We start from the raw sequence: 111,530 nt of genomic DNA on the forward strand, positions 1-111,530 counted from the left end.
TGATACAAACAGTAAGAACAAAATTAGTTAATACTATATACGACTCTAACCTATATGTTTATTCTACGATATTAATACCTTAATACCAAAGGTAGTTTAAATACTTACTTCTACCAGCAGATGGTTGATGCACGTCACTTAACTATTTTAACAAGCTTTAAATTTCACTTTCCACTTTTCAAATTAATAAAATCGTCATTGAGTCAAGCACTTATAAAACAAATAAAACACAGAAAATGGCGAGATATGGCTCATACGTCAATATGTCATACTGCGCATGCACCATCACTGCCAAGCCAAGAACCATCCCAGGATGGGATCACTCTAGAATTTGCCTAGGATATCCCAAAATTGGAGATTGTTCGGCTTTTAATATCTTCATAGGATATTTCCAGGACATCCTGTCTGGATTTACCTGGGATATCCCCAACTATAGGATATTGATAGGATCTACTTGTCTTATTTAAATATCATGAGGATATCCTGAGGACTGAGATCCCCGATTAGGATATATAGGACTAAATGAGGATATCCCAGGGACGTCATGTGCTGTGTGGGTAGATAGATAATAAGTGAGTGATAATAAGTAATAGTAGAAGATAATAAGTACATGTTTGTAGAATAGATATAAGTTAGAGCAGGTTAAATAGGGACTAGAAAATTTTATTAATTTGTTTGTTATTTTTATATCAATATAAAGTTTGAACCCAGATCACAACGATATTATTTAATTCTTTTGCAAATTCAGTTACCAGTAAAAATTTAATATATGAACCGACTACTGAGATGAGAACTCATGTTCTACTAAAATTCATATAAATTATTTATGCAAAATTAACAGAGGTAATCTAGTTGTCAGTCAAATCATCAAAAATAAAATAGAATTTCATTTTAAATCCCGAATACTTTATAAAAAAAAAAACAAATAATCTTTAAATTACAATTTATATTAAATTGAGTGATATCATATAAGAAAGCTAGCCTGGTAAGTAATAAAATTATATTTTCTAAATTAATAGTCAAAATTTCTAACATTTCACTGGCGCTCAACACAATTTAATACATACAAATACACAAAACATCAAAAAAACTTAGTTATCATAATTGGAGCATCACGCAGATATTTTTCATTGTACCCAACAGATATAATGAAATACAGTGTTGTGCTGATGACACTCAATTATCTTACTCTTTTAAACCAGAAAATATAAGATCTGCTTGTGATTGCGTAAACACCGATTTAAATAATAATATACTTATTGCGAACAGTTAAGCTTTTAAAACAGTGTCTCTGAAGCAAAAACTCATGAGGTATACCAATCTCAGGGTAGATGCCATCAGATTTGAAAGACAACTGTTTCAGGAAACATCTTTGAACAACTTCCAGCTTGACATATTGTGTCTGATAAAACGGATTCCATACTACAGAGGCATACTCTAACTTTGTCCTTACATACGCGTAATACAGGATTTTTAATGTTTCAGGATTAGCAAAGTCCTTACTATATCGAGCTATAAAACCATAGACTTGGCAACTATGTTATCTATATGCGCATTGACTGATAGACGCTTGTCAAATATTACACCTAAATCAGATACAGTTTCTGGTGTCTGAATAACAATATCGTTTACCTTGTAATCATAACTGATTAGATCTTTTTTTTGAGGGAATATGACATTACATTATTTTGCGACATTGATCTCAAGATGATTTAAACTGCATCATTCTACAACACGGTTATTATATAACCAAACGCAGTCAGTCTCGGATTCGATCTCACAATAAATTTTCAGGTCATCTGCATAAAGAAGGCATTACACATCTATTATACTAACAACATCATTTATAAAAATATTAAATAATAAAGGGCTCAAGATGCTTCCCTGACGCACTTCAGATGAAGCTATGTATTCAGTAGATTTAAAACCATTGAACATGACATACTGTTTTCTGTCCATCAGATAAAAAGTGAACAGGTTGATTAAGTTTAACGACAAACCACACGATAAATATACTCTCAAAATAATAACTTAAAATTAAACTTAGATCACGATCACGATCATCTGCTTCTGTTTAAAATTATTATGGAAAATAATCACATTTTAGAGGTATCATATGTAGTAAAAAGTTTAGGTTTTATTTTAGATACATCTTTGCGATTTAAAGAGCACGTTTCAAAGTTAATAAGGAAATGTTATGTCACCATAAAAACTTTATGTAGGTATATGAATGAATATTCATATCATGAATTTCAATGTTCGAAAAAACTTATTGAAGCATGCGTACTTCCATTATTGAATTGTGGAAATATTGTTTATTTTGCCTGTTTAGATAGTCAAAGAAAAAATCGTCTACAAAGAATTCAAAATTTATGTTGCCGTTTTGTATACCGATTAAGGAAATATGAACACGTTTCGAATAAAATAAAGGAACTCGGTTGGTTAAAGTTATATAATCTTTTTAAATATCATATGTCTATTTGTTCACAAAATTATGAATACATCTGAACCCTCATACCTCCGATAAAAATTTATTTTTAGACAAAATCTCCACTCTGTAAATGTACGGTTTGCTTTCATTACCGAGGTATCGGACGGGATCCATGTTTCGTAGGTCGTTTTCTTATAATGCTGTCATAATCTATAACAGTTTAGACAATAAATTAAAAAACCTAACACTAATTTTAAGTAAAGTCAAGTGTAAAATTATATCCGTTAAATTATTTATATTCCTACTGGTAATATGAACTCACATTTATCTATTTCACGTTTAATTAAAAATATTTTGTTCCTCATGTTTCCTGTTTCCTTTCGAAAGTATTTACTATAAGTATGTATAAAGGCGACTAAATTATAATTAAACAATTAACTTAAAGGAATGTAGTTTCAGGTAATTGTGGAAGACCATACATTTTTGGTAGTTGTATATATTATTTCCTTCCAAAATATAATATCTAAGTTTTAGTACTTGAAACTCTCAGTTTGTGAGAAACAGATATTTTATTTTTATTAAAGGTTCCTCTACAAATTTTATTATAACAACTTTCGTTCAAAAAATGGTGAGGTGTGGTCTTATTAAAGACCAAGACCAAGATTATTATTTCGTACAGGTATCTTATTCTCATTTAAATCAAATATACAAATAATATTGTAATTTCTAGGGTTTGTAAATCAAGTTAATCTTCCATACTATAAGAGCCTAATCAAATAACTAAAAGACAAAGAGAAACAGTTGTTTCAAAGGTTATACAGGGTGTCCCAGAATAACCTGTATAACGGAAGACTACAGTTTCGTGGATATAGGCAGATTTAGGCTAATCCACTTATATCCGAAATCGCCTTGTTTGGCTGCTAGATGGCCTCAAAGTTCGTGAATTTTTTTTGAATTTTGTAAACTCGAATACGTATTACTCGATTTTGCAAAAAAATATCTACATTATCTTGTCACCCATATTACAGTATTTAACATCTATCTATCTATCTCTCTGTCTGTCTGTCTGTCTGTCTGTCTGTCTGTCTGTCTGTCTGTCTGTCTGTCTNCATCCATCCATCCATCCATCCATCCATCCATCCATCCATCCATCCATCCATCCATCCATCCATCCATCCATCCATCCATCCATCCATCCATCCATCCATCCATCCATCCATCCATCCATCCATCCATCCATCCATCCATCCATCCATCCATCCATCCATCCATCCATCCATCCATCCATCCATCCATCCATCCATCCATCCATCCATCCATCCATCCATCCATCCATCCATCCATCCATCCATCCATCCATCCATCCATCCATCCATCCATCCATCCATCCATCCATCCATCCATCCATCCATCCATCCATCCATCCATCCATCCATCCATCCATCCATCCATCCATCCATCCATCCATCCATCCATCCATCCATCCATCCATCCATCCATCCATCCATCCATCCATCCATCCATCCATCCATCCATCCACCCGTCCATCCATCCATCCATCCATCTACCCATCCATCCATCCACCCATCCATCCATCCATCCATCCATCCATCCATCCACCCATCCATCCATCCATCCATCCATCCATCCATCCATCCACCCATCCATCCATCCATCCATCCATCCATCCACATTATTCCCTCTACCCATCCATCGACGAGGGAATCTTTGGTTCAGATACTGCCGGACATTTACAGTGAAATGTGGTGGAACGCCATCATGCATAAACCACATATAAGCCCTGCATGAGTAATAACAGCACACCTTCCAATAACTCGGATTTTCAAAGATTCTAAATAAAATTCCTCATTCAGTCTACCGGGTAGAATATCAGAACCAATAATGATACCATCAATGATCCCAAACCAAACATTGATACGAAATTCATGCTGATAATGTTTCAGTTTGACAGCATGTGGAGTTTCTTGAGCATACACATGTTCATTGTGAATATTTATTATTCCGCTTCTAGTAAAATAGAATTGGCAGGTACAATGATTTAAAGATCAAACTGAAATTACTGTCAACCTACAAAATCAGGGCCTACTAGCGCCTTGTTAAGTATTGTAATACCTTCCAAATGCTATCTCCTATCAAATAAAAAATTGTTGTCATTATTGCCCGAAAGAGGAAAAGTTATGAACGAATATTATCACCTTACATCAATTTTGTAGGAGTTAAGTAACACCAAAATATGTAGTTTGAAAGCAAAAGTACATACCCCAAAAATAACCAAAATCGAATAATACGTATTCGAGTTATATACAAAATTTTAAAATATTTCACGAACTTTAAGGCCATCTAGCGGCCTACCAAATCAATTTCTGATACAGGTGAATTAGCCTACATCTGCCTATTTTGAGTCCACGAAAATATTATCTGAAAACATTACCATAATAATGTAGACAACTAACAAAGGACAAAATAACTATAATGATAAAACCATGTGTTTTAATGAGTATAATGATTAAATAAAATATTTTGATTCAGTCGAGCCGATGAGGAATTCTGATTTTTAGGTAATCTTATAGTTTACCAACAACTTTATTATTTCTGTTTTGTTATTAACAGATTTATTATTTTTAAAATATAATCATTGTTTTCAGAACAAGTATCAATCACTATAATTTCGGAGTAGTATGTGATTAATTTTCTCGTTTCATACAAAAATTAGGTCTTTGCCGCGTAGACTTCGAGAGCCTAGAATTTCTAAGGCTTACTACAAGAAAGTTATCGAGACCCAATTTTGGTAGACACTTGTGAATAGCAAATGTTTGTTGTTTTACAGTTAATTTAAAAAAAAAAGTCAGTTAATTTTTTAATTCAAAAATCTAAAATCCTAAAATCCTAAAATTTTACAATCATTTTGAAAACAGAATATTATATACCCACCTTCAAATATTTAAAAATTCTTAACGACTTTTCAATCATAAAAACAAAATAAAGGTAAAAACTTTCTAAATATAATTTCGTTTCATAGAAAGAAAAACATGAAACAAGTATTCTGTATATTTGTCATATTTGGATCACTCTTTTTTTTTCTGAATACAATACTTCTCATATAATTGCTTTGACAGTTTACAAAATATTTTTATTTATTTATTGACCCTCTACAATGCAATATTATGCTTTTCTAGTAAATTTACTAAACAATTTTATTTAAAAAATGCTATACTACAAAAGATGTTTTAAACAAGATACAGTATTTTAAAAAACATTTTGCTTATGAAATGATAACTTTATGATCCGCAAGAAGTCCTAATTTGATTCCCATGTAGTTCTTTTTAAAAGAGTTTTTGAAAGATAAAGTACAGAAATATTGAATAACTTAAAAAGGAGAAAACATTGACTATCAATAAGGTAGGTAACAGGGCGTTACCAAAAAAACTTGCTTGGAATATTTGTCCTTTGTCTAGAATAAGACGAAAGTTTTATAAAATACCTTTTGTATAATTTATTTAGTAAATTTAACAACAGAAAATATACCCTTACAGTGGTTCCAGGGTACAAAATATAAAAACAAATACAGTTAAGCAGTTGGATTTTTGTTCACGTCATCAACATACATCAATATAAATGATAAATGTTGATCAACGTGAATTAACTAATGATAGAAAAAGAAGCAATCGCCTTCATGTGTTGTGCGACTGATACTAAGTAGTTCCAATAGGGATTATTATTAATCGTCCCTGATGAATGAGAATGATACGTTTGTCGTGCGCATAAAATGTAGACATATATTTGACTAGCATCGTTTTCTACATTCTTTGTTGTTACAGATGGATTTTCTGTGAATTCTGTGCTACAATATTATTATAATCAGAAAAAATTGAAGAATTAAAAAAATTATAAATATACAGGATGTTCTATTAAAAAAAACTAAAATTTGGTTTACATTTTCGAAATGCAAGTCAAATTTGTTTGTATATTTCTTTGAAATCGCATGACAGTTTCCTTAAAATTTCGCATTAACCATTCTTTCCTACACAGAAAAGCAAAAAAAGATAAGAATGTTATGTGAATTACTCTGTAGAGAAATATTTAGTTAGTGTATAGCTGCATCCCTGAATATAATTTCATCAGGCATTTGCTTTATTTGAAATCGAAAGGTGAACAATTATTGTAAAAGGGTACTATGAAAATAATGTTTAAAATAAGTTTCCACCTCAGATCAATAGAACTTTTTTGCTATCTCTGTTTAACAGATTAGCATCAACTTTTATTAATATCCTCACTTTACAATTCACTTGCTAACCTATAGTGTTTTGATAATATCGATTTCAGTACTTAAACGAATCACAAATACCTAAATTAATTCTGTTTTGTCTTTTAATATTATCGTAAATAATGCTTAATAATGCTTTTAAATATTTGCTAAAAAAATTTATCATTTTAAGTACCTACGAAAGCTACTTCAAACTTAAAGGTACTTCCAAAGTTTTATTAGTAATAAGTTATGAACTCCTATATATAAAGCGCATTTTGAGGGTTTATCGCATTAACCATGTTTCTAAAAGGATTCATATTTTGTTGCTTGCTTGCTATTAGGTGAGTTCCTAAAACGTTTTTCACAATATTTATTACTTCATTTTGTAGTAAAGAATTTAGAATATAAATATGGTAGAAGTTGAGAAGCTCAAGTTAACTGCATCAATTGTTGATCAATATATAATTTTACATATTTTTTAGTATAGCAGATGATGAAACCAATAATAAACTTTTTCCTGAAGATTTTATGTTTGGTGCAGCCACAGCCTCTTACCAAGTAGAAGGTAAGTTCCTTTGTAATTATTTGTTACCATTAGTTATGATTCTAGATTGTTTATAACAATAGGCATAAAATTTGATTTATACAGTGTGTTCTGAAAAGCACTGACATAAATTCAGGGCCTGATAGAATTTCAAAAAATATTGCAATTTGTTCCTATGAACCATGGGCGTATCTTTTTCCGTTTTCAAGATACAGGGCGTTAAAAATAATTTTTTAGAACCTAGTTTCGGATCTATCTTCCACAAAATTCGACAGAATGAACTGAAATTGTGTTATGTGGGGTTTCTGGAGATGCTAAATGCTCTGGAGTTATTAATTTGTGGCTATATCATACAGGGTGTTTAGTGCAGTACTCCGCGGGAACATTTTAGGTCCTAACCTTTTTACTTTGACGTACTATTCCTGTTTCTCGAAAACTGGCCAATTTTAGCACTTCTTACAAGAGCACATTTTTTGTTTAGAATAAAATTTGCCATAACAGCAAGTGGCAAAAGGGGAAAAAAGATTAACCTAAAAAAAGTTAGGACCTAAAATGTTCCCGCGGAGTACTGCACTGAACACCCCGTATGATATAGCCAAAAATTAATAACTTCAGATCACTTAGCATCCCCAGAAAACCCACATAACAAAATTTTCAGTTCATTCGGTCGAATTTTGTAGAAATAGTATTCTAGATTCTAGATTCTAAACAATTATTTTCAATGCCCTGTATCTTGAAAACAGAAAAAGATACGCCCATGATTCATAGGAACAAATTGTAATATTTTTTGAAATTCTATCAGGCCCTGAAGTTATGTGAGCGTTTTTCAGAACACCCTGCATAATAAATTTGAAATAATTTTTATTTAACTGCTAAACTTTTTGGTTTCAAAACCTTAAAGAAACCATGAGAAATAAATATTTTTTTCAAAAACAAACTGTTTTTCCAAATTTACTTATTTCGTTTTACAATTTTTATACGACTTTCTAAAGAGAAAGTGGACTAAAGTCTTAAAATAATGTGGTTATCTATTTCATCAATGTTTGCACATTTTTCCCTAGTTACAAAAATAAATTCGTTATTTTAGGTGCATGGGATGAAGATGGTAAAGGTGAAAATATTTGGGATCGCTTTACGCACTCTCACCCTGAATTTATTGCTAATAATGACAATGGTGATGTGGCTTGTGATTCTTATCACAAGTACAAAAAAGACGTGGCTATGTTGAAAGAATTAGGCGTTGATTTTTATCGATTCTCACTATCCTGGTCAAGAATACTTCCTACAGGTATTTTTATACTTTAGTAATTACATTTCTTTCAATTCATTATCTTAAATCTATAAAAAAACTAAAACATCCATTATTTGCACCGATTTAGAAACTGACGAATCTATCTCTAATAGTCAAGGAGATATGGTTGAAAAAGTATGTTATGGAGATAATACTGTACAAAAATTTATCATTTAAATTCGCATTTTGCTAATAGCACAATCTTTTAATTTCTTGGTTAATTATATCCGCTTTAGTATTCATTAGTATTTTATATCATGATATTATTTATAAGAATTGAAGTGATTAATAACAGCATATTAGCATTCATACATTAAATGTTATTCCATTAATGACTGTTCATATTACATAAAATACACTAAACATCTGTTTTGTGATTTTTAGGATACGTAAACAAAGTTAACCTTCCCGGGGTGACATATTATAAGAACCTAATCAAAAAACTAAAAAATAACGGCATCGAACCCCTGATCACCATTTTCCACTGGGACTTGCCACAACCCTTGCAGGACATGGGGGGTTGGCCAAGCGATTTCATAGTGGAAACCTTCGCGGAATACGCGAGGCTTTGCTTCGAACTCTTTGGAGATGACGTAAAATACTGGCTTACGTTTAACGAACCCAAGCAAATTTGCCTATTGGGTTATGGCCTGGGATATATGGCACCAGGAATCAATTTGACGGGATTAGCAGAATATGTGTGTGCCCACCACGTACTCCAGGCTCACGCTAAAGCTTGGCATATCTATGACCAAGAATTTCGGACTACACAACAAGGTACTGTATTAATTACATTAAAGATAGATTAGATGATATTGCGAAGATTTAAAATACAGAAATCTTCTAACAGTTTGTGACTGAAACATTTCTTGGGATGAAGATAATAAAATCTATCCCATTTGAGGATACAATCAAACTGTTGTTATTACAAAACAATAATCATTGTTTTTAGGACAAGTATCAATCACTATTGATACTAGATGGTTCGAACCTGCTTCCGACAGTGAAGAAGATGCAGTTGCTGCTGATACAGCACTACAATTCGAGGTAAGTGCAATTAGATGGTTACACATTTTTATGTTTAAACAAATGTTGGTTCGTATGTTTGTATATTTTAAAGCATTGCCATATACATAACTATATATATTTATGGATAAGGGGAAATTCAAAAGTATTTACCGAAAATTTTTTTTAGTATGGATGGTATGCAAATCCTATCTATAACAACGACTACCCAGAAATAATGAAGACTCGCATTGCAGAACGTAGTTTAACTGAAGGCTTCAACCACTCCCGTCTTCCAGCATTCACCGACGAAGAAATTGCATACATCAGCGGTACTTTCGATTACATGGCTGTCAATATGTATTCTTCGATTCTAGCAGTAGCCACGGACGAAGCTCCAATTGCGGAACCAAGTTACAACTACGACATGGGAACTGATGGCTACCAGCCCGATGACTGGGAGTCAGCATCCGCGCCTGGGTTCAAGGTATTTTTTTTTGCTTTAATAATGTACCACAAAAATAAAATAATAAACAGTTAAGTATCTTTGTACGTGAAATATTTTCTTTTGTCATTTAGATAACTCCATGGGGTATAAGAAAACTTTTAAATTGGCTAAAGGAAACCTACAACAATCCAGCAATTATAATTACAGAAAATGGTATGCCTGATAATAGTTCCGTCATAGATGATGTTACAAGAGTTCGTTTTTTCAGGGTAATATATTTATGTTATATAACTAGTTGGTAATACTAAAACTGTCTATTCTCATATACTGGCGCATGCACTCAATATAGTTGCATAAAATATAAAATGTAATGTTGCCTATGCCACTAAACTTGCTTTACTAAAAAATAAAAAACAAATATTAGTGTCAGGTCTATTGTATTTAAAACAATGTGCTTATTTTATTATTCTAAGTGTTCGTACAGAATTATGAAAATAATCACTAAAATCTAACAATCACAAACAATTAAAGATGTTTATTATCAACACTGGTCAATTGTAGGATTATCTCAGCAATGTAAGAAGTGCTATAGAGGATGGAGTGAATGTAATTGGCTACATTGCATGGAGTCTTATGGATAACTTCGAATGGGGACTGGGTTACACGTAAGTTCATCGAAAAGTAATAAACAATGTTTTTGGAATACATATAATATCTGCTATACATGCATGCCTTAGTATCCAAAAGTGGTTAAATCGGATATTTACATGCTTTTGGATATTTCTTAAGTTTATCAAAGCAATTTTTTCAAATATACGTAAATTCCTCGAAAAATAACAAGTAAAAAACACATACTATCTGAAACACATGCGTGCCTTGGGTAATCTATGTTACCTGCTATTAGATATTTATTTAGCGTATCAAGTCAATTGATAAAGTAAACTGGTTTCATGCTAAAAAAATATGAAATTTAATTCAATGATTTTTACTGGTTTAATTGTTTTCTCTTTTCAGACAAAAATACGGGCTGTACCATGTAGACTTCGACAGCATTAACAGGACGAGAACACCTAAATCTTCTGCGGCTTACTACAAGAAGGTTGTCGAAACTCATTGTTTGGTAGACACTTGTGAGGAATAAACAAAGGTTTATATTTTCAATTAAAACTAAAAAATAAATATTGCCTTTTTTATAAAATAATCTAGAACCTCAAAAATCTTAACAAAAACGTTATTCTTAGCGACCTTTTGTTGCCTGTGAAGTTGTGGTAAGGACAAAAAATTTATCAAATTTTATTTAATGGAATATAAAATGTGAAACTAATATATTTTCAAAATATTAACTTACCTAATTTACCTAATTTATTTTGGGAAAGGAAGTTGTGTCAAAATTCTTAAAATTTATTAAATTTTAGTAAGGAGCCCAAACACGCAACGTTTATTAAAAATCAAAATATACAGGATGCATCATCCTCAGATGTAAAAGTGTTAGTACCCTCTGGCCAAACAAAAGCAAGTAATCGCATACACTCCAATCCAAAATGCTTGCTTAAAAAGCCGTAACTCTTGTTTATACTATACTTTTAAATATGCAATCAAAGAATTTTGAAAAAAAATAATAGAAATTGAAAAAACTGTTTAAAAAAATAATTAATCTTGATCTAAATATATTACGTAACTATAACAAAATACTCGAAAAGTAACTTTTGCAGTATCTGTGTTCCTTTCAAATCATTTTGTAATATAAAATGCTTCAGAATAAAAATTATTTATTTACTGGGGATATTGGTCAATAAAATAACTTAGTTTATGAAACAATTTTTTTTCCAATTTGTTTTATTACGATCGTTTCGGGTTTACCGCATCTTCAGACTAAACATCAAAGGTGAATTATTATAAAAAAATTTACAAATGTTATATATATAGGTCAAATATTATTTAAATTTATAAACATATTATACTCTACATCATACTAATAAATTTAATTTTCTAATATATTGTCATGTAATAAAACTATATAATTTTACAAAGTTGAAGGCTAAATGACGTGTCTTCTTAAAATTAAATTAAAAATAAAATACAAGTATATAAATACCAGGAACCAATTTTGAGAAAATTTATAAATAGATAAATAGGTAAATAGGTAATTTATAACGAAGTATCACACACACCTTGTACCTACATACTTGTATTGAAACGATTGAGTAAATAAATTTGGGAAATATGGTTGCGTTACATTTTTAAATGAGGATATTGCGTATTTGCTTTGATTTCCTACTTAACCTTATAAGTACTAAATTCATACGCATATGAAGAGTCACATTTGGCAAGTTTTAAGATAAATCAGTTTTAAAGTTTAAAAGTGTCCTGATATTACGTACTGAAAAAAACAAAATATCTATTTGCCTTAACTAGATGATTTATTAACGTCTTGACAAAAAGTAAAGCAAGTATTACCAAAAACATTTTTTTTTCAAAAAAAAAAAACAAACCTTGAAAATATATAACTACACAAAAAAGATGGAAAAACGATCCAAGTCCAAAACAAATTTTGTTTTAAGCTCCCTTTTAGGTAACAAAAATAACCTCGTTCGTTTGTTGTTTTTGGACAGATGTATTAAACTGTCAAAATGATAGGCTGTCATTAACATGTGAACAAGAGTGTTCTGAAGAGTGTTGTTTTTTTATAGTTCCTGCAAAGAAGGAATAACTGTTTTAGTTTTTGTCAAAAATGATCAGTAAACTTACATCAAACTCATCATCACTCCTATTGTTATCTATGGTCAGCATCTCCAAGTAGTAATTTTGATATTCTTCAGCAAGGAATTTCTTTAGTTCCTGTAGCTGTAGGAGCTTTTTCTTTGGCACCGGAATAGCTTGTTCATATAACAATTTTGGGGATCCCTTCCAAATCAAATTTGGCCCCGCAATAATGAAGCTTTGTCTCGCTCTGTTATAATTTTCTCTTGTTTCTATTGTTCTTGGATGTTCATGGCTTATGCAAATTTCTCTTAGAAGTCTTGTGGAAAATGGGCACTTCTTGTAGGTTGGTGGTAGAAAGTCTGTCCAGGAGAAAAGCGTGTCTAAAAGACTAAAGAGGTAAACATGAATAAATCGACTCCCCCCTTGGATCGGCTGTCGGACTTGGATTGGTTATTCCTAAATTGGGAGGACTTTGATCGCGAATATAAGGGACTGAGATCGGTCTTTCAATGGTTTACTATGGACGAAATAAAATTCGTATGTAGTCCAAGCATTCTGTCACGGATTAATGTTAAATTTGCAGAAATTATTACCTGGACAAAAAAAATATGACCGTAAAGAAAATTAAATTTTAAATTGAGTTTCTTGTTCTTTAAACTCGATCCAATATGGCGAACATGATTAAAAAAAATCACAAAGTTGAAAAAAACGGTTTTTCTAAAATAACTAAAAAAATATAGCACGGATTGAAAAATTTTAAATGAGAAAGTTGTAGGTTTTAAAAAGATCTATCGACTGATTATTTGAAAGTATCGATTGCTTTGTTACTTTTCGAGATATATCGAAAAAACCGTTAAAAATCTTCTCTTTTCTCTTCTTCTATAACTCGTTTACATTTACGTGCCCATATTTGCTATTTACTGCAAGCATAGCCCGCGGCAAGCCAAAAAAGTACATTTTTGAAAAATTTAAAAATATTAATTATTTTTCGAGATATATCGATTTTTTGAAAAAAAGGCGCTCTCGAAAATTGGCTAGATCTTCTCAGCGGATAGCCCTACAGTAACGATTTTCGGTTTATTTTCTTCGTAAAGAGTTATATTATCATGCTGTTAAAAAATGTTGACGATTTTATTAATTTTAAGGATCAAAAAATGACTGAAAAAGTTGCACTTTTTTTGGGTATGTTTTTTTCAAATAACTATTTCAATTTTTATTATTTTTTTGTACTTAATCTGGGGTAGCTAAACACGAATATTATAGCATTTTCGCCTTAGAAGCAAAATAGACCCGTAAATGTTTAGTTTTCTTTCTTTAAAAGTCATTTTCATAAAATAAAAATTGAAATAGTAATTTGAAAAAAACATACCCAAAAAAGTGCAACTTATTCAAAGTCATTTTTTGATCCTTAAAATTAATAAAATCGTCAACATTTTTTAACAGCATGATAATATAACTCTTTACGAAGAAAATAAACCGAAAATCGTTACTGTAGGGCTATCCGCTGAGAAGATCTAGCCAATTTTCGAGAGCGCCTTTTTTTCAAAAAATCGATATATCTCGAAAAATAATTAATATTTTTAAATTTTTCAAAAATGTACTTTTTTGGCTTGCCGCGGGCTATGCTTGCAGTAAATAGCAAATATGGGCACGTAAATGTAAACGAGTTATAGAAGAAGAGAAAAGAGAAGATTTTTAACGGTTTTTTCGATATATCTCGAAAAGTAACAAAGCAATCGATACTTTCAAAAAATCAGTCGATAGATCTTTTTAAAACCTACAACTTTCTCATTTAAAATTTTTCAATCCGTGCTATATTTTTTTAGTTATCTTAGAAAAACCGTTTTTTTCAACTTTGCGATTTTTTTTAACCATGTTCGCCATATTGGATCGAGTTTAAAGAACAAGAAACTCAATTTAAAATTTAATTTTCTATACGGTCATATTTTTTTGTCCAGGTAATAATTTCTGTAAGCATTTCTGTATAATGCTTGGACTAATGCTAAACTACTATTTAGCGTAATAATCCTGATTTTCGATATTTTGGACTTAGATCGTTTTTTCCGTGTGCTCTTCTTATGTATATCAAAAATCAAGCAATTAATTATTTAGATATTTAGGTACCTATATCTATTTTACTTATTTCTTACGCAACACTAGAAAATAAGCCTTTTTAGTAGTGACGTCGCATACGCCAAATAATAAGCAACCCCCGGTTAAAAATAGTGTCGTTCTTTTAATTGGAAATTAGGAGTCAATGTAACGAATATCCTCAGGTGACGCACATGATAGAATAGTTCAACTCACGCTCCATTCATAACAGGGCTGCAGTTTGAATTCTGACCAATAGGAATTCGATAAACGCAACCGATGTCGACGAATTGACTAAAGATGGGCGCGTGTGTCATTTCATTTCTTTAGAACTAAATTAACTTAATTATTTTCTCTTTATTTAACCTGTTCACATGATTTATGGATTTTAAATAAAGGGTACAAATCTTCGCGAGGATAATACGATATATTTGCTATACATAATAATTATATTTTGCATGGTTTATACACAATACATTTTTGAACGCGTAGACATCTCTACCAAAATTTGACCTATTCTTCGGGTTAAAGACACACATTGTCCACTCTCTAATAATTATATTAGGGGCGTGTCATATTTTTTTTGTGTAGGCACGTGTGTAACGACATAACAAAAAATTGCCTGAAGTATATGCATTATAAAAAGAGAAGAGTATACAGGTTTTGAAATTATTTCGTCTTGCCACATTATTTTGCTTGTCCCTGAGAAAATTAATATTTTGAAATAAGAATTTGTGTAATATTCTGCAGAAAGTAGTTAGGTAGGTCATGAAGGCAACAAAATAAAAAAATATTGTAAGTTTATACAATATTATAACTTATACAGTTTCGGAAGGAAAGGGAAATATTTTAAGGACGTGTTCTGGAAGTGAAAATAAGTAAATAAGTTCACGACATTATGGGTCCGGAAATGTTTCCTTTCTGAGAGAGATGTTGAAAGAAATTTAAAATCCGTTTATTTCTAAATATGTCGAAAACGATTTAAGATATTACACTGCCACTGTACTATACACCAAAGCTCATAAAAAGGTAAATAAATTTGTATCTGTCTAAAAAACAAACTTAAAAAAAATTCGAAGGCAACTTTTCATTATTTTAAATAATTAATCGAATAGTATAGAAAAAAAATTGTTTTAGTTTTGTTACATCATTAAAATTAACGATTAAAAATTTAAAATTGTTATAACTTTCTTATAGCCCCATATTCTTTAAATACTGTTTCCGCAAAGACAAATAATTTCAAACATTTAATAGCTGAATAATCTAAAGCTTATCAAATAAAAGGAATGTTATGTCATGCCACCTGAGTATTTTCAAAGACGCCGCAGTAAAACGAATAAACAGGTGCAAAAAACGATCAAACCATCAAGGTTTTAGGTACTGAAATCTACGAAAATACTAACTTTTTTATATATAACTCCACATGTAATTATTCTTATAACATTTACTTACTTAGTCCTACATATAAAATTGTTTACTTTTATTTATAAGTCCGTGAAAATAATTCTTAAAATGTGGGGTTAGGATAACAGAAAACGCATGTTTTACAAACGCTTTTTTTTAGTTATTATTTTATTTGGGTAAATTTAAATGGTAACAATGAATAAACAAAACATAAAGGATTTTATTTTTGTGCTTACTTTTGTTCACATGTTTTACTTTTCAAGATTTCAGTACAAAAAAATGCCAGAAATTTCACCATTTCTCGGCCAGGAATATGGCCACCTTAAAAATTAAAAATTATATCTCTTTCTCTGAAAAGAAATGTTACATTTTTTAGAGTAGATTGAAAAAAAAAATTATAAAATTCATTCATTTTTCTGCTTGTTATGATTTTTTTAAATTTCTGAAATCTTCCCTTAATTTCTAGCCTCCCTAACTCTGTTAATTTTAATAGTACAAGAAAATGTCAAGAGGCCATTTTTTGCAGAATTGTATGCTTTACAACTTTTATAAGAAACTTCAACTGATTTCATTGCGGGCACCTATACAGTGTTCATTAATGGCGTACAGAAAAACCAGAGGCCCATTCTGTGGCTAAAATTAAGTAAATTTTGTTACACACACGTAGGCTCTTAAGGCCGCCGTTTCCGAGCTGCAAATTAAAAAAAATGAAAATTTTTAATTTTCTTAAATCCATTCAATCTAACTATTCGTAAGTAGGTAGTAAACGTTTCGCAAGATTTATTAACTAGGATGAATCGATTTTTCTATTGTAATGTAAATGCAACTCTTTTAATAGAAACAAAATAATAAAAATGCATACGGGGTCTGCTATAAGAATTTGCTGATTAGTCGTATTTTAAAAATGCCAATCTACCAGGAAAGCATTTTTGTACAAAACTCGTAAAATGTCAGATGTAACGGTAAATATTGCCACACGAGTTTAATGGGAACGCCCCATCCCATATAGACAAGCGGTTAAACCGTCACATTTCAAACAAAATACGATTCAGATTGGAAACCTTTATCTTGCGTCGAGTGTACTTTGGACATAAGTGCCAAAAAAATGGCTTCTTTGTCATGACTTTAAATATTGCTATATTCTGGCAATGTTAGAAATATTTAAGAAATTTCAAACCCCAAGTGACAATCTAAAAGAATTATAGAATTTATATATTTAAATTCATAGAACAATATTGACTTTTATATCAATGTTACTGAGCATGCGCATTAAAGATAATTTCATGTAAGCGAAGCAGCCTTGCAACAGGATATCATTCAAGGAAAGTTTGGTTATGGTTAATTGTAAGAGTACGTTTATAATAAACCACCTGAAGAAAAAAACACTCAATAAACACACTGACACAGTACAACACCAAGAAAAACAATAACAATACTTAGTAGAACTAGAAAATGCCAAGATTAAACAAAACAAGCGAAAATACGCTAATGATGACAGCGATAACATATTATCGACAAGAGCTCACATGCGTATGAGTCTATTCTTTTCGTGCATGAGCATTAGGAATAACACGGCTAATGTTAAATTTTTACTTTATTTAAATTTAGGAATATTCTTTTATATCGTTTTTTTTAAAGCTTTAAGCGCATTAGTGTATCTACCGGGTGACCACGAGATTACTACACAAGCTCTAGCTTAGGCACGAATAGCGATTTCAAACCTTAGACATCACTGAATTTGATGCAAAATTTAATTATAAAAACAACTGACAGTCACTTCCTGTTTGACCGGAAATGCACTAAACTTTGTTATTTCATATGGAACACCCTGTATATTATTTTTGTTTTCAATTCTGCTGTAGAAACTAACACTAAAATATGTATTATGTCCTATACCTATCTTTGACAGTTTCCGAGAAAATCGCGTTTAAAATGTCAAATGTGTCATTTATAAAATCCTTTTGAAAGAAAACAAATGAAGAAAGGTACAAAGTCATTTGATATCTTTAACTTATTTTAGGAGTACTAAAGTCTGATATCATAAAAATGTCGCACTTCCGACACATCCGGAAAATACCGGAAGTAATTTTTAATAGCAAGTAACTGCAATCATTTTAATGGAATGCCCTACAACTAATTGAGAATTCGTATTCTACAAACAATTTCGAATCATTTTTATGTACACTTCCCTATACCCAAAGTCCGGAGTTTTTGAGATATTAAATGTTTAATGTAAAAATGTCATCTGAACGATGCGTAAATGGAAATCTTAATCTTAATTTTAATATGGTTGCTATGACAGGCATTTGTTTTTCGACGCCATATTTTCATAATGACTTAATTTGACATTTTGCTGTTACATTTCACGTTTAGTGGTGGTGCTTATTACTTCTTTTTTATTTAAAATGCCAGTTTTTACTCGCGAACATCAAATTGACATGTTACTAGTGTATGGAGAAGCGAGAAAAAATCTCAGAGAAGCAAATCGCGAATGCAGCTAAGAGCTCGCCCTCTGGCGGTGACAAGTAATACTAGTGAAACAAGGTAAACATTTCTTGTGTGTGACATTTCGTTTTGTATTCTATTTAAAACTGTGTATAGTGTTTGCTTTTGAACACTGTTATCAGGGAGACTAGACATATTATATTAAAAAAATAGTGTGAGGAAAACTTCAGCAGTTATGGTTATCAGCAGTTATCTAGGGTTATGGATAAAAAGAAGAAATTGTCAAACTATTATTGTTCAGTTCATGGTTATTCTTCATGGTCCAAGAAAATTCCAGAATTAAGTTTTCATCAAATTTTCAAAATATTATTATCGATAGTCCATACTCTCTGAATTTGAAGAGCATTGTTAGTAAGGGCACTAGTTTACAGACACAATGAATAAGTTTCTAAATTTAAATCACTTTGCCCAATTTTCCCACACAGTACCACATGACCAGCGTTAAAAACTGCCTCTCCTTCTGATATACATACAACGAGAGTTTTCGTTGGCACTTAAATATGAAATGTTGGTATTCCACAACGGATAACTTCATAGTTATAACCTCAAAAAATGTACATTAAATTGTAATGCTAGAAACAAACAAGGTAGACATAAATACTTGCATTAAAATTTATTTATGAAATATTTGAAACCTATAAAATATCACAAAAGTCAAATAACCGCAGTTTAATAACAAAATTACTAATAATAATGGGAAATAAAACGAATGTTGTTCAAATGAATCTGTAAACACGAACCGCAATATAAAAATTACCTTGTCTCGGAGCTTACTGCTTTCGCCGCTTGATGCGCTTGAATCTTAAAAATTATCGCGGAAAGCTTTATACAGGCGACGATATCTAGATCGTGCACAGCCACATGGCAAATATTTTCCTTGGCTTGAACGTCACTTAAAAACAGAAAAACTTGAGGAAGAACCTAACGAGTTTATTGTTGATGAAGAGGCGGAGATTAATACTCTGGCGTGTATTGAGATAGATTCGACTACTTCAGTTAGGCAAATTGCTGCTAATATTGGAATTGGACGGGAAAGCGTCAGAAAGATTTTAAAAAAGCACAATTTTAAGCCATATAAGTACCAGATACACCACCATCTTTATGAAGCCGATCACCAACGGAGAGTGGAGTTTTGTAATTGGTTTATGATGCAGCGACGCCCAAATTTAAGTCGGTTAATACTTTTTTCTGACGAATCACGCTTCACAAATTTGGGTATGTTCAACAGAAATAATTCAAGATATTGGGCAAAAGAAAATCCCCAATTATTTAGACAAGGAGCTTTCCAGGAAAGATTTGGAGTTAATGTGTGGATGGGAGTAATTGGAACGCGCATCGTTGGACCATTTTTCTTTGAAAATCCACTAACAGCAGACCAGTATTTACAGTTTTTAAACAATGAAATAGCTGACTTTCTCGAAAATTTACCAATAAATGAATATTTACGCATTTATTACCAACAGGACGGAGCTCCAGTCCATAATGCCCGAAGAGTAATGGATCATTTAAATCAAGAGTTTGAGGATCGTTGGATAGGTACATACGGGCCAATTAGATGGCCAGCTAGGTCCTGCGATATCACTACCTTAGATTTTTTCTATTGGGGTCACATTAAAGAAGCAGTGTACAGAACACAACCTGCTGATCTACAAGATCTCCGCGATCGGATTACAAGAGCGGTAAATAATATAACTCTGGCTCAAATGGAAAATGTTAAGGGAATTTGGAAACAGGATTAATTTATGTCATCAAATGAATGGTGGACAATTTGGACACTTAATTTATGGATGATTTGTTGCATTTTTCTTTAATTTCTTATCTTTACTGTTACCATGTTTTTTAAAATAAATATTACTGTTAATGACTTTGACCTTAATACTAATATTTAAATAGATGCAAATATTGTGCAAATCCATACTTATCGTATCAACTTCGACGTCACCTGTTACGTGAGTGTTGTATAATAATGGAAACGTAATATTGACAGTTGGTAGAAGGAAGCACAAAAACAAACGCCTAGGTGGGGAATTCTGGAAGGAAGCCTAAATAGTTGAGGTGAGAACAGCGGAGAGTGAAAAGTAAGACGATGTGTACGGTGAAAATATATAAGTAGTGAAAAATTAAAGTGTTTAACCGGTATTAATTAGCAGGTAATTATTCTTTAATGACCCCATATTCTTTAAATAGTGTTTTCCGCAAAGACAAATAATTTCAAACATTTAATAACTGAATTATCTAAAGCTTATCAAATAATAGGAATGTTATGTGCCACCTGAGTATTTTCAAAGACGCCGCAGTAAAACGAATAAACAGGTACAAAAATTGATCAAACCATCAAGGTTTTAGGTACTGAAATCTACGAAAATACTAACTTTTTTAGACATAACTCCACATGTAAATATTCTTATAACATTTACTTGCTTAGTCCTACATATAAAATTGTTTACTTTTATTTATAAGTACGTGAAAATAATTCTTAAAATGTGGGGTTAGGATAACAGAAAACACATGTTTTACAAACGCTTTTTTTAGTTATTATTTTATTTGGGTAAATTTAAATTGTAACAATGAATAAACAAAACATCAAGGATTTTATTTTTGTGCTTACTTTTGTTCTACACGTTTTACTTTTCAAGATTTCAGTACCTAAAAATGCCAGAAATTTCACCATTTCTCGGCCAGGGATATGGCCACCTTAAGTACTTTGTTGTTAATTGTTCTATGTAATCTTATGATTGTGATGGTTATAGATGTTTCATGATAATAATTCTGTGAATGTTTAGCCTTTATTGTTTTATGCTCAGGGGTATATATTTTTCTAAGGTAAAATTGTTACAATTATTATCAGCGATTGCTTATCATTTATTACATGTTAAAATATGTACATATATTGTCGTGACTGCCCAGATATTGCAATAACAACTCCTTTGTTTCACATTTAACTTGTTTTATCATGATTACGTTGTTCGAAAAACAAATAATAAATCATTTCTTGTGCTCACCTTATGTCATACGCATATAAGAGCCTTGTTGAATATTTTCGCCCGTGAGGAATGAATCTGTAAAGAGAATAATTATGTGACGTCGTAGTTTGTTTCCTTCGGAGTTCGTCACTATGACGTCTGGCGGCGGTTACCTCGGGCGCCAGTTTCTGTTTAAAGTGTAGAAACACCACTACACGGGCGGCTGCAGTGAAGACACGATATGTCCAGAGGGTCTAGAGAGAGTTAGACTTCACACAGGAATAAAAGGCCACAAATTGGGAAATATTTATATTTATTTGTAGTCCAATTTTACCTATTTACACTATGCTCCTCTAAATCTATAGCTAAACGGTGACAAACGGCTACGGTTATATACAGGGTGTGACTACGGAAAATGGTAAAATAATGGTGCGGTGTTAAACGGTGACCTGCAAAGCACACATAATTAGCGGTACTAGCAAAACAAGCTTGAATGTGACGGTAAGCGGCGTGCAGATACCAGGGGCGGGGTGAGGAAGCAACAAAGCTAGCAAGAGCTAAAAGCTATATATACTATAGGCTTGGCTATTATCTCTACGAAAGAAAATAAATACAGAGTAAAGAATAACAAGTTTCCTCGGCACTAGTGGGCGGCTGGCGGACTGAAACAGACAAACATGATTAGCGCCGACCTGCGTTTCAACTCATAGAGCGGATGACAGGGGAAGCAACACCCTATGACCTGAACGCACAGCGGGGTCAAGTACGCCGGATAATTGCAACAGTGCACCCAACCACGGAGTTGGACGGACGGATCTGAAAAAAAAAAACAGTATGATTAGTAACGACCTGCGTTTCGACTCATAGAGCGGATAGGAGGGGAAACCAACACCCTATGACCCGAACGCGCAGCGGGGTCAAGTACACCGGATGATTGCAACAGTGCACCCAACTACGGAGTCGTACAGACAGATCTGAAAAAGAAAATATGGTTAGGACCGACCTGCCTTTCAACTCATAGAGCGGATAGGAGGGGGAAGCAACATCCTATGACCTGAACGCGCAGCGGGGTTAAGTACACCGGATAATTGCAACAGTGCACCCAACCACGGAATCGTACGGACGGATATCTGGAAAGACAAAGTATGATTAGTACAAACGGACAGTAGCCAAGTCTTTACCTATATTCCCTAAACCTTTAACTTACTTCCTTCCCTCGACACGTCTGCACTGAAGGAGCGGTAGAACGGAACTAATTCTGCAATGCAATTACCTCGCCAGGTCTCTTGTCACCTCAAGAGACTTGCGCATTGAATATGCGCGGAACCTTACTTACTTCGGTGATGGTCGGATTGGACGGCTTCTTGTAATGACAGGAGATGGACCCAACTGCTCGCCGCTCCGGCTGGGTGTCGACTCCTTCAAAAGCGGCGTGTTGGAAATGTTCCTGAAGTGGTTCCTGGCGGCTGCGCGGTTCTGCCAGGCTGGACTTGTAAAAGTTTACTTACTTCCTGCGGTGACGCCTCGGCTTACTGGAGTTGTTCTCAGGCTGAACTGGTTGCTACGGCGCCGGCGGCTCGTGAGGAACTGAATCTTCGAATGCAGCTTGTTTGCTGTATTCGTACGGCGGATCCTGGCGGCTGCGCAGTTTCCTCAGGCAGGACTTAGTGAAATCTTACCAATTCCTTACTGGTGACGTAGGTCTTACTGGAACGGCTGACGGCTCTACTGGACTCTACGATGCCTCGTGGTGAACTGAACGCTGATGGCGGCTTAGCCCTGGTGATGCTTCGGCAGCGACTGCGTAGTTCTCCTAAGAGGGACTTGTAAAATTCTTACTCATGCGGTGGTGACATATCGCTGGCTGGACGGCAGGCTGGGCTCGGCACGACTGGTCCCTACGCTGGCTGGCGAAAGACTGGCGTACNGATAATTGCAACAGTGCACCCAACCACGGAATCGTACGGACGGATATCTGGAAAGACAAAGTATGATTAGTACAAACGGACAGTAGCCAAGTCTTTACCTATATTCCCTAAACCTTTAACTTACTTCCTTCCCTCGACACGTCTGCACTGAAGGAGCGGTAGAACGGAACTAATTCTGCAATGCAATTACCTCGCCAGGTCTCTTGTCACCTCAAGAGACTTGCGCATTGAATATGCGCGGAACCTTACTTACTTCGGTGATGGTCGGATTGGACGGCTTCTTGTAATGACAGGAGATGGACCCAACTGCTCGCCGCTCCGGCTGGGTGTCGACTCCTTCAAAAGCGGCGTGTTGGAAATGTTCCTGAAGTGGTTCCTGGCGGCTGCGCGGTTCTGCCAGGCTGGACTTGTAAAAGTTTACTTACTTCCTGCGGTGACGCCTCGGCTTACTGGAGTTGTTCTCAGGCTGAACTGGTTGCTACGGCGCCGGCGGCTCGTGAGGAACTGAATCTTCGAATGCAGCTTGTTTGCTGTATTCGTACGGCGGATCCTGGCGGCTGCGCAGTTTCCTCAGGCAGGACTTAGTGAAATCTTACCAATTCCTTACTGGTGACGTAGGTCTTACTGGAACGGCTGACGGCTCTACTGGACTCTACGATGCCTCGTGGTGAACTGAACGCTGATGGCGGCTTAGCCCTGGTGATGCTTCGGCAGCGACTGCGTAGTTCTCCTAAGAGGGACTTGTAAAATTCTTACTCATGCGGTGGTGACATATCGCTGGCTGGACGGCAGGCTGGGCTCGGCACGACTGGTCCCTACGCTGGCTGGCGAAAGACTGGCGTACGCGGTGTGAATTAGCAGGCCATCGGCTTGGCGCTACGCGGTGACGGGCGGCGTTTGAAATGCCAAAAACAATGTCGGTGCGGTAAACTACATTTATTAATAAAACTAAATAAAAAGGACACAAATGTGGGATGTCGGAAAATCACTTCGTTACTATTAAATACAAAAAAAAATAATTGCTAAAACAGATCTTCCGAAATCTCAACTCATAGCTGGATTGCCTCCCGTATGGGTCTCCAGTACCTTCCGGCTAACTAAAACCAAGTCTCTTCAGTTTTACTTGGAAGTGTGTATGTCCAATTTGAGTGAGGTGATATTTAGTGAGTCATTAAATGAGTCGGGTGTTATTTATCATTAGCAAAGGATCTTAATTTATGCCTTTTGTTAGCGGTTGTTTTGTATTTATATTTGGGTAGTTAGAGCAACGATCGTGGTTTTCTCTGCCATGCTCTTTCCCCGCAGGAGCTCTAGGTGAGCCATTTTACTAAATGGTTGTTAATGTTTTTGTTGTTCTTTCTATTTGTCACATGTTTAATTTGAAGACTGTTGTACGTAAATAATAAAGTTAGGTGTATTTACTCTGCTTTTGTTTTATAAAATTAAAACATACTTCCCCTCTTTAAAGTTAGTAGCCAGCGCCTTCCGGTCAATTAAAAAAATAGATGTACACAACGTAGGTATTCCTTATGACGATCACATATTTTTGGTCACAACTACGTTTATTTATCTTTTTTTATCGAACCCGGGATTGTTATACTACAATATGGCGTCTAAAAACAAAAGCCCTTCATAGCAACCATATTAAAATTAAGATTCCTAGGCACCTCTGATCTATGCATTGACTGATTATATCGTTTTTCATTTATGCATCGTTCAGATGACATTTTTACATTAAACATTTAATATATCAAAAACTCCGAACTTTGGGTATACGGAAGTGTACATAAAAATGATTCGAAATTGCTTGTAGAATACGAATTCTCAATTAGTTGTAGAGCATTCCATTAAAATTATTGCAGTTACTTGCTATTAAAAATTACTTCCGGTATTTTCCGGATGTGCCGGAAGTGCGACATTTTTATGATATCAGACTTTAGTACTCCTAAAATAAGTTAAAGATATCATATGACTTTGTACCTTTCTTCGTTTGTTTTATTTCAAAAGGATTTTATAAATGACACATTTGACATTTTAAAGCACGATTTTCTCGGAAACTGTCAAAGATAGGTATAGGACATAATACATATTTTAGTGTTAGTTTCTTCAGCAGATTTGAAAACAAAAATAATATACAGGGTGTTCCATATGAAATAACAAAGTTTAGGGCATTTCCGGTCAAACAGGAAGTGACGATCAGTCGTTTTTATGATTAAATTTTGCATCAAATTCAATGATTAATAAATTTACGAATTTTCCGAAATGTATGTAGTAAATTCCTCAATACAAATATCTGTATGAAGCAAATAAGATGTTGACACCGCTTTTTTTTACAAATGCAATTCAAAGAGATTTTTGGAATTACCTGACGTCGATACTTCCGTCGTCAACTCTTCCGACGTTGGTCTTGGCGTAACTATAAAAGTATAGGTATGGTAATAATTAGTATGTTCTAAAATTATCAAATTATTATTTTTCAATACGAAACAATAATTTTAGATTTTTTAAATTATAATAAATATTTTATAAAGATTAAATAGAAAGCATTTTTGAAATGAAAAGTAATAATTTTTATAATGTTTTTATATGAAACCGTTTTTACAAATGTGATTCAAAGAGATTTTTGGAATTTAAAATAATTATTTTAATAAAATCATAAAATTCTTCAGAAATCCGAAGAAATTCTTCATTTCACCGAAGAAAAGCACCCTAAAGGGAATAAAAACTACTACGTTCACGTCGTTATTCCTGGGTAGTTCTAAAAGTAGGTAGTTAATAATAATTATACATATTTTCGACCTTAAAATGACCTTGATATCTGATCTTGTTTTTGAGGTTAAGTTCATATCTTATTGTAAAACTTCCAGCTCTTGTAATTTTCGAGGTCAAAAAAGAGGGCCCCATTTAAAATATTGAATTTGATCTTCAAACGACCTTGAAGTCAAGATCAAGGTCATTTTCAAGGTCATGTCAAAGTAGCTCCCTTTTCACCCAACAACTTTTGTATGAATTATTAAAAAAAAGTTATTCCAAATCGAAACAATAATTAGAAAAAGTTTTTTTTTCGTTTTTCAGTCGAGATGCTTGGTAAAAAATGGATGTTTCCATTTAAAAAATCAACTTCCAGTCTAGACCGGAAGCCGTAATATAAGTCTTTCAATGGCCCCCTCGGTGCCCTACAATTTTAGTCTGAAACATTTTTCGAAATAATCGAGTCCAACCGAGGTATTATTTTGTCTCAAGATAATTACTCCACCCAGTATATGCCATGGATGAATTTAGATGAACATTTTATTCATATTGTTTATTTTCGGTTTTCGATAACTATAATGAATTAGTTGCTGAAATTTCAGTTTACATTATATAATAATCGCTATTTTTTAATAAGTTTTATTAGCACTAAATTTTCACTTTTTAGTAATATATCTCCTAATTTGAACATGCAGCATCGATATTATTTTCATATTGCTGAAGTTACATCCGCATTCCTATATTTTGCGCATCAGATAAGCGCACCATAACAAATACATTTTGGGTTTTGCGAAGTACAGTTTACTCAAAAATAAACAGTGTTGTCATAAAAAGGTAATCTTGTTTTTTATATATTAATAATTATACTCGTAGTTTCGTAGTAATGAATAAGATAAAAATTTTTTTAGGTAAAACATACTTGGTTGTATAATGTAAATCAATTTTGGAATGCAAGCAACTGATTATATACAGGGTGTCTGCAAATTTCACCGACAACGTTTGTCTGTGGTGTCACGGTGATAAATAAATACGATTTACGAAAAAAACTTTTGGTTTTTGAGTTACAGGCCTTCAAAGTTGTCAAAAATAGAACTAATTTAATTAATAACTTCATTACCTTTTCCGATCACGTTAGAATTTGACACATTTATTTGGACTATTAAAGCGTATTATTTCTTAAAGCTTTAGTCAAATTGATATATTGGGTGGTAGTTTTCTCCGGTTACCTCCCGCTTTTAGCGGTCAAAACTTTTACAGTGATGGTTTTTTTAAACAGGCAGTAACATTTAAAAAGTCGTTTTATTTAAAAAAAAATGTCTCTTGAGAAAATCGCTTTCAGAAAACCTTGAGAGAAAAGGCAATATTTGCAGGTCTGCATTGTTGCGGTTTGCGAATTTAAAACTAGTTTTTTAAATTCGTTCCATTAGTTTATTTAGGAGGAAGTATTTTTATTAATATTGTTTTATTAAACATGGAATATTCATCAACCAGCTTGCCGACATACATTTAATATTAGGATGGTGCAAGATAAACTGTCGAGCTGTTGCACTATTGTACAGTGAAAGATTTCCAAATCGTCGAACACCTCACCATATTATTACATTCGCTTCGATTAACAGAAGATTACGAGAGTATGATTCTTTTATAAAAACATGCCGTAAAGGCCAGTGGTCTTCGTCAGTTGCCACCTGAAGTAGAAGAAGAAATTCTTAATGTCATCGAAAATGAGCCAAGAAGAAGTGTCCGTAGTGTATCAAGACAATTAAATGTATGTAATTCTTCGGCCATTTCATTTGCTCAAAAACTTGAAGATTTAGATCCCAACACACGTTTACAATTTAGCTGCTGCTGAATGACTTCGTAGAAGATAATAATTTGCTTCAAAAATTGTTTTTTACCGACGAATCGTATTCTACAAGGAACAACCTTGAATATTTTCATAATTTTCATGTGTGGAGTGATGAGAATCCTAAAGAAATAAGTACGACGATAATGAAATTACCTGATAGCCACAGCAATCGACATTTTGTTTTCATCGTCTACTGAACTTAAAGTTTTAAATCCGTGACACTGCTATGCAAACCGAAACATACACACCTGCAAATAATGCCATTTTTCTCAAGAATGGTTTTCTGTGGGTGATTTTCTCAAGAAATAATTTCTTTTTAAATAAAACGATCTTCTAAATGTTTCTACCCGTTTAACAGAAAATACGACCACTGTAAAAGTTTTAACCGCTGAAAGGGGGAGGTAACCGGAGAAAACAACCACCCAGTATATCGATTTGACTAGAGCTTTAAGAAATAATACGCCATAATAGTCCAAATAAATGTGTCAAATTTTAATGCGATCTGTAAAAGGGTTATGAAGTTATTAATTAAATTAATTTTATTTTTGACAACTTTGAGGGCCTGTAACTCAAAAACCAAAAATTTTGTATTTAACTTTTTTCCCGTAGATAATATGTCAAACGTTGTCGGTAAAATTTGCGGACACCCTATATGTGCATGAAAATAATATAATAATATGCTTTGATGAATGATTGTAGTTATCAAATCAATATGTAACTGTTACCAGTCGATAATTATAAGTTGTTTAGCACCAGTTTTTCAATTACGTCACAGTGGGTTGAGTATATTCTTTTTCTGATATACAAGGTCAAAATTAGATATAAAAATTGAACTAAAATAAAGCAATTAACCCAATATATCAAATAAAATGCTTCCTTATAAAAGGCGTATTAAAAAATTGTGTGAAGTTCTGTGTGTCTAGCTTTTAATCCAAAATTGTTTTAGATTAAGCCCGTGGTTTTAGAGACGTATAATGTAGATTTTATTGATATTTCAAAATTATATTAGGAACTGATTTGAGAGAAACATATTTAAAAGTTCAAACGTTTATCATCAATCATTTTGAGTACCTACCTACCATAGATTTCTATAACTAGCATTGGCTATTTGCTTGTTAATTTTATTCTGATTTTGATGTGTTTTAATTTAGTCAAATAATAAACCACAAGAAAAGTTTTAATACAAGTTATCTTTTTAAGCAAGCATTTTAGATTGGGGTGTATGCGATTAATTGCTTTTGTTTTGCCAGAAGGTGCAAACACTATAAAGTTTTACACCTGAGGATGATCCATCCTGTATATTTTGATTTTTGATAAACATTGTGTGTTTGGACTCCTTACGAAAATTTAATAAATTTTAAGAATTTTGACACAACTTCCCTTCCTAAATTGGATTAGGTAAGTTAATATTTTGGAAATATATTAGTTTCACATTTTAAATTCCATTAAATAAAATTTGATTAATTTTATGTCCTTACCTCAACTTCACAGGCAAAAGGTCGCTAAGAATAACGTTTTTGTTAAGATTTTTGTGGTTTTGGATTATTTAATAAAAAAGGCAATGTCTGTTTTTTAGTTTTAATTGAAAATATAAACTTTTGTTTATTCCTCACAAGTGTCTAACAAACAATGAGTCTCGGCAACCTTCTTGTAGTAAGCCGCAGAAGTTTTAGGTGTTCTCGTCCTATTAATGCTGTCGAAGTCTACATGGTAGAGCCCGTATTTTTGTCTAAAAAGAGAAAACAATTAAAACAGTATAAATCATTGTATTAATTTTCATATTTTAGTATGAAACCAGTTTACTTTATCAATTGTCTTGATACGCTACAGAAATATCCAAAAGCATTTAACTTAGATTACCAAGGCACGCATGTGTTTGATAGTATGTGTTTTTTACTTGTTATTTCTCGAGGAATTTACGTATATTTATTTAAAAAATTGCTTTGATACACTTAAGAAGTATCCAAAAGCATATAAATATCTGATATAGCCACTTTTGGATACTAAGGCATGCATGTATAGCAGATTTTAGATGAACTTACGTGTAACCCAGTCCCCATTCCAAGTTATCCATAAGACTCCATGCACTGTAGCCAATTACATTCACTCCATCCTCTATAGCACTTCTTACATTGCTGAGATAATCCTACAATCGATTAGTGTTGATAAAATAATCTTAAATAAAAAACGATTATTTAAAATTTGTTTGTTAGAACACTTAGAATAATAAAATAGGCATATTGTTTTATATACAATAGACCTGTCATTTCTCTTTGTTTCCTTATTTTTTTTTTAGTAAAGCAAGTTTAGTAGCATGGGCGACTTTACATTTTATATTTTATGCAACTACATTGGAGTGGATCAATCTAATGCGCCATGTTTGAGAATCAACACAGTTATAGTATTACCAAATAGATATGTAACATACCCTGTAAAAACGAACTCTTTTAACATCATCTATGACGGAACCATTATCAGCGATACCATTTTCTGTAATTATAATTGTTGGATTGTTGTAGGTTTCCTTTAGCCAATTTAAAAGTTTTCTTATAGCCCATGGAGTTATCTAATGGGCAAAGGAAAATATTTCACTACATCGTTTTATAATAATAATAATAAATAATAGTAACAATATATAGAAAAATGGCCATATATAAGAATTGTTCATTGGATTATATTACTACAAAGACTATGCTGACTATACTAGCCGTGAAATTTTTGTATGTAAAGTTGTCATTATAAACGGGTATTTAATTTTCTTTTAGAGCCTTTATAGTAACAAAGTTAATTGGTTGATTAAATATTGACCCTTATGTCACGTACAAAGATACTTAACTGTTTATTATTTTATTTTTGTAGTTCATTATTAAAGCAAAAAAAAAATACCTTGAAAAAAGATATGGAGGATGACTCCCAGTCATCGGGCTGGTAGCTATTAACTCCTAGGTCGTAATCGTAATTTGGTTCCGCAATTGGAGCTTCGTCCTTGGCTGCTACTAGGTTCGAAGTATACATATTGAGACCCATGTAATCGAAAGTGCCACTGATGTATGCAATTTCTTCGTCGGTGAATGCTGGAAGTCGGGAGTGGTTGAAGCCTTCAGCTAAACTACGTTCTCCAATGCGAGTCTTCATTATTTCTGGGTAGTCGCTGTTATAGATAGGATTTGCATACCATCCATACTAAAAAAATGTTCGGTAAATACTTTTGAATTTCCCTTTATCCATAAAGTCCGGTAAGTATATGGCATACTCTCGGGAGTGTATACGAGAGGTTAAAGTAACCCTAGTTTGTCATAAAAAAAAATTCCTTTAACGGAAATATAGAGCCAAAGGGGCACCCAGCGATTTACCTTTTCGGTTCTAACTTTTGAACCGACTTGTATAATTTAATGAAATTTTAATATTTTATGTAGGCCATAAATAAAAGCTCATAAAACCATACTACATTAGATGTTTTACACCGTCAGGGAAGTCAGGAATGTACTTGCCACCACACTCGTTGATCCAAAATTTTAACGGGTGTCATTTTATAGATCTGAAGATTGAATTTTTAAATACTTTGGTTATTCCTCTTTAAAAAGGTAGGTACCCTACATTTGTTTCGATAAAATTATAAAGTTTATTAGCATAAGCTATTTAAACGCAATAATAATCGAATAACATCACAATTAATAATTCGTATTAAATTAATAAAATTTGGCATTATTATTACATCTCATTATTGCTTACATGCATCTTACTTATGGGCAAGCAATTGTGTGGAGGCAAGAAGGATTTATTCTGATACACTTCTAAATCATTTAAACGCAAGACTGTTAAAAAAAGCTTTACTTCTTCTTGTTTACTTCAGTAGATTTTCGAAATTGTCGACTCGTTATACTGGAAATAATATTCGAAAATTGTCTCGATTTCGTTGCAGTGGTATGTTATTCTTTCTATCAGATTTTCCCTGGTGTGAACTGTCGTCATATACACAAGCCTCTTTAAATTTTCCCATAAAAAGAAATCCAATGGAGTCACGTCGGGCTCACCTCGACCTATCTATTGATAACCAAAAGTATTTGATAAGTGGTGACGAACATTTTCTAATATATCATTTAAGCTCTGTTGCAAGAATTGCAAATACATGGCACCATTTGTTTTAAAAAAAGAACGGTTCAATGAGATGATTCCCAATAATCCCCGCCCATATGTTAACCTTTGTTGGTGCGTTCTCTGTACTGTAGTGAAACTGGTTTCGTCCATGAACAAAACAATACTAATAAAATTTGGATTTTGCCTAAATTGTTGCAAAAACCAATTGGGGGGCTCATGAACGATCCACCTTGTCGCATGAACTTGGACTGACGACAGCTTTCTCAGAATTAGAGGGATTGATTTGACTTTTTACCTCTTTCTTGTAAGCTACGATCATTTCAAAAGTTCTTCAGTGCGATAAACGTCGATTCGGAAATGTATCAGAACAAATTCTTCTTGCCTCATCACAATTGCCGAGTGCTTGTCCATAAATTAGATGCATGTCAGCATATTCGCTATAGGAACAATGCTCCATTATTTAGTTTTGTGTACTCAATCAATCAGACAATTTTTACAAGTGTTGTCAATAACGACAGAAACGACTAGTCTTTTATTGCAGAATTCCAATTTATTATTTCAATGACGTGTTCTACAAAAACTCAATTTTTTCGAAAACAGCTAATTTTATCGAAACAAGTAGAGTATCTTTTTTATAGAGGAATTGCCAAAGTATTTAAAAATTCAGTTTTCAGCTCTATAAAATGACACCTGTCAAAATTTTGGCCCAACGGGTGTGGTGGCAAGTCCGTTCCTGACTTCCTTGACAGTGTAAAACAGTGTAGTATGGCTTTATATAAGCCTTTATGGCCTACATAAAATATTAGATTTTCATTAAATTATACCCCTGGGTACCCCTTTGGGGCTCTGTATCTCTGTTAAGAGGCACTTTAGGAAAAAAAATAGGACAAACTAGGTTATTTCAATCTCCCATATAAGCTCCCGCGAGTATGCCATATACTTACCAGACACCCTGTATATGTATATTGCGATCTCGCAGTGGTTTAAAATTTAAAATATACAACAAACATTCAAACCAACATTTGTTTAAATATACAAAATGTCTCTATCTAATTGTACTTACGTTGAATTGTAGTGCTGTCTCAGCAGCAACTGCATCTTCTTCACTGTCGGAAGCAGGTTCGAACCATCTAGTATCAATAGTGATTGATACTTGTCCTAAAAACAATGATTATTGTTTTGTAATAACAGCATATCTTGACATTACATTGATTGTATCTTCAAATGCAATAGATTTTATTATAGCCCAGGCAGTAGAACAGTAAAAGTAGGCTTTGGCGTTTGTGTTAGAAGTCATATATTTTGTTGTACAGAAAAAAACCCAATTTTACGTAGAATAAGAATCCGAGTTTGCCTATTTCATAAAACCATTGCTAAATTCAGGGAAACAACAAACATACAGAAAGAACGAAAAATGACCCATTTATTGACATATTTATTCCTGTAACATTGAAAGGCATTCTTTATTAATTGTTTATTTGACGATTTTCTATAAAGTTACAACAACTGCGAATCAAAAAAGTTGAATTTTGCATTAACAATGGGCGAAAAATAGAAAATTATATGTATATTTGTAGCAATTTTTAAAATAAATGAATATTTATAAATATTGATGAAACTTTGTGACCAATTAGTAAAACATATGTCAATTTTACCCTAAAACTTTTGCAACGATTGATCGCATGGGTTTCGATTGACAGGATTGTTAAGTAAGAAAATTTCAAAAAGTTTATCGCGTACCGTGGGTTTAATTTAAAGTTTAGAAAGGACACACAATTTTTTAGAGATACTTGTTGTCACAATAAACAATGATCAATACTAAAAATACCTATTTTTACACTTTTATAACCATTTAGAATATTTTTAATTTTTCAACATTTTACTCTATAAACGATTATTTGTTGCTCAGGGAATTTTCTATGCAATCGGCACATAAAAACTACGTCGTAACCCCTTCCTTTTTAGCCAAATACGACACCATTCTACTGTATACATTCTGAGATATAGAAGCGTAAAGTTAATAATAATTTATAGCCTATGTAATCGTGAAGTCACGAAAAAAAAAATGTTTTTATAGCTAACTACAAGTACTTTCAATATCCGTTTAGTGCATTCTCAGCAGATAAAAGCCTAATGAAAAAAAAATCTAGAAAGGTACCATGGTCACTGGAATTTCTCGGCATAGCGGGAATGGATATAACTGAGAGTTCTAGCGCCTGGACTATTATCTTCATTCCAAGAAATGTTTGAGTCACAAAATGTTGGAAGATTTCTGTATTTTAAATCTTTCTAATATCATCTAATCTCTCTTTAATGTAATTAATACACTACCTTGTTGTGTAGCCCGAAATTCTTGGTCATAGATATGCCAAGCCCTAGCGTGAGCCTGGAGTACGTGGTGGGCACATATATAGTCCGCTAATCCTGTCAATTTGATTCCTGGGGCATTATATCCCTGGCCATAACCCAGTAGACATATTTGCTTGGGTTCGTTAAACGTAAGCCAGAATTTCACGTCATCTCCAAAGAGTTCGAAGCAAAGCCTCGCATATTCCGCGAAGGTTTCTACTATGAACTCGCTTGGCCAACCCCCCATGTCCTGCAAGGGTTGTGGCAAGTCCCAGTGGAATATGGTGATCAGGGGTTCGATGCCGTTATTTTTTAGTTCTTTGATTAGGTTCTTGTATTACGTATCCTAGAAATCACAAAATAGATTTTTAGCATATTTTAATATGAACAGTCATTAATGGAATAACATTTAATGTATGAATGCTAATGTTATCAACCAATTTAATATTATTATTAAACACTTGAATTTTTATAAATAATATAATCTAATGAATAATAATGCAGATATAACCAAGAAATGAAAAGAATGTGCTATTAGCAAAATGCGAATTTAGATGATAACTTTTTATCCAGTAGGTATTATCTCTATAGCATACTTTTACAACCATATATCTCCTTGACTATTAGAGATAGATTCGCCGGTTTCTAAATTGTGCAAATTAAAAATGTTTTTAGTTTTTTTTATAGATATAAGATGATGAATTGAAAGAAATGTAATTACTAAAGCATAAAAATACCTGTAGGAAGTATTCTTGACCAGGATAGTGAGAATCGATAAAAATCAACGCCTAATTCTTTCAACATAGCCACGTCTTCTTTGTACTTGTGATAAGAATCACAAGCTACATCACCATTGTCATTATTAGCAATAAATTCAGGGTGAGAGTGCGTAAAGCGATCCCAAATATTTTCACCTTTACCATCTTCATCCCATGCACCTAGAATAACGGATTTAATTTCGTAACTAGAGAAATACTTAACAATATTGCTGAGATGGCCGTGCTCTATTTTCATATCAAAATAGACAATCATACTTTTTAATATTTTGCTCTACTTTATACAAATATTGTAAAATGACAAAGTAGGTATGTAATCGACATTTATGCTCATAGGTACTTTTAATAAAATCATGTAACGCTAACGCTCCACTGACGGTATGAACAATTATATTATTTGTGCTCACGCTACAATTTGGCGCGGTCCTGGTGGCACACTTCTTTTGCCATAATCCATAATATTATGAATAAACCTCTATATACTTCTCTAATCTAGGGAATAAACCCTGAGCTTCCATCGTATCAATGTAAGCAAAAACCGGTCACAGACGAGTCATATTTCTGATTATTCTATGGATTTGTGCTAAGAACGATCACCGAGGTGGATAAAAAATTAATTGAAGAAATTGTAGGTACCTACATAACAAATATCTGATCGATCAAACAAAAGTGCAAATGTACAGGGTGTGGCGTGTATAATCTATAAAAATTAAACTACAGCTTCTTGATTATATCTCTTTGCAATAGAAAAGTCTTATACGAAAAAGTTCTATCTTCGCGTTTTTTTGTAAATTAAAGTTAATTTATTCAACGAAAATGAAGGCCGACCCTGTGTTATTTATTAAAAACTTTGGAAATGTTTTTACGCGACCCGAGATGCAACCTAATTGCAGTTTTCCACTAAACGGACAAAACAAAAACAAAACACAAACTCATGTCGAATAAAATAAAACTGTAACTTTTCGCAAACTTTTTGAAGACTGGCGTGTTTTGCGACAGTTTTTGATTTTCGGGTTCCGCTCGAAAGCGGTCACATCAAAAGGTTTCGACGTGTTTTGAAACTCAAGTCTGTTTAGTGGAAACGGTCGTGTTGTGTTTTCTATTTAAGCGATCCAACCCAATATCTATGTTAGCGTTTTCTTTATAACGGTTCAATTAAATTTATTGAGGATTTTACCTTTCTTTTCTGGCTACAAATCTAAGTCGTTTAAATATAGGACACTCGCAAAAAAGGTAACGACAGTTTTTGGAATGGATAGATAGGTTTTTACGTTTTCGTACGGGCTATCGCTAAGGTGCGAGTGTGGAAAATTTTCTGCTATTTCTTAACGCTTGTGTTACCCAAAAAGAGGATTTTGTGTCAGGAAATTGGGTGAAAATTGTGTTCCTTTGATGCATTTTGGATAGTACGTATCTTGGAACCTTCTGGTGGAATACAATTGCAGCATTGGCTGGATCTTAGTGCACCTTGGCGATTGCAAAATCAGGCCGTAATATCTAATTTCCCTTATATGATTACTGGGATACTAAATAAGCCACTCTCCATCTCTGTAAGTAATTACTCTATTTTTTTCATTATTCCTCATTTACCTCCTGGTGTATTGTATCTTATAGGACTTTTTACCACGGCCTGACATCCCTTATTATCAGTAGAGAGACTAACTTCCATCCCTTAACATTCAACCTCTGAGGCAGCCTCTCAGCTGGTCTTACATCACTGCTACAAGGATCTATATTGTGTCATCGGGGTACGAGCTAGATTTTGGCGGAGTCTTCTACTGGGCGTGCTCATTATGCCGGTGCATCTGCAACTACAGGGTCTCCAGATAAGCAAAACTTATTTCTTTATTTTTAAATTTATTCCTTTGGTTTCTTGCACCGAGGCAAGCAAGTAGAGGTAGATTTATATCTGACTCCTATTAATTGCACCAATTAACAGCTGATCTATATATGTATATATATTTTTTTCCTTTCTTTAATAATTTTGTGTAATAATATAAAATACCTATATAAGGTATGTGCATGTTCAGAACCTTCTTTGTGCACTTTCTTTTAACATTACTAAATTACAACTAGTCTTAAACCTACGGTGCAAACCATATACGTAAACTTATCTATTAGTTATTATTACCTTTTTTTTTTGTTATTCCAAATAAGATAATTCTATGAGCTAATACCGGCTGTCAGTAAGCAAAAGTTGTACTTATGTATTTTCTTATCATTTTTAACTTGTAAACAATTACTAAAACTTTCAGAATTACCTACATATTCATACAAATGATCAGTAAATAGCTTATGGTTGTGTCCCGATTAATGTTAAACTTTTCATTTTCTTCTTTTATTGCTTGATTGAGTTTTTTTCTTCCCAGTCAGTTATATTAGGTAGTCCGGTTACTATTAGATATATATATTTTTTCTTACTAATATCGTTTATTCAATTTGTTTATAGTGAATTAGATAAGGATTAATGATAGATATAATCATTGTCCACCTATCGTGATCACGAGCGGTCTCCGAATTGAGACTTATTAAAAAAAAAATACGACATTGAGTAGAGGAAAGTAATGAAAATATTACAAGTTCTTGACTTGCTGCGAAACAAAAAAGTTGCTATAAATTTTAATGCAGCATTTGAATTCAAAGAAAAATATATCTTTTCCTCATTCAGCACTACCGTGCCATGTTATCATGCATTGGAATATTAGTAGTCCAAGGATCTCATGAACGCTGCGTATTATCGAAAAATACCAAGAGAGCGTTTAGATTGCTTTTGTATGGTAGTATTTAAATTTACTTTACATGCTTTGAAAAACTCAATGTCGTAATTTTTTTTTTCATGCATTGAAATCTTAATAGTCCAAGAATCTCATGAACTCTGCGTATTATCGAAAAATACCAAGAGACCTTTTAGATTGCTTTTGTATGGTAGTATTTAAATTTCTTTCTTTTTTCTTCGAAAAACTCAATGGTGTACTTTTTTTTTAAATGGGGCCACGCGTCCTCCTCTTTGCACGCCACTGGCTAATGTGATAGGACTAATATTCTGTCAATTATGAGAACCCCCAATACGCATAAAGTGTACCAAGTTTAAATCAAATCTACTCGTGGATAACCGAGATATGTCAAAAAGTGTTTATTTTTTTTAAGCTTCAACGCCCTGCCCTGTATCTCCAAAACAAAGGCTTTTATAAAAAATTTTTATAGAGCAAACTACACTTAATTTTTGATAGGGAATACATTCCTGCATTTTCCAAATTTAAAGTGAAAACACCCTGTATAAGCCAAATTTCATAAACAATCTAATCCAATCATAACTAATGTTAGTAAACTGTTATTTATGTTACAATAAATAAACTTACCTTCTATTTGATAAGAGGCTGTGGCTGCACCAAACATAAAATCTTTGGGGAAAAGTTTATTATTAGTTTCATCTTGTGCTATGCTAAAAAAAATATGTAAACGTTATGTATTGATCAATCATTAACGCAGTTAATAATGATTGCAGTTCGCAGAGTAATTGTTTTTCACAGTTCAAAAATGTACACGTTAAAAACATTCATATGTTCTTAACATATACATTTTTGAATTACATATATATGTACATAATACAGTATTCATTCAACTTTCGAAACAGGAGCTAGAACTTTTAAATTTTTTATTTTATTTCACATTTTGTAACAGTTCTCTATATTTTATTGCACTATCAGGGTATACTAAATACAAATTTTATTTTTTAACTTTTTTTAGATTCAAATTGAATTTTTATTATGAAGAACTAAGTATACAATATCACTTCAAAATACAATTTATATAATAAAGTAACAAATAGGCATTTCTTAACAAGAAAGGGAAAAATTTTTTACACGTGCCTAAGTAAGTGAAGTATTTGAAAACTCACCTAATAGCAAGCAAGCAACAAAATATAAAACCTCTTAGAGACATGGCTGATGCGATTATTCTCTTAAAATGTGTCTTATATATGTGTTCATAACTTATTACAAATCATATTTTACAAGTACTCAGTTTGAAGTAGCTTTCGTAAGTACATACATTTTTTTTATAAAGAAAAATGTATTGAGTATCTATTAATCACAACCCAGAATTAGTTTATTTATGATATGTTTGAAGTACTGAAATTGCTCTTATCAAAACACTAGAGCCTAGTGACTAAGCCGGTGAATAATCCACTCAAATTAGAGTTTGAACGTTTGGTTGCTGGTCAGTTTTTCTCATCTTTAATCAATCGACCTGTTCCTTACTATACACGTATATGTGGAACGGGAGCCCGACGTGCTGAATGAAGTCTTTATTTTTGTTATACATTATCAGGATGTCCATAAAATCATCTTTACTTTCATCTTCTTCTGATAATTTTTCGGACCTGTAAACACTATCTGATCTAATACTATCTAATGTTCCCTGTTTTACTAAGTTGGAATTAGCTCTTAAAACGTCATTCTGCCTCTGCTTAAAAGGTTTTATGTATGACATTGTATCTTTTAATATACTGCGTTCCAGTCCTCTTAGTTGTGATGATAAGGTTTTGACATAAAAATCCCTAAAAGAACTTACAACGCTAACACAATGTTCGACTCCGGAAACAGAAATCCTCTCGATTGTTATAATGAAGTATTTGCATTTATTATGCCCACAGTAAGCGTATAACTTAATCGCGTCGTTAGTTTTTTGATATCTCCAGTCTTTAAAATAAATTATGCACACGTTGTTCACGAATTTTTTTATTTTCTTCTTTAAAACAAACGCGTAATTTCCTTTTATCATTTTTCTTTCGTCACAATTCAAATGGAACTCTTTTGACGTTAGCTTAAAATAACCTTCTTTAAAGTTACAATTTTTGTATCTTCTCATTTTTATTTTCTCGCAACTCAGATTTTGCACCAATTGGTAAGATAGGTACATTTTTTAACTTTAGATTTTTCCAAATACACAGTTTTGGTTTCTTCAAAATCCGAAGAATCCGAAAATTCAGGAGACATGGGTTTTTCCACCCTATGGTTCTCAGGTTTAATGGATAATGCAGTTTGTGGCATAGTAGGTCCCACCTCTCTGTCTATGTCAAATATTTCAAATTCATTTGATTTATTACTCGCAACATGTGATACTAAAGAAACTTCCCTATCCGTCACCATAATGTCGGAGAGGTCCACGCCAAATGGGTGTTTTCCTGAATCATCTGAATTATTTAAAGGAGTTGAAGATCTTAGTCTCACTTGTTTAGGAGAAATACGACTTTCATTTTCAGGTTCGAACAACGATGCTACTTTTCTAATAAAAAAAAGTATTTAATTGTTTCCTGTTCTTTTCTGAGTTCTTCATACCTAATTTAATACATAAACGCGAGTATATTGAGGAAGGATGATAGTACGATTCAAATATTTATGTCCGATCTAGAAACTTTTAATTTTTTTATAGCCCTTTTGGCAGTAATTAAAATATTTTATTTTTTTGCTTGGTCTCAACGGTATCACATTTTTCTCGTCGTCTTTACAAATAAGCAACTCTTTAATATGTCCTGTATTTCTTTTTAAAATCTGGCATATTAAGTTCCTATTTTTTTTCTCATCACTACTAAATAGATATTTAGCAGCTTCCAATATTATGATGTCTGATATTTTCAAATGATGCAATTCTTGAAAGGAAATGTGAGCGAAGTTTTTGTTAAAATATTTTATATATATATATATAAATAAATTGTACGAACCTAAAACTTAAAAATTAAGGGAATAATTACACTTACTGGAAATGCCTATATATAAATAAAATGTAAGAAACACGCTTTTAAATTTAATATTTCAAAGTCTGACACAAATTATGATATAAATATCACAATCCAACAAATTGGTAAATATCGACTTAAAAGGATATCTGCCACTACTGACAAATAATTCCAAAAAAATTGTCTAATCAAAACAAATATTTTTCTCTAAAAAATAAAAGGGCTTTCCAAAAAAAATTTTCTAATCAAAACAAATATTTTTCTCTAAAAAGTTGAATAAATAAACTAAAACCGCACGATGCTACCACCAGTCGTGGAAACAACACGAGACGCTCGACTCGGCTCTCCTCATTCCACCGACAAATAAAAAAAAAAGAAAAACTTAAAATATAATATTAAACAAAACAAATGCTGTTTCTACTATTTCGAGAGAAAGCGCAACTAAAACTGCTCGATGCTACCACCGGTCGTGGAAACAACACGTTTGACTCGGCTCTCCTGATTCCACTGATAAATAAAAGAAAACGAAAAATAGAAATTCTCAAAATATAATATTAAAAAAAATAAATGCTGTTTCTACTATTTCGAGTAAAAATCGCATCCAATAATACTCGTACATAAACTATTATCACGACTCAAACTGCTGTAAAACAGAACGAGACACTTGGCCTGGCGCTGCTAGGTACCTACACTTTTTCAACTCTTATTCTATATACTTACATACCTATATTAATTTGATCATATTATTTATAAAATGCATAATTTATTAATAGGTTGAAAGATATTCATTACAAAATGTATCATGCGAAGAGAAAATAAATGACTAGATGCATTTTCAGCTCTCTCATATATTGAGTTCATATAGGCAGATGCGAGATGCTTGAAAGAATTCGCATTCGAGTCGAGGTACCTGCCAATTGAAAGAGCGTGTCATTCTACATACACATCATGAAAAATTATGGTGTTACATAACAAAAATTTCAAGAAAATAATGTTTGAAGATTTTAAAATTTAATTTTCACAATACTGAAAATGATAATCATTATGTAAAAATCGACTAAATTAAATTTTCAAATTGTGCACCGTTGGCGGCCTGACCGTAGCCAAGACGATTAATAAATTCTTTTTGGACATTATCACCTAACTGGTGCAAGATATTTGGATTTTCTTCGAGACGACCTCATTCCTGAACTAATAACTTTATATCCAGATATAGAGGGACATGATCTTCCAAGAAATGACATTTTCTTTCAACAAGATGGTGCACCTACCCATTATGTAACACCTGTCCGTGCTTATTTAGATGAGCTGTTCCCGAATTGTTGAATAGGGAGAAAGGGGCCGATTGAGTGGCCAGCCAGATCGCCTGATTTGACACCCCTAGATTATTTTTGGTGGGGATACTTAAAAAGCAAAGTATACGTTACTATACCGGTTAATTTAGAAGATTTAAAAGCAAGAATTCGTCACGAGATACATCGTATACCTCCTGAAGTTATTGATAATGTCCAAAAAGGATTTATTAATCGTCTTGGCTACTGTCAGGCAGCCAACGGTGCACAATTTGAACATTTAATTTAGTCGATTTTTACATAATCATTATCATTTTCAGTATTGTGAAAATTAAATTTTAAAATCTTCAAACATTATTTTCTTGAAATTTTTACCATAATTTTTCATGATGTGTATGTAGAATTACACACTCTTTCAAATGGCATGGTCAAAATTGGGGGTTGCTATTTAAAAAAATTGTCGATGCCGTCATATCTTGAACAACGATGACGTCACAAATATGGGTCGTATGTCAAAAAGTGCATTTTTTAAAAACAAAATCGACGTGCCAGGGGATTTTTTCGAAAACTTCTCAATTTAAAAAATAATGATTTTATTCGTTACTTTTCGAAAGCACTGTATATTTTTCATTGTTTCTTGAAATTTCGATAAGTTTCTAAAAACAGTTTAAAACAATTTCTAAATATCTAATAATATTCTAGAACCATCATGAAACTAATAGATGAATAAATGTGAAACAAAGCATACCAGGGCGACTTTAGCCACAATATTATTGTAATCAGAAAAAATAGAAAAATTTAAAAAATTGATAAATATACAGGATGTTCCATTGAAAAAAACAAAAGTTTGGTTTATATTTTCGAAATGTAAGTCAATTTTTTTTGGATATTTCTTTAAAATCGCAGGAAAATTTCCTAAAACTTTCGCCTTACCCATTCTTTCCTACACAGAATAGCAAAAAAGATAAGAATGTTATGTGTATTACTCTGTAGACAAATATTTAGTGTATAGGATATATTTCATCAGGCATTAGCTTTATTTGAAATCGAAAGGTGCACAATTATTGTAAAAGGGTACTATGAAAATAATGTTTTAAAATAATTTCCACCTCAGATCAATATAACTTGTTTGCTATCTATTTAACAGATTATGATCAACTTTTATTAATATTATCACTCTACAATTCACTCGTTAACTTACAGTGTTTTGATGATATCAATTTCAGTACTTAAACGAATCATAAATAAATTAATTCTGTTTTGGTCATTTAATACTATCGCAAGTAATGCTTAATAATACTTTTAAATATTTGCTAAAAATAGTTTATCATTTTAAGTACCTACGAAAGCTACTTCAAACTTAAAGGTACTTGCAAAATTTTATTTGTAATTAGTTATCAACACCTATATATAAAGCGCATTTTGAGGGTTTATCGCATTAATCATGTTCCTAAAAGGATTTATATTTTGTTGCTTGCTTGCTATTTGGTGAGTTCCCAAAACGTTTTTCACAAAATTTATTATTTCATTTTGTAATAAAAAATTTAGAATAAAAATATGGTACCTATATGTTAAGAAGTTGAAAAACTCAAGTTAACGCATCAATGGTTGATCAATATATAATTTTACATATTTTTTAGTATAGCAGATGATGAAACCAATAATAAACTATTCCCTGAAGATTTTATGTTTGGTGCAGCCACAGCCTCTTACCAAGTAGAAGGTAAGTACCATTAGTTATGATTCAGCTAGATTGTTTATAACAATAGGCATACAATTTGATTTATACAGGGTGTTCTGTAAAACAGTGACATAAATTCAGGGCGTATCTTTTCCCTTTTCAAGATACAGGGCGTTAAAAGTATTTTTTTCCTCCTATCTTCCACAAAATTCGTCCGAAGGAACTGAAATTTTGTTATGTGTGGTTTCTGGGGATGCGAAATGCTCTGGAGTTATTAATTTTTTGTTATATCATGCATTTCGCCACGGTAGCGCAGTCGGTCGAGAGTGCGGTGGCAAGCATTTCTCGGCTAGGCTTCCTACTCTGGTCCGGGTTCGATCCCCGGTGTCGGCACTGGCAATGTCGATGGATAATGGGTGTTTGTCCGCGTTTTTTCAAGTGTAGCCCCCTTCCGCACAAGCCTTTGGCTTTTGGATTTGGGGGTTGTCTCATTTCTGTGGTGTGTTTTATGTTTTTTATTTTTATTTTAGGTCCTTGCTTTTTCGAGGTTAATCTTTTTGCCCCTTTTGTCACTTGCTGTTATGGCAAATTTTATTCTAAACAAAAAATTTGCCCGTTTTCGAGAAAAACCAGGCATAGTGCGCCAAAATCAATCAGCTAGTATCCCAAATTGTTGTTTTTTATTTCAAGAAGGCTTTGGTACCTAGTTCCATTAATAAAACTCAGAATGAAAGTTATTATTTTAATGGTAATGATAAAAAGTAATAGTTAGTTTATCTCTGGAAATGTTTAGCACATACTGAATACCATTTAAAAAAAAGGAAAACAACAAGAATAATTAATTATTACTAACAGAAAATTAAAATTTAAGGAAAATAAAATCAGAATAAGAGTTTCAAATGTCCTCCACTTTCACGAATTCTTTTTTGCAATGAAAACAATGTATTTTTCAAATGTTCTGAATCGTCTTTTAGATGGTTGAAAACATCAACAATCTTTTGTCTCGGACGTTCTGCTGAATTTATTTCTGTTTCATATACTTTTTGTTCGCAAAGCTCCAAACTACTTAATCAAGAGGCTTAAGGTCTGGTGACTTTGAAGGCCAGTGAATTGGAACATCTGCACCTCGACCAATTCATCGCTCAGAAAAATTGTCATGAAGCCACTGCATACTCGAGTAAAATGTGGTGGAGCGCCATCATGCATGAAATAATAATTATTTCTTGCTAATAGTGGAATATCATCTTCAATAATTTCGAACAGACTATTTCTTAAAAAATCTAAATACTTGGTGCCATTTAAATTAGCATCCAGAATGTGGTATCCTATTAACTGATTCCCCATCATGGCAGCCTAAAACATTTACTTCAAATGAATGTTGAAAATGGTACTCCTTTTTGGCCCTAGGATTTTCTTCAGCCCACAGATGCTCATTATGAGTCTTAAACACTCCTGTTCGAGTGAAAGTCGCTCCGTCCGTAAAAGGATAGATCGTAGAAAATTCGGATTTTTATTTTGTCTTTCTTCCAGCAATTGACATAAATCTGTTCGGAGCTCGTAATCATTTGGTAATAACTCTTGCACTTTTGTGTAATGATATGGGTGTAACTGTTGTTCTTTTAAAATTTCCCAAGCACCACACAAAGACACATTTGCTCTTTGTAACAATTTTCTGATACTTACTCACTGAGGGCTCCTGAAATACCATATCTAATATATTTTCCTCTTTTTCAGCAGTCCTTGTAATTCTTGGTCGTCCCGAATTTACTTTTTTGGCTTAAACGAGCCTATCTTCCGGCATCGCCTTTCAATGGCCAAAAATGTATTTCTATTTGGTAATCTGTGACAAGGAATTTTTTCCGAATATCGCCTTACAGCGGCAAAACTGTTCCATAAACATTCGCCTAAAGTTAACAACATATTGGTATATTCTGAGCTTGAATAATTATTACCGTTATCATACCGTGTAGCAAGTAGAAATTTCTTATTACACGAATTAAAATAAGTACGTGTTCTGATAATGTACATAACACATTTATTTGACACATTTGGCACAAGCCTTCTTGAAATAAAAAACAATACTTTGGGATACTAGCTGCTTGATTTTGGCGCACTATTCCTGGTTTTTCTCGAAAACTGAAAAATTTTAGCACTTCTTACAAGAGTACCTTTTTTGTTTAGAATGAAATTTGCCATAACAGCCAGTGACAAAAGGGGAAAAAGGATTAACCTTAAAAAAAGTAGGACCTAAAATGTTCCCGCGGAGTACTGCACTGTACACCCTGTATGATATAGCCAAAAATTAATAACTCCAGAGCATTTAGCACCCCAGAAAACCCACATAGCAAAATTTCAGTTCATTCGGTGGAATTTTGTGGAAATAGTATTTCAGATTCTAGATTCTAAAAAAAAAAAAAAATGGAAAAAGATGCGCCCGTGGTTCATAGGAACAAATTGTAATATTTTTTGAGATTCTATAGGGCCCTGAATTTATGTCAGTGTTTTTCAGAACAGCCTGTATTTTGTAATTTGAAATAATTTTTATTTAACTGCTAAACTTTTTGGTTTCAAAACCTTAAGGAAACCATGAGAATTAAATATTTTTTTCAAAAACGAACTGTTTTTCCAAGTTTACTTATTTCGTTTTACAATTTTTATACGACTTTCTAAAGAGAAAGTGGACTAAAGTCTTAAAATAATGTGGTTATCTATTTCATCAATGTTTGCACATTTTTCCCTAGTTACAAAAATAAATTCGTTATTTTAGGTGCATGGGATGAAGATGGTAAAGGTGAAAATATTTGGGACCGTTATATTCACTCTAATCCCGAATTAATTGCTAATAACGACTCTGGTGATGTAGCTTGTGATTCTTATCATAAGTACAAAGAAGACGTGGCTATATTGAAAGAAGTAGGGGTTGATTTTTATCGATTCTCACTATCCTGGTCAAGAATACTTCCTACAGGTATTTTTATACTTTAGTAATTACATTCCTTTCAATTCATTATCTTAAATCTATAAAAAAAACTAAAAACATCCATTATTTGCAACGATTTAGAAACTGACGAATCTATCTCTAATAGTCAAGGAGATATGGTTGCAAAAGTATGCTATGGAGGTAATACTGTACAAAAAGTTATCATCTAAATTCGCTTTTTTCTAATAGCACATTCTTTTAATTTCCTGGTTATATCCGCTTTAGTATTCATTAGTATTTTATATCATGATATTATTTATAAGAATTGAAGTGATTAATAGCATCATATTAGCATTCATACATTAAATGTTATTCCATTAATGACTGTTCGTATTACATAAAATAACTAAAAATCTGTTTTGTGATTTCTAGGATACGTAAACAAAGTTAACCTTCCCGGCGTGACATACTACAAGAACCTAATCAAAGAACTAAAAAATAACGGCATCGAACCCCTGATCACCATATTCCACTGGGACTTGCCACAACCCTTGCAGGACATGGGGGGTTGGCCAAGCGATTTCATAGTAGAAACCTTCGCGGAATACGCGAGGCTTTGCTTCGAACTCTTTGGAGATGACGTGAAATACTGGGTGACGTTTAACGAACCCAAGCAAATTTGCTTAGGAGGGTATGGCCAGGGATATAATGCACCAGGAATCAGTTTGACGGGATTAGCAGACTATGTGTGTGCCCACCACGTACTCCAGGCACACGCTAAGGCTTGGCATATCTATGACCAAGAATTTCGGGCTACACAACAAGGTACTGTATTAGAGAGATTAGATGATATTAGGAAGATTTAAAATACAGAAATCTTTCAACATTTTGTGACTGAAACATTTCTTGAGATGGAGATAATAAACTCAATCGAATTTGAGGATACATTCAATGTAATGTCAAGATATGCTATCATTACAAAACAATAATCATTGTTTTTAGGACAAGTATCAATCACTATTGATACTAGATGGTTCGAACCTGCTTCCGACAGCGAAGAAGATGCAGTTGCTGCTGAGACAGCACTACAATTCAACGTAAGTACAATTAGATGGTTACACATTTTGTATGTTTAAACGAATCTTGGTTCGTATGTTTGTATATTTTAAACCACTGCGAGATCGCAATATACATAACTATATATATTTAAGGATAAGAGGAAATTCAAAAGTATTTACCGAAAATTTTTTTTAGTATGGATGGTATGCAAATCCTGTCTATAACAGCGACTACCCAGAAATAATGAAGACTCGCATTGCAGAACGTAGTTTAGCTGAAGGCTTCAACCACTCCCGTCTTCCAGCATTCACTGACGAAGAAATTGCATACATCAGCGGCACTTTCGATTACATGGCTGTCAATATGTATTCTTCGATTCTAGCAGTAGCCACGGACGAAGCTCCAATTGCAGAACCAAGTTACAACTACGACATGGGAATTGATGGCTACCAGCCCGATGACTGGGAGTCAGCATCCGCGCCTTGGTTCAAGGTATTTTTTTTTGCTTTAATAATGAACCACAAAAATAAAATAATTAACAGTTAAGTATATTTTGTACGTGACATAGGGGTCAAGATTTATTCAACCAATTAACTTTGTTACTATAAATGCTCTAAAAGAAAATTAAATATCCGTTTATAATGACAACTTTAAAAAGTTTGTACATACAAAAAAATGTCAGGGCTAGTATAGTTTCTGTAGTAATATAATTCATACATATGGCCATCGTTCTATATATTGTTAATATTATTTTTTATTATTATAAAATGAAATATTTTCCTTTGTCATTTAGATAACTCCATGGGGTATAAGAAAACTTTTAAATTGGTTGAAGGAAACCTACAACAATCCAACAATTATAATTACAGAAAATGGTATGCCTGATAATAGTTCCGTCATAGATGATGTTACAAGAGTTCGTTTTTTCAGGGTAATATATTTATGTTATATAACTAGTTGGTAATACTAAAACTGTCTATTCTCATATATTGGCGCATGCACTCAATATAGTTGCATAAAATATAAAATGTAATGTTGCCTATGCCACTAAACTTGGTTTACTAAAAAAAATAAAAAACAAAGATTAGTGTCAGGTCTAATGTATTTAAAACGATGTGCTTATTTTATTATTCTAAGTGTTCGTACAGAATGATGAAAAAAAGCACTAAAATCTAACAATCACAAACAATTAAAAATGTTTTTGGAAATGTCGGGGAATTTCAAATAATCGTTTTTGATTAAGAGTTTTTTATCGACACTGATCAATTGTAGGATTATCTCAGCAATGTAAGAAGTGCTATGGAAGATGGAGTGAATGTAATTGGCTACACTGCATGGAGTATTATGGATAACTTCGAATGGGGACTGGGTTACACGTAAGTTCATCTAAAAGTAGTGGGCAATGTTTTTGGAATACATATGATATCTGCTATACATGCATGCCTTAGTGTTCAAAAGTGGGTAAATCGGATATTTACATGCTTTTAGATACTTCTTAAGTGTATCGAAGCAATTTTTTCATAAATATACGTAAATTCCTCGAATAATAACAAGTAAAAAACATAATATCTGAAACACATGCGAGCCTTGGGTAATCTAAGTTACCTGCTTTTGGGTATTTCTTTAAGACCTCTTTTATGCACGCGTTTTTCTCCTCTCAACGCGGAGTTGACAAAAACGCCGCGTTTCAAGATACCCTGAATAGAGTTACTACGTTTATGCATTTTACGCTCGTTTATTTGCTCTCGCGTTTTCAATTCTGTCGCGATGGCTTTACAGAACGCTTGGCGACACGCGTTCCGAAAAAGCACGAAAGTATATCGGCGTTTTTATGCAAAGCGCTCTTTGTCGCAATTCCAGTGGCTCTGTCTGTCAAGAATAGTTTCAGCACAGTTTGTTTTAGTTTTAGTTTAGCTATTGATCAAGCGGGACATGGATGCAATGGACGCAATTGAATTCTATTTCTATTAATTGGATGTACTACCCATCGCCTCTTACGTTTTCTATTACATATTTTTTATAGCACAAATACAATATACACGGATCCATTTTCATGTACTTCACTGATTACTGTGTGGCATGAAACTGGCGACAACTGATAGAATACGCGTGCATAAAATGGAGCAGAAATATACCGCGTTTTTCTCAATTTCGCGTTGAGAGGAGAAAAACGCGTGCATAAAAGAGGTCTAACGTATCAAGGCAATTGATAAAGTAAACTGGTTTCATGCTAAAAAAATATGAAAATTAATTCAATGATTTATATTGTTTTAATTGTTTTTTTCTTTTCAGACAAAAATACGGGCTCTACCATGTAGACTTCGATAGCATTAACAGGACGAGAACACCTAAAACTTCTGCGGCTTACTACAAGAAGGTTACCGAGACTCATTGTTTGGTAGACACTTGTGAGGAATAAATAAAAGTTTATATTTTCAATTAAAACTAAGAAATAGATATTGCCTTTTTTATTAAATAATCTAGAACCCCAAAAATCTTAACAAAAACGTTATTCTTAGCGACCTTTTGCCTGTAAAGTTAAAGTAAGGACAAAAAAATTAAGTTAATAGGAGACACGCCACATACCTATACCAAGACGAGTTCATGCTAGATTTCTCAACATTCGTGTCTAATTTAATGTCGAGCTGTAACTCTTGTTTAATAAAAATAATAAAAGTTGAAGAAACTGTTTAAAAAAATAATTAATCTTGATCTAAATAGATAAATTATGTAACTATAACAAAAAATTGTTTAATGCCGTGTTTGACACCCCATATCTCAAAAACAAAAGACAATGGATAATTCATAACATGTTGTTTTTGATGAAATCCCCGATTAGGTCAAAAGTATTTGTTATACATGGAGACAAGGAAATACGGTACCTAGATAAGTAGTTAAAAATATTTAAAACCTGTAAATACAAATTTCATATTTCAAATAGTAAAAGAAATAATGTAAGAAATTGTGTTTGCTAATGTACACTAAAAATATTTTTCATTGAGAAAATAAATACCAAAAAAGAAATAATTTCTCTCTCTGTGTTAAATTGTAGTATCTACCGGTACATGCAAAGTAATAATAATAATTATATCATATTAAATGCAAAAAATAAATATGTATCCAGTCACAACACTATTTTTTTTTTTTAGAATACAATATGAAATAAAACTTCTGTACAACGTAAAATTTATTACATTACAAATAAGTACTCGTAATTAACTAAAATACTTTACTTTTTATTTGATTCTATATACATGGAGATATTGAAATATTAGTATTAGGTACAGCAATTTTTAATACACCACAGGTTTAGTGAAAAACATCAAACTCTGCTGCTTATAAACAGATATACATGTCAGTCAATTTATACAATATTTCCTGTTCTAGCTCTAAACAAGTAAAAATTTTATATTGAAGGTTCTACATACCTCATTTATTTAAAGAGTTGATGTGTTATATACTGTAAAAACTGACTGTTTTGTATGAAGATCTTGTGCGGCCAAACAAACTGATTTCAACAAATGAATTTTTAATCTACAAAAATCATTTGAAGAAAGAAAATCTTTGTCAAATGGTTGGCAAGTGATCAACTTTAGATTTTTGCTGACTATTATTGGATGGTTTGAATGGACTTATAGGTTTCGAACCTGTTAGTTGTGGTAAGGACATTCCATTGCTTGAATTCTAAAACATATTAATGTATTTTTTAGAATTAAAATAAACATATTTTATGCCGTACTCACCCGAGACTTATCTCTAGAAGATCTGTCATTGTTTTGCACCTCATTTTCGTCTACTTTAAAATTGAAATTTTCGAAATACTTGTGAGTTAGTAGATCTTTGCATGTCCACCTTTTTGAAGGATCTTTATCTAAGCATTTCTGAAATGGATTGCAATAGTAAATTAAAGTCATTATACAGAATATAACAGCGACGTTACGACAAACGTTCAGATAACTTATCTGGCCAAAACCAGCAATAAAAGAGCGGGATATTTTTTCTAAAATGACGCGGTCTTATTGAGTAGTATTAATTCTCCAATTAAGTATGAAACATAATGATCTTTTCAGCTTTTTTGACTTATTTACTTCTTTTGTAGGTATTGTGTAAATTTTCGACCTCATTATTGAATTGAAGGATGCAAATTAGTCGAAAACGCTTACATTTATTTTATATCCCAATATACATTTTTTCAAATTTAAAATTTAATTTTGAGTGAATAATTTTATATATTTGTGTTATTAAAATAAGAATGCTATGTAGTTACGAAAACCAATGTATGATGATAAATTTTGCAAGATATTGTTTTAAGACACATTATTTACAAATATATGTAAGTAACATTTTCAGCACTGGATAGTTCCTATTTATATTTGATTTTCTGAAAAACTCTGAAATTATTAAGAAGGTAAGGTCATATTAGTTTAGGTTCAATTAATCTAGGTTAGGTCAGGTTCTTTAAGTTTCCGTTGGTACATCTGTTCTGATAAAATTAAATATATACAGGGTGGCAAAATGAAAACGATACAGAGCCATTTTCAGGAACTGCGTCAAGATTGTAGAAAAACGCTCACACCCGTCCATTTTAGGTTAAAGGGAGACATTCTTTGCTGGTATTTTTGACTCCGCCACTTTCACCCCTAAACATGGGTAAGCATCACCCCAAAATATTTAAATGGCATTGGGGTTGAGTAATATTTCCTTTGAAAGCTCTTACAATTCTCCGTCCAACAGACTTTAAATTTTCTAATTCCGCCCAATACTTATTAAGAATTTTGATTTTAAAAAGTTGAAACTTATGTACCTACAAACAATTAGTAACGGTAAAAATGTCATTCATTCGAGTTAAGTACGCCAATGGTATAAATTTAGTATTTCTTGCGTTACATTGGCTTTTGTCGATTTGTTATCACTTTCGTAAAAAACACAATTGTAAAAAACAGAAATGAATGCTATACCACAGACAAAATAGCTATAGCGATACGCTATATTGTCTATGGCTATACACACAATGAACGTAAAATTAGTGGATTCCAAATTATTTTCTAGTATTATTTGGAAGCGTAGGTTGGTAGTTTATTTAATTGTGTTTTTGAAAATTAAACAGTATGGTTTATTCCATTGCTGAAAGGGTAGATATCATTTCGCTTTACTTTATGAACAATAAATGTGCGAATAGAACAGCTCAGCTATTTAATGAATAACATCAAGATCGACATGTCAGGAGAAAATTTGTTCTAAAGTTAGCAAAAAAATTTCAAGAGACAGGGAACGTAGCCCATAAAAAACGAGAAATTGAAAAACCTATAGGTAATGAAGCTAGTGAAGTTGCAGTTTTGGGACAAGTTCATCTTGATCCTACATTAAGTACGAGGCAGCTGGCATCTGTGTCTGGGATCAATCGAACTAGTATACAAACCATTTTGAAGAAGAATAAATTCCATCCATACAAAATACATTTAGTTTATAGGAACTTCATGAAGATGATCATGACCGCCGTTTGCAATTTTGTGAAATAACGAGTGAGCGAGCAGGGGAAGATCCACAGTTCCTTTTTAAAATCTGTTTTTCTGATGAATGCAGTTTTTTCTTGAACGAGACGGTAAATCGTCACAATTGCCGCTATTGGTCCGATTCAAACCCAAGAGTTTTTCACGAGGTGCATACACGGCAACCGGAAAAATTAAATGTATGGGCTGGAATTTTCGGTGACCGGCTGGTGGGTCCTCTTTTTCTACCTGGTAATTTGACTGGCCAAATGTATTTGCAATTACTGGAAGACGCTATTGACCCTGCCTTGACTGATATTACTGAAAATGTTCCAGAGTATCATGAAGATCATTTGATTTTCAACAGGACGCATTATGCGTTAATTGTCCGTCAGTATTTGGATTGGGAGAAGAGGCAGAATTGAGTGGCATCCACGATCACCGGATTTATCGCCCCTTGATTTTTTTTTGCGAGGATACCTAAAAAGTAAAATCTATAAAACACAGCCAGCGTCGTTGGAAGATTTGCGTCAAAGAATCGTCGACGAATGCCGTCGAATCACTCCGGAAATGCTTCGGAATATGCGCGAACGTTTCGAACAAAATCTTTATTCTTGTATGGAAGCGGGCGGTCATCAGTTTGAACATTTAATCAACTACGTAGTATGTAAGCAACTAAACATAATTTAAATTTTAAAATGTATTTTTTTTTTCAAAGTATTGGGCGGAATTATAAAATTTAAAGTCTGTTGTAAAGAGAATTGTAAGAGCTTTCAAAAGAAATATTACTCAACCCCCAATGTCATTTAAATATTTTGGGGTATGCTTACCCTTGCTTGGGGGTGAAAGTGGCGGAATAAAAAATACCAGCAAAGAATGTCCCCCTTTAACCTAAAATCGACGAGTCAGAGCGTTTTTCTACAATCTTGACGCAGTTCTTGAAAATGGCTCTGTTTCGTTTTCATTTGGCCACCCTGTATAAAAAATTACAAAACAACAATAAATAAATATATTTCACTATATTCTCCAAAATATTGGAGCATTGTTGAAAAATTATGTCGTTTAGACAGGGTCGCTTTATACATAAGTATACGAGTATATTTAAAATTAGTTCAACTATTTTTGTTTTTTAAACTGTTAATAATATTTTCCGGATTTTACCTAAATATACTCAACAGGACCCAATGATTCGTTCAAAGATCGTTCAACAGTTTTCGGTTCATTACCCAAGAATCATTAAAGCTATAGACTTTAAATCTGCCAAACTGTAGTTGCTTTAGTTAAATAATATAAAATTTGAACCAAGCCCATCCAATGATAGAATTTGAAGGAAGGGAGTTTCCACAGTCAAAAATAATTATTTGGCGTCGTAATTTTCTTTGGCAAATATGGGTAGACCATTTCCAATGAAAGCTTATGCATTTCTTGAGTTTTTTGGTAATATTAAACAACGACGGATGCCGAATAGCAACTTTTAAGAAAAATAATTATGCACGCATATTCCTATACCAAGGTTCCTAGTAAAAAATTATAGACATGTCTTCTTAAAAATAATTAGAAAAAAACAAAAAAAAAGAAAGGTAGACATTAGGTTTACCTATGTTGATTTCAAGTTAATGTATAGTCTTTCCGATCTCACAATCAATTGAAAAATCAAAACGGCGTATAGACACAGCCGAACTGAGTAATAAATCTGAGCTGTTGACATGTGGTTGACAAATTGTCTAGCAGTGTAGTGCAGCAATGTGGAATTTGGTGTGATTCAGGTAATTTTAATTTATTATAGGCGCCTTCTATTTATATTACAATTGCGAAAGGGAGAATTAACAGGGATATTTTGTTTACTACTAATATTATTACATCATGGCATTTTGGAGACCTTTTGAAACGAAACATAACGAAATTTACCATCAATAAAATAAAATGGTTTGAGGATATAAATAATTAAAATATGAACATATAATAGAAATTTTCTACACATTACAAATTATTAAGTATAAGTTTTTACCTTTAGCAGAAAACGTTTTAGGGCATATGAAACTCATTAAATTTTATTGCTAGGCGTTTTTTAAATTGTTAACATTTGAGATATTATTTTTAGAAATATTTCTGTAATATTCAGGTTGTATTTACACAATTGTTTTATTTTAAAAATATTTTGTAAGCAATGTTTCTGAAATGTTATAATTTCAATGTAGATACTTGTAGAATGTTTTCATATAATTTGAGAAACGTGAATTAAAAAGAATATCTCATTTATTCAGTACAATAAATAAATATTATTATTCTCTGTTTCCATCCAAGATCCAAGCAGAGAACTAATCCAAGCTTGAGCCATGATTATAGTTAGGTCTAAAGCTCACACTACACTGTCATACACATAAATTCTGAAACAAACCAGCAGTACCGAAAAACACTACAGAGACCAGATACAAAGTAACATGTCAAAAAGACAGTGTTTTTTATAGAATTGCTGAAATAAGTATCGTAACAGCGATGTAAGTAACTAATTATTATCAGTACGGTGGTTATAGTCCACAGTACAGACCCCCCTGGAAAGTTGATTACATACTTTATAACTCCTGAGGCGCTTCGTTTTGACGAGTCTACACATTTTTCCTCTACGACATTTCTCGATTCCTCCGCTTTTCCACTCGGAAAAGTCCAAAAACATGGCAATTTCCCGGGGTCTTGAAAACTCAAGACAATATCTTTTATTTTTAGCTTAAGTAACTGGAAATTTTGTTGCAAATGCGGATTTAAATTTGTCCGACAGAAATTCCTCCGACATTGACGTGTCTACCGGTCGAAACATGCCAAAATAACAGGGTATTGAAAATCAATTACCACATAGGTAATTTTTAGTAAAATTAATTGTAAATAATTAATTCAGTCAAAAAGTATTGTTGTCCGACAAATTTCAAGCCGCGTTTTTTCAGTCCGACAGCTGGAAATCGGAATTTTCACGGGGTATGAAAAATCGATTACCACATATCTAATTTTCATTTTTTCCACTTTTAAATTTACTGTACAAAATAGTGATATAAGTGTCCGACGATTTAATGTCCGCAAATTATTAAAAAATCAATAAATCAATAAACGTGATGAAATTTAATTTTTTCACTCCAAAAATTTCATATTTATAAATGGTTATTAATTATTATTATGTAAATTATTATTTGTTTCAAATAAATAATTATAATATTGCTTATTTTATGCTTAAAAATTTAAAAGTTATAAACAAATGAAGTTATTTTTGAGGCGATTAATACGATCTTAGTGCATAATGCATTATTTCTAAATAAATTAATATTATACTTGATATAAAAATCCTTTTTTCTCTTTCAAGTTTTCATTCGCGTTTGTTATTTTTCTTTACAAAAATTTTCCTATTTTTCTAAAAGAAAATCCCAAAACTTTTGTGCATAATTTTTTTACACCATACATACTTTTTTGAAATCGTTTAATTCTTTTCTCGATATTTATTTGGCTAAATTGAGCATATAGAGATTTACAATTACAAGAATAAAACGAAAAATATATACAGGGTGTTTCAGAAAGACCTCCCGTAAATAAAGGGGGTGATAGTATGACAAAAAATGAGAATTTTTTGTCTTATGAACTCTATGTCTATCTCCTCTTGTTTTCGAGATACAGAGAGACAAAATAAAATTTTTTAAATAACATTTTTATGAAAATTTCCAAATAGTGCGAAATATTTTTATGAAATTTGGTAGCCCGAGGTTTTTAAGGGTGCCAAATACGCTAGTCTAATTATTTTTTGTATATTTCATAGAAAGCGCTAGTTATGCTACATTCTTATTACAATTTAAGTTATATTTTTTTTAAGGTTAGGTTTTTTACCAGTCGGGCTCTAATTTCTATTGTACAATTTTATTTTCTAAAAATAATGTACTCTTGTTAGAACTTCCTAATGTGGACGATTTTCGAGAAAAAAGGCTTTTAATTAAACTCTTACAATATTACACTATAAAATAAGTGACTTTTCTCAAAGTAAGCTTGAGCTTTGAGAAGAGGAGATAGACATATAGTTCATATGACAAAAAATTCTTATTTTTTGTCGTCCTCACCCCCTGTATTTACGGGAGGTCTTTCTGAAACACCCTGTATTGTATATTTATATGGAATTTTGCTTAATACATGAAAATACCTTATTAGAAATTATAAATACATGTGCACATTTTTTACGAAATTTTTTTCATCATTTTTTGTCGGACTGACGATTTGCGGATATATTTTTGTCGGACATTACAATTTTTGCTTATAAAAAACACTTTTCTATCGTGTGTTATTTTTGTCCGACATGTGGTAATCGATTTTTCATACCCCGTGAAAATTCCGATTTCCAGCTGTCGGACTGAAAAAACGCGGCTTGAAATTTGTCGGACAACAATACTTTTTGACTGAATTAATTATTTACAATTAATTTTACTAAAAATTACCTATGTGGTAATTGATTTTCAATACCCTGTTATTTTGGCATGTTTCGACCGGTAGACACGTCAATGTCGGAGGAATTTCTGTCGGACAAATTTAAATCGGCATTTGCAACAAAATTTCCAGTTACTTAAGCTAAAAATAAAAGATGTGGTCTTGAGTTTTCAAGACCCCGGGAAATTGCCATGTTTTTGGACTTTTCCGAGAGTGGAAAAGCGGAGGAATCGAGAAAAGTCGCAGAGGAAAAATGTGGTAGACTCGTCAAAACGAAGCTCCTCAGGAGTTATAAAGTATGTGGTAATCAACTTTCCAGAGGGGGCTTGTACTGTGGACTATTAATATTTTATTATAATAAAGCACTCTGCAACTGGTACTGACTTACAGACTAATAGCGGCCTCATAACGGCACCTATAATAAACTGTTAAAATGGCGGCACATTTAAATGGCATTATATTGTTATCAAATTTAGTTATAATTTGTTATATGCATATATTGATTTTTATGTATATTTTTAAAAACTATTAAAAATTATCAGTACAAATTTTTGCAAAAATTTAAATAGTTGTTTATCATTGTCATGTTTTATTAACATACTTTTAACATGCAATCTACGAAACAAACTTCAGAGGCATAAAAGTTTTGCTTGGAAATGATCTATCGAAAAACGAGGTTCTACCTTACTCTCTTTTGATAACTCCTCGTATTCTGACGCTACTAGTTTATTCAAATTTACTTGTAGATAGTTACCACGAGGAAACGACTACTACTACTGTACGAAGTTCTAAGTCTCTTCTGTTTTCAGTTTATCAGAAACTGTCTCGCCTCAAATCTTTGAAAAATCATAGAGCCGTTAGAAAAACGTTTTGCTTTGTATTAGACCAGTAATATTGGAGCAAATGAACACTGGTTATTTCAATTATGTATTTTTTTTTAAATATTAAACCCCTGCTTTTGTTGTATTTCATTATTTATTTTTAATGTTATAGATTCTGAAATTTTGTCGCTACGTGCCATTGCATCCTGTATTTCACACTTTTGACCAGAATCCAAATTGTTACCTTCAAGAAATCCAAAATAACAGTGCTGCAGAGCGGCAATTTAACTTCAAGCGGAGTTAGCTGTGAGGGAACTGGTAAAATTACTCCTTGAAAGAAATCGTTATTTTTGAAAGCTTGCATGTGACGAGGTAAAAAATCACCAACTGTACATCTAATTAAATAAAGTTGATCTACATCTGATTTTCCAGGCCACAGAGCTTCCCCTTTGATTAGTTCTGCTAAAACGCATCCTATAAAATTATACATTATTTATTTAAATATAAATGTAATAGATAATTACAATTAAGCGAGATATTAATATAGATTTTACTTGAAATTGATTGTCCTGGTTCTATTTGCCCGGCTGCTCCCTTGCTGCAGTTTATTTTGAATTTTATCTTGTATTTTATTTTGTATTAGGTAAGTTAGATATGTGCATGTATATACATTTCTTTTTTTTTCTAGAAACATGTAATTAGGTTGTTTATAATCTGTTTGTTTCTTATTCGAAGTAAATAAATAAATAAATATCTGTTTTTTAAAACTAGATGTCAAAGTTTTTGAACTGATGTGGTTACTTCTGTAAGTAAATTTGTAAATAACCTGTATAATTATAAAATATTTACAAAATAAAATCAACGGATAGCATAATTATTTTATTTGTTTATTACTGGAAAATTTTTGAAACTAATATTGCACTGGAGAAATGATGACGTCATTACTAGAAGCTTCAGCATTAGGAACATTTATTACATTTACGTTGGCTATTATTGTGTCGTGTCTTAGTATGTTATTAAAGGGCAGTGCCAGTAACGATCAATAGAGATGGTTACTCTAAGTACAAATCTAAAATAGTCTGAATTTAATCGTAATAAAACGCCAAAGCAAATATTTTACTTTGTTGGTGAGTGTTAAGATGATATTATGCTGACATATGATACAGTCGATTATGTATTATTATGGAAAAATGGTTATAATGATTCTTCAATAAATTACGACATCCGAGTAGATAATTCGAAACTAAATATTTTATACTTCTTTACAGCAAACGACAAAATATGTTAAATATTTATGTTATGGACCAGGTGATTAATGCGGGCATTATTAAAAATGTGCGAGCATTATGAATAATGTCTAGGTCTATCGGGCTAAGTGATTAATTACTATCTAAACTTCATTATTTATCACATTGCACGGTCATTATTATATTGCTACGTGACAATTGGGCAGTTTGATAATAATGCTAAATTTGACACGGTGCGGGGAGGGAAGCACGCGTGACACGCTTTGACCAATCAGCGTGCGGCGGACTTCAAACGCTATTGTTTTTGTTTAGTTTAAATAACTCTGTTACTTACTACATATTGTATAATTATTATTTTCAATTTTATGTTCTATTTTACTTATATTTTCATTTGACTTTTATTAAGTTTAAAGTGCTGAAAACTATTAGATGCTAATTATGCCAAATAATGAGTCTGATTGCTTAAACTTTAGTTTATTTTATGTTTTATAATAATATGTCAAAACTTCTATAAAATAAAGATATGTTGTGAAATGTTTGTTTTAAATTTTATATGTTTTGTGTTACCTATATTTTTAATATGACTTTCCTTAAGTTTTAAATGCAGAAACTAGTGGATTCTTAATGTAGAAGTCCTTGCTAATTAATCCAAATAATGAGTCTGATTATTTAAATTGTTTAACATTTAGTTTATTTTAAGTTAAATGACAATAATAATAAAAAAATAGTAATTAAATATGTTTGTATTACTCTGCCCAAAAGGTGATGGACAATATGTATAATGCCCGGTCAATTTGATTATTTGAATAATTATTATCAAATTGCACACTCATATTGGGCATTTTACATAATGACCGGGCATTATGTATAATGCCCGATTCATCACTTGGTCCATAACATTTATACAAGAACAAATCTACAAGTAAATATATAAAAGTGGAAGATACTATTAAAATTCTTTTTTAAAATTATCGTATCTGTACGTAAAAAGTAAATTTAGTTTGTATATTCCAAGGGTCGGCAACTGGCGGACCGCGGTCCAGGTGCGGACCGCGGAAGGTAAAAAACTGGACCGCCAAAAATTTTTTGAAAGTATAAATTACTCAAATAAGTTATTTAAAAAATGTTTTTTTACATTTAAGTGCCAACCTTATCATTTTTTCTAGTATTTTACAATTATGTGAGTGTTTTGAGTTCTTAATGGTTAGTAAGCAGATTAAATTTGAGTTCAAATGAAAATTTGTAAGAAATATGAATTTTTTTCTGGACCTCGTTAAAAATTTTTAAAAGTATCCGGACCCCACCTAAAATTACTTGCCGACCCCTGGTATATTCTATGTTCTCTTAAATATTGTTATTATTTTCTTATTCTTACTAATTATTTTTAGCATTTTTGAAAGCGTTTGAAGGGTTTTTAAGAAATGGAGTAAGTATGTGTAATATTTTAATGTAACATACCAATAGCCCATACGTCAACAGGTGTACCATATTGTGTATCTCCAACTAGAAGTTCTGGTGCTCTGTACCAACGGGTAGCTACATAGTCAGTGTAATTTTCGCCAGGATCTATAACATAAAAATGAGATGTACATGTATATCTCTACATACGTCACTATTATTAACTTTTACAAGTTTTTCGGAATTTTTACTAATTAAATCTGCGAAAATGTCTAGTTAATATCATACGAGTACACAAAAATATTTAAAGCTGTTTAATGTTTAGAATAGTCCGATCAAAATAGTCATAAAAATATTTGTCAAATAACGAAAATTCCGACAGAGCTAAATTTTGGTGCAGACCTTGGGTACACCATTAGAACTAAAGTGTCAAAGTCCCCACCGATCCCATGTGTGCTAAAAAAGTTATTCGGGGTCAAATGTCAAAATTTGAGGTTTTTTGGATTTTTTTTTCGAAAACAGTAAGTTTTATCAAAAAAGTAGCTCCGACAAAAATTATATATCTGAAAATTATCTACAAAAATGGTTCTTATACTTTTTTTCTAAGAACCACCATTCCTGAGATATCGCGATTCTAAAAGTTGAAGGAATCACGTTCTACATGATATGCATATATATGCCACGTATACATATACATAGTCAGGCACTTAATGCAAGTAAAAATACCTATTTGTGTCTCTTATATGTATAAACTATACTATTCTGAGAATATACACTCAAAAGAAACTCAGTCCCTTAGTCAAAATGACGCAGATGTCCTTATAATTGAAACAGCAATAGAACAATTTAATGCAACAAATACAACTATTGTAGTTGGTGAAGATGTTGACTTATTAATACTACTCTCTGCAACGACTCCAATTGATAAAATTATATACTTTTTAAATCCTGGAAAGGCTCAACAGCGACAGAAAGATATTCTTCAAAAAGGTTGTAGTGCTAAATGTGGCTGTGGAAGAGTACTGTGTTCTCCAGTGTGTACTAATTGCTAAAGCCAGTCTTGCTCAAATGTCCAATTGAATACAACAGACGAAGATTCATGTGATTTCGACGAGGAGACAGCTGATTTATCTTCATTTGAACAATTTATGAACATCCAGCAAGAAGAAGATGAAGAAGAAATCGAAGAAGACATGACTGTTGAAGTCGACTTTGAAGAGTATGAATCAGATTAAAATATCAAAACAAATCAGAACTACAGTTAAAGCCAATAACCAATATCAATATCAATAATCATCATACAGTTAAAAGAGTATTGTCACTGAAAATCATAACAGTTCGTAGAGTAGGCCTACCGGGGAGAAAACGTTAAAAAAAACGCGTCAAAGTACACTACCTCACAGGTGGTGTACCTTGATGTGTGCATATCATGTAGAACGTGATTCTTAACTATTAGAATCGCGATATCTCAGGAATGGTGATTCTTAAAAAAAAAGTATAAGGACCATTTTTGTAGATAATTTTAAGATCTATAATTTTTGTGTGGGCTACTTTTTTGATAAAACTTAAAATCCAAAAAACTTCAAATTTTGACCTTTGACCCCGAATAACTTTTTTAGCACACATGGGATCGATGGGGACTTTTGACACTTTATTTCTAATGGTGTACCCCAAAATTTAGCTCTGTCGGAATTTTCGCTATTTGAAATGTCTATTTTGACCGGGCTAAGAACCTTTTTCTTCATAGTGATATAAATTTAAATTTGAATTTTATATTAACGTTCGGTTTTCAAATTTCATAATCCTTATCTTTAAGCAAAATGAAAATTTTGTGAGAAAATATTTATTTTTATCTGTCAGTTCCAAAATATTTAATGAACCCTTTTCTAGGTCTAAAATATTTCTAAATAGCTTAGGTACTTCAAGAATTAACTCTTATAAAGTAATTATAGTAGATTTAAGTACCAAAGGTTCGTGCGATATCGACTTTGTCAGAAAATGTTTTAACTTTTTTAATATAGCTGTTACAAAACCAGCTGAATATCGGCTATTATTGCTACCATTTCTTACTAAAATTATAAACTTATCATTTTGAGAAGTCTGAGTTTATTTCAGATCTGTGGTAGGTATATACATTATACATGTACAAATATCCGTACAAATAATTTTCTATACGTCAGATAAGTCTAGATCAAGTAATGTAAGTGACAGGATGTGTCCCCCTAAAAAAAAAGACTTCTGCAATTTCGACTTACTCAACATTCTGGCAAATCCGAAGTCGCACAGTTTGACCACACCCATGGCCGTAAGGAGTATATTTTCTGGCTTGATGTCGCGATGTATGCAACCATGCTGATGGCAGTATTCAACCGCCTGTAGAGTCTGCCATATGATTTGTTGGCAAAGGAGTTCCGGGCACCCTCTTGGATACCTTTCTAACTCGTTTAATACTGTCCTCTCGCAAAACTCAAACACCAGATGCAAGCGCCTTTTTCGGCGGAACACTTCTATGAGGTTGACTAGATTTGGATGCTTTAGATTCTGTAAAAGAAAATATAAATATCCAAAAACACTTCGTACTACAACCAGATTAAAAAATTCAGTTAAAATTTACTGTTTACAATAGCTCTTTTCTTTTATTCATGATTTCAGAATCATAACGCGTTACGATCCGAAATCTAGCAACCTGATTGGTTTGTATCTGATCGTAACGCGTTATGATTCCGAAATCATGAATAAAAGAAAAGGACTAATAATACCTGCAGCAACCACGTACCTTAAGAAGTCTTATCTCTCTCAGTGCAATTTTCCTAATCAGTGGATCATCTTCGCTCTCAGCAAATTTTTTAATTGCTACAATCTCTCCAGTATCCCTATTTCTACATTTATAAACGATGCCGTAGCTGCCTTCTCCTAATTTACTTATTTTCTCGTACCGTTCCATTGTCCTTGAAGGAGTTCTCGTTCTAAAACAGTATAATTGTAATTTAGAGATAACTCTTTTAGCGTAGGTCAAGTATTTTTCAGTCCCTATGTATTCAAACTCTTATAAGCGTATACATTATATTCTGACAAATATGCTAATACTTCTGTTCCTTAAAATTACAATTCTCTGAGTCTAAAAACGAGGATATGTAGGAAAATATAAAATTTAAAAGTATTAAGTATTACAAATTCTTAATAAATAAGGTGAAAAATGTCAAGAAATCATTTTCGTTCAAAATAAAATTTTTGTTTCAAAAATGATAAAACATGTTTTTTTTTTTCAGTGATACGCCATAAGTTCTATTAAAAATGTAACCAGTTTACTTCATATCTACCACTGTTTTGAGTTGGGACTTAATTTTTCACCTTATTTGGGTATTGTGCACACAGTATTTCGTGTCAATACCTTTATTTTAAAGTGCGCGATATTAAGTGATGTGTTTTTGTATTTTCTAATTCTCTGCTTTTTTCAGTGTAAGATTTTTTGGATAGGCAAAACTATTTTCATAAAAAAAAAACAATTGACTGATCCATTCGAAAATTTTTTCACAGGCGGCAAAACAAAAAAATTAAGAAAAAATACAGAACATTTGCTAAGACATTCTGACTGCGTTAACATTTTGGGAATATGGTTAATTCATACATGAACAAGACAAATTATCGTTTTAGTTTCTGTTTACAAATTCAATTCTGAATAACAATTACTGTTTGTATTTAATCGCATAACAACCTGATTTAAACTTGTAAAAAATCTATCTAAAACAAATTATTTTTTGTCAAATATTTCGAAGCCTATATGAGATATAAAATAAATTTTAAATTCTCAGTTTTCATAACATGCTTTTTTATTCCAATGACCTAAATACAATTTCAAATTTGGAGTTATTGTATAGGTAATTTAAAAACAGAAGTTAACAAAGGTTCACAAGAATAACATAGTTCTGTTTTTAAAACGAAGACATGTCTGACAAAATCGAAAGTAATACCTAGTTCATAAATTACAGTCTCAAGTGCATAACTAGATTAGCTTCTTGCCACGTTTTGTTTACATTTCTGCTTGCAGTTAGGAAATCCTACAACAATACTGTCTATTTGTATCTGCTGAAACATTTGGGTCATATGTTAATTACAACGCGAGGTTAAATCGATAGCCTACATAAATATGTATAGACCAGGAAATTTAGCCTGAAAATGACAATTTCGGGCATAATGCTCATAAGTGCCTGATTTTTTGTGAGAAGGTAGAAAAAGTGGTATATAACAACATATCTTTACCCGTAAAAAATAAAAAAATACCATTTTTGTTTATAAGCCATAGAAACTATGATTTTAGTGAAATTTCACGTTTTTAGCTTATAACTTTTGTCCGGATGATTTTACTGCAAAAAAGTAAAATTCTTTTTTGTTTGTCTTTTCAAGACGAACAAAACGAACCCACGTACGAAAAAAAATATTGATCCAGTCAAAAATTATTAATAAAAAACATTAATATTTTGCAATTTAAATAAACATTAATAAAAAGCTTAATAACAATGATGTGTATTGCTTATATCTCCAACTATTCATTTTTACTGACGAATAATTTGTGCGAAAGTTGGAAACCGTAAGTTGAATATTTTGCGAGTTATGGCCTAATAAACAAATTAACTAATAATCAATCCCCACATGTTTGCGGGTCACCCGCATTCGCGCTAAATTTTTTATTGGTATATTTCACTATAAGCTATCGGATCCCATTGTTTTTTTCAAAAAAAAAAAATCATTTTTGCGACCTAGGGAATTTATTTTGTAAATTTGCTTAGTTGCAAAATGAAATATTTACTATATTTTAATACTTATGCGCGATTTGATTACATACATCAATAGAGCTTTCAAAGACCTTTATTAAAAAAAAATGGTCAAGATTCGTTAATAAACAAAGGAGCTACGGGCAGTCAAAGTTGACGGTCTATTGTTTAAACATTTAGATGAGTATCGAAAAAAAAAATATATGGCCGTGAGCGGAAGACGCAGCACTGTCTTTCAATAAAATATCAAGTTTTAATATGTTGTTATATATCACTTTTTCTACCTTCTCAAAAAAAATCAGGCACTTATGAGCATTATACCCACATACCTCTAGTTTTCCTGGTCTATGTAGGATGTACCTGACAGAAGATAATTAATAAGGATAATATAATTACAACAGAATGAATATTAACTTTTGTCACTCAACAAGGGGTTCGTCGTCTTGAATACTGTTGAAGTCAAATGTCCAGTGTCATGAAACCGTAATAAGCTATTTTATGATCCTATTCGAATTGCCTTCGTGCATGTTGTGATGAAAAGTAAAGAAAAACACTTCCTGCTTCCTATAGATAAACACGAAGAAAATGTCGTTTTCTATTTATTTACTCTTTCATGTCAGGGTCTGATTATATTATCTCTTACAATCATTTATATCGCATGTATTAAAGGTATTATTAATTCAAATTATAATTATCGTGTTATTTAAAACAACTATTGTCATTTATTTACCAGAAAAATAAATCATGAGCTGGTTTTAATAAATTTAAATACTGACAAAAAAGTAAATAAATAAATATAACATCAAGCTCTTTCTATCTTTTTAAAATCTCTCTTTTCAATACAGTTAATAGTATTGTATCAAAAATACCGATATCGAAAATCCCGAACTAAAAAATATGTCCAAAAGAACAAATTAAATGATGTCAATTCGTGCATTCAACCTTGGAAACGCTGAACAAGAGGTCGCGAGGTCAGCGCTAGTGTGTTCTAACTGACCGAATTGCTGACACTTTTCAAGTAAAGGCACGAGGTAATGAGTGAGAAATGACGTTAGTTTATTTTTCTAGATACAAAGTGCTCCGTGAACTTGAAATTTATGTTAATATTTTGTGGTGATATTCTTGGTAGTCTAATTTTTTTCTTCAGATTCAGATTCAGATGCTTGTTGGAGTAATTCGAATCTATTTCGACATAATCTCTAAAAGCATCATTAGCGAATGAAAATTTGGCTAAAAACGGCAACTTCTAAGTTGGCTGATTGTCCTGAAGATTTATCTCATCCTTTAGGTTAACGCTTATTCGGCACCTTCATAAATCTTAGAAAACTCATTTGCTATTATTTCGTCATTCTCATTGGGATCCTTGAGATATTTTATTATGAATATCTTATTATTCCACTTTTCAAAGTTTGTTTAAAAAAAAAACACAATAAAGTATCCAGAGGAGATAAATTGTGGCTATTTGCAGGCCAGTTACTATTGCCAAAGGACAATGTTAAAAATCGGTCAATTTATGTCCCACTCTGGAAGTTTCTGTGGCTATCTTAAATGATTTCAATATGCTTGTATTTGATAGAAATACACTTCTAAGACTGCAGGAAACATCGTCCAGATGGCGGTATCACCGTAAGATCGGGTAAAACTTGTTCAGCCTCTACGTAGATTCTTTGAAATCGATCCATGTTCAACCATCTCCGGAACTTTGTCTAACAATGTTAAATAACTCCAGTAGGCTTGTTTTTGAAACAAAGAAAATATATTACCTCTGCTTCTATTATAATCACAAGGATTAGTCCAAAAGTTACAGATTTGTAAGATGCAACATACTATTTATTTTAATAGGTAAAACAAAGATAACAGATTTCAAACTTTCACATTTCATTTAACTCCTAATAGCTTCACAAAATTAACAGGACAGAATTTATAATTTCTTAAGTTATACTGAACTGTCCACTGGAAATTTTATATCGTAATATAAAATCGTTTGAAAAGTTTGATTTGTTTTAGTACTTTTTTGATAATACAAAGCCAATCTGCATTTTCTTACTGACATCAGTTATTTTTCCGTGAAGTAATTAATAAATATTTATTGTATTTATAATATAATCATAATAATAATAATTATATGTATATAATCATATCCACACGGTAATAATGATTATTAATTTGTTTAAGGTACTGTTATGTTATACGAGTTCGGCAAACATATCCTTGTTAATTTTACATCAAAATATTAACTGAATGTTTCAATGTCAATTCAGAGATAATTTTTATATTATTTTAATTTTATAAATAAATTAGAATTAGATCGATTTCTGGACGACATGTTTTAGATGCTATGATTACATTTTTATGTTAATTTTTATACAAATTACAATTTATATTTTTTCTATTTCCGATACAATAATTTATATAAATAGAATTCTAATACAATCTGTAAGCAACGAAACCTTTATTGGTGTCTAATACGGTATCACGGTAAATATATAAAGCATTTATAAATGTCAACTAATATATTATATTTCTTCCACAACACTTTTCCAGTTCACAGCACGAAACCAGCATTTATAGACTGCTGGATTTCGATTGACGTCACAATGTAGGTACTATGTGTGTATTTAAACAAAGAGAAAATCCGAGTGAAGTGACTATTCAATTCGACAGAAATAAGACAATAAATATAGCCAGCTACCTGGGTCGCTAATAATTTTTTGATGTACCTATTATTCAAATGATTTCTCTATTCTCATTTTGGCCAGAATTAAATAAGTTTGTGATATTCGATCATGGTTTTTTATTCATATTAAACTGTTTTAAAAGGTAAAATTAGCAAAGCCATTTTTGTAGAAAGGATTCTTAAAAATGAGAATAATTTCCAATTTTTAAATTTTTGACTTGAACTTTCGTATGTGATTCTAAACTTTAACTCTAAACACTTTCACTTAATTTTTCTTTGCCTATAAAACAAATTTTTAAGTTGTCGAAGATGCAGAAACAAATCCCAGTTTTTTAAATTTCAGTAGTAAACGCTTTTTGATGAATGCAGTAATTATCCTGTATCTACAGAAATCCTTTGAAATATCCTTGATTAAATAATTAACTAGATATTATTGCCAATATAATGGTGTCTATTAAAATAATTGTCCCTTGGTTCGTTTATCACCTAGAAATTAAAAAGGTGGGGCATGTATCAGATTAAACTACCCCTTGTCAGACGCTTAACTGTATCTAATATTCCAACAGTTTTAGTGTAAAGTTAGTAAATTTCCGATTTTTATTTTCTGTATAATATTCTTTAACATAATGAATATAAATTGGTTCATTAAATCGTCATTGCTTCTCTTTACAGAACACACGAACTATAATTAATGCTCGTTTAAGGGTTGGGGTATTCAGTTTGATCAAAGCAAGTGGTAAATGTCAAAGGTGAGACACTCGCTAGTTACGTATTCGGCCTAGAATCGGTTTTATTAATATTTTCAAGCGCCACATAATGCGATTGTAAATAGTATTTATAGTAACCAGTACCACTAAAGTATTAAAAAGTGGCGAATTGATGTGTTGTAAAAGATATATTAATTTATTTCACACGGAAAAAAATTCTTCCGCCTTTAGCACTATATGGTAGGTCAAACTAATGCAATTTTTCTATTTTATATTTCTTATAAATAATGACAACTGATGACCCTTCCTAAATACCAATGAAAATGGGTTAGCATTTCTTAGAGATGTACGACTATTTCTTTAGAACTTTTAGGATGTCTTGCGATGCCAAGAACGTGCAGGATTTATTGAGCATTTACTGTCATTGTACCGGTTATTCATATAAGGCACCAAATATAGGGGCCCTTTGGTGCATTTGTATTATAGAAAATTGTATGGGTCAAAGTTGTAGGATATTTTGTTGTGGCTTCAAAATTGGAAAAAACACTTGATTATTACAATGGCGTAATCAAAATGGCATAATTTTTGCGACATATTTGAGAAATTTATTCTTTATAAATTTCTGCAGGGACACGAAACGGATATATTGCAACTGGCTGATAAAATTGCACCGTTTCAAAAGAAGCTTATGTTGTGGAAAAGAAAAATAGAATAGGAGCAATGAAATACTGACTGTTTCCCAGTTTTAAAAAGCCATTAAGCACCTATTATGATAAATATTTTCTAGAGAATATCGATCAATACGACTGAATTAGAGATCTATTCCGATCTACCACACCCCCATCTGCACTTTCAATAGTCGAGGAGGAACAACTGTTAGAACTATCTTGTGATACGAGCCTAAAACTACGATTCGACAAAGACAAACTATTTCAATTTTGGCGTAATGTATCCCAAGAACTACTCTCAGTACTACAGTAGATTCTTTCACAATCTGCTACGTCGTATTTATGTGAAACTGGCTTTTCTGCAGTTCAGAAAAGCAAGCTCATTCTTCTCATTGATTGTATATTTTCTAATAAATCATATTAATTAAGATTCTATAATCTTTGTTTTCTTTAAATCTCAATTTCAAGTAATCTCAATGTCTGCTAGAGCTACACGTAGGTATCTTCTTGTAGAAGGGCGTCGCTAAAAAATTGCAGCCTGTAAAGGGAGTTGTAGTATAAAAAGGATTGGGAACCTATTGGGATTATATTCTATTTATTTTGCAATAAAGTGCTTTTCGGTTTTTATTACAATAGACCTTTTTAGTACTGACGTCACATACGCCAAATAATAGGCAACCCCATAGTGCACATTGTCATGAAAAATTTCTAAATATTTTTACAAAATCTGTTTTCGATTTTATGTACTTTGGACATAAGTGACAAAAGAATGTCTTCTTTGTCATCACCTTAATTATCGCTATATTCTGGCAATATTAGAAATATTTAAGAAGTTTCAAACCCCAAGTGACAAACTGAAAGAATTATAGAATTTATATATTTAAATGTATAGAACAATATTGACTTTTATAGTAATTAATAAATTAAAATCAAATCAATGGTACTGAGCATGCACATTAAAAATAATTTCATTTAAGCGAAGTAGCCTCGCAACAGGATATCATTCAAGAAAAGTTTGGTTATGGTTAAGAGTACGTCTATAATAAACCACTTGAAGAAGAAAACGCTCGATAAACATACACCATAACACCAAGAAAAACATTAAAAATAGTAGAACCAGAAAATGTCAACATTAAACAAAAGAAGAGAAAATATGCGAATGATGACAGCGATGTCATACCAACAAAATATCACCTGCGTATGAGGCTATTCTTTCCGAGCATGCGTATTAAGAATAACACAGCTAATGTTAAATTTTTATTTTATTTAAATTTAGGAAAATTCTTTTATATTGTTTTTTGTAAGTTTCAATTTCACGAAACACGTGTTGGTTGTTCTTAAACAGGTACTTCTAAATCCTAGTAAAAATAAATTAATTTGAAGTTGTTCATTTCTATAGTATCTATGTAAATGGTACCTAAGGGTCAGATTCGGTCTGTATTGCGGGTTGCCTAAATATGTGACGTCACACTAAAAGAGTCTATTCTGTCTATTTCTGAATCTATGCATGTGACTTCACGTCTGCGCAGTAGGGTGGTACGTGTGCACGGTCCGTAAAAAAGACGGTCGAGTAATAGACAGAACTTATGGAGATGACGGTTGAACGAAGATAAACTGAGGTATTTCGTGATGTATTTGTTTTTTATTGGCTGATTGACTTATGCGGCGACCGTCTCTTTACGGACCGTGGTACGTGTGGTGTCACGTTCATCTGCAGTATCGCAAGTACCGTTGCTTCCGCTTTCAGTTCTACTCATTGTAAGTCTGATTCACATTCAAATTATTTAGATGTTGTTTGATTTCCAATGCTTCTCGTGTGACCAGCTTGTAAATCCTGTTGTTCTCAAGAGTAACTCGATGTCTTCGAAATGTGTCGTTATCTTTCATCTAACCCATGATGGGCGATGGCTGATTTTTTAGGCTAAATAATCCATTTCGCATTCACATGGATTGCAGTGTATCCCAGGGATGAACAGAGGGCCAGGACGATATTTTATTGGTCTTAAATCTTGTAGGACTTCATATAGGGATGATAGCTATTTAGATAGATATATAAAAATAAGAAAAGTGCAATAGATTTCCTCCAAAGTATGAATATTCCCTTTTTAGCCAACGTGCTCCCCCTTAACTTTTCCGAAGTTTTTTTATGATAATAATAGAAAATAATCTAATCTAATAAATAATAATATATATACAGCAGGGCCTTGATAATCCGTACCCCAGCTAGTCCGAACGCCTCTATAATCCGAACGACCCCCCTTACCCCTGCGCAACCACCGTTTCTCATAGTTTCTGTCTCGCCAGTGCCACGCAGTGCGTTTTTTGTTTGGAATAGGCAGATGAAGTCGACATTTCTATTCCGGAAAAAATGCTGTTACGTAAATTAAGGGATAAAGCATTTTCTATGTCGCTAAATACTACTCGTCAAAGCACTATATTAAGAATTCTTTAAAAAAGTGTGATTAATAGCATTTTATCTATCATACATCTAACGTACATACTTAAATAAATACATTATAATGTAAAATATTTTTGTTTTATTTCGAAAAACCCCTTTCAAAATGTCTACATACTATAATCCGAACGCTTCGTGAATCCGAACAGGGTATAAATTTTCGGTGTTCGGATCATCGAGGCCCTGCTGTATATATATATATATTAGTAATAACTATATTTTTATTGGAACAAAGGAAAGTTTATTTTTCAATTTTGCATAATTTTTTATTTTCAAAATTCATTGTGCATTTAAAATTTAACTTTTCATTTATTTCATTTCTTTAATGCATAACAAAAATATTTTATGGCTGTCTAGCCGCTCATTTCGATGGTTTGGAAATTACGATTTGAAATTAATGAACAATAAACGTGCATTGTTATCGAAACTTTAATTCATCCAAACTGTAAGTTACGTAAAAAAGTCAAATAGTCTTCTTTTTTTCCAATCATCAAATACAATTTTTCTGTATGAAGATATTGAAAGCATTAGTTTCAGAATACCACACGGAAATTTAAGTGGCACTTACATATCTATGAGCGAACGTATGTTGATAGTCAATAATATCATGGAAATGTTCAGTTTATTGATTATTTAATTTGTATGTAACTGCCTACTAATATATTATTTTCCTCTGCCACTATTAGGGGTGTATAGATAAGGTAAATAAGAAAAATTGGTTGTTTAAAAGACATTATTAGAATTATAGACATAATCCAAAAAATTTATACTTTAGTTATTTTCAGATAACTTAATATTACAATTAAACAATTTTCCAAAATGTTTCATACATATTTGTTTAATAATGCATGAGCACTTTTGAACAGCTTTTGAGTTGTAAACCTGTAGTTATGAATTACTTCAATCATTTGCTCATATATTTTGTAATCAGGATCATATTAGCTTGTCTAGTCTCGCGTCAAATTAAATACTTCTTTTATTTTCTTAACACTTCCGACAATATATATAGTAAATCCCATGTACCTTCTCTATAATTATTTATTTATCATCATTGATCAAAAACAGAAAACACTAGCAACAAACAGAAGATAAATATGTATATGCTGGTGCTGACATATATTAACATTATTATAATTGAAATGCTAAACAGTAGAAAGTTCTTTCTGAATAAATGTTTAATATATCTTTTGAAAGTTGCAGTACATTAAAAGCCATAATTTATAATTTTTATAAAGGATTTAGCTACTTGATCCATAATTTTCACCATTTACTCTATGTTCGGGTAAAGAACAAGTGTCATGGAATTATACAGGATATAATTAAAGAGGGGGGTCAGTTTTTCAGAGTTATTTCGAAATATCTTGAAGAACTTTTAAGATATCGCAGAAGGATGAGTACCTACTGTTTCCCTTAAATCAATTTTCGGAAAAAAATTACATAAAAGGTATCCCAATTTTTTAATTTACTATACGCCCTGAAAATATAAGAAGGCAAGACAATTTACGATCACACTGTATTTTCTTGAAGAAAATTCGTAGAAAATTCTTAATATTTTGAGTAAGAACACGGTACAAATTTACCCAAAGTAAATGAAAAATTTATTATTCTCTAAAAGTTTTATTTTAATTTTTTGCAATTTGAAACCAGAAAATACATGTATCTATTTCTGAAATGCTTGTAACAATAGCAACTGAATGTTAAAAATTGTTACTAAACTTTGGTAGTTTTCTCTAGCAAGTCGCAAATCGCACAACCAATCTAAAAATAAAACCTTGCAAGGGGTAATGTACCTATGGATTTCCGCATAATTACTATTCACCCTTCAAAACCTTCGGATATGGACACGCAGAGCTACAGGACATTTCCTATTGAAAAAAAAAAACCGTTTATGGAAACTAGTTCTATGTCCACTTCATCACTGCCCGTCAAATTAAATGACAACCATGTCAAGTAACAAGAATTTTATAAGCAAGTGTCTTCTATAATATCGTTAGTAAGATCAATATGTAAAGAAATTTAATTTAGAAAACACCTTGAATATGACGGAATCCAAAACAAACATAGTTAATATAAAATTATGGGTTTCGTATTAATCATCAGTGAGGTCTAGCATTAACTCTTACCAGTCATTTTTCACGCATTATATCCTTACTATTATGCTTACAGAGCTTTATCTTTATATTTTGAATATGGAAAAATCTTATATTTCGAACAAACAAATAATAATTATCTAATTTTGCATAAACGTCATTACATTAAGTTTTAGTCAAATTATTGATTTGGAAAATACTCAGTAATAAAGAATAATTGTAATTTGTAAAATTATACAATAAACAAAATTGGAAATACAGAAGTATGAACCCTAGATCCATGCAATAAATGTAAGTGAAATAGATAGCGAATGGTTTCAGAATGTAATATTCCTTCACTAATCCAGCATACAAAATAACAAAAAGAAGTATAATAAAAACAACAAAAAGAAATGGGTTCTACTATTGTTCAAAGATAACGTAGAATACAATTTTTTGATAAGTTGCTCCAACACTATCGCAAATATAGACCTGTACATTCCTCATAGCAGCTACTTATTTACATTTACAAAAAAGATGTTTGACGTTAAAGAAAGTGTTCTTTCATTATGTCATTTGTGTCATCATCAAACGAAATTTTTATACCTCTTGAGGTTTTTACCACAGAATGCATTATTCGCAATCATGCATCGTCAGCAGCTCACTGTAGAAAGAAAACTAATTATTTTGGTCTAATTTTTCAATGCTTATAGGTGTGTAATTATAAAAATAGTGAATCCATTATCCATCTGGCTAACGTTCATTCAAATAAGCGCGAATGTATTGATTTCCATGGATTTTCAACTATGGATATGGTCTGACCGAACCTTTTAGTTAAGTTTTTCGGTATTCGAACCCTCAGATCTCCTTTTATTGCGACATTAGTTAACTTACATACAAATTTTACATTTCTGTAAGTAAATAGATACTAAACCAGATTTACAGGTAATAAATTTAAGTTTATGTTCTTCAATGGAGTTATTGTTTAAAATCTGAGTATATTTTCCCATCTTTGAACAGACACGTTAGAAAAATTTTACTCTTATTTTTTTTTTGTCTAACGAGATAGATCGATCCTAAAAGTTTGTCCCAACGTCGTGTAACACCCTGTACAAAATTAAACAATATTTAATAATCTATATAAATAAATAGCAAATTGAATGTAATAGGTGCAAATATGTACTTATATCAGGTTAACTGTTTTAATCGGATTTGATTTATTTATACTTTTGATATTTAGTTGATCTTAAAGTAGATATTAATTTAAATTGCAGCGATATTTATTTTCAGCATCAGTTTCAACAAATTGTTTTATGCCTCGTCGAATATTCTTGAAAATGTTTGATATTGTTGATCATACCAGCTAAACTATACGGAAATTATGTTAATTTGTCGTGTTTCCTACAATCTTAATCCGTAGAACGATACGAAATTTATGAATCCCTATCATGACAAAGGGTTTTTTAATAGCAGGTCCCCAGAATTAATTTTTCTACAGTTATATATTATAAAATACTACGGATGTCAGGCTTGGCACAGGGAGGCAATCAGAATTTCCAGCGTAACTACAATCGTCACGAAACGAATATATTGGATTTCCACTTATATAACAAACGTTTTGCTCGTGAAAACACGTAAGACATATACATACTAACATGCCGTATTTGTTTCTAAATCTCATACAATAATGTGAATGTCAACATTCTCTTAATAAATTATCAGCAACGCGACTTTAGAGCATAGCGACTGTGAAAAAATAGTTTGCACCACTAGAAAGCTTTAGAAAATTGCCAAATTACATACCGCTTAGGAAGTAGTTGAAGCTGGTTTCCGAGTAACCACAGTTTGCTTCCGTTAAACCATTTCTCCATCCGATTATACCATAAGGCTGGCGAATACTAGCTGCCACAAGTTACAATTTGATGTTTGCATTGTTTACGTTTCCCTGGCAACGGTCTATATTGATGGAAAAGTTGTCGTGCGGGAAGACCAGTTGATTTTTCTTTTTACATTGACTGTAATTACGGTATTATTACAGAATCGAAATATCAATTCGTTATTTAATGACAGTAATATGGTAATGTCGCTCCCTTGCAAGTCAGTAAAGCTCCGCCTGTAAAGGGAACGGCTAGATCTTGAAGGTGGTATGAATGAGCAACAGATAGATAATATCCATGTTAGTACACGAATACATTGCGTAGAATCTCTCTCTCTCTGAACATATTTAAGTGAAACTACTTTCATCATTTTATAATTGTGTGTATTAATGAATATCTACTATTATACGTTTATATTTAAATTTTATTGTTTTCAGAAAGAATATTAAAAAGAATTTTTGTTTTTAAGTTTTAAAGTAATACTTTTTCTTTCAATCAATTAATCAGGCTATACATTTCTTGCGATGCTGTACAGTACACTTTATTATTATTACATTAATATTGGAAAATTCTTTAATTGGCTTTGATCTCTAGAGATGATTATGTGTATTGTACATTTTATGGAAAAATTCAAAGAATACACAAGTCTTAGAAAATGGTACATTCAAACATGGCTGAAACTATAACGCAACATGTCTGTTGCTGTAGAGATATTTCATAGTACCTACTGAATTGATTGGTGGTCTTTGTTGTTTTGAGAGAAACAAACAATTAAAACTTCCAAGGATAAGAACTTAGGTGGTAGAGAAAGCTATAGAGTCATTTGAAATTTAAATAGTACTTACTATACTTCTGTCTTTTAGACTTTGCCTTGCCTTGGCATTTTTATATGAGTTTCCGTGACTAAACACTTCCGTAGGTCTCCTTGGAATATCTACACTAATCCGCTGTATCTTTTCCATTGAGTCACAGGCAATATTCGTATGAACTAAAACGAAAAATCCTAATCAAATTAGTTACTGTTTTTTTATACGACTGCCTTGCAGAACGGGGTTTTGCGCACGGAAAACACGCTCTGAAAACGGTATTTTGCACACGCCGTGTGCTAAACATTTTGCACACGGTTATGTCATCTTTGCGCAAGCGTGTCCAGATTGTGATTTTTGTTTGATGTTGTCATCCAAATTATGCAATGTTTCAAGTTGGCTGAGTTTTATAGCAACCGCCACGGCTCCTTTATTTTGTTGATTAGATACTTCAAAAATTGTTGAATTCCCGAAGTTTGGGTGTGAAAATGTGTGATTCTGATTTCAAGAAAGCAAGGGAAATATGTTCGGAACGGCTGCCCACAAAATCCAGAAGCAGGTATGAAGCTGAGTTAAGCCGATTTATGGACTGGTGACTAGCCAAAAATGTCCAAACATTCTCAGAAAACGCAGTAATGGTGTATTTTGAAGAACTATCTAAGAAATATAAATCTTCGACGTTGTGGACGATTTTTTCGATGCTCAAGTCAACGTTAAGTGCCAATCACAACATAGATCTTGGAAGCAAGCGCTATCCCAAAGAAGTCTCAAATCCTCACAGGAAGATGATTTTTGCCGGTTTTTGACGAAAGCATCAGACGACAAATATTTACTTATCAAGGCGGTTGGACTATCTGGGGCATGTCGAAGGGAGGAATTATGTTATCTCAAAATAGAAGACACCAAAGATTTCGGCAGTGCTATGCTGATTAAACTGAAGAATACAAAAACAAAGGTACCAAGGTGTTTTACAATTACAGGAAACCTTTACACTATCTTAAAAAAGTACTGTGCTCTTCGTCCTCCTAATCTGAAGATAGGCAGGTTTTTTTTAAACTATCAAAACGGAAAATGTTCAAGCCAAAACGTTGGCATCAACAAAATTGGAAACATGGCTAGGGAAATCGCCAAGTTTTTGATGCTAGAGAATCCAGAAAGTTACACGGGACATTGTTTTCGGCGTTCATCGGCCACAATTTTAGTCAATTCTGGCTCAAATCTGCTTGCCCTCAAACGCCATGGAGGGTGGAAATCCAGTTCAGTTGCCGAAAGCTACGTTGATGACTGTTTGAGAAATAAAATGGAAGTTTCGAAAAAGATAGAGTCTTCAGTGTCTTCTGCTGCCACAGAACTAGACCAACGATCGTCTACTGGAATACAACAAGAAAACAACGACCCCACGCTGAAAAGCTGCACTAAAAACACGACACCAAAAATATTCTCTATCACCGAAAACAAGGTACACAATAATACTGCTTTTCCCAGCGTAACCTTGAAGGAATGTTCAAATGTTACCATAAATATTAAATATTAGTTTCTTTTGTTGATGCGTTAGCAATTTTCTTAATAAAAACGAGTTAAATTAAAAGTTGTATTTAATTTATTTTGTTAATGCGTTGGCAATTTTAGTAATAACAACGATTTAAATTAAAATTTGATTTTTGTGGTCTCTGTTTGCAGTCGTATAAAAAGTATCGTAAAAAACTCGATTGAAAACGATTTAATTTAAAATTTGATTTTTGTGGTCTCTGCAGTCGTATAAAAAGTATCGTAAAAAACTCGATTGAAAACCTCTGCACACTCGTTCGACTTGTGTACCTCGCCTTCGGATCGATCCACCAATATTGGACCAGGCAATAAAGAGAAAAATATCTAAATTTTCGCGGCCCGGTCCGATTTTAATGCGTTTTTTTGCATTTTGTTCAGAAAGACCGTCGAAAAAAAGTCTTTTTTATTATCCGGAAGTGGCGGAAATGCATCGCATCCGAGAAACTTGCCAAAGTGCACGAAATACCGCAAAAAATGGTACTCGGGGGTTTTGGGGGGCGCAGAATTTGAATATGCATATATCCGGGGGGCGACTTCCGGCCGCCTGGGGGGCGCGGCGGGCACGTGGATTGCAAGGTTCTCCGAATGACTGGAAAAATGGATCTCGGTTGTTTTCGCGGGTGCTGATTCCGAATCTGACCCTGCCAAATGCGTCCGATGACTATTTCCGATTATTTTGGGGAAGGGCGTTAATCTTCTAAGAAGGATGAATATAAATTAATAGAAAATCGTGGGACGAAATTCAATCTAAAAAGTTCTGTTGGAAAAAGAAAGGATAAGCCTGGTATTTTTTTTAAATATATTTATTGTTCTAAAGTATAAAAGTATATTTATTGTTTTAAAATATATATTGTCTTAAAATATATTCAATGCACATTCCTTCTGTATTAATTGTCACACGGGCTCATTTATCAAACAACTATAATAAACAACTATAAATACCAATCAAAATTATCTTCCTCCTCTTCCTCTTCCTCCACGAGCACAGGGGATATTTTTCACCCTCAGATTCGGAATCAGCACCCGCGAAAACCCCCGAGATACATTTTCCCAGTCATTTCGAGAACTTTAGATTCCATACCCCCACCTACCGCCCCCTCCACGAGCACAGGAGATATTTTTCAGTTTCGAATTCGGAAGCAGCACCCGCGAAAACTCCCGAGATCCATTTTTCCAGTCATTCGGAGAACCTTGCAATCCACGTGCCCCCCGCGCCCCCCCAGGCGGCCGGAAGTCGCCCCCCGGGGGGTCGGGTGGACTGGATATGCATATTCGAATTCTGCGCCCCCCAAAATCCCCGAGTACCAATTTTTGCGGTATTTCGTGCACTTTGCCAAGTTTCTCGGATGCGATGCACTTCTAGATGCACTTTATGCACCCGCGATGCATTTCCGCCACTTCCGGATAATAAAAAAGGCGGGACTTTTTTCCGACGGTCTTTCTGAACAAAAGGCAAAAAACCGCATTAAAATCGGACCGGGCCGCAAAAATTTAGATATTTTGGAGTAAATCGTTCTTTATTGCCTGGTCTATGTCTCGCTCGTGTGCAAAGAGTCGTTTTCAAACCTTGTTGTTTAATATACTATTATATAACCCAAATGTCATCTTGACAGTTCAAAAATCTGCATATCTGCCAAATTTTAATACTGGTATTACTGGTTACGAAAATATGCCAAAAAATCGATATTTCAACAGTCAGAAAATAGTTAGTACGGAGATGCGATCAAAACAACTGTAAAATTTTTAATCTGAGTGTCAGCTCCGTTTTGTTTTTACTGCGGTAGTCAAACTTCAATGTAAAACTAATACCTAACAAACGTCCGCAATTTTCTTTTACTACACATACACATAAAATATTGGAACGATTGTCTGTGATATATTGAGACTATGAAGACGTTTTTTATACCGTCATTGTATCTCTTTCTGCGTTTAACAAATAATGAATTCACGATTCAATGGCAATTTTAAAACGGTTCTAGTGTAGATCTTTTGGGCTATTTAGAGATGATGAGTTTAATGATCCTTGAACAATACGCTCACAAAGATTTTGAATTATGAAAATTTGATTATTGAAAATAATTTATTATAAATATATAACTTTAAAGTATGCAAGAGGCTTTAGACAATTCAAGTAGCTTCAAAGCTTAAAGTTAGACTGAGTACTGGTCATGAATCCGTCTTGGTTAATGAACTGCAAAGTATCAGAGTTGACGTTCAAACGCACCTCGTGATAGTTTCACCGCAATCCTGGAGGGATTTAACTAACGAATTCTAACCACTAGAAGGAGCTTTGAGTATTCTTATTCTTAGTGTTTTAACTGTAGCAAACATCTAAACAGAGAACTACCCAATAAATAAAGATAGATAGTGACAAATGTAAACAATGAGACACAACGGCAGTGGCGTACTGTCAAAAAAGGCAAAATATTAAAATTTACAAAATACCAATACACATTTAAAAGGATTTCTTATTTTATAAATAATTTTTACATATTGGTGATAGTTATATGATGACACGGTAAAAATTAAAGTAAAATTGATAAACTGTTTCATCATACTCAAATTGTTTTGACGTCAGTACTGATTGATTAAATGCTTTTATCCAACACTTGTATATAATGACACTATAATTTCTTTGGATTTAAAGGAATCATTTGGCCTATAAGTCACTAGTGAGTTATAAGTCATAAGTCACTAGTGAGTTATAAGTCATAAGTCACTAGTAAGTTATGACTTATAACCCACTAGTGACTTATCTTAATTACTTATTATCTAATTAATTATCTAATTACTTATTATCTAAATTAATTATCTTAGTGACTTAATTTTTCTAGTTTTTATTAGAAAACCAATTTGAAACAGTAATAAGTCAACAAATAACCTAAAATGCTACAAACTTACAATCTACCTACTTATTAATATTAACATTAACATTTATGGTAAAGCTGTAATTTGATATTTGAAGGAGCACCATCAAAAGTAACGGAAACTATTTTGATACCTGATTCACTTAAATATTCTAAACATTTTTCTAACAAATTAGCTTTTTCTCCACCACTTAAACCGTTTGTCAAGAAGTACCTAATAGGTATTTTCCAATGACTATTTATAGCTACAACCATAAAAACAAAGGAGCTTCTCGTAGCTTCAGTGCCGACATCGACATATCTAATGAATCGTTTCCAATTCCACTCAATATGTTACATTATAGACATTTCGTCAAATACCAAATTGCCCAAAATTTGTTTCTCTTACTTTCATTTTAATAGCAGCCAATGCTTCATTTGTAAATCCAGGTGTTCCATCTATAGATCTGTACCACTTAGAAATTGTTTTTGTATGCGGCAAAGCCATCTTCTTGCATAGTTATAAGCATCTGTTGAATAAAAGTTTAACGTTAAGGCAAACGACCTAAACTCAGGTGAATACGTTTTACGAGATTGTCATTTTCTTGATCTTTGACAGATTTCACCTAACATTCCAGGTGCTGATTCCTAAAAATACATATTGTTTATAGACACAGAAAGAATAAGTATTTTTCAACTTACATGAATGATACCTACGATACATTGAGCAGTTTCTGTTGTCATATTTCTTTTTAAAAAATTTCAGAAGAGAATTAAGGCTACAAATTCTGGCTTTTAGACGACTCTTTGCTTGCTGCAGATTTCGGATCTTTATTGTTTGCATTTTTATTTTTTTCTTACAAATACTCCAATTTTTTCTTGCTCTTTTTGGACTATCCATGTTAGAAGTATGGCATTCGCCAAAATATCGTGGATAAGGCCTTTTCCTAAAAATTATAAATTATCTATTCCAGACGTATTTTATATAAACTCTTACGGTAGTGTTTATATAAAATAAAATGCTGATATATAAATAGGTAACAAGGTAGGATTTTTTTGATATTTTTTAAAATATACTGAATAAAAAAAATTTTAGATACGTAAGCAGATAGCGTATTAGTTGTAGATACCATACAAAGAATATACAGGGTGATTCATTAACAATGGGAAAATCGAAAGCTGAAGATACTACACGTGAAATGGTGATTATTGGTGTAAACATGCCTTATCCGAAAGTTGATAGTTTCGGAAATACAGGGTGTTGAATGTTAAAATTTTAAATCGTTTTTTTACGATTATTCTAAAAATATGTAGGTTAGGAACTTGAAAATTTGTGAGACTATATTTTTTAGGCGACGAATAAGATGCATGTTGTAATTTCAGCACTGCTCATAGAGGGCGTCACTTACAACCAGTTTTACCAAAAATTTAGTTAATAACTTTTTACCCTGTATGTCTAACATGAAACCTGATTCAAAACCTGAAAGAGCAATCATTTTTCCAATAATTGTGTATTCTTGGTTCATTTCGGTATCTCGATCCGTTTTCGAGAAAAATCGATTTTACGAACACTATATTTTGATAATACAAGAAATGAAAAGCGAAACAAAGTGTTTCTTCGTGTTATTACAACAATTAACAATAAAACAAATGAAATTCGTAATAATGATTTAAAGTCAGTGTTCGAAGAATCCACCGTTGACATTTACACACTTTACACAACGTTTTCTGAGAGATCTTCGAGTTTGAAACAACATATTGGGATTGCGTCTGAATTCATTGCCAGCGATTTGTATTCTTTGCCACAACTCTTCACAGGAACCAATAGATTCTTCCAAATAGAAAAATGAAGAGGATTGAAATCCGGACTTCTGGGTGGCCAAGTAAAAATGCTTCCACGGCTTGACGGCTGTATTTAAGAAAAGACATGTGGTTCATGCACGACGGAGCTCCACCGCATTTTTCTTGGCCAGTGCGTGCATATTTAGATGCAGTTTTTCCAAATCGCTGGATTGGCCATGTAAATCCTCTTTTGGTTGAATATATTTCAGAAAGATGACGCACATGTGGATATATTTTCTGGTTTTTGTTGCGGCAAGTGCCGTAGGAACATTATTTATAGGATTATTTTCCTTATTAGAACTGTCTGATCTATAAAAATTAAATAAAAAGGTAAAGGGGTACTAAGTAACCGTAAAGGCTTTTTACTTGTATATTTTAATCAATATAAAAGTTATTTTATCTGCTATAAGTAGAAGCTATTACTGGAATAGCTGTCGCTCGCAAATACTTTATACCTGATGGCATTGTCAGAAAATCATTAATCGCAAAATGATCAGAACAAACAAAAATGTTCTCGGTAATATTGACATCATCTAGGGAGAGTTTCTACAAGTTTCTTCGTTCCAGATTCTTAGGAAATCTAAAAAATACAGGTATTACTCATAATATACTTATAATATTACTGAAATAGGAAAAAATAAGTAGAACAATTAAAAAATATATCATTTTAATAATTTAGATAATGATTTAGTCAGTATTTTATCACTGCTAATTAAGTAGTAAATGTAAATCACCCTTATGTAATTCCTCAAACGCCGCCCATGTTGCTTGTTTACTAACCAGTGGAATGACCGCTGCTCGCCCTTTTTAAATAAAACTTTACAAATAACACACTTCCTAACCATGTCTTAGCACTAAATAAATGTCCATATATAAAAACTATACAATAACAAGACGAAATTGACACATTAAACACAAATAAACTCAAATACGTTAATAGCGGTTACACACTATTCGTTTGACAGCTGTCATCGACAATCATCGAAATAACGAGCGTTCAAATAAAAACGTGGTCGAAGTTGGCTCTGACACATTGGACGTAGGGAGTAGCTTATAGTGACCAACTTAACCTCATTTCTCAACGAGCTGTATAGCAGCTGTCAGTTTCAATAACGTTAATGACTATATAACTTTATTTTAAAGAATAATCGTGATAACAGTAACAAACAATTAAAGGAGCTGCGGAAAGTGTCCCCCTCCTTGTTATAACAATAAATTAAAGCAGCTGCTGAAAGTGTCCCCCTCCTTGTTCCAAGCACTTTTTACAACTGTTCCTCAAAGAATTAAAGACATTTTCTAAGATGCTCGGGGTATTGTTAATTTCACGAATCTTGTTTATAAGTCGAGCCTGCATTAGTCGATTTTGGAAAACTTCCCTCAACATATTCATCGTCTCGCCTGCCGTATGTACCCTTGCGCCATCTTGTTGAAAGTAAAAGTTTGTAATTTCGTTTTCTTCCAGCTGGTTAACAAAAGGAGCGATAATTTCTTCTCTATACCTTTGCGCAGTAAGAGTACCATTAAACAAAATAGGTCCATAAATCCTCCTTCGATTGAGAGCACACCAAACTCCAATTTTTTGAGCGTGTAGAGGGCCCTCAACAAAAAAGTTATCTGGTTTTTCAGAAGACCACATTCTCATATTCTGTGAGTTTACGTAACCACTTAAATGAAACCAGGCTTCATCAGAAAAAAAGGTGATATTATGAAGTTCACCGTAGTTGTTTAAAAACCATTCACAAAATACAGCCCGTCGCGGAAAATCAACTTCAAGAAGTTCTTGCTGACAAGTTAAACGATAGGAGAACAAACGCAAATCTTTTTTTAACATTATGTGGCAGGTACCGACTGATACTCTCACCATTTGTGATAAAACACGTACAGAAGTTCTTGGCGCATTTTCCATTATTTTTGGACATTTTCTTTTAATTCTTCAGTCCGCTTTTTAGGCCGGCCGCTTCCTTCTTTTCTTGTTACACTGCCCGTTTCACGAAAAACATTAACACAACGCTGAACTGCACTTTGAAAAATTTTGTACTCAACAACGCCGGGAAATTGATTTTGAAATTCTATGAAACATTCCTCAATAGAGTACTTCCATATTCCATCAATCTTGCGTCCATTTCTAAAGTAGGACTCTATGATAAACACTTTTTGTTCTTGAGAAAACACCATTTTAAACGCTTTTCAAAACGAAAATATTCAAATTGATAGCGGCGATATAGCGCTTTGACAGATGACGTTTAAGTTCATTTGCTATACGCTACGCCCTACGTCCAAATTTTCAGAACCAACTTGACCACGTTTTTATTTGAACGCTCGTTATAAATTTGTGTCTCCTGAAGTTCTGATTTATTTATGTACATTCGCTAACAAATACATCCAAAGCTCCTTCTAGTGGTTACAATTGAAAATCCAGTATCTCCAGGCTTCTGACATCAAAATAAGATTATTTAGATTAGATAAAGTTATCTATATACAAGAATGATTGCTTTAAAAGATACAGGGAATTTTGGAATTCGTTTTTTCCTAATATCCTTACTGAATCTCGAAATAATAATTCAAATTTAACAGGGGTGTTATTTATTTAATCGCAATTGCAACTTTTTATAGGTAGGGCTATTGAAATTGTCAGGTACATTATTTATTTGTTATTATTTTAACTCTCTTAGAAATTTTTCATTTATTGCAAAGTCTTAGAGATAAAAACAACTGTTTTTAAGACTGTACATAAGAGCTGCAGATATGCACTGAATTTAAGCAGAACGTAACATGACATTTGTGACTTGAAACGTCATTGAAAGATAGAAAGATACTTCTCAATTTTTGGGGATTTTTTTAATGCAAAAGTACAAACTAAGAAAAATAGATATTTAAAAAAACTTATATTTTATTATAATAATTAATAGTAATTACTATCTTAAATGCATTGTCGTTACTGCAAGAGTTCGGAAACAAAATCATATCCGTAAGCATCTGTAGTTGCCAACTACGTGCACTAAACAAACTCCATTAAAATTTGAAACAAAATGAAATAAACTTACCTTTTCTAGAGAAAATGTTGGCGAATATTTTCCCAAATTCCAGGTGTTGTCCTAATTGTGTCAGCAGCTTCAAGTATACAGTTTCGCAATTCCTCCACTGTAGCAATTGGAATATTGTAAACCAATTACTTCAAGTAACTCCAAAGATAAAAGGCCATAGGAATTAGATGGGGTAACCGAGGTGGCGACGGCACAAGACCAAAGCGCCCAATCCATCGCTAAGGAAACATTTCATTCAAAAGTGTCGTTACTTCTAGAGTACTGTGTGGAGGAGCCTCATCTTGAAGATAAAACATGCGTGCCCGAACTTGTAATGCCACATCGCCCAATAATTCAGACAACCGGTCCTCCAAAAAGTCAGCATATGTTCGTCCATTTAGTCGCTCTTCAAAGAAATAGGGACCCACAAGTACATCGCCTATTATGCCAGCCCAGACATTTACCGAGAACCAATGTTGAAAATGTGTTTCCCTAATCGAGTGAGGATTTTCATCGGCCCATATGTGCACATTATGGAAATTCACTTCATCACGGGTAAATGTCGCCTCATCTGTTATACAAACAAAAGCAGGAAAGTCTACTTGATTGGCACATTGCCGTAAAAACCATTTGCAAAAACGCATTCGTTGATCACAATCAGATAAAACCTGTTGAACTGGTTGCAGATGATAGGGGTATAACAGCTGGCGCCTTAAGATGCGATGTACGGTCCGAGATGAGGTTCCTCCTTGCTGTGCGAGTCGTCGAGTACTAATTGGGTCTTCGTCAAAATTTTCCAACACTGCATCTTGAACATTAAGGTTCACTTGCTGACCACGTCCTTCTCCTCGAGTAATAACACTTCCCGCATCTCGCAGCCGTTGAACGCACTGTAGGATCGTATTTGTACAAGGAGGGTGACGTTGAGGCCATCGTTCCCGGTACAACCTAGTCGCCATGAGCGCATTTTCTCCAGCTGCACCATACATTAACACCATATCGACACGTTCGGAAATAGTAAATGCATTGTTTTCTCGGTTCATTGTAAAACTAGTTTCTACACAAACTAAAAAATTAAGCAAAGTAAGAAATAAGAATCTTGTTTTTAATCTAATCGGCACGCTATTCTTATTTTTTACTTCTTTATAAAAATTACACTGTCACTATCATGGAATTACAAAATAAAAACTTTTGTTTGAAATCTTTCACTTTTTATCACTGATGGGTGGATGGACGATGCTTAATATTTAATAATTAAGTGAATAATGAATTCAATACAAACACAAAATCAGTTGACTGCACAATTTTTTTGACAATGTAACCTAACCTTCTTTTAGTATTATTAGTATTAAATTATACCGACTTAAAATATAAGGTTTCATCTCGGGTCGCATAAAAACAATGAACTTTAATTTAACAAAAAACGCAAAGATAGAACTTTTTCATATAAGACTTTTCCATTACAAATATCATTAGGAAGCTGTAGTTTAATTTTTATAGATTATACATGCCACACCCTGTATACTTTGTACTGTATAATCAATGATCATACATTTAGCAAGGTTAGACGATTAGATTGTCTGACTATTCTATCATTTTCTCAAACATACGAGTATTTATACAATTTTAATTCTTCTCATGATTACATTTTCAAAACGTTTATTTAAAGAAAGCGTATATGTTTTGTTTTCTTATATATTTAGAGATTTACCTGACATAATTTCAATAATTTATTAATAACTTAAAATAAAATAAAATATAGTTGAACAGGCTTTGTGTTGCCCTAGTTTATTTTTAAAAGTCTTTTACATATCCTAGAATAATTTTACAGAGTAGGAAACTAATAAAACTTGCAAATTTATTATGGAGGAGGAGGACTAACTCTCACTAGTTATCGAAAGAGAAAGAAAATTCGTATATTGCGAAGTGTGGTATTTTTTTAAAGAGCATAAATGTTATGGCATTGCATTTGAATATGGTAAGTAACAATGTCTTTCTTACACATTGTAGTTATGCCATATATCATTCTAATCCCAAAATTTAACAGAATTTATCTCTGTAAAAAATACAGAGTACTCTCTAAGTCCTTGGTTTAGTTCTAAGCTACTGATTTTTGGGACAATGTGTTGGATTTAACAATGACACTTGAGTTAGTAAATTTAGAGACAGAAACTCGAACATGGATTGTTTTTTATAAAATAAATATATTTTCTTTTAAAAACATTATCAAGAATCTAATGCAAATATTTAATTCCCAAAATATTCGGTTCGAGGTTCTCAGTGAAAGTGTTGCCCATTATTTCTGGCAACATCCAGTATATTTTTGCCCAAATTTCATCAATCTGTATGAAACACTCTGCATCTAGAAAATTTAGACCCTTGATTCGTAGGCTTTTGGTTCAAAATGAAATCACCTCCTGAATTAAACATGAATCTAGAAAACACCTGGCATAAAAAAACCAGGAGCTGACCTGTCACAAATTGCGATAGGTATTACTCATAATGGCAAAGATGCCGCATCCAAGAGTCAACAGCTTTGCGAATACATTAGTGAAAATCATGAACAAGCAGAAAAAGTGCAAGAGTGTTTTATTTAAAAACCAGTTTGGTTGATGTCTAATTCAATAGATTCATTGGCCAACTAAATTTGAATTCAGATAGTCAAAATAAGAAACGTTTCAATTTCGAGATATGTGCAGAGAAACTTCAAATAATATAAATAACATCTCTCTGAAGACGCGTGAGGTAAAGTAATGAAACTTCGATCAAGGATTTATCTAACTAGACAGATACTCTCTAAATTCATATAAAAATACGCCAACCAGTAGCAGAGTTATGGGGAGTCACTGTCGCTGTATTAATTTGTAATAATTGTACAGTACTATTGTATATCTGAGAAAAATATCGTCGATTTTATTTGAACAACGGACGAAGGAGATATTATTTCTTTGATTTACATTTCCATTGTCAAACACTTCCATTAATCTAAAATAACTCTAGTATTACTTCTTTCCTAAAACTATTTATAGCACTTCTTTTAGTAATAGATTTTGAATCTAGTAGGTACATTAAAGAAAATGTTGAAAACACATTGGTGAAGAAACTTTGCATTTTACTAAGTAGCAGGGGCGTCCATTGTATGCCCAGGCAAAGGCATATCGCCCGATAAGTTTAACATCTTTCCTCCTGAAAACGTTGGAGAGAATAGTTGATAGACATATAAGGGACGGGGTGTTGAGGGCAAATCCTCTACACAAGTACCAATACGCCTATCAGGCAGGCAGATCAGTCGACACAGCCCTTCACAACCTAGCGTCTAGGATAGAGTGGGCGATGGACGACAAAGATCTAGCTTTGGCAGCTTTTTTAGATATTGAAGGGGTATTTGATAATACACCTTTTAGAATCTATTAATTCGGCAATTCGCAACAAGGGCCTTGATAACACTTTCTGTCGTTGGATGGATACCATGTTGAGAAACCGGACAGTAACAGGCTACCCTTTCGAGAGAAACATTTATGTATAAGGTAGGCCGGGGCTGCCGCCAGGGAGGCGTACTGCCTCCCTTGTTATGGGGATTAGTGGTGGACGGCGCACTGGAGGTCCTTAATCGAAAGGGATTTTATACACATGGTTATGCGGACGACTTAGTCGTTCTCATAGTCGGCAAACATAATATTATTGTTTCAGAACTCATGAAAGAGGCTTTGAAATGGATAGATGACTGGTGTAAGGGGCAGGCACTGTCAGTAAACCCTGACAAAGCGGTCCTAGTATGCTTCACCAGGAGAAGGAATTTGATTGGACATTGTGAACCTATAATAGGGGAGAGGTGCATTAGGTTTTCCAAGCAGGTAAAATATGTAGGAGTGATACTAGATAATAAGCTTACCTGGAATGGGCACTTGGAAAAAGTGGTGAGTAAGGCGAAGCAGACATTGTGTGTATGCCGTCGCCTTATTGGGAGCACCTGGGGACTGAAACCAAAGATGTCATACTGGTTGTATACATCGATAGTAAGACCTAGGATTCTCTACGGCGCTGTGGTATGGTGGCAAAAAATACAACAGACTACAGCGAGGGAAAAACTGAGTAGAATTCAGAGATTGGCCTGTTAAGGTATAACGGAGGCAATGGCATCGACCCCGACTAGAAGTCATGCTAAATCTACCACCGCTACATATAGTAGTGGAAAGAGAAGCGCAGCTAGCAGCATATTGACTAAGGAATAACAACGACTGGAGGGGTAGTTCCTACTCCAGGATCATAAACACATCTATGTCGAAACCACCTTTTGGTATGGTATCTGACAAGATGGTTCCGAGGTTTCATTTCCACAAGCCATTTGAGACTCGAAAAGAGGATCAAAGCAAATGGGAGGCAAGGTTTAATACCCTGAAAAGTGAAGCCTAGTATGGTTTACAGATGACTCCAAAATGATCAGAGGGATGGGTGCAGGAATATATGGACTCAGACCCAGATGGAGTGCAAACTACAGTTTGGGGAAGTTCCCTACCGTATTCCAAGCAGAAATTTTCGCGATGATGGCGTGTCTGGCAGAGAATGTACGTAGAGGTTATAAACGTAAACTCATATATATATTATCTGATAGTCAAGCTGCAATTAAAGCTTTAGGCGCACACAAGATAAGTTCAAAACTGGTGTGGGATTGTTTACAAATGCTGACTGAACTGGCCACCAATAATACAGTTAGACTGTGTTGGGTGCCAGGGCACAAAGGCATTTGTGGGGCCGAGAAAGCGGATAAACTTGCTTGGACGGGATCCGAGACAGAGTTCATTGGCCCGGAGCCCTTCTGTGGCACATCTCCCAGTGTGGTCAGGCGAGCTCTGGGCAAATGGACTGAGACAGAACACAGGAAATACTAGACTTCAAGGCCAGGACATAGCCATTCTAAGGAGCTCATGGAGTATCCTTCGAAGGAAAGAGCAAACGATTTACTGAGCTTGAACAAAATCCGGCTTAGGAGAGTGGCAGGACTCATAACGGGACACTGTCACTTTAAGAAACATCTACATAACCTAAAGCTTGTAGACAGTCCGGTCTGCCGAGGATGTGACTCGGCGGATGAAACTTCTCTGTTATTAACAGAAAAGTCTGATAAAAATAATTAAACGTAACCCAATACAGGATAGTGATAATCTTCAACGTTTATGAGTTATCCAAATTACATACAGTCCAAACTGTCGAATCTTCAAGGTCAGATAAAACTATATTGTATTTTTATATAAACAAAACATTCCAATTTTATCCACAGTAGATAGAAAAATGAAACAGAACTATTACTAACTGGGCCATGTTTCGTCCTTGATCCTCATGAAGCAAATTACCCTGATAAGATAAGGTTGGATATACATATTATTCTTTATCAAATTTCCAGTCGAACGAACCTCATTGACAATAATTGATGTAAAATATAATCTAAAAATACACATTTTTCCTCCTAGATATGAACGTGTTAATGGCAAATATTTACTTAAAATTATATGGCAACATCTATTAGACAGGGCGGCGTTTTGCGTACAATATTAGCTGTTCACATCCACAAAAAATAAAATGTACTTGAAAGAGATATATTTGAACATATTAGTCAGTATTTTGTCAACAGTCGATATTTAAATACAGTACAGATTGTAGTATTTAGTCTTGTTTCAGAACAATGTAGGTACTGTACGGATGCGCAAATAATTATACTCTTTTTTCATCGAGAATGTACCGAACTGCTTCTAAAAATTCAGCGAGAAGGAAAGAAAATTTATGTTTTATTTGTTCATCATAAATAATTTCGATGTTCCATTCGAAAATGTATTACTGATGACGAATGAAAGACAAAAACCTTAACATTTTCCAAATGATTTAAACTAAATTAATCAAAGACATGATTACGTTCTAGTAACAATTTGGGAGCAATAGTGAAAAGTAACTGTTTATCAAGAAAGAAATTTAGTATCTATAACATTTCTTTACTAGTTAGGAAGTACAACTAATAAAAAAATAGAAAAAAGAAAATTTGACACAGTGGAAAAAATGGAAAATCTACATTGCGACTATTCGAATTTGTACGGTTACTGTTTAAAAATGTTGAACAAACATTCCAAAGGTTTATGAATGAAGTTCTATCAAGACTTGATTTTATATTTTATTATTTAGACGATATCCTTATATTTAGTAAATCCGGGATTGCACGTCTAAGGCATTTAGAAATAGTTTTTAAACTTTTACAGGAATACGGATGTATTACTAAACCAAGTAAGGCAATAGGCATTTGGTGTAAGTAAATTCAATTTTTGGTCAAATAATTTTTGTATAAGGTATATCTCCATCAGAAAATAGAGTGACAATAACAAGGTAGTTTTATAGGCATTGTAAATTATTATACAGATCCTAAAATTAGGAGAACTACTAATTCCAATGTATACTATCGTTAACATCGAGAAGATTCAATTTTTAATGAAATGAAATATAAATTAGCCAACGCAACATTACATGTGAATCCAAACCTAAATGTAGAAAATAATATGTTCTGATGTAACATTCGGAGCAGTTTTTGATCAAACAGATGATTACTCATATCTTTCACAAATCCAATAGATAAACGTGAAAGAATGCTCAGTTTTCGATAGAGAATTACTAATAACATATAATTCTATTAAGCATTTTTGTTATTTTTTAGAAATGAAACAATTCAGAACACTTACAGATCATAAACCTTTAACAAACGGTTTTAGAATAAAATCAGAAAAGGCTTTATATCAAAATCGTCAAATAGATCATATTTGATAATTTAACACTAAAAATTATTCATATTAATGGAAAGAGGAATATAGTCTCTGACACCTTATCGAGGATTGGGTGAAAAATCAAAATATTTTCTGTTAATGAACATTTGGATATTAAAATTTTAAAAGGAGAACAAGACGCAGGTGTAGATGCATAGAAAATAAAATACATAATAATTTCTTTTTCTATTCACAAAAATTTAGTGTGATATTTCCACAGCTAATACACTTTATATTGCAATGTCTAAGAAAACCCGTTTTTGAAGAAGTTCATTTAATTACATATCCAAATATTCGTGTAGATAAAAAATCTGCAAAAATAGCAGCTAATGCATTATTCCTACAATATACCAGTCGTTTCAGTTTACCACATATCATAACTACTTATCAAAATATGAATTTTGATTCAAATCCATTTTTCAAAGGATTCATTACATATTTGGGATCTTATATCGAACGTTTTCATCGCACATTAAAGGCATCGTACAAACATACGTCACTGAAAATAGAAACTTCCAACTATATTATTAATTTTCAGAATAATGATAAAGGAATATCATAAATGTTCACCCAGACAAACGTTAAGAGTTCTGGGGGTTTTCTTTACATAATCTCATGATTCGCTAGACGTTGCTTTTACAATTATACATACCGGGTGTTAAAAAAAAGAGTGTAAAATATTTCAGGAGGTAATAGCATGAACCAAAATAAGCAGAAAAGTCTTAATAAACATGGGTCCGCAAAGTAACGGTTGCGGAGATATGGACCACTATTCGTTTTTCAAACATTTTATTTTATTATGAATAAACCGACAAAGGAAGTTTTTAACAAACAAAAAACAAAGTTACAGAAGATGTTCAAAGTGCCCTCCGTCCATTTCCAAGCAGGCACGACATCTTCGTCTCAACGATATTCGAACTCTTTCGAAAACACCCTCCATGGTTTGGATTTCTTGACACTTTTGATTAATCCGTAGCTGCAGCTCTTCCAGGCTATTTACAGGAGTACCATACACCAATGTCTTCAAATATCCCCAAACAAAGAAATCTAGAGGGTTCAGATCAGGCGATCTTGGAGGCCATAAAACAGGTCCGGCCCTTCCTACCCATCTATGTGGAAAAGTTTGGTGTAAATGCTCTTTAACGGCCATGGAAAAATGAGCTGGAGCACCATCATGCTGGAACCACATTTGTTGCCTCTGATTCAAAGGAATGTCTTCCAAAAACTCATACAGTGTGTTCTGCAGAAAGTTGAGGTAAGCAGCGCCTGTTAAACGGTTTGGTAAAACAACAGGACCTAGAAACCTGTTACCTACAATACCCATCCAAATGTTTAATGAAAAACGTGCCTGATGTCCAGATTCTATTAGAGCATGAGGATTTTCGTCGGCCCAAATATGCGTATTGTGAAAATTAAACACTCCATTTCTTGTGAACCCGACCTCATCAGTAAAAAGAATGTTTGCAAGAAAACGAGGGTCTTCAGCTACATGACGTAGAAACCAGCGGCAAAAATCCAAACCTGCTTGATGATCATTTATTGGATTTAAGGCCTGTACTCGTTGCACATGGTATGGATAAAGCAGTTGCTCGTGAAGGATTCTCCAAACAAGGGGACCACTAATTCGTACCTCAGCTGATATTCTCCGCACACTCGTACCTGGATTCTGCTCTACCAGTGCTAGAATTTCTTCTTCTGCTCTAGGAGTGGATACCGACCTAGGTCTTCCGGATAAATGGCACTGTTTGCTCAAGGAACCGGTATCACGCAATCTTTGGTGAATTCTTCCAAACATGCATTGTGAAGGAATCTGGCGATTTGGATAAGCGTCAACATAAAGACGTCGCACTTCTGTGGCGTTCCCATTAGCAGACCATACAAGAAATGCATGTCTGTTAATTCTGCGTTAGAGTAACCAGCCATACCGAAAGAAAACTTGTGCACTGAGAACAACTGTCAAATACGTACTGTTTATTTCACTAAACATCAACAAACAAAAAGAAAATACACAACGTTTTTGCAAAATAAAAAAAGGGGCTAAAAAACATAAATCATTCCATATCTCCGCAACCGTTACTTTGCGGACCCATGTTTATTGAGACTTTTCTGCTTATTTTGGTTCATACTATTACCTCCTTAAATATTTTACATTCTTTTTTTAACACCCTGTATACCTACCTACGTGAATTATTTAACAATATCGGCACAAGTACATGATTATAGAAATCAAAGATTTTCTTATAATTCAGACGTAAACAACAGTGAATATGTCATAATAGATAAGATTAAATCAGGATTAAATCCTTTCTATGAAGGTCCTTATAAAGTTATTAAACGCAGTAACAATCTATTTCCATATTAAAAAGTGAAATGATAAGGAAATATAAATTAATATAGAGGGGATAAAACCAGCACATATCTCCCCAGAAGGTGATTCTACGTAAAATAATTTACAACAAAAAAAATACCGATTGATGTTTTTTCGTTATCAAGTTTTTAGTTAGTGATTTGTATTTTGGAGATTAGAGTTATGGTTACCTATTTTATATAAAGGATATACATTAGGTCAAATTACATTGAGAGGTTCCTAGGATGGGAGTAAATATGTCATGTAAAAACTTTTTTGGGAAACATATTTGTTCTAATGCAGCTATAAATTAACTATCATTATGGAGTGACTATTAATAATCCAAAATGATGTACTGCAATAAGTTGTCAAATGCATTTTTTAAAGTTTCATTCACAGTCAGAATACCTACCTGATCCATTATCTTAAGACCGGTTGTTTCAGTTACTCAGCAACTTTCCTTAATAACATATTTCTGTCTTGTTAAAAGCAAAGGCGGTTTATTCTTCAACGGTTTTAATATTTACCGATTTTCTGATCACTTTGTACATGTAAGATGAAAATTCTCCATGCCAACCACATTTTAAAGACAAGCAAAAATTTAAATCAAAAATGCCTTTTTCTCGTAAAATGAAAAATTAAAATATTTTCCCTCTTCCACTCTAATCGTGGACATACAGTATAATTCTTCTCTTCTGCACGTCCCTGCTATTCCAAATATCATTCCTACATTTATATTTAAATAGACTTCATCAGAAAAATTATTTAAAAACTTGTACCTACATGATTGTGTTCTCTGGTAAAGATTCTTAATTTTCTCATTTTATGTCCAATATTTTTCCTCTTAAGAAAAGCAATTAACGTAGAGTATTTTGAAATATGAACAACAATTTTGTGGCTATGAACATAGACTATTCAGTCCATAAGCTTCTTGGAGATTTTAGGGTTTCATTTCTTAAAACAAAATAGGTTAGCATTACCTTTTTTGTGATATTTTCAAAAATTTTTTTATTACACCTCGCTGCGAATAGCTTTTTTCATCTCTCTTTAGACTTTTCAGAAATTATGGCTGAGTATCTGAGCATCCTAGTTACCAAGCACTTCTGAATCATCTTGGAGAAATTTATACTGACAGCAGATGTCACTTGACAATAAATATTCGGTCTCATAGTAAACAAAACGAAAACTGTTCTATGTACGACTTATGTGGTTTAAAACTGTTTTACACACAACAATTTACTGAACAATATTTATTTTTCAACAAATTAATGAATTTCACAATTTATTGATGAGAGCTTTATACATTTCAATATTTACAACAATTTATTGGCCAATTTCGTTGATCCCAACCTCGAACTTCATTGTACGTCAACTGAAATTAAAATGTTGGCCCAAATCATCATAATTGGATTGACATTTAAAAGAAATACAAAATGTAACTAGATATCCCTAAAGTTGACCAATAAATTAGAACATGTTCTAATCCCTAATTTCTTGATCAATAAATTGTGTGTAAAACATCTTTTATACATTTTTGAAATATTAAATTTTTGAGTTTTAATTAAATTTATTCAATATTTGAACGTGCAAAAACGTCATAAGTACTGCGGTCATTAATGTACCGTTTAATTGACATCCTTTTTCAACCCACACAGGTCTCTTCTAAGGTCACTGACAATTAAAAACTTATCGGAGGCAATGTAGCCTACTAACCAGATAACTAATTTTTTAACCTGAAAGATATCACTGATAAGAATAGTAATGACCTGTATTTTCTTCAGAGTAAGATTTGCTTCGTTAAGTAAAAACATGGAGCTGAACTGGATTGTTTCTAACCTTATCGACATTAATAAGTTGCCGAGAAGTGAGATAATGCATGAATATTATAATTGAGAATTGTTAGTAAGGCCATTTACCTTCTTACTTGCGAGTTGTTTGGATAAATAGTTTTTATTAAAACTTATCTAATTGCATATGAGATTACTTTTGTTTATTCTGCCGATTGTAATTACGTGTATATCGGGTGGCAGTTTCTATTTGCTTACATTGGCAACTTTAATTTTCCTAGAGATATAGGATCAACTATACACAGAGTTACAACTTTTTAATTGTCCTATACAGGTATCTTTCATATTTTAAGAGTTGCAGAAATGGTTAAATGGGTAAAAACGTGCAAAATTATCCGAATAATTCCTAATTTATTCGAAGAAAACCGATTTCAAGCTATTTCATTTTTAAGTCGTACTTCACTTGTTTTTCAAAATTTTAGGACAAAAATGGGTAGTCTGATATTAATTAAATGATGTGAGGAGTCGATTTTTGCTGTCAGTATTAACGTATATCTATTTTTGCCTTATTAGAAGAAAGGGGAATTCTCTTTACAATGATGTATAGGTAATTTTTGGGGTTTTCATAAATAAATAGCCAAGATATTGAATATAACTATATTTTTTTATAAAAAAGTCAAGTATAGCCATGTGAAACATTTCAATTTTGTCTATAAATTAATTTAATATTTCTTATTGTTGATACTTTTTAACACAACAACCTTTATTTACATAACAATAACAATAGAAACGAACAAAACAACATAGATAAAGCAATAAATCGTAAATTTAAATTTTATCACAAATGTTCGAAGTGCATACCATTACTATTTATAGTATACCTTTGCATTCGTTCATAATAATTGCTCTGAGTAGCAGATTAAATCATGTCAGGTATTGCAATATTTATTTTCAATTCTTCCTCATTGTTGTATTGCTTTGTGTATAGCTGATCCTTAACTTAGCTATAAAAGAACATGTTCATGATGGTCAAATCAGGACTTCTCGGCGGCCAAGCAACTAGACTAATGTAAGTAATGGTATGTACTTAGAACATTTGTGATAAAATTTAAATTTACCATTTACTGCTTCATCTATGTTGTTTTGTTCGTTGCTATTGTTACGTCAAAAAGTATTAAAAATAAGAAATATTAAATTAATTTATATAAAAATTCAAATGTTTCATATGGCTACTTGACTTTTATTAAAATTATAATTATTATCAATATCTTGGCTATTTATTTATGAAAACCCCATAAATTATACATCGTTGTAAAGAGAATTTCCTCTTCTAATGACGCAAAAATGCAATATGGCTTCCATAAGAAAAACAAAAGTTCGCTGTCACTCAGCACTCTTTTATAGACATACGTCAATGTCGACAATGCTGACAGCAAAAATCGATTCCTTACATCATTTAATATCAGGTTACACATTTTTATCATAAAATTTTGAAAAACAAGTAAAACACGACTAAAAAAAGAAATAACACAAAATCGGTTTTCTTTAAATATCTTCGGAACCATTCGGAATTTTCTAAATTTAAAAACGAATCCGTAACCGCCATAAAATTTTGCACATATTTACCCATTTCACAATTTCTGTCACTCTTAAAATAAGAAAGATACCTAACTTAACCTAACTTAAAAAATTGAGGAATTTTAAACAATTTAAAACTTTAATACGTATCTGCCGCTTATCTAAACCAACATTTAAAAAATATATTGAACCTACACGGAAACAGCAAATGGCCATCATGAAGATAAAACGCTTTCTTTATCTGATAATAGGTATTATGTTAACAACTGTTTTCCCACAGATATGAACCTGAACAAATCTCACTACTGTTTAAAATTTTTTAATGTTTGGTACGCAATCGTTTTGAGTAGTCCTGATTAACATACCTACTCATGCCAAAATTCTGCAAACATTAAAAAATGCCGATACGGTTTCCCGAATTTCGTAAAAAATTTATCACACAGCCCTTACATTCATCCGCGACTGACGCCTTAAATGTACAATTGTCCTAAAGCGCCCATTCAAGCAACGCGAAAAATACAGGACTATTGGTTATAAATGTCCCCAACATCACTTACGTTTATAATCAATCGTATGTGTCGTTTAACGCGTGCAGCGGGCATATTTACACCCCAATATTTCAAAAGTGCAATACTTCATGATTTCCTGCAATAAAAAAAGATATGACTTTATGATATTGTTTGATATCAAATTATTATCAAAGTAGCCCAAGAAATCTGTCGACGTCAATATAATAAAAATATTTTATCCATAATCACCTTATAATCGGACTTTTATCCATACATATGAACCGTCTAAAGTGATACATTATCCACTAGTGGAATAATGAAAAAATAATAAACCTATAATACCACAGCAATTTCATTGAGTACTAGTAAGAAATGTCAAGTCCTGGGAATATTTTTTTATTAAATTCCGATAATTCAGACTTCACAAATATGATTGTTATGTGATTATGGGTAAAACGTTGTATTGCATTCTTGTTTTAATTGATTACCTTTTATCCACTTAAGAATATTAAACGCTCGAACTATGTTCTCGCTTTTAAACATTCTTGCGTGGATAAAATGCTACCTACTTAAAACAATTATACAATAAGTAACTATTGTATTTGTTGACTTGAATTTTTAAATTGAGCGAGAGATCAGTCAAATGTTTCTTGTCTTTTTCTAATTCCAAATGTATGAAGAACAGAGGTATTTAATTTGATGGAATTTAAAAATTCGCCTATTTGTATTATGAGATAAATTTACATCAATATATGCAGCACATTTTTCAAATGAAATTTTGCCTTTTACAATCATAGGCTAAAATAAAATACATATCCTGATTCTCGATTAATTTAAAAAATGCAGGTACTCTTTTCGTCTGGTGCAAATAGGTATGTATAAAAACTGTTGACTTAATATGTTGATTTTTCTATTAATTATTTTATTCTTTGAGGAGTATTTAACTGGAGGAATAGTCAAATTGGAATACAGAAAATCCTCACGAATTCAGGGAGACATAATTTCGATATAAGTTCAAATTAAATTACGATACGGTATTTAGCGGCAGATAGCTTGTCATCAATTATTCGCAAATGTGAATGGTAATTCATATTTCGAGTTTTAAACTACACTTTTTGACGAGTTAGAGCGGTTACCACTTAAATGAAGGATAGTTATGTGGTTCACGCATGGTGTTCCGCCTTATTTTCCTTTATTAATGCGCAACTACATAAATTATTAATTTCCTCATCTTTGGAATTTATTGGAGTATTTTGCCACCTGTGAAAATAAAGAGAAAAATGAAAACAATGCCGCAAATAAGTAACTTCAGACAATAGTTATTTTATTATTATTATTTTACATAATATTTACATAATACACATGGGCGTTTATTTTTAGATTATGAATATTTACATATCTAAAAAGGAAACGAATATGTCTATATTATCAACTTCTGCTTCTTTAAATTTGTTTAAGAAATTGAACACTTTCCTTTCTGAATCAGATACATTTTTTGAATTTGATCAGAATGAATTTTCAACAAGAATATTTGAATTAGTTCCAATGTTGTTTTCAGATTTTTTAGATATTTGATGTTACCAAAAATAATAAAAGTGCAAGTGCTTTGATGAATGACTGAATGCCTTATAGATGTCTGCATTGAAATAATGTTTACAAGGTACAAGTTAGATGAAAAAGTGCCAGTTCATAATAAAATGTAAATTTTGATAAAATCTCAGTTTAAATTAATAAAATGTGGAATTTAGCAAGAGAAAAATAAAATGGTATTGAAAATGTTAAATTTGAAATGTAGATATAAATTAAGTAATAATGTGATTGGTTGAAATTGAAAAGGATAGATTAAAAAAAATTGTAATTGGAAATAAGCGTGCAGTGTTAAAAAAAATAGTGGTGATCAAGAAAACGAAAAAGTGGAAGGAAAAAAAAATAAATATGTAAGAGGTATTATTGTATATCCAAGTCAGAACCACAAGAAAATTCAATAAAAAGAAACAAAATAAATTATAGAAGACTAGTAGAAATCAACATAAGCTATCAGTAGAAATCAATAGCTGAGGGGAAGAGATCTTGTATATTAAAGATAGAAACAAGTTCAAAGTCATTGCTGTAAATTCGGGAATCAATAAAGAAACGAAGAGGAGAACATTGCGAATTAAAATAAACAAAGAAAACTGATTTGGAAAAAAGAAAAATAAGAGCGAAGTTAGAAAATTGACAGATAACTAAATACAATAGTAGTATATATTAAGGTTAACAAAATATTATTTGAATTGTGGTAGCCATTAAAAAAGGAAAGAGATGGGATCCATAAATGTGAGTAAGGCAGTTGCATCCATCAAAGAGTTGTGTAGGAAACAGGAGGAACAAGTCGACGGAGGAGAGATTAAGCGGGCGAAGGAAGGATGATAGACAGGAAATGGATTGCAGAACAGAAATTAATAAAGAAACCGTGGACAAAAAAGGACAATAAAAAGTGTATATCTAGGTAATAAGAAACTGTAGATTTGTAGAATAAGGTATTTATTAGAAATAAGTTAGGTATCGCAGGTTAGATAAGGAAATATTGAAAATTTATAAATTGACAACCTACTATTTAATTTTTTTAAACAAAATTAACGAAATGTACCTAAAGAAGATTATAATAATTAGTTTCACCACCTTTAGAACCGACTATTGAGATAAGTCAACATGTTCAATTAAAATTTGCATTCACGATTAGTTACAATTTTCAGAAAATAAAATTATAAAGTTAATTGTCATTAAAATTATTCTATTCAAAATAGAATTCAATACCTGTAGATCACGGATAGTCTTTTAAAGATTAATTTACGTTTTGGAATTCAAAATTAAACTATGTGGTATCTAGTAGAAACTAGCCTGGTTAGTAAAAAGTATAATTCATTTAATTTTTTTTTAAGATACGATAATAACATTCAAAATTTATAATATTTTTAAATACCTAACATTATTTCATATAACAAACACATGTTTTAAATACTATAAATGGCGGTTAACATTACACATTAAATAAAATCACACAAAACAAAATAAAAAAATAATAAAAATTTAAAAATTATTTTATAGTATTATAATATACAGGGCGTCTCACGGTGACGGCCCATTAGAATTATTTCAGAGACTACTTCGACTTGAATTTTGAAAATACCGGGTTTTCGGGCATGCCCTTCTCAACTAAAATAATGGCGTCCCCGTACTACTTCCGGTTATACCGGAAATCGCCATCAACTTGCTTATTTTAAAAGGAACACCCTATATAGTATGGCAATTTTGGATTCTACGTGTTATTTTAGGTGGACTTTTATGAAGTTTCCCTATTCCTAAAATTAACCGTTTCCGACATATTTAATTTAAGATAAAAAAAAGACTTAAAAAAGTCATAAGTATTCAATATGTTCCCCATTAACAGCTAAGCAAATGTGGATTCAAGAGATAACACCATCAGTCACCGCTTTTACTATTTCAGCTGCAAGCAATTAATGGAACGCTTTTCGTATTCGAACTATCTTCTGAAACAAAGAGTGTAGAATAAACTTTTTGCTTTATTACTCCCCAAACATAAAAATCTAATGGAGTGAGGTCTGGAGACCTCTCTGACCAATTCCATGGTCCTAGGTGTCTCATCCATCTATCTCCAAACATTTCAGTCAGCTGTTGATCGATTGATTGTGACAGTGAGATGGAGCCCCGTCTAATTGATACCAACACTTTGTTAGTTGGTCTAAAGGTATATCATCTAGAAAATCTGCCACAACCGTTTGCAAAATATTGAGATATCTGTCAGTATTTAAATTTTCTTTGTAGTTATGGTAAGAAATTTGGTTATCTTTAATCAGACAAAAAACATTTACTCTAAATTTATTTTGAAAGTACATAAGGATTTTCAGATGACCACAAATGAGTATTATGTCTATTAAAAATACCTTCTCTCGTAAATTTTGACTCGTCTGTCCATATAATATCTTGCAAAAATTGTGGATCTTTTTGGTATCGCACAAACATCGTTTCACAAAATTGTAGACGTTGCACGGCGTCACCCAGATGAAGCGCAGAAAGTAGCTTAAATTTGTATGGATGCATATCATTAGTTCTTAGTATCCTGTGAATGCACGCTCGTGAAATGCCTAAATCATACTCTGCGGCACGAGTTCAGGATTCTGGATGAACATTAAAATAGGTTAGCACATTTATGACATTATCTTCTTTGGTTTTGGTAAAAATTATTCTGCACAAATTCGACCATACTATAGTTGTTTTGCTAAAATTCTTCTGAACTTTTTTCTGCTCATTGGTGGCAAATTTGGGTGCTCATTAAAAACTGTACATGTTTTGCTTACACTCACATTGCAACGTCCGTGAATGAATAATACATTTAAAATATCACCATTTGAATATGTATTGTTTTCCATTTCTTATAAACACTAAATTAAACTGTCACTGCAAGAGACTAATAACAAATTGACAGTTTAGTTGTTTGTTGTGAAGTTTTGCTAAAAATTCCACAGCTATCCTTGCAAGAAATAACATGATTGTAGGTGTTTACATAAAAAATAGTAGATAACTTAAAAACTAGAAGAGATAGGTATATGGAACCCTGATACTGTTCGAAAGAGAATAAAATTGTGTATCAGAATATAGAAAAACATACAGGGCGTTCCATCTGAAAAAACCGACTTATGAAGGTTTGAAATTAACTAAACTCGGCAGTAAATTTCTAGCACCCTGTATGCAATTAAGTCACTTTGAAAGTATGGGGTCTAGCTGTCCCCACTATAAATATTGTTGATTTATCTTTCTTACTATAAAATACTATAAAAGTTAGTCACTGTTTCTCTCCATTTTTTTGAAGAAAAATTAAATATCTCGAAAACGGTTAATTTTAGGAATAAGGAAACTTCATAGAAGTCCTTCTAAAATAACACGTAGAATCCAAAATTGCATTAATATATAGAGTGTTCCGTTTAAAATAAGCAAGATGATGGTGACTTCCGGTATAACCAGAAGTGGTACGTGGACGCCATTATTTTAGTTGAGCACGGTATCCCAAATTTTCAAAATTCAAATCGAAGTAGTCTGAAATAATTCTAATGAGTCAACAAAAAAACAAAATTGCACGAAAAGGTCAATGTATTTACAACGACAGTACGAGAAAACACGACAAAATGCAATAGCCGATGACGCATTTCTTCATACATACGCATGTGCGGGAGAAATTTACATGAAATAGGTATGTGATTTATCAGGTTTTAATTGATTTTATATTTTTCATAGGTATATTTACATATTCTTTTTAAAAATACTTTGTATTTTATTATAGGTACAATATAATATGGTATATAACATTTTTACTATGTAAGTTTACTTAGGTAGGATTTAGGTATAAATATATTTTAAAATTAATTTACACTAGATATTATGGAAAAAACGAAATACCTAAATAATTCAGTAAAAAAATACGTACCTAGTTATTATGTGATATTACCCTCATTTTTACAATGTAGGCTCAAGAAATTAATATTCGCTGAAAGTATTGTTTATATTAAATTGGTACCTAATATTGTATCTCTCTTCTCATTAAATCTTCAACAAAAAATGATCTATAGTACCTATTTCAAGCAAACAATATAATTTTATGAGTAAATTGTCGAAATGTAAGTGTATATCTATTTTTAACTTTATCTTGAAAAATAAAAGTTTGAAGAATAATAATTATTCCACGGTGAGCAAAACTTATTTGTAAAAATTGTTTAAAAATTAAAAAATCATACTGCCAATGGCTTATGCCTCTGGCGAGTAACTTTCTTTTGCCACAGTTTAATGTTCTTAAAGTACCTGAACCTTCCGCCAAATATGATAATATAAAAATATAAATGAAAATAATGGGTAAAAATAATATTGAAAAATTGTTAAATAAAACATTTAATTTAGAAACTGATTAGGTATTATCTTCTTATTTTGGACCTACGATTATGCAGTTCGCGTATGTATAAGGAGATTAGATTTCTAGATTTTATTTAAATTCACCTCTACAGTAGGAAATAAAAGTGCGGAAGTTTATATAAAAAATATATTAATAAAAAAAACATTGCATGCAGATGTAGCCATTTTAAAATTAATAATATCTATTAAATGGTATTTATTATTCGACTTCTTTTACATGTTAATACAGAATGCCAAACACACACACTTTCATGAAAATTCACAATTTATTGGTAATAATTTCGCAATTGGAGAAATAATCACAATGTAAACGTCGACTTTTCGTACAATTTATTCCTGTCTGGATATGAGGGAAAATTTTGTAAATTTTCATTGTAGTGTGTGTTTTCTATGTGTAGAAAGAGGATAAATTAAATAGTACTAGACGCAAATACAATTTATATGATATGATATTTTTGTATAATAATATACAGACGACGTAAATTCGACTAAAATAAAGTAACAGAATAGCTAGTAAAATGTTCCTAATGAAAATCATATGGCATTCCTCTTGATTTCCGAGAAAGAATAGATTTAATAAGGAAGTGAACTTCCGGCGTCATTTTCTTATGAGAACTTTACAATAAGCATTTATTATAGCAAACCCTACCCAAATTTTATCTGTCACCCGATTTAATAAACTTTCATTGTGACAATATTTAACAAAGATCGTTTTTGTTGCCAAGGTTAAGTCATGCAAAAAGCTGGAGTGATAAAAATTGGCGATGCTATTCATAATATGTTAGCATCTACTGTCAATATATTTGTTATCTAGAAGCTATATAATAATATAATAAAATGGCTCGTACTTACCTACATACTCATTTTGTGTTATTTTAGATAAATAGACAAGTACTTTTTGTAGTCATATAATCTTTGGTGTCATAGTTCTTTGATTTAGTACTAAAATATAAAATTGAACTCTTACTTACATTTCATCGGCCAATGTGTATTAGAAACAAAATGTGAAATAATATGTAATAAGAAACACCTACTGAAAATTATTTTGTAAATGACGAACTTATTACTGACGAAGGCAGTGATTATACAGGGTGTTCGGTAAATAATGGATAACCTTATAACCCTGGATGGGCGACCCTAAGGTCGTTCGGAAAATCGACTTTTGTCTTAGTACAAAGTTCCTTTCATTTTTGGCCACTACGGCTACAAGAGAACATATATCACAATGTAAGTTTATTAAATTGGGTGACAGATAAAATTTGGGTAGGATTTTCTATAATAAATGCTTATTGTAAAGTTCTACTTTCATTTTGTATTATTTCCCATAATTCGTTTTTTGTATTTACTAAAAAGCTATAAACTGTGGTCCTCAACACTCTCCAAAGGATAGTACTCATGTAAGTATTGCCTTACAGATAAGGCAAAATGAGGAGGACCGCCCCATCCTGCATGAAAATCATATTAATTCGTAGTGTTATTGGTAACTCTTCAGGTAGGTAGGGTAATCTCGTTTGGAGAAATTCTAAATAATTTTCTGAGTTCAATGTAGCAGGTAATATAACAGGACCAATTAAAATACTACCAATAATACCAGCCCAAACATTAATTTTAAATTCATGTTGGAATCGTTTTTTACTGATTCCATGTGGATTTTCATTACAATAAACATGTTCATTATGTGAAGTAAAAAGTAAAAGCGGTTTTGTCTGTAAACAGGATTTTCTTATGGATATTATCGTCTCTATTTCCTGAGTTCCCGAGTACTTTGACTGAAAGCAAGACGTGACGGAGGATGTATTGGTAGCCAAAAGTTCTTGAACTAATTGAAGGTGTAATGTATGTCTTTTAAGACTCTTGTACCTACTTGCGGAATTTCTTCGACTCATTTCAAAATTTGTTCCTCCAGATGAATAGTTCTAGCTGTACGTTGTCCACGATTTAATGTTACACGTAAAAAACGTTCTGTTTCCCGAAGGCGTCTCTCCGCATTAGCAAATGGTTTGTGATTCTTCGATTAGGAATTCTTTCAGCATATGTTCGAACACTAGCAAAACAATTTCCTTCACAATAACCCAAAACTAGTAACACACAGTTTGTTCAGCAAGAGAATAAATTGCAGTAATAGTCAAGAAGATATTAAAAAACAAAGTAAGCTACAATTAAATGACACCTAACTTGACACTGAACCTTTTAATTACTGTTCTGAATTTGTTTCTTTATTATGTGGCACCTCGTACTAGACAGACCTAATTATCTTAAACTGATTTTATATTATTTAATGTTTAAAAAATTCAAATTTTACTCGAAATTCATAAACGATATCAAAATTTTGTCTTCTAAAATAGTGCTTATTTTTAAAAATATAAATTTTGTGGTCAGTGGCGTATACACAAAACAGCTACGGGATAGCCAGTGGCGCACAGGCATTAAAAAGAGAACATCCTGTATGTATATTCTCACCAAATTCCATACTTACATTGCCCTTATATAAAAAAATATGTGCACCAAATTTGAAGTTTCTAAGAAGAACAGTTTTCAAATTATTTGACAAAAACTAGGTTATCTGTTCTATATTTAGAAGGTTATGTCTCAGTAGGCGTGCACTTTTGTATATAGGTAAGTTAGGCTAAATAGTCTTATATTTATCCAAGGAACCTGTGGTCAAGCGTTGTCCATCCTTTTCATGGACACCCTGTATATTCTATTCTGTCGATACAATTATTGTCCATAGAAAACAACAATTATTAAGTAAAATTTTATGACTATATTTTGTTATTATTGTTAGGTTAGATCAAAACATGTTTCGTTAAAATTAAATTGAAGTAGTTTTGTACAAATTTTGTTCGTTTAGTGTTTAAATTGAGGAAATCATAAATTGGATATTTCAATTTTGCCTTAAGAGATTAAAATAGCGTTTTCGAATTAGAGGGAAAAAATATCACTTTCTTATCGTTAAACCATGAGAAAATTCTTTACTTCCGCATATACGAGTAGAAATACATTTTTTTATCCTCATGATATTACTATTATTACCTACGTTATCTATTTTCCTGTCATACTTAAAAATAAAACTGGAATTGCAATTTAGCAAAGATGCGGATTCCAAAGCAAAACTGTAAGTAGAATTTAATTGGGTGTTTATTAATACTTAGTACTAGGTATTGTGTTGCATAAAATCCAAACAGCTACCATTTGCAGCAAATTCAGAAATACGACGCATTTTGATCGCTATTGTAATTATACAAAACTATTGTGTAATGTTTGTTTTATAGAAAATTCAATAAAAGGCGTGTTATTTGATAATATACGTAATAAAATACCTACATTATCTTAAAACAGTATCCATTCTTTTCTGAATAAACGGTGTAGATAGCTACTACAGAGGAAATAGAATAAAAACGATTTTATTAAAGATTTCGGTATATTTAGATTAAGGTGCTGTGGTGTAGATGCAATTCATTTTATTGTTATGCTTTTATAATCATTTTAGTCTCTATTTTACCATGTTTATATTGTTTCCTTCTTATGTTGTTTTATTTTTAATGTTCTGTTGGCTGAATTATTGTATGTATTATAATTGTTCTATCTATCACAATTTTCGTTGTAGGTACTATTTTCTAGGAGTTTAAGATGAGATTTCTAGTTAGATACCTACCTATGGACGTAATGTATATACGATACCAAATCTCAGATAAAAAATATCCGTCTAAACCTCGAAACTGACCTTATCACGGAATAATAGTTTCTCCACCTATAATGTGATATCTGTAATAGTTTCTAGATTACAACTGCTCCACTCCGTGTAGAGGTAAAGAGTTTATTGATTTAGTAGTATTTTTCGTTCCACATATTCGCCATTAAACAAACAAATTGTTCTTCTCTGAATAAGTTACGTTATCTGTTGTGATATATAGGTGTATATGGGACCTGGCAAATGCATTGTGCCAATAAGCACATTGCTCTGAACCACTTGAAACTGTGCGGGTGGTTAAAGTTTTCGCTGGCCTAATTTTCCGTGCCATTCCTGAACCTCTTTGGATATTTGAAGCATAAGATAATGGTAAGTAGATATTAACGTTTTTGAATTTATTTATTTTCAAATGGTAATTTACGTTATGACTTTTACTACATTTATAACAAATTAACAAACAAAATTAAGATTTTTTTAAAGAAGGTGGTTTTGTGAAAAAAATTATAGCTATCGTCGTTTATTTATAAAATTTATATTTTGTACTATTATTAATAATTAAGTATTTTTTACAAATTTATGAACATTTTATAACATTTATGTCATTTCCGAAGAATTTTGAAAAAGTTTTAGTAAAAATTGTCTCCGACAGAAATGTAAGTACTTCATTTTATTCACTTAAATTCAAATCATACAATTAGTTCCAATTACAGCTAGGTACCTAAATAACTGATAGAGCAAGGTTTGGTACCAAGACAGGTTGTTCAGGGTTATTCACATAACATTTTTTACTTTGGTATTAAAAAAAATGGATAGACCACATTGTTGTGATTTCGACACTGTAGGTATTTAGAAAACAATTAAACTTTGACACATTTGACACTGTATATTTTTACATATTTGGACAGATATATCCGAAATGCTACATTCAATTGTTTTTCTAAATACGTTTTCAAATTTTCTGCAACTTTGAATTAAATGTTATGTGAATAGCTCAGTACATAAAAATACTTATAACGTTTTTCACTACAATACATAGTCCAAGACTTTAACCTTCATATTCGAGGATCAATTTATTATTGCTTCGAGTATAATTTAATTTTTGTTACATAAAAAAGTATATTTTTCACAAAGTTATTCCTTATCTTATCATCTGAAATTTTTCCTTCACTTCTTTCAAAACCTTAAGTAGTACCTAAGAACCGACTAACACAAATAACATTATTTGCAAGTAAAAATCAGAAGAGAATGAAATAAGAAATTAAACTATTCAAATTGATTTAAATTTTGATATTTCGTATACTTAACGAAATATCAAAAGTAAATGAATTATTATCATTTTATAAATAAAGTTTCATGTACAATGGTTCAAATTTCTTAAAGTAATTAAAACAAATAATTATAATTTGCAATAGAAATTTAATTAAAAAAAAAACAAATTTGTTTTTTATTTAATATTTTTATATATTATTTTAAGCTCAAATTTAATATAGTTGCATTATACAACTCGTCAATTTCAGTTTCAGAAAAAAATATTGTCAAAAAACTGTCAATAATAAAATTATGCAAGTGAAAGTCAATACATTTTTAATACTATTTATGTTTTATTTTGTTTTTTTAATAAATTCACTTTTAATCATGAAAAATTAGAATAAAACAAAGACTTATTAATAGCCTAATCAGTTTCTAGCACATAAATAACGTTTTTTCTTTAAAATATGTTCATTCCTAAAAAATCTAGAAACGATCTAAATTTTTATGTCCATAATTTATAATTTTAGATGTATGCAGATAAGTATGCACAAATGAGAAACAAATTCAAAAACATTTTCTTCCAAAACTGATAAAAAATTATATTTAAAATTACTACTAATATTTCAAATAAATAAGTAACTACATCTGTTTATCTTTGTTGTCACAAGTACGTTATCCCCAACAAGTCTTTATGAAATTGATGATTGCCAAGATAAATCTGGGGAAGTCTATAAAATTAAATTGATAACCCTATTCTCGGAACTACAGAGCAATGTAAAGGTATTTCGAAAATTCTCAGCTGATATATATATATATA

General features: G+C 32.2%; 3 protein-coding genes and 1 pseudogene across 7 annotated transcripts in view; 2 read left to right on the forward strand and 2 right to left on the reverse strand.

Annotated features, from left to right (window-relative positions):
* The first annotated feature begins 6,935 nt into the window (after window positions 1–6,935).
* LOC108907789 (myrosinase 1) lies at window positions 6,936–50,551 on the forward strand. 3 transcript variants are annotated; one of them, XM_018711584.2, is made up of 9 exons: window positions 6,936–7,039; window positions 7,181–7,263; window positions 8,330–8,530; window positions 8,918–9,310; window positions 9,486–9,580; window positions 9,729–10,025; window positions 10,118–10,255; window positions 10,548–10,651; window positions 11,001–11,165. In XM_018711584.2, the coding sequence occupies exons 1-9, from the start codon at window positions 6,996–6,998 to the stop codon at window positions 11,125–11,127; spliced, it is 1,482 nt and encodes a 493-aa protein (XP_018567100.1). In that variant the 5' UTR covers window positions 6,936–6,995; the 3' UTR covers window positions 11,128–11,165. The 3 variants fall into 3 exon arrangements, with proteins under 3 accessions (XP_018567100.1, XP_023311496.1, XP_023311495.1); XM_023455728.1 differs by lacking the exons at window positions 7,181–7,263; window positions 8,330–8,530; window positions 8,918–9,310; ... (3 more) ...; window positions 10,548–10,651; window positions 11,001–11,165 and adding exons at window positions 44,073–44,155; window positions 46,881–47,081; window positions 47,466–47,858; ... (3 more) ...; window positions 49,365–49,468; window positions 50,385–50,551 and having other exon boundaries at window positions 6,981–7,039; XM_023455727.1 differs by lacking the exons at window positions 6,936–7,039; window positions 7,181–7,263; window positions 8,330–8,530; ... (4 more) ...; window positions 10,548–10,651; window positions 11,001–11,165 and adding exons at window positions 43,843–43,920; window positions 44,073–44,155; window positions 46,881–47,081; ... (4 more) ...; window positions 49,365–49,468; window positions 50,385–50,551.
* LOC108907790 lies at window positions 29,745–39,392 on the reverse strand (annotated as a pseudogene).
* A 980-nt stretch (window positions 50,552–51,531) lies between the features above and the next one.
* On the reverse strand, window positions 51,532–76,730 carry LOC108907779 (cyclin-dependent kinase-like 1). The gene is made up of 7 exons (XM_018711573.2): window positions 76,651–76,730; window positions 64,276–64,465; window positions 63,755–64,040; window positions 61,560–61,667; window positions 59,099–59,328; window positions 51,836–51,973; window positions 51,532–51,776 (listed from the first exon to the last, which is right to left on the reverse strand). The coding sequence occupies exons 1-7, from the start codon at window positions 76,716–76,718 to the stop codon at window positions 51,660–51,662; spliced, it is 1,137 nt and encodes a 378-aa protein (XP_018567089.1). The 5' UTR covers window positions 76,719–76,730; the 3' UTR covers window positions 51,532–51,659.
* Window positions 76,731–98,632: 21,902 nt separating this feature from the next.
* LOC108907792 overlaps window positions 98,633–111,530 on the forward strand; it is a 22,639-nt gene continuing 9,741 nt past the window's right edge. The window contains exons 1-2 of one of the 3 annotated variants that reach the window (XM_018711587.2): window positions 98,634–98,792; window positions 109,686–109,831. In XM_018711587.2, the coding sequence (XP_018567103.1) occupies window positions 109,829–109,831 (3 nt within the window). In that variant the 5' untranslated portion in view covers window positions 98,634–98,792; window positions 109,686–109,828. Of the gene's footprint in view, window positions 98,793–109,384; window positions 109,580–109,685; window positions 109,832–111,530 lie in introns of those variants that run through there. The other 2 variants (XM_018711586.2, XM_018711588.2) reach the window with 2 other exon arrangements.

This window comes from Anoplophora glabripennis, unplaced genomic scaffold, assembly GCF_000390285.2.
Source record: "Anoplophora glabripennis isolate ALB-LARVAE unplaced genomic scaffold, Agla_2.0 scaffold329, whole genome shotgun sequence".
NCBI lineage: Eukaryota > Metazoa > Arthropoda > Insecta > Coleoptera > Cerambycidae > Anoplophora > Anoplophora glabripennis.

Bases quoted from the DNA above. Each gene is read 5' to 3' on its own strand.
- LOC108907789 (XM_018711584.2), top strand. From the start codon at position 6,996: ATGTTTCTAAAAGGATTCATATTTTGTTGCTTGCTTGCTATTAG. The intron at 9,311-9,485 runs GTACTGTATTAA...CATTGTTTTTAG, and splicing joins ATTTCGGACTACACAACAAG to GACAAGTATCAATCACTATT. The intron at 10,026-10,117 runs GTATTTTTTTTT...TTTGTCATTTAG, and splicing joins CATCCGCGCCTGGGTTCAAG to ATAACTCCATGGGGTATAAG.
- LOC108907779 (XM_018711573.2), bottom strand. From the start codon at position 76,718: ATGGAGAAATGGTTTAACGGAAGCAAACTGTGGTTACTCGGAAACCAG. The intron at 64,041-64,275 runs GTACGTGGTTGC...TTTCTTTTACAG, and splicing joins GAGAGATAAGACTTCTTAAG to AATCTAAAGCATCCAAATCT. The intron at 61,668-63,754 runs GTAAGTCGAAAT...TTTATGTTATAG, and splicing joins CGGATTTGCCAGAATGTTGA to ATCCTGGCGAAAATTACACT.